General features: G+C 52.2%; 6 protein-coding genes, 2 non-coding genes and 1 pseudogene across 26 annotated transcripts; 6 read left to right on the forward strand and 3 right to left on the reverse strand.

Annotated features, from left to right (window-relative positions):
* The first annotated feature begins 2,141 nt into the window (after positions 1-2,141).
* On the forward strand, positions 2,142-18,146 carry Plxnb3 (plexin B3). Of its 5 annotated transcripts, none has more exons than XM_047536849.1 (36): positions 2,142-2,265; positions 3,543-3,654; positions 5,103-6,146; positions 6,525-6,704; positions 7,348-7,476; positions 7,562-7,662; positions 8,331-8,463; positions 8,633-8,789; positions 8,876-8,984; positions 9,068-9,182; positions 9,319-9,444; positions 9,524-9,640; positions 9,911-10,004; positions 10,088-10,257; positions 10,474-10,625; positions 10,849-10,954; positions 11,677-11,807; positions 12,104-12,280; positions 12,402-12,597; positions 12,730-12,969; positions 13,053-13,214; positions 13,288-13,439; positions 13,573-13,673; positions 13,748-13,971; positions 14,120-14,298; positions 14,456-14,522; positions 14,937-15,264; positions 15,383-15,486; positions 15,599-15,692; positions 16,027-16,205; positions 16,297-16,457; positions 16,771-16,918; positions 17,088-17,155; positions 17,229-17,304; positions 17,426-17,487; positions 17,804-18,146. In XM_047536849.1, exons 2-36 carry the CDS (start codon positions 3,607-3,609, stop codon positions 17,850-17,852), a joined length of 5,679 nt encoding a protein of 1,892 aa, XP_047392805.1. In that variant the 5' UTR covers positions 2,142-2,265; positions 3,543-3,606; the 3' UTR covers positions 17,853-18,146. The 5 variants fall into 5 exon arrangements, with proteins under 5 accessions (XP_047392805.1, XP_047392802.1, XP_047392804.1 ...); XM_047536846.1 differs by having other exon boundaries at positions 17,426-17,500; positions 17,804-18,145; XM_047536848.1 differs by having other exon boundaries at positions 17,091-17,155; positions 17,426-17,500; positions 17,804-18,145.
* A 1,319-nt stretch (positions 18,147-19,465) lies between these two features.
* On the forward strand, positions 19,466-24,195 carry Srpk3 (SRSF protein kinase 3). 2 transcript variants are annotated; one of them, XM_047536150.1, is made up of 15 exons: positions 19,466-19,606; positions 19,679-19,809; positions 19,991-20,099; positions 20,201-20,288; positions 20,595-20,682; positions 21,213-21,319; positions 21,393-21,558; positions 21,659-21,684; positions 22,155-22,284; positions 22,374-22,613; positions 22,701-22,801; positions 23,152-23,259; positions 23,335-23,404; positions 23,492-23,584; positions 23,752-24,195. In XM_047536150.1, exons 1-15 carry the CDS (start codon positions 19,476-19,478, stop codon positions 23,934-23,936), a joined length of 1,773 nt encoding a protein of 590 aa, XP_047392106.1. In that variant the 5' UTR covers positions 19,466-19,475; the 3' UTR covers positions 23,937-24,195. The 2 variants fall into 2 exon arrangements, with proteins under 2 accessions (XP_047392106.1, XP_047392107.1); XM_047536151.1 differs by having other exon boundaries at positions 22,179-22,284.
* Positions 24,196-24,238: 43 nt separating this feature from the next.
* Positions 24,239-32,642, reverse strand: Idh3g (isocitrate dehydrogenase (NAD(+)) 3 non-catalytic subunit gamma). Its single transcript, XM_047536152.1, has 13 exons — positions 32,492-32,642; positions 29,005-29,046; positions 28,714-28,725; positions 28,335-28,432; positions 27,867-27,979; positions 26,628-26,688; positions 26,372-26,504; positions 25,902-26,035; positions 25,491-25,593; positions 25,263-25,409; positions 24,879-24,973; positions 24,731-24,791; positions 24,239-24,448 (listed from the first exon to the last, which is right to left on the reverse strand). Exons 1-13 carry the CDS (start codon positions 32,570-32,572, stop codon positions 24,347-24,349), a joined length of 1,182 nt encoding a protein of 393 aa, XP_047392108.1. The 5' UTR covers positions 32,573-32,642; the 3' UTR covers positions 24,239-24,346.
* Positions 32,643-32,754: 112 nt separating this feature from the next.
* Ssr4 (signal sequence receptor subunit 4) lies at positions 32,755-36,574 on the forward strand. Its single transcript, XM_047536153.1, has 6 exons — positions 32,755-33,003; positions 34,759-34,877; positions 35,552-35,626; positions 35,774-35,863; positions 36,125-36,190; positions 36,410-36,574. Exons 1-6 carry the CDS (start codon positions 32,937-32,939, stop codon positions 36,512-36,514), a joined length of 522 nt encoding a protein of 173 aa, XP_047392109.1. The 5' UTR covers positions 32,755-32,936; the 3' UTR covers positions 36,515-36,574.
* Positions 36,575-39,203: 2,629 nt separating this feature from the next.
* Positions 39,204-67,106, reverse strand: Pdzd4 (PDZ domain containing 4). Of its 10 annotated transcripts, none has more exons than XM_047537059.1 (8): positions 66,466-67,106; positions 44,914-45,149; positions 43,809-43,899; positions 43,212-43,310; positions 42,411-42,473; positions 41,898-41,999; positions 41,493-41,603; positions 39,204-41,343 (listed from the first exon to the last, which is right to left on the reverse strand). In XM_047537059.1, the coding sequence occupies exons 1-8, from the start codon at positions 66,523-66,525 to the stop codon at positions 39,796-39,798; spliced, it is 2,310 nt and encodes a 769-aa protein (XP_047393015.1). In that variant the 5' UTR covers positions 66,526-67,106; the 3' UTR covers positions 39,204-39,795. The 10 variants fall into 10 exon arrangements, with proteins under 10 accessions (XP_047393015.1, XP_047393013.1, XP_047393018.1 ...); XM_047537057.1 differs by having other exon boundaries at positions 44,896-45,149; XM_047537062.1 differs by lacking the exon at positions 66,466-67,106 and having other exon boundaries at positions 43,441-43,899; positions 44,896-44,940.
* A 22,158-nt stretch (positions 67,107-89,264) lies between these two features.
* Trnat-ugu (transfer RNA threonine (anticodon UGU)) lies at positions 89,265-89,340 on the forward strand. Its single transcript has one exon. It is a non-coding gene; the product is annotated as a tRNA-Thr (tRNA).
* A 3,700-nt stretch (positions 89,341-93,040) lies between these two features.
* On the reverse strand, positions 93,041-119,606 carry L1cam (L1 cell adhesion molecule). 5 transcript variants are annotated; one of them, XM_047536862.1, is made up of 29 exons: positions 119,483-119,606; positions 108,701-108,891; positions 105,937-105,951; positions 105,275-105,380; positions 104,839-105,038; positions 103,719-103,841; positions 103,448-103,618; positions 102,930-103,041; positions 102,609-102,820; positions 102,316-102,447; positions 102,034-102,177; positions 101,394-101,505; positions 101,114-101,280; positions 100,859-101,015; positions 100,545-100,669; positions 100,282-100,392; positions 98,734-98,931; positions 98,386-98,456; positions 97,977-98,199; positions 96,919-97,034; positions 96,510-96,711; positions 96,302-96,424; positions 96,039-96,212; positions 95,779-95,898; positions 95,531-95,686; positions 95,132-95,266; positions 94,828-94,900; positions 94,719-94,730; positions 93,041-94,307 (listed from the first exon to the last, which is right to left on the reverse strand). In XM_047536862.1, exons 2-29 carry the CDS (start codon positions 108,774-108,776, stop codon positions 94,076-94,078), a joined length of 3,798 nt encoding a protein of 1,265 aa, XP_047392818.1. In that variant the 5' UTR covers positions 108,777-108,891; positions 119,483-119,606; the 3' UTR covers positions 93,041-94,075. The 5 variants fall into 5 exon arrangements, with proteins under 5 accessions (XP_047392818.1, XP_047392815.1, XP_047392814.1 ...); XM_047536859.1 differs by lacking the exon at positions 119,483-119,606 and having other exon boundaries at positions 102,609-102,793; XM_047536858.1 differs by lacking the exons at positions 105,937-105,951; positions 119,483-119,606.
* LOC124972448 (MOB-like protein phocein) lies at positions 99,092-99,763 on the forward strand (annotated as a pseudogene).
* A 12,398-nt stretch (positions 119,607-132,004) lies between the features above and the next one.
* Trnaa-agc (transfer RNA alanine (anticodon AGC)) lies at positions 132,005-132,073 on the forward strand. The gene has a single exon. It is a non-coding gene; the product is annotated as a tRNA-Ala (tRNA).
* Positions 132,074-137,611: the final 5,538 nt, after the last annotated feature.

Here is a 137,611-nt window from a genome sequence, read left to right on the forward strand (position 1 = left end):
CTTAGCCAGATGTGGTGATGCACACCTGTAATCCCAGCCACTCAAGAGGCTGAGGCAGGAGGATCTCAAATTCAAGGCCAACCTTAGCAATTTAGCAAGACCCTAAGCAACTTAGTAAGACCCTGTCTCAAAACAAAAACTAAAAAGGGCTAGGAATGTGGCCCAGTTTTTAAGTGCCCTGGGTTCAGTCCCTGGTACGAAAATACACACACAAATGCGCGCGCACACACACACACAAACCCAAAAACCAAAAAACCAACCTTTCCTCCTAGAACTGCCTTCATAGTGCCCCAGAGATTTTTGATATGATGTATCTCTGTTCTCATTTATTTCTAAGAATTTCTTGATTTCTCCCCTGATTTATAAATTTTTAATAACTTAAATATATGTTTCTTTGTCATGTAAATATAAAGATTAAAAACTGAACATTATGGGATAAGGTATATAATAAAAGTTTACTTTTTCTGTTAAATAAATAAAATAAAATAAAATAAAATCTATGGTGAGAGGGCCAGGAGGGTACAGAAACAAGGGTGACTGATACATCGTTGCAGGGAGAAATAAAAATACTCCCCCAAATCCCTTTATGTCTTGAAACCAAATGTAGATGAGGATGATACGAGGCTGCAAAACACGCCAATTCAAAACCATTTGTGAAAAAATACATGACAAAGTAGTGTTTGGCCTAGAAAACACAGACTGGTTTAACATTAGAGAATGAATTAATGTGGCGGCGCAGTGGAGCGCACCTGTAATCCCACTGGCTTGGGAGGCCGAGGCAGGAGGATCATGAATTCAAAGCCAGCCTCAGCAGCAAGGCACTAAGCAACTCAGTGAGACCCTGTCTCTAAATAAAATACAAAATTGAGCTGGGGATGTGGCTCAGTGGCCAAGTGCCCCTGGGTTCAATTCCCAGTACCCCACTCCCCGCCAAACAAAGAGCTGGGGAAGTAGTTAAGCACCCCTAGGTTCAATCCCCAGTGCCAAAAATCTAGAAAATTAATTAATATAATTTACCTTGTTAATAGATAAGAGGGGAAACCCTGTGGTTCTCTCAATGTATTCAGAAAAGGCAGTTTAAAAATTCAACATAGGGCTGGGGCCATGGCTCAGTGGAGGAACGCTTGCATAGCATATGTGAGGCACTGGGTTCGATTCTCAGCACCGCATATAAATTTAAAAAAGGTCCATCAACAACTGAAAATATATTTTAAAAAATTCAACATACAACAAACTAGGAATGGAAGAGAACTCCTTAATTTCATAAAGGGATCTACCAAACACCCCTGCAAACATCATACTAAATAATAAAACATTGATGATATTTTTTTGCTTCTATTCAACATTGTATTGAATGAGGAAGTAAGGCAAGAAAAAGAAATCAAAATTTAAAGGACTGGAGGAGAAGAAAGAAAACAGTCATTATTTGCAGATGATACGATGTGTAAGCAGAAAACCAAAAAGAATCCACAAAGGGAATCCAGACAACTCTTAGGCTTAATAAGAGAGTTTATAAGGTTATGTGCTACAAAATGAATGTACAATGGTTACTACTATACAATAGCTGGTCTATAGAACCATACAGTCAGAATGGGGATTGAAAGACCGGCACAGTGAATGCCTGTAGGAGAACAAGCAAGGAGGAGCAAAAGGAGAAGAAATGAAGTGATCGCAAGAGGGACAATCGTCCCTTTGAAGAGAGATTAGGTTACATGCCTACCTCCCACCAGGTACATATTCCTTCCAAATGAATTAAAGCCAGTCATCGCAGCAGCTCAGGTGGCTGAGGCAGGACTACAGTTCAAGGATTGGTATCTAGAATATGGAAAGAATGCCCACAAACTAACAAAGAAAGCCAGGCGTGGTGGCTCAAGCCTGTAATCCCAACAACTCAGAAGGCTGAGGCAGGAGGATCTCAAGTTCAAGGTAGCCTGGGCATTTAGCAAGACCTAAGTTTAAGGATAAAAATTCAAAAAAAGACTGGGGATATGGTGCAGTAGGAGAGCACCCATGTTCTCACCTGCCCCCGCCTGGTGCCTGCAGCTGTCCCGTCTCTGAGCCTGTGGAGGCCAGCAAAGGGTAGCAGCGCCCTGCCCTGTGCCACCAGGCAAAGGGGCGGGCAGGGAGAGGCTGGGCTGCCTGGCAGGGCTCGCCGGGACGAGTCAGGCTGGGTGTGATTGCATTGTGGGGAAGGAGGCTGGGACTCTACTAGGACACACTCCTGGTACTGCCAGCTGCTCCTCAGCCTGCCGCTGGCTTCTACAGGTAAGCAGGAACTGTGGCTGGTGTGGGTGTGGGGTGCAGGGGGCTCTGGGCTGACAGACAGCACCCTGGGAGAAGCTAGAGTGCGTAGGGCTGGCTAGCTGGGGTCAGACAAAGGCCTTCAAGCAGTAGCCCAGCCAGCAAAGATATCCCCTGATGCCTGGGGACATGGAGGGGGTGCTGGTGCTAGGAGGTGGGGGACCAGGGCTTCTGATCCCAAGTTGGAAAGCTGACGCCAGCCTGGGGCACGGTGCAGGGAGGAAAGGTGCCCTCCTGGCTCCCTGCCCCCACAGCAACCCAACTGGTTCAGCCAGGTGGCAGCAAGCTGCTGCCACCTTACCCTGGAGCACATTGCTACTGCACCTTATGAGGGAGGCAGGGACCCCAGTCTGAGCGCACCTGCCCTGCACCATGGCAGTGAGGCTAATGGCCTCAGAGTGCCCTACCAGGGTGACAGGGGAGCCAGCTGCCCTCCCTTCCCCACCCCAGGCATGGAGAGCAATTCCCTGGAGGGAGCAAGCAGCCAGCAGCCAGCTGCATGTCTGAAGCTAAGGGTGGGCTCCCTGTGGCCAAGCCCCTCAGCCCCCTCCTGTGGGTCCTCTTTGTGTCAGCCTCCTCCTGTGCAGCCTCCTCCATTGGCTGTACCTGGCACTACTTGGCCAAGTCCCTGGGGCAGGGCTGAGTGGGGGAGGGGGAGAAAGTCCTCTGCATGGGTTGCCTTTGTCAGCGTCTCCTCTGCCCCCAGCCTGAACAAAGGCAGCCATTGAGGGCCCAGACTGGCACTTCAGCCAGGCACCAAGGCTACTGAGGCCAAGGCTGGCATTTACAGGGGTTCAGTGCCTCTGACCCTGTTGTGGGGGCTCTGAAGTCCACCCTGTGTCCTTCACAGGGATCCAGGGGAACTCTGGGTAGGGTGCCTTGGGCTGGCAGAAAAGTTGTGGGTCAGATGGGGAGGACTGGCTGGAGGAAACCCTGTCCCTTTGTCACCAGATTCCAGGGGGTGTCTCCCTGGAGGCGGAGAGTGGTAGGGAGCCCCCTGGCCAGAACAGCCTGGGTGGGGGTAAAAGCACCAGATAGTGGGTCCCTGGCCTGGCCCTCTGGACAGAGGGGATATTGTTGGGGTGGAGGCAGGGCTGCCTTAGCCCAGCCACTATTGACAAAGCTGCCAGCTGTGGTGGAGCCCGGTCGCCAGGCCCTCGGTCCCCCCCATCCCCCGCCCCCTTCCTCCCCCAGGGCCGGCATGAATGGGGCTGAGCCTCAACTGTCTCCCTCCCACTCAGGACAATGCCCTCCACAGCCATCTTGTGCCCATCATCACTGCCCCAGGGCAGCTGAACTGAAGAGATGTGCCACGCTGCTCAGGAGACCCCACCGCTGCACTCCTTAGTGCTGGTAAGTACCTGGGCCCCACATCCCCAAAGATGTCCCTGAGGGGGCAGGGTGAGGTAAAATAGCCCAGACCAGGGCTCAGGACACAGGGAAGCTTTGACAGGGCTCTAGTGTCCTGTGACTCCTCCACACACTAGGCACTGCCGCAAACACACCCAGGATCTAAAGGAAATGTCTGTCCCTTCCTGCCTGTGTTCCTGAGATAAGGGGTTCCAGGGCCTTCCTGGGGCTTGGCCCTAGGCCTGAGTGGCAGTGAGTGGCTCCTGGCGGGCATATGCCCACACGTGCAGCCGTGCAGACTGCAGTTCAATTCAGGGCCTGCTGCCAGTTTTGCCCCCTCCCCAAGGCTCTGCCCAGGTCGCTAGTCTGCAGGCTGCTGGGCAATGGCTGCTGCTGACAGCGTTGGGGCAGGAGCTTTGATCCGTGCCTCCTCTGGAGGGTTGGGGACCCACCCTCGCTCTCAGGGGCTCAGACTCACGCTCCCCTGCCAGCACACTCTGGGGCTGCCTTGACTCAGGCCCTGCTCCCTCTGTCTTTCCGCCTCGCCTTCTCACCGAGACTGGCTTCCTCCTCAACGCTCCTGACCACAGGGGCGGGCCTTCCTCTACCCCTGCATCCTGCCTTGCCTCTTGCTGCCCCTGGTGTCCCTGCACCCTCCTGGATGGCTTGAAGCTTTTCCTCATTCCCTGCTCTGGCCACCCTGAGGTGGTCTAAGACCCTCTGTGGTGTGGCTGTGGCATGGGGCAGGTGGGCTGTGGCTGGCCGTGTCTTAGCAGGCGGCTGCCCAGCTTCCGCCATCTTCCCTGGCTTGCTCTCTCCCAGCTAGTGAGGGACTCCCTATTCCTTGTACCACGGGTATCTCCCCTGGTCACATGGTGGCCTCACTCCTCTTGTCCCCATGCCATCTCTCTCGTCTGGATGGCTGGTGCAGGGTCACCCTGCTATGTGGCTTCCCCTGCCACCCCGCCTTCCTTCTCTCATGCCCCTCCCCTCTCCTCCCCTCCACGCTGTCACTCAGAGTCCCTCTGGTCATGCTCTTGTGGCTTTTCAGGATGTGCCCCCATTCTACAGTCTAGATGCATATAAAGTAGAAGACGGAAGAATTCTTCCCCTGCCTGTGCGCATGTGCACGTGCTTGCTCGTGCCCCCACCCCCGCCCCAGCTTTTTCTCCAACTCTTGGACATTTTCTTTGTCCCTCTTTCTGTCCTCTTTCTGATTGCCTTTCTCTGTGCCCCCTCTGTCTCTCTCTCTGTCTCTGCTCTCTCTTTCTGCCTCCCGACTGCTCCTGGGCTCTGAGCCTCTCTCTTCTAGACTCTCCACCCTGCCTTCCTCTCTAGTCGCATCTCTGCCTCCTCCTTCTTGCCCCTTCTGCCCTGGCTTGTGCCTACTGGGGAGCGGGGTACTGGCAGCTCCCTCCCACCAGCTTTCACATCACCTGGCTCTCCCCCAGGTTCCAGGGATGGCTGCCTGGCCTTCCTTCTACCTCCATCTCCTGCTGCTGCTGCTGCTGTCCCCGACACCACCGTCCTTGGCAGGGGCTCATCGCTTCTCTGCACCCAACACCACCTTCAACCACCTGGTGCTGGCGCCCGGCCAGGGCTCTCTCTACGTGGGCGCAGTGAACCGCCTCTTCCAGCTCAGCCCCGAGCTGCAGCTCGAGGCTATGGCTGTCACGGGCCCTGTCATCGACAGTCCCGACTGCGTGCCTTTCCGTGACCCCACCGAGTGTCCTCAGGCCCGGCTCACTGATAATGCCAACCAGCTCCTGTTGGTGAGCAGCAGGGCCCGGGAGCTGGTGGCCTGCGGGCAGGCGAGGCAGGGCGTGTGCGAGAAGCGGCGCCTTGGGGATGTGACCGAGGTGCTGTACCAGGCCGAGGACCCCGGCGACGGGCAGTTTGTGGCTGCCAACACCCCGGGTGTGGCCACAGTGGGCCTGGTGGTGCCCTTGCCAGGCCGGGACCTCCTGCTGGTGGCTAGAGGCCTGGCGGGCAAGCTGTCAGCTGGGGTGCCACCCCTGACAGTGCGCCAGCTGACCGGGCCGCAGCCCTTCTCCAGTGAGGGCCTGGGCCGCCTGGTGGTGGGTGACTTTTCTGACTACAACAACAGCTACGTGGGGGCCTTTGCTGATGCCCAGTCTGCCTACTTCATCTTCCGTCGCCGTGGGGCTCGGGCCCAGGCTGAGTACCACTCCTATGTGGCCCGCATCTGCCTGGGGGATACCAACCTTTACTCCTATGTGGAAGTGCCCCTTGCCTGCCAGGGCCAGGGCCTCATCCAGGCTGCCTTCCTTGCCCCAGGCACCTTGCTGGGGGCATTTGCCACAGGCCCAAGTGGGGCCCAGGCGGCCCTGTGTGCCTTTCCCCTGGCTGAGGTGGACGGGAGCATGGAGCGGGCCCGGCGACTTTGCTATACGGCAGGTGGTCGAGGACCCAGCGGCATGGAGGAAGCCACCGTGGAGTATGGTGTCACGTCACGCTGTGTCACTCTGCCTGCTGTGAGTGGCCAGGGCCTGGTTCCCAGATTCTGACAGTGTCTTGCCTTCCTCTTCTGCACCTCAGCTTGCTTGCCCGCCACATCATCGCTCCTTCCATAGCTTGGGGCAGGGTGCTCTCCAGTGACAAGTAGCTGGCTGACCTCTTGGCCAGAGGATGTCAACAGGGGGACATCCTGTCTCCAAGTCTCCTGCTTGCTTTCAGCCTGTTTCTTTACACCTTTCTCCCTCTGTGGGGCAAGCTTGTTGTGTCATGGGGCTTGGCGACCCAGCCTCCCAGCTCCCGGCGCTGATCGCTCACCCCCAGGTCTCTCCCAGCTCCCCTGTCACTGGCTGCCTGGGCCTCTCCTGGAGGCTGATTTCCACTCCTTACCTGTCTAGGACTCCCCCGAGTCGTATCCTTGTGGTGATGAGCACACCCCCAGCCCCATTGCTGGCCACCAGCCCCTGGAGGCACAGCCTCTGCTGCAGCTTGGGCATCCCATCAGCGCCGTGGCAGCCCTCCAGGCAGATGGGCACATGATAGCCTTCCTGGGGGACACCCAGGGCCAGTTACACAAGGTGAGAGCCTGACCGAGGGGGGCACCCTAGTGCAGCCTGCATACTGCCGGGTTGCATCCAGCCTTGCTGCCTGTCCTGGAGCCCCTGCTGCCAGTGGCTCAGGGAAGCCTTCCAAACCCTCCACCTCTCAGCCTGCATTCCACTGGTGGGTCAGAGGGCCTCACCGCACCCTGACATCTGGTGGGGTGCACCTCCTGCTATGACTCCCAGATGGGAAGCTTAGGATGACTGCCCAGGAGCCTTGGCGTGGCCCTGCCTTCACTGGTCAAGGTGGGTGGGGGTGATGTGGGAGCAGCACAGGCAGGCATGGCACTCAGAGCCAGCCTGACCCTAGGAGTCTCTCCAGGGAAACTCCTGTCTCCTAGCCACCTGCCTGTCTGTAGCTGCCCTCCCATGTGGCAGAAATCCAGGGTGCCGCTGCTCCGGCATCATGGCTCCTTGGAGAGTGCCCTAACCCTGAGGGCGCTGAAGGGGGAAGCCAGATGTCCTTCCCTTGATGGCTCTGGGGAGAGGTGGTGCTCCCTGAGAGTGTTTATGTTCCTGAAACAGAGACCCCGCTGGAGGAGAGCATGTACCCTGAACAGTGAACCTCTGGCCATCTGGAGAGTTGATGGTCCAGCCCTGTCCTTGTGCCCCTGCCCAGGTCTTTCTCAACAGCTCCCAAGGCCAGGTGTACCAGTCCCAGCAAGTGGGGCCTCCTGGCTCACCCATCAGCCCAGACCTGCTGGTGGACAGCAGTGGTAGTCACCTCTATGTCCTGACTGCCCAACAGGTGAGGGCTGTCCCAGGACCCAGGGCCAGGTCCACATGGCCCAAGTCTCCACAACCACCATTTTTCTCCCTTGCTGCTCACCCAGGTTAGCAGGGTACCTGTGGCAGCCTGCCCCCAGTTCCCCGATTGCACCAGCTGCCTCCAGGCCCGGGACCCACTGTGCGGCTGGTGCATCCTGCAGGGCAGGTGAGTGTGGTCCTGTGCCCTGGCTTGTGCCAACAGGTACAACCAGAGCAGCTCTGGGTGTGCCAAGAGACCAACCCTACTTGCTTGATCTTGCCTATCCACCAAGCCATGAATCTGGGTGGCACTGTCTGCCTGACATTGCCCAACCCATCCACTTCTCATTTCCAGCAGCCCCACCCTGGATTCAGGCATCTGCCACCTCTCCCAGGACCCCTGTCCAGCTGACAGTGTCCCTGGCCCACTTCAATCCCCCCAACCCAGGCTCCACGCAGCAGCCCAGCAGCAGGTGCCTCTCTCCCAGTCAAGAGCCAAAGCAAAACCTTGAGCTAGACAAAGAAAAGAGGCACAGCAACCCAGTGCGGGGGCACATGCCTGTAATCCCAACGGCTCAGGAGGCTGAGGCAGGAGGGTCACAAGTTCGAAACCAGCCTCAGCAACTTAGCAAGACCTAAGCAACTCAGTGAGACCCTGTCTCTAAATAAGAAGTAAAAAGGACTGTGGCTCAGTAGTTAAGCACCCCTGGATTCAATGCCTGGTACCTGTGAAGTACCCCAGCTTAACCCATTCCCCTCACCACCCCTGCTCACTGTGCTCCAGCTGGGCCAACCTCCCAGTCCCCCAGGGAACCCAAGATGCACACAATGAGATGATGGGCCCCTGCCCGGCAGGTGCACCCGGAAGAGCCAGTGCAGGCGGGCAGCCCAGCCGAACCAGTGGCTGTGGAGCTATGAGGAGGACAGCCGCTGCCTCCACATCCAGAGTCTGCTGCCAGCCCACCACCCTCGCCAGGAGCAGGGCCAGGTACAGCACCCACCACCACTGCACCTTCCAGGCCACACTGCCACTGCCTGGCGGGCTGCCCCTGGCTGCCTCCCAACGGCCTCTGCTCCTGCCCCCACCATAGATCTTGCCTGCTAGCACCCTCTTCTTGCCCAGCTCCATTGTCCTGTTTCCCTTTCATGTGTCCCAGGTCACCTTGTCTGTCCCCCGGCTGCCCACCCTGGCTATGGATGAATACTTCCATTGTGCCTTTGGGGACTACGATAGCTTGGCTCATGTGGAAGGGCCCCACGTGGCCTGTGTCACCCCTCCCCAAGATCAGGTGCCTCTTAACCCTCCAGGCACAGGTGAGGGGGCCCCTGGGAAGGGGCCAGGGTGGGAAGAGGACAGGCCAGAGCCATGCGCCTTGCTCTACGCACACCATCCCCTCTAGATCACATCACCCTGCCCCTGGCCCTCATGTTTGAAGATGTGGCCGTGGCTGCCACCAGCTTCTCTTTCTATGACTGCAGTGCTGTGCAGACCTTGGAGGTGGCTGCTCCGTGAGTTCCTTGGCCTGGCTCCTTATGGGTAGGGGTGGCAACCTGAGATGGCATGCAGCCTGAGCAGACCCCTATCCCTGCAGCTGCCGTGCCTGTGTGAGCAGCCTTTGGCGGTGCCACTGGTGCCCCCAGAGCAGCCACTGTGTACACGGGGAACACTGCCCAGAGGGTGAGAGGACAGTCTACAGTGCCCAGGAGGTGGGTGTACCTGACCCAGGGCTCCCTTCGCCCACTCAGCCCCCTACAACCACCCCCACGGGCACTGCAAACCGAGGCAGAGCTGCCCAGGTGGGCTCCTGCAGCTCTGAAGGGCTGAGGGCTCTCCTTTCCCCAGGTGGATATCCAGGTGCGTGGCCCGGAGGCTTGCCCCCAGATCGTGGGCCTGGCGGGTCCCCACTTGGTGCCTGTGGGCTGGGAGAGCCATCTGGCCCTGCACGTCCAAAACCTTCAGTATTTCCGAGTGAGTGCTCAGGTGGTAGGGGCTGGGGACGGTGGGGGGGTGATGACAGTGTCCAGGGGACTGACAGCATGCCCCCCAGGGCCTGCCTGCCACCTACCACTGCTGGCTGGAGCTGCCTGGAGCGCTGCAGAGGCTGCCGGCCTCCCTGGAGGAGACAACTGCGGACGCCGGCCTCATTCACTGCCGGGCCCAACAGGTGGGCGGCGGCACCTTGGCCTCACCTGCTGCCAGGCACCTTCTGTAGCCCGCTTCCCACCTCCCCCAGCTTCCCCAGTCCTTCTTCATCCTGTTGCCACTCATGAGAGCCTGCTCTGTGCCCTGAGCATGTGGCAGGCCCAGTGCTCACAGTCTCTGCCCCTGAGTGCCCTGGGGGGCAGGCACAGCCATTCGAGGGAGTACCCTAGGGGAGGCGGGAGGTGGGGCTGCCCCAAGTGGGGTGGAGTCTGACCCTGCCCTCTACCCACAGTTCCATCCCTCCATGTCCCAGCGGGAGCTCCCGGTGCCCATCTACGTCACCAGGGGGGAGGTCCAGCGGCTGGACAATGCCCATGCTTTTCATGGTGAGCGTGGGGGTAGCAGGGCAGGAGGGGGCAGGGGATGCGACACAGGGGTGCTACCTCAGAGCATGCCTGGCCTTTCCTAGTGATCCTGTATGACTGTGCCGTGGGTCACCCTGACTGTAGCCACTGCCAGGCAGCCAACCGGAGCCTGGGCTGCCTGTGGTGTGGTGATGGCCAGCCTACCTGTCGTTACGGGCCTCTGTGCCCACCAGGAGCTGTGGAACTGTTGTGTCCCATGCCCAGCATTGATACAGTGAGCCACTTGCTCCCCACCCTTCTCCATGGCCCAGTCTCCCACCTCTTCCCCTGCCCCTCACTGTCCTATCTTCCTCAGAGCAGACTAACTGCCTCAGGCCCCCAATCCCTAACAGCCTGGCCTAGCCACTGTCCAGCTGGTTGGCTGGGCACCATTGCTGCAGGGTGGGATGTGAGTTTGGAGTGCCCCATCTGCCATCTTTCCCTGACACAGATCGAGCCCCTGACCGGCCCCCCAGAGGGTGGCTTGGCCCTCACCATCCTGGGCTCCAACCTGGGCCGGGCCTTTGCTGATGTGCAAGACGCTGTGCGTGTGGCTGGCCGGCCCTGCAGCCCTGAGCCTGCTCTCTACCGCACCTCTGCCCGGTGAGGTGCCCCTGCAGGAGGAGTAGGGGGTGCTGTCCAGGGAGAAGGGAGGCTTGCAATCCAGAAATATGGGACCCTGGGTGTGAGTACAAAAGGAAAGCGAGTGGGCAAGGGAGAGAGAGCAGGACAGGTAAGAGGGAGAGGGACAGCTCCAGGAGGTGGCTGGCAGGCTGTCCAAGGCTCCCAGGGGGCTCTGAGCAGCAACCGGACCTTGGCTCATCAGGATTGTGTGTGTGACATCTCCTGCCCCCAATGGCACCACTGGGCCAGTCCAAGTGGCCATTAAGAGTCGGCCACCAGGCATCTCAACCCAGCACTTCACCTACCAGGTCAGTGCCTACCCCAGGGTGGCATAGTGCAGGAGACAGTGGGAAGGGGTCTAAACAGCTAAGTGGAGACGTCAAACTGGATCCAAGGGTTGCAGGAAGCACTGCTGTTTCTAGAAGGGAAGCCACATGATCTCAGTGGACAGCAGGCTGGGGACAGTGGCGGGATAGCAAGGACATTGCCATTGGCAGTTGTCCAGGAGGGTGGTGGGCAGCAAAAGCAGCAAGTATGGTGGGCCGCTGGGTCACTCTGGGCATGGAGCCATTAGAACGTGTGGGCCTGGCTCCCTGCAGGAGCAGGGACAGGGGAGTGTGGGGACACCTCAGATGCTAGCCTGAGCCCTGGGCATCTAGGAGGGTCATTTCTGGGGCGGGTATCCCAGGGTGGTAACAGTAGGAGGCAGGGGTGGGTCGGGACCAGGAGTTCTGCCTGGCACAAAGCATCTCGAGAAGGCAATTGGATTTTGGGGTCTAACTCGGCGTGCAAGTTAGTCAGTACCGAGGGGAAAGACTGATGGTGAGGAGAGACTCCAGGCAGGGGCAGATGGGAGGAAAGCTGGCAAATGTGGAGCTGCCCAAGCCAGAACTGTGCTTCCAGAAGGAAGGCATGGTCAGCTGCGGCTCCTGACACTTAAGAAACCAAGAATCGGGCCTGGGGATGGGCCCCGGGTAAGGAAGCACCAGGGCAGGCTGCCACGCCTACCCCAGTCTGCCCTGTTTCCCAGGATCCTGTCCTGCTGAGCCTGAATCCCCAGTGGGGCCCTCAAGCAGGGGGCACCCAGCTCACCATTCATGGGCGGCACCTCCAGACAGGAGGCAACATCACTGCCTTTGTGGGTGGCCAAACCTGTCCTATGTAAGTATCCACCCTGATGCCCACCAGGTGCAAGGTCGCTTGCCTCCTAGCCCAGGCCTGGCTGCTGTCAAGTAGGGGACACACCCTGCAGGCCTTAGTGTCCCCCCCTATGCAGTGGGGGCAGTGGATTCAAGGCCACCATCAAATTTCAAGAGAAATAGTGCTATGCCGGCCTCAGTGGTCTCTGCCCTTGTTGCAGGAGGCAAAGTGGGCCTGTCGTGGGGACTGGGTCAGGGCTGGGGATGAAAGGTAACAGTGAGAGCCCAAGGTGAAAATTCCTCCTGCACTCCCTGAAGCCAGGAGCCAGTGTGTCCCAAGACCATCGTGTGCCGCACTATGCCCCGGGCCGCACCAGGAGAAGCAGCGGTCCTTGTGGTCTTTGGCCATGCTGAGCGCAGGCTGCTCGGCAGCCCCTTCCGCTACACTGCCAACCCCCAGCTTGTGGCGGCAGAGCCCAGCGTCAGCTTCCGGGGGTGAGGAGCCTGGCCAGCCCTTGGAGCAGCCTGTGAACTGAGCCAGAGGGGAGATGGGGAGGCTGGGGCTGGGCGGGGTTGCCCACCACCCTCCCACCCTCTGACCTCCATCCTGGCACAGGGGTGGGCGCCTGATCCGTGTCCGGGGCACGGGCCTGGACGTGGTGTGGCAGCCCCTGCTATCCGTGTGGCTGGAGGCCGAGACAGAGGTGAAGGCTTTGGGGGCTCAGCCCCAGGACCTAACCCCAAGGAGGAGCTGTGAGGCCCCTGCTGCAGAGCCCCAGGCTTGTATCCAGCTTGGGGGAGGCTTGCTGCAAGTGAGTCCCTCCACACCAGCTGGTGACAGGGCTGTCCCAGTGAGGGGGGCAGGGCCAGCCAGTATGTCCACAGGAACGAAAAGGGGAGCCCCAACTCACCCACCTATGCCTCTGGTCCTGATTGCCCCGCAGTGCTCCACCGTCTGCTCTGTCAACTCGTCTGGCCTCCTCCTGTGCCGCAGCCCTGCTGTACCAGACGGGGCCCACCCAAAGCGGGTCTTCTTCGCCCTGGACAATGTGCAGGTGGACTTTGCCAGTGCCAGTGGGGGCCGGAGCTTCCTGTACCAGCCCAACCCCCGCCTGGCCCCGCTCAGTCGGGACGGCCTTGCCCGCCCCTATCGCCTCAAGCCGGGTCACGTGCTGGATGTGGAGGTGAGTGTCCCCGGCTGTGCGCTCCCAGGGCGCTCAGGCCCCCAGTGCGGGCAGCCGGCTTAGGCTGCTGGCATGTATCCCAGGGTGAGGGCCTCAATCTGGGAATCAGCAAAGAGGAGGTGCGCGTGCACATCGGCGACGGCGAGTGCCTGGTGAAGACGCTCACGCTCACCCACCTGTACTGCGAGCCGCCCCCACACGCCCCTCAGCCCACCAACAGCTCCAGTGCCCTGCCGCAGTTCGTGGTGAGTGTGTGCCCCTGGCGGGTGGGCTGCAGGCTGCAGGCCCGTGCTCAGGAGCCCTGCCCCACGCCCCCAGGTGCAGATGGGCAACGTGCGCCTGGCCCTGGGCCCTGTCCAGTATGAGGCGGAGCCCACCATGTCCACCTTCCCTGTGGAGGCCCAGGTGGGCCTGGGCATGGGTGCTGCTGTGCTGATCGCCGCCGTGCTCCTCCTCACCCTCATGTACAGGTGAGGGCTCTGCCCCTGTACACACCTGCGCAAACTTCCCTCTTCACTCCTGGCGAGGATGTCCCATGGCAGGACCTGGGTAAGTGGCCATCCTGGCCTAGGGCTGTGGCTGACATGTGGCCCTCGGCTGCAGGCACAAGAGCAAGCAGGCCCTGCGGGACTACCAGAAGGTGCTGGTGCAGCTGGAGAACCTGGAGACAGGCGTGGGCGACCAGTGCCGCAAAGAGTTCACAGGTGTGTGGGGGCAGGAAAGGGAGCAGAGCACCCACCGGGCCTGAGCCCACATCTCAGTGGCTCCTGGCCTGCAGACCTGATGACCGAGATGACGGACCTCAGCAGCGACCTGGAGGCCAGTGGCATCCCCTTCCTGGACTACCGCACATACGCCGAGCGTGCCTTCTTTCCTGGACATGGTGGCTGCCCGCTGCTTCCAGAGCTCGAGGGGCCTGAGGAAGAAGGCCGCCGGGCCACGGTTCGCCAGGGTCTCACTCAACTCTCCAATCTGCTCAACAGCAAACTCTTCCTCCTCACGGTGAGGGCCTTCTGGGTGCTTGGGGGCAGGCCACGCAGAGGGCCAATGTGGGCAGAGAGTTGGGGCTAGGGACAGGCCAGGCTGGTGTGAGCGCAGAAGTGGAGGAATGCATGGGGCTCCCCAGAGTGAACACCAGCTCCCTGCCTAGCTCATCCACACCCTGGAGGAGCAGCCTGGCTTCTCCCAGAGGGACCGCTGCCACGTGGCTTCACTCCTGTCCCTGGTGCTGCATGGCAAGCTCGAGTATTTGACCGACATCATGAGGACTCTGCTTGGTGACCTGGCAGCCCATTATGTACACAAGAACCCCAAGCTCATGCTACGCAGGTTGGTCTTGACCTGGGCATGGTGGCAGGGACAGGGGCTCACCACTAACCTGTCCCCACCCTGGGCAGGCTCTGCCCTGGTGCAGTAGAGCCAGGAGGGGTTTAGAAGAGGAGTTGAGAAACATTCTCACCAGGGACCTGGAACTTCCTCCCCACAGGACGGAGACCATGGTGGAGAAGCTGCTCACCAACTGGCTGTCCATCTGTCTGTATGCCTTCCTGAGGGTGAGGGACACTGTGCAGCCTGCCCCCAGCCCGGATGGCACCCTCCTGCCCCCCAGCTCTTGGGGGCTGTTGCCTGCCTGTAGCTTCTCTGACCAGTGCCCAAACTCCCCCAGTGGCCTTGTCCAGGACCCAGGACGGGCCATCAAATGAAGGTCATGAGAGCCATTGACCTGTCCTGCAGGCCCACTGCGAGGCCCAGCCAGAGGGAGTACTGGAAAGGGAAGACTTCAAACCCTTTCCAGGGCCAGAGTCAAGTCAGAGGCAAAAAGGGATGGGGGGTCCCAGTCCAGAGGCCTGTCCACCTATCCTTGCTCTGGGCTGTTGGTTGCCCCTTTCACTCCCGCTATGCCCTCTGCTGGGCATCGCTGAGCACCCTGGCCCGTGACCAATACCAGTCCACCTTGATGGTTGCAGGAAGTGGCTGGTGAGCCACTGTACATGCTCCTCCGGGCCATACAGTACCAGGTGGACAAGGGCCCTGTGGATGCCGTGACAGGCAAGGCGAAACGGACCCTGAATGATAGCCATCTGTTGCGGGAGGATGTGGAGTTCCGGCCCCTGACACTGATGGTGCTCGTGGGCCCTGGGGCTGGCGGGCCCACAGGGAGCAGCGAGATGCAGCGTTTGCCTGCCCGGGTGCTTGACACAGACACCATCACCCAAGTCAAGGAGAAGGTGTTGGACCAAGTCTACAAGGGCACCCCCTTTACCCAGAGGCCCTCAGTGCATGCCTTAGACCTCGGTGAGAGATCCAGCCCACCTCCCCTGCCTCTACCGCCTCTACCACGTAGCCTCTCAGTTCTGCTTTATTACAAATGGGGAACAGGTTGCAGTCTGATGGGCTTCCCTGGTCTTCCCAGAATGGCGCTCAGGCCTGGCTGGTCACCTAACCCTGTCAGATGAGGACTTGACCTCAGTGACTCAAAACCACTGGAAGAGACTCAACACTCTGCAGCACTACAAGGTGCTGGGTGGGCAGGAACAGGGCAGGTTGGTTGGGAGTAGGAGACAGGCCCCTACCTCGGGGATCAGATGGCAGTGAAGGGATCAGACTCTGCTCCCCTGTTCCCCACCAGGTCCCAGACGGAGCAACAGTGGGGCTCATCCCTCAGCTGAACAATGGTGGTGCTGTCTCCCAGACCCTGGCTCAGAGCTGCCCCTCAGGAGAGGGTGAGTCCCTCGGGGCCCAGACACACCTATCTGCCCCAGGAGCACCAGCAGGGATGGAGTCCACCCTAGGCTAGGTTCACTAGAGTCCAAGGCGGGACAGGAAGGAGTCTCCGTCATGTCATCTCCCTTGCCTGGGTTGCCAACCCCACCTGCCCAGCAGGCAAGCCAAAGCTCCAGGTTGAGCCAAGGCCTGGAGGTTCCAGAGTCATGAGGTGCCTGGCTGAGCAAGCCCCTGGACCGCCATCCTGCAGGGAGCACGGTCTGTGCCCCCCAGGCCACTGGTACAGGTTGGGGGCAGAGGCATGGGACTGAGGCCAAGCTCCCACGCCCTCAGACATCCCCATGCTGGAGGATGGTGAGGAGGGCGGGCTGCGCCTCTGGCACCTGGTGAAGGCCACTGAGGAGCCAGAAGGAGCCAAGGCACGGCGTAGCAGCCTCCGGGAGCGGGAACGGGAGCGGGCACGGGCCAAGGCCATCCCAGAAATCTACCTCACCCGCCTGCTCTCCATGAAGGTCAGTGTAGCCAGGGGAGCCAGGCCACAGGGGAGGCTTGGGAGCAGAAATGGTCCTAGAGAGGCAGAGGGGCCTTCATCCCCTGCTACAGGGCACACTGCAGAAGTTTGTGGATGACACCTTCCAAGCCATTCTCAGCGTGAACCGGCCTGTGCCCATCGCTGTCAAGTACCTGTTTGACTTCCTGGATGAGCTGGCAGAAAAACACGGCATCGAGGACCCAGAGACCCTGCACATTTGGAAGACAAACAGGTGCCTTTCCTGCTGACCCCCTGCCTACTGTGACTGGTCTATTGAGTCCCAGAGGGACAAGGACATTCTCAGAACAGGACTACAGGTTCAAGGCAGGAACCCAGGTTTTCAACAACCCCCGCCCCCCAGCATGGACTCACGGGAAGGTCACCTGGGCCAAGAGGACAGCTCCTAGTGAAGAGCAAGGCTGGGGCCCCTGGCTGCCTGTGTGGACAGCTCCAGTGACATGTGCATGGACAGGGTGGGCTGGAGTGCACAGAGGAGGAGGCCACAATGACCAGGCTTCATCCCCACACCTGGCCTGTGTCCCCAGCCTGCTGCTGCGGTTCTGGGTGAACGCCTTGAAGAACCCACAGCTGCTCTTTGATGTGCGGGTGTCAGACAACGTGGATGCCATCCTGGCCGTCATTGCACAGACCTTCATCGACTCCTGCACCCTCTCGGAGCATAAAGTGGGCCGGGTGAGGGTGGCGTTGCCAGTGCCAGCCAGCAGGGGCTGGAGAGAAAATTCCTATAGGGGAAGCCAAGGGACCCTGAGCTGGGTGGAGTTGAGCAGTGAGCCCTGGCCAGAAGGCAGGGCTGCTGGTGGGTCCCCACACCCTGCTCACGCCTGGTCCTTCCTGTCTCAAGCAGGATTCCCCGGTGAACAAACTGCTCTATGCCCGGGAGATCCCTCGCTATAAGCAGATGGTGGAGAAGTAGGTGTCCGAGCCCTCAGGGCGGGGGGAGGCACTGGAGCATGCCTGCCCCTGACTCTGCGCCCTTCTCCAGATACTACTCGGACATCCGCCAGAGCGCTCCAGTGAGCTACCAGGAGATGAACTCCGTGCTGGCTGAGCTCTCGGGGGTGAGACGTGGCCCAGGGCACTGCCCTCCCCATCTCGGGGGATTGACTCTCTGAGCAGAGGGAGAGCCCTGGGGCTTGAGGCAGGGCTGAGGCCTCACTGCCCCCCATGTGCTGTCCCCAGAACTATACTTCTGTTTCCCACTGTCTGGAAGCTCTGCAGGAACTCTACAACCACATCCACAGGTATTATGACCAGGTGAGGCCCAGGGCACTGTGGAGGGGAGGAGGCAGGTACCTTGAGGCAAGTGGGGCTGAGACAGAGGCCCAATGTCCCTGAGGATGGCTCAATCAGGCAGAGGAAAGGAACAGGGTGTCAGCCTCTGCTGAAAAGGCTCAGATTGAGCCATGGGCTTGACTTTCACCTGGATTTCCCAGGGAGGCCCCAAGCAGCATTTCCTGAACTCCTAGGCCTCTGCTAAGATGGAAGCTGGGCTGGGCAGCCCTGGGTTAATGAGCGGAGGGGTGAAGCTCAGGTGGATACCCTTCTCTGCCCTGGCAGATCATCAGTGCCCTGGAGGAGGACCCTGTGGGCCAGAAGATGCAGCTAGCTTGCCGCCTGCAGCAGGTTGCCGCCCTAGTGGAAAACAAAGTGACAGACCTGTGAGCTTAGAGAACCTGCCACCACGTACCTTATGATCCCTGAACCGAGCCTGTGACTGAGGAGGGCCCTCAGAGCCTGGGTGGTGTTGAGTGCCCACTGCCTTGCCACAGGGCTTATTTCTAATTTATAACATTCCCTACCCCTTCTCCCATTGTATTTATTTGCTTGCTGGAGAATATGGAAATAAAACAGAAATATGTCTTTTAAAAACAACAACAACAAAGCCCAGTCCCCAGCCCCTGTCTCAAGCTGCAAGAGTCAACTTCAAGAGGCTCCTTGTGCTGGGAGCCTCAGGGCCCCATGACTGTGAGCACCCTCTTCCTGACCTCCCCAGGGCCTACAAGAAAGCTGCCACCTCCATCTATGCCTGTCCTGTCCCGATCAGTTCTTTCCTAACACAGAACACTGTACCAAGTCTCTCATCTCAGAATAAGCACTGTCATTGCCCAGCCCCTCCACAGTCCCAGACTTGCCCCTCCCGCCAGTCTCGCCCCGCTTCTCCTCTAGAAACACTGAGTTTTCTAAAAGCAAAAAGTGCTTGTCAGCCTCACTGGAACCCTACACTGGCACCCAGATTCCAGGCAGGGCCCCTCGGCCACCCAAGGCCTGTTATCCCCCAGCTCCTAGCCATGCTGAAGCATGGCCAGCATGTGGAGGTCTCCAGCACATTCTGTCTGCAGGTCTTGGCCCTGGGTGTGCCCTGTGCTGCCATGTGCTGCCCTGTCCCCTTTGGGGACCAAATTCCTCCTGTTCTCTCAGGATACAGCCCTAAGGCCACAGGCTCCTTCCATTGCCTCCCAGCTCCTGGGCAGTGACTGTGGACTGTTTGTTCCCCAGGGTAGACAGGTCAGTGCTGGCCCACAGTGGGCACCTGACAAATGTTGGCAGAAACTGAGGAAGGCCAGGTAACCAGCCCTGGAGCTGGGAGGGAGGTCATGCAGGCCACAGCAGTGGAATTCTGGGGGAGGAATGAGTCACTCTCAGCTCCTGCCCCTGATCCCCTTAGTCACAACATTCAGGGGAGATCTGGGCTCCCACTGTCTTAAGGGTCTATGAGACACTGGAAAACTGGAAACAGGACTGGGAGTGGGCAGGGAATGGGGTCCCGGTGGGATTGGGATTAGTCAACTCTGGTAGGACTCCCAGAATGCTCCAGAAGTTCCAAAAGCAGTGCTGGTGGCCTGCAGTATGGAGGGGATGGAGCTCAGCCTAAGGACCTGGTCACCATGTCAACTACATCCTTTCATGGGAGGCCCCCAGCAGCCAGTCATGGAGTGCAGGCGTCTTGGCCTTGGCTCCGGATTGCTTTGTCCTCATGTAAAGGTCCCCCTCAGCTGGTCCTGGGGCACCAGGAGACTCGGCTTAGGGACTGAATCTCTACATGTTCCCGGCACAGCAGCCCCCTCTTCCCCTGGGGTGTGGGCGAAGCAGGGGGCCTCCGCCTGGGGACCGTGCTCTCTGGGCCACCGTCAGCCGCGCCGCCCCCTCCCCGCACCGCATACCTTGCCCACAGCTGAGCAGCTGGGAGGCTATTTATAAAGGCGAGTGAGATCAGCAGCCGAGGTTATAAATGCACGGGCCACGGCCAGGCCCCACAGGAGCAGCCGCCCCGGGCACCGGAGCTGTGGGCCGTGAGGCTGGGATGAGCGCCAGCGCGGGCGGTAGTGGCGGCTGCGGCGACAGTGGCGGCAGCAGCAGCAGGTAGGGGCTTATCCCGGGTGTCCAGGGTCCCTGGCTCCTCATGCACTCACTGCCCGCCCACTCCACCCACAGCTCGCAGGCCTCCTGTGGGCCTGAGTCCTCAGGCTCTGAACTAGCCCCAGCCACACCGGCACCTCCAATGCTTCAGGGGCTCCTGGGCTCTGACGATGAAGAACAGGAAGACCCCAAGGACTACTGCAAGGGTGAGGCCTGATCTTGGGTACAGGCGACCAGATTGCCATTGCAGGGGCTCAGGTCAGCCTAGGAAGAAAAGGGTGTCTGAAGGCGGGGCCCACGTGGGCCTGATGGCCGGTGGGGATGGGCTGTCCTGGGGGACAGGGAAGGGAGACACCCCCACAATGATCTATTGGCCCCCTTTGGCAGGTGGCTACTACCCAGTGAAGATCGGTGACTTGTTCAATGGGCGGTACCACGTGGTGCGAAAACTGGGCTGGGGCCACTTCTCTACCGTCTGGCTCTGCTGGGACATCCAGTGAGTGGCCCCTCCAACCCCAATGCTGGCTGGGATCCTGCTTTGGACTTGGTTGAGGCCACCACCATGGCCGGCAACTGATGAGGGTCTTGGTATCGCAGGCGCAAGCGCTTCGTGGCCCTAAAAGTGGTGAAGAGTGCCGGGCACTATACTGAGACAGCTGTGGATGAGATCAAGCTCCTGAAATGTGTGAGGCACCTCCCTACTGCTCTGGCTCCCCGGGAACTGACTTGAGCCTGGCAATGTGGGTGCAAGGCCTGCTGGAGCTCTGCTGAGCGGGACAGGACTCCCAGAGGGGCAGGCTCCAGGTGGCTCTGCAGAGTGGGAGGACCTGGAAGATCACGTGGGCGGGGGTGTTGTGTCTTTTCTTCCTTCCAGTCGGACCTGGCTAGGGCAGAAAGTGGGGCCAGAGGTACTTCCATCCAGAGACGAAATGAGGAGCAGCTGGTGAGGGGTGGGTTGAAGCCAACCTTGGCACCTTGGCTTTTGCTCCAGGTCCGGGACAGTGACCCCAGTGACCCCAAAAGAGAGACCATTGTTCAGCTCATCGATGACTTCAGGATCTCAGGGGTTAACGGAGTTCGTATCCTTTGTAGGATGAGCAGAGCAGCAAGGGGACCAGCTTCTGCCTTCTAGCTACCAGGGCCTCAGTTGCTGATCTGCACCAAGGGTATTTATTCCTCCCAGGGATACTCTACAAAACAGCCCCACCCTTTCGGGCATGTGTGTTGCTGCGGGAGGCAGGAGAGTCGGTAACCAACTTGCTGATAATCTGTGCAAGTTGCTCGATTACCCCCAAATAGCAGGGGCTACCCAAAAAGACCTAACTGCGTAAGAGTGGGGCTGGCCTGAGGCCTGTGTATCTGCTCCTCCAGTGCCATCTCTAGGATGGCCATAAAATGTACCATCCCACTGGCACGCTTCTGATGGTGACAGGGACACTATAAATAATAACATCAAGACAGTGGTGGCTACCGAGACCGCCCAGGGCAAGTCCTGCCCCCTCCACCTCTGTGCAGCCCAAGCTTTGTCGCTCTCCCTGCTTAGCTAAGGGTGGGCAGGGCTTGTGCCCGAGTTGTGCGTGCCCTGGCCACCCTTCACTCCAGTGCCCAGATGTGTGCATGGTGCTGGAGGTCCTGGGCCACCAGCTCCTCAAATGGATCATCAAGTCCAACTACCAGGGTCTGCCTGTGCCCTGCGTGAAGAGCATTGTGAGGCAGGTGAGTGCTGTCCCTCCAGCTGCCTGGCCTAGCCTGGGAGGGGATGCTGGAGTTCAGGTGTGACTCTTCCCAGGTGCTGCATGGCCTAGACTACCTCCACACCAAATGCAAGATCATCCACACGGACATCAAGCCTGAGAACATCCTGCTGTGTGTGGGTGATGCCTACATCAGGCGCCTGGCAGCAGAAGCCACAGAGTGGCAGCAGTCAGGGGCCCCACCCCCATCCCGCTCCACAGGTACCACGAGCATGTGCAGGGCTGGGTCCAGGTCTCTGGCACTCAGTCCCTGGCCGAATGTCCATTCATTTTTCTCCCTCCATCCCACCTGCATCCCCAGTCAGCACTGCCCCCCAGGAGGTCTTGGTAAGTTGGGACACCCCTCTCTACCTGTCCGCTTCCCCATCTCCACCCAAGCTCTTGCACTCCTGCTAAAAGATGGGTCAGCCCAGATACGAGCAATATACAGGGCAGGTCACGTGCTCCAAATTGCCCTTTGTGGCCACTGGGCCCACCACCGCCTCCATGGAAAGATGCTGCATCCTCCTCTGATGGCTACTTCAGGCCATCTTAGTTGGGACCAAGAAGGGAGAGTACTCTGGGGGCAGGCCCACGATGTCCACCCCAACCTCACAGCTTTAGGGAATGAGTGCAGGGACAGGAGGGGAGGTAAGGAGATGGGTGAGGAGCTGAGGCCAAGGGGTGAGCAGAGGGTGGTGGCACCACGTTCTGGCATCCATGGGACCCCTGGGTTTCAGGGCTGGGCAGGGAAACTTCCACTGTCAGACTGGCTGGGGGATGGGAAACCCTGGGGGTGACCCTGACTCTGGCGGCAGACTGGTAAGCTGTCCAAAAATAAGAGGAAGAAGATGAGGCGCAAGCGGAAACAGCAGAAGCGGCTGCTAGAGGAGCGGCTGAGGGACCTGCAGAGGCTGGAGGCCATGGAGGCTGCAGCCCAGGCTGAGGGTGAGGGGCCTGGAGGGGTCCTGGATCGCCAAGTGCATGCACAGTCCACGGGCTGTCTGCTCACAAGTACCTCTGCCCCATCTCCCCAGATTCTGGATCAAGACTAGAGGGGGGCAGCGGCTCTACCTCCTCTTCAGGCTGCCACCCTGGGGGCACCAGGGCTGGCCCCTCCCCAGCCTCCTCCTCCCCTGCCCCTGGAGGTGACCGCAGCCTCAGCCCCAGTTCGCAGACCTCTGGCTTCTCAGGCTCTCTCTTCTCGCCGGCCTCCTGCTCCATCCTTTCAGGCTCATCCAATCAGCGTGAGACTGGGGGTCTCCTGTCACCCAGCAGTAAGTGTGGGGAACAGCAGGTAGTGGACAGGCAGGGCCAGGAGGAGCTAAGCCGTCCAACTTCTCTCTCTCCCTTTCCATCCCCAGCACCATTTGGTGCCTCAAACCTCCTGGTGAACCCCCTGGAGCCCCAAAATGCAGACAAGATCAAGATCAAGATTGCAGATCTGGGCAACGCCTGCTGGGTGGTATGAGCACCTTGGGGAGGCAGGCTGCTCTTGGGGAGCCCCAACCTGGCCTGTGGGGCACAGGGCCCATTGGTGTAGCCATGGGCTCACATAGCAGTGCTGTCAAACAGAGCTGAGGGCTGCTTCCTGCTGCTGGCCCCAACCAGCAGGGTTCTGCCCAGTCAGCAGAACTGGGCCCATGGCAAGAGGTCACTGGGAAGAGACCCACCCTCCCAGGATATCTGGGGACCCTAAGGATCAGAGTAAGCCCCACAAGGTTTCTGGGTGCATGAACAGAGGAGGGCTGGGGGTTATGGGGACAAGATAATCTGGGCCCCAGCTCCTGCCCCCAGGGCTCCCCTTGCCTCCAGCACAAGCACTTCACTGAGGACATCCAGACTCGGCAGTACCGGGCTGTGGAAGTACTGATCGGTGCAGAGTATGGCCCCCCGGCAGACATCTGGAGCACAGCATGCATGGTACGCCGACTGGGCTGCCCCCACGCCCAGGGCCAGCCTGCCCAATGGCAGCTTCACCTTCCCCATTCATTCCAGGCCTTCGAGCTGGCTACCGGTGACTACCTGTTTGAGCCTCACTCAGGAGAAGACTACAGTCGTGATGAGGGTAGGGGAGGCAGGTCCTGGGCTCAGCCTTGGGGCCTCCTGGCCTCCTGGCCACCTGCCTACTAGCCAACCTCCTCTCTGCCCACAGACCACATTGCTCACATCGTGGAGCTTCTGGGAGACATCCCCCCAGCCTTTGCCCTCTCAGGCCGTTACTCCCGAGAGTTCTTCAACAGGAGAGGTGGGGACCAAGTGGGCTCAGATCACCTGGCTGGGGGAAGGGTGGGACATGGACACTGGGTTCTTACCTAGAAGGAACACTGGTTCTCAGAAAGCCAGAGACTTCCCTAGCAGAGCCCAAGTGCCAGCTGGCCTGGGGATGCAGCCTAATGCTGCCTGGCCCCCCAGGAGAGCTGCGGCACATCCACAACCTCAAGCACTGGGGTCTATATGAGGTGCTCATGGAGAAGTATGAGTGGCCCCTGGAACAGGCCACACAGTTCAGCGCCTTTCTGCTGCCCATGATGGAGTACATCCCTGAAAAGCGGGCCAGTGCCGCCGACTGCCTCCAGCACCCCTGGCTCAACCCCTAGGTCCTGCTACAGCTGTGGGCAGCAGGGGTTGGGTCTGCCTCTGCCCCTAGCTCTCAGTGCCTTGAGGGAAAGCAGGGTGATTCCCACCACCCTGCAACAGCTGCCCTCTCTTACCCTGCTGAATGCCAGCTTTTTCACCCACCCATGACAGGACACAGAGATGCTCGGGTCAGGCCCATGTCTCAGAACTTGCCTGCCCACAATTCTGGAAGATCCTCCGGGTGGGAAAGTATGTGTTTCTTTCTTAATAAAGCGTGAACAGAAACACCAGTGTCCTGGAGTGAGGGAGTCACACGGCTGAGTTCTGGGGCAGAAGTGGATTTATTCTGGGGTCTGCCCACCAAGCTGGCTGGGAGTGCTGGAGTGAGAAGGGGCGTCTAGGAATGGGCCAAGACAGTCCCAGGGAAAGCCTAGGCCTCCACAGCCCGGCCATTGATGATGCGGATGTGGCGGATGATGTCCTGGATGGCTTGGGAGGTAGTGCCCTGGCCCCCGATGTCTGGGGTGTGCATCTGTAGAAGATGGGAAGTTTGGGTACATCAGGTATGCCAACACCAGTACCCACCTCGGGCTGCCCACTGTCTCCTATAGCTTGCAGGGCCTGGAAATGCCACCAGGAGGGTAGGGGTACCAGCTAAGGTCCAGAAGCCCTACCTGGTACCACCCTCCCCTTGGGAAACACAGTCAATGCTAGTCACTGTCCCCAGCCTCTCAGGCTGGTCACACCAGCTCAACATGGGTTAGAGGAAGGTAGGTCATGGCATGGGGCCAGGAAGGGACAAGAGGTGCCTCACATTTTCATTGTCCATGGATGCCAAGACAGCTTTGCGGATGGAGGTGGCATAAGAATGAAGCCTATGGGAGAGAAGAGCCAGACTTTGGTTGTCAGGGCCTAGAGGGCTGGGCAGGAGGCTCACAGCTAGGTACTGGGATGCCACTTACTTGAGGTGGTCTAGCATCATGCAGCTTGCTAACAGTGTGGCTGTGGGGTTGGCAATGTTCTTGTTGGCAATACTCTTGCCTGTGTTCCTTGTAGCCTGGAAAAGGAAGGACAAAGGAGGGTGGGTGGAAAATGGTAAGGGTATAGGGCAGATGATTCCACTCATGTGATGCGCCTAGCAGAAGCACATCTCCAGACAGAAAGCAAATGAGATGCTGGGGAGAGGAAATGGGGAGGGACTGCTCATGGATGTGAGGTTTCCTTTTGGGGTACTGGAAATATTTGGGACTTAAATAGCACTCATGTTTGCACATCATTGTGTGGGATGTGAATTACAGCCCAACGAGGCTGCTGTAAGAGAAAGAAGGCGGCTCCCAGGTACTCACCGTCTCAAACACTGCATACACATGACCATAGTTGGCCCCAGCCACCAGGCCTGGGCCTCCGACCAGCCCTGCACAGACATTGTTGACAATGTTGCCGTAGAGATTGGGCATCACCATGACATCAAACTGCTGGGGCCGGGACACCAGCTGTGGAGCAAGGAGCAGGCTAAGTGTGAGAAGCCCAGGGTGCCCAGGGCAGGAAGCTGTGGAGTCAGGTGGGCCCACTACCTGCATTGTGGTGTTGTCCACAATCATGTTCTCAAAGGTGATCTGGGGGTAGCGGGCAGCCACCTCCCTGCAGCACTGCAGGAAGAGCCCATCGCCTAGTTTCCTAGAGGGAGACAAGGAGGGGCAAAGGACACCAGCTTGATCCATCACCACAGACAGCCAGAGGGACAGGGCATGCAGAGGGCCTGAAGGCTAGTTTCTAACCTACCCTTCCATTTGCAAAATGGGCATAATTTTGTCCCACTAAGTGTGTACCATTGTGAAGCCGAAGACCCTCAGGGATGATAAGATACACCCTTGGGTATAAACCCTTGGAGGGTGGCCAGTGTCCTCAATCCTGAGCCTGAGAACAGACCACTCCAACTGCCTGAGGGATGACTAAAGAATGGGTGGGAAGATCAGGATACACACATGATGTTGGCCTTGTGCACGGCTGTCACTTTCTTGCGCCCACTCTCATGAGCCAGCTTGAAGGCGTATTCAGCAATGCGTAGGGACTTGGCCTTGGTGATAATCTTCAGGCTCTCCACCACTCCTGCCACGCTCTGAGAAGGGGCCGGGAGAGAAGTGAGTGGTGCTGTGAGACACAGCCCTATGGCTGAGTACTCTGGCTTCTTCCTTGGGCACAACCCCTGTCTTTTGAGGAACCACCTCTTCCTGGTTCAGCATATCCCCAGACTGCCATATGGTGACACTCTCTCGGGAGAAGGTCACCTGTTTTTTTTTAAATTCTTTTTTAGTTGTAGATGGACACAATACCTTTGTTTTATTTATCTATTTTTATGTGGTGCTGAGGATGGAACCCAATGCCTCACATGTGCTAGGCAAGCACACTACCACTGAGCCACAACCCCAGTTTCAGGTTACCTGGTTTTACCCACCTCATGCTCCAGGCTGCTGTACTCGCCCTCTGTGTTTTCCCGCACAATGAGAATGTCTATGTCCTTGTGCCGGGTCACCACTCCTGGCAGGCTCTTACAGTGAATGACATTGGCATAGAGGTCCAGGCTTGTGCTGGGAGAGGGACAGAGAAAGAGGCAGGCTAGGCCTGACTGGCAGCTGGTTGGAGCCATTACTCTGTTGGCACAGCCTACCCTGGCCTTCATTGAGCCACCACCCCATGTACTTGGCTCTCACCGAAGGATGTTGTTTCGGGATTTGTGGGATGGTGGCAGGTTATGGTTTGTTTCGATGTTACCTACAGAACAAAAACAAGACAGGCAGGCTGGAGAGGGGCCCCTGGCCCCATATCCCCCCTGCTTGGCCCAAGGGATGTGAACTGAAAGCTGCTCCAATTGGAGGAAAAGAAGGCTTTCAGCAGCAGAATACTTCATAGAACACTAGAAAGTAACTTCCAGCAAGGGCGCATGTGTGTTTTTCACCAATGGTTTCCAAAGGACCTAGAAAAGCACATAGCAAGCATTCAATAAATATTTACTAAATGAATGAATGAATCCAATTGGCAGTTGGCAAGGAGGCCCTACCACTTACTGCCCAGGGTCTGCCTTGATAGAAAGTGACCATTCCTGTTTATCAACAGGCTTGCTAGCCAGGACATCACCATTGAAGTGACTTTAAACAGGATAACTCCAAGGCTTAGGGGCAGTCAGGGTCTGCCTGAAGAAGACCACAGTTTAGTTAGGCCCTGCCATGTGGCTAGACACCCAAAAGAAGGGAAGCAGAGACCCACTGTGTCCAAGAAGCCAGCAGTCACCAAGAGAAGGCAGTCAGAGGGTAATGAGCAGAAAGGCCTTTTTGGCAGCCTAACAGGACCACCTGCTCCTCTGAGCTGTCCCTGGCCAGACTGCCTCCATCCAAAGTGCCTATGGCACCCTGTGGCTGTCATGTAGGCTCTTCAACTTGACGGCTGGCACCTAGGGCTCCACCTGGGTTCATCACTGCTCACAAGCTCCTCACAGAGCAGATGATGAGCTGAAGTATGCAGAGGACCTGGGCCCAACCAAGGCAAACTCAGGAGGGCCAACAGAATCCTCATCAGAATCATACCATCAGCAGGCCTGCATGTCTCTACCCAGACTCCAAGTCAAAAGTCCTCTCTAGCCAGAAAAATTCCAAAATTGGGGCCATGGGAACCAACAAGAGTCAGCTTGGGCTGGGCATGGTGGCACACGCTTGTAATCCCAGTGACCTGGGAGGCTGAGGCAGGAGAGGAGGATCACAGATTTGAGGTCAACCTCAGCAACATAGCAAGGCCCTATCTCAAAATAAAAAATAAAAAGAGCTGGGGATGTGGCCCAGTGGTTAAGCGCCCCTGGGTTCAATCCCTAGTACCAAAAAAAAAAAAAAAAAAAAAAAAAGTCAGTTTGGAGGTAAAACGAACTATGTGCAGAACCACACCCTGGTCCTTGAGCTTACCCTTCAGGGCCACACGGTTCCGACGGATGGCCATGATGGCATTGCGGATGTCCTCCTCATCAGCATTGGAGCTTACGTGCACTTCTTCAAAGTCCACTGGCACACACGCATGCCTGGGGCAGAGCTGGGTCAGGGTGGCTAGTTCAGGGCCTCCCTTACCTCCTCCAGGAAATGTGCCCAGGTTCTGGCTGAGAGGGGACCAGGCCCACCCACGCCAAATCATGAGGACATGCTTGAACTCTACAATGCAGTTAGCAGGACTGCCACCTTCCCATGCCCAAGCCACCCTGATGGGAACAGAAGCCTTTCTGTTACCACCTTGCCAGGTGCTCAGGCAAAGCCCTGACTAGTAGCCTCCGAACTCACTGCCCTTCCAGGGACAAAGTTCTGAGGGCACCCTGGTTAGGGCTAGGGCACAACCTTTCCTAGGGGCCAAGGCAAGGGAAAGTGGGCCTAGAATCTCCATACCTGAACACAGACTTAACGTGCAACATGAGCTCTGGCCCAATGCCATCCCCTGGAATCATCGTCACTGTGTGCCGCCCACCATACTTAGCTGATGGAGGCTGGAAGGATAGAGAGGGTAAAGACAGGCCTTTGGGTACTCCCATATGCTCACTGGCTCAGCACCCAGGGGCTCAAGTCAGTTCCTTTCTTCCACCAGCGCTGATTGCACAGACTGGTCAACCCTGAGGAGCCAGCCTGGTGTACCCCCATCCCAAATAGGGCTGATCATCTGAGTCCCTGGTCAGCAAAAGCCCCCAGGCTCACCTGGACTTGGGCCAACCCCAAAGCAACTAAGAGCCCCCCCCCCAAATCTAACTTAGAAGAAATGAAGAATACTCACAATTGTTTGTTGCTAGAGGAAAAACAGAAAGGAAGAAGACACGAATCAGCCAAGGTTGGAAGATCAAGGCTGTGATGGAGAAACCAGAATCTTTTCCCTGGGGATGCTGTCTAGCACAACTTAGGGAGGGGTGAGGTGTGAGCGGAAGGAGGGACACAAAGGCAGGGAGCAAAGGGGCACGGGCACTTGTGCTTACATGTGTATATACACACAACTTGTGCACACACCTTGCACATGTGGGCACCTATACTCACACACAGGCATGCACGACACTCAAGGGCAAGTACTTACTGAGGAGATGCTTCTCCAGGGGACCTCATGGGTACCCAGAACCTGCCAAAGAGAACCCAAATCCAAGTGTTAATTGTCCAGCCCTGAAAGTCAAGTTGGCCAAGGGCTGGTCTAGCTCTTGGCAGGGAGAAGGGATTGGCCCCACTGTGCTCAGACAAACCCAACCTGTGCCCCACCAGCACACAATGTGCCCAAGAAGGTTGGCTCTAAAGCCTGTTGCCAATGATTGGCCCCTGGAGTACCACTAAAAGTGTTCCAATGCTTCACACCTCTTTGGCTCTTAGGTCAGTTTATTAAAAACCTTTGCTTCTGATTATTTTTTGGCCAATTATTGCTGTTCAGTGATGTCTACAAGGAAAAACTGGCAAACTAAATGTGGTGCAAAAGAGAAAACATTACAACAAACCACAGGGCCTAACAATAATGTTATCACATCTTTTCTCATTTTTCCTTATTACAAAAGTAGCACACAATCACTACAGTAAAAACAGAACTGGGAGATAAGGAGAAGACAGGCCTATCACTCCCTAGGGAATGGCCCTTCAGAAGATAAATCACACACGTGTGTAAGGAAACATAGTCATTTCTGGAAGACTCATGACAGACACTAATCTCTAGGAAGACTTTAGTAAAGAACTGCAAGCTGCTTCGTGGCCTAGATGATGAACGTCCCCAACCCCCTGAGAAGGAAAACAGTTATATTTGGCCATTCCAGTGCCACATCTGACAGGTTCAGAGCAAAAGCTGCCTAGGTCAAACAGGTCAGGTGCTAAGAAGTGACCCATTGTCCTGGAGGGAGAGATCTGTGTCTCAGGTCCCTCTGCAGAAGAGCTTTCCTCCCTTCCCTGATGTGCCCCACCTAGGAACACACCCAAGGAGGTAGTGCAGAGCCAAGGTCTTGTTATTTGGGGTGTCTTGCCACTTGCCCACTAGGCAGCAGCAAAGTGTTCCAGTCAATGGCAGAAGCACTGTGGCTATTCTAAAGAGCTGTGCCTTTCTGCTAGAAATCCAGAAGGCTCAGGTAGAATCTAACCATTCCCCATCTGGATCCACCTGGCTTGCATTCACAAGGGGTCCGCTTGCCCAAATACTGGCAATGCAGATATGCCACTCACTGGCCCACGCTAGGAGAGGTGACACTAAGACCACAGTCCCAAGGGCACCTCAGTTATCTGTGTGGTACCTGTGCTTGCAGCCACAAGCACATTGGGACTTTGGTTTTTTTTTTTTTTTTTTTTTTTTTCCTAGCACTTGTCAATATCTAGATTCATCTTATTTGTAGTCTCTCAATACAAGCTTGGAGAAGGTGGCATATGGCCTACCCACAGAGCTTTCCCTGATGCCCAAAGGCTGCCAAGCTGGGCTCCCAAAGCTTCACTGACTCCCTTCCAACCACCAAGGGACACCTCCCTAAGTTATTGCTGTCCTGCTCTCTTCCCAGACTCTCAGAGCAGAGGTCATGCCTCTGGTTCCCCACCATCATTCTTGTCACTCCAAGATCCAGCACAGTGCCTGATCCAGAGATGGGATACAAGGGACACTTCCTGAATGAACAAGCACATCAGAAAGTGAAGAGACAGATGGAAACCAGGCAGATCTCAGTCCAAACTCACCATCTGCTACTCTCAAGATGGATTCACAGTCCCATCTGAAATCCCTAGAACAGAGGCACCTACCTACTCCATATGACTGCTAGAAAGGGGCTATGTGGCTGTTCACAGATCTCAGCAGGCGCTGTGCTAAGGCACAAGCACCCCTTCACCCTGTCATACTCTCAGGTCAGAGTTCAAAGTTGGTGTCTTTGGAGAATATAGGGTTGATCCCTGCAGCTCCCAACAATTAATTCCTCCTGGGCTTTGTTTGGCTGTAGCAATGAGCCAGTGTCCTGAGGGCCTGCACCAGATCTGGCTTGAAGTCTATGCGCTCCTGCCTATGGATGGCAACATTGCCAAGAGGACTGCACCTCTCCCACACCTGCTTCTTACGAAGATGTTTCACTGGGCTCTGTCAAAGTCCCAGAGAGTTCTTCATCTGGCCTAGATCTCTGTATGAGAGATATGGGTCAAAGTCCCAGAGAGTTCTTCAGAGAGACTTCCCTGACCTTGCTCTCTATATAGATGCAGGCATCTTCCTTCAGGGGATTACAAAGGTTCTGCCTCACACCTGGCTTACCCCATGAAGCTACCAACCAAAGGAGCCCAGTATGAGGCAGGATGGGATGTGCACAAGCATCCTGCTCATTCATCATCTTTTGATAATTCCACAGAAAGACAGGGATCTAGGGTGGTACATGCTCCTGCTGAAAGGCTCCCACATGCCACATCTTACTACAGCTTCTCTTTGGCACTTTTCTCTTGGATCAAGTACCAATAGTGGCTGCACGTTTTCCCAGGAGGTCCCAACAAGTGGGACCCCAATCTGGGGTTCCTTTATAAGGGTTGCCCAGGAAAACTAATCTCAGGGTAAGGACTGTCTGCCTACCAACTGTTCACTGCCCCTTACTCCCACCCCAAGAGCACCCACAAACACATACACATGTGTGGGGGGTCAAGGAGGAGACAAATGTCTTCACCAAGAGCCTGCAGGAGCCACTGGGGGCTCTAGAAATCTTTACATGCTTGGTGTTCTTTCTTAGGTGATGTGGAAGAAGTCAGCATTTTAAAGACAATTTCATAATGCATAAGCAGTCTCCCCTAGCGGACAGAGGGGAGAAAAGTGGCAAATGGAAGTGTCCACAGAAGTGTTAACAAAATCGTGGAGTTCTGGAAGGTCAAAGTTTGCAGGATCCTTTGAGAATAAGAAGTCGCCTCCCTTCACTGAACGGAAGGGAAATTGGAACCCAGAGAGAGGAGGGGCCTGGCCTACGGTCAAACCCCTTAGGGTCAGTGGGGAAGCAAGGCCTGGAGGTCATATCTCTCATACCCCAGGGCCAATGTTGGCTTGCTGCTGCTATGTAGTGCTAACCAGATCCTAAGCTATCTTCATCTTAAACGTGTGTAAAAAGAGAAGAATCTGGGACCCTAAGAATGCAGGAGGGGTCAAGGGTGACTGGCAAAGCCCAATTATCCTGCACTAGAGCAGGTGGCAAAGAGGTCCACGAGGGAAACCCAAGGAGGAATTGAGTACGGGAACCGGATACCCAAGGCGGTTAGAGCAAGGCGGGGCCGGGACATGTGACCGTCTCCGGAGGGCTCCCACAAGGACGCCAGGGAGGTAACACGCAGCCGCTGCGGCCCACCCTCAGCCCCCGTCACAAGATATAGATCCCTGGCGGAGCCAGACCAGGGCCAACTTTGGCCAATCCCCTCACTGACAGCGGAGGCGGCCAATGAACCCCGGCGCCGAGGGCTCTTCCCCGCCCCTGCCGCGAGTCGCAGCCAATCGAACTCCAGTCTGCTCAAAGAGCCGCTGTCTCCCTCCCGGCTCCAATGGGGTGCAAGGACCCCAGTAAACGCTGCAGCTGTCCGGTGGCCCATTCCCCACTCACCTCCCAAGGACGACAAAGAAGGGCTGGCCTGAGCACTGTCTTCGCAGCGCCACCGGCGGCCGTCGCCACCTTCAGCGCCATGACAGAAAGTGAGAGCCGTACCAGGTTCCAACGTGAAGACACTACTCTCGCGAGAGATAGGCAGGGCGAGAAGTCCTGAGTGCAGGGTCACAGGTCCAACTGCGCACGCGCATGACCGCGCCGGTTTCCCACGCCCCCTTCCGGTTCCCGTAGTACCGCTGCCGCCATCTTGAGTGGGGGGCGCGGCCGGCTGGGCCTCTGGCTCGGGGAGGGGACACGTCAGTGCCACCAGCGACGTCACGAGGCCCGACCCGGCCCGCCTGGGCGCGATTGGCTGCCGTGGCCGCTTACGCGTCGCGCTTCCTCGTCTGCCCCGCGTGTTCAGGGGAGCTCGCTCTCTTTTTCTCTCGGCAGAGAAGAGGCGATGGCGGCGATGGCATCTCTCGGCGCCCTGGCGCTACTCCTGCTGTCCGGCCTCTCTTGCTGCTCAGGTAGCGGCCTGGCCGGAGCTTGTTTCTGGCGAGCCTGTCCCACGGCAGGTGGTGCTGGGGGGTGAAGGGGTATGGGAGAAGCAGGGGTCTGGCCCTTCCCAAAGCTCATGGCTGCCGGCCGGGCCTTCCTCCGAGAGGCAGGTGGCCTCGGGGTGCAGGGATCAACGTTCCACACACACGTTTACCTGGCAGCCAGACTGCTGGACGAAACAAACATCTTTCCCTTGTCTGCTTATGGAAGAGTCCCAAAGCTGCATCGTTCTCTTGTCCACCGGCAACAGCAGTAAAGGTGACACAAGTCCCTGCTCTCGCTCCCTGTCTCAAAAGGTAGTCGGACAGGAGCAAGACTGTACAGTGCCGACCAATAGCGGTGAGAAACAGGCCTGGCAGAGAGGAACCATCTAAGTCTGCGGTGCAGGCCAGGCTTACCCAGGAAAGTGAGAGCTAAGAGAGGGAGCAAGAACAGTCTAGGCAGAGGGACAGCAAGAGAGACAGGCAAGTTAGGGAGCTGTTGACTTTCCCTGAGGCAGGTTGTATTCATCCTAGGGTTCAGCTGAGCCTAACCACAGTCTCATTGATTTACATCTGTGAGTGATTCTTAACACCTTGGGCGGGCAGGGTGGCGGGAAGAGTCCAGTGTATTTATGAGGTTGTTAGCAGCCCCTGCATCAGGTCTGGGGGCCTAGACTGGGCAGGAACTGCCTTCTGCATAGTTTCCTGAATACTTCAGCCTAAATGTTCTCCCTACCCACACCCTTCCCACCCACCCCTCAGGAATTCCCCCAGGCCACAGCCAGGGATTTTTTTAAAGTACAAACCTGGCTATAAAACCTTTCCACAGTGTGCACAGGAAAATGGCCCAGCTTTAGCAGGGCACAGAAAGCCTATGGTATATGGCCCCTGAGAACCACCCCTCACTACCATTTGTAGGCATTTTCCTTCTGCTGTCCAGACCCAAAGGCTTCTCTTGACTTCCTCAAGCCATCATTCTGCCAGGACATCGCATTCAGAGAGCAGTTGGTTGAGAAGTTTTCTCACTTAGGGTAGTGTTTGCTTCATGCCCTCTGACATAGCTAGCACCCTTTTCCTGAGGCTCTGCAGATACGGAGATGGCTACAGCTGGCCTCTTTTTCTCTGGGCTGCTGAATTTACAGGGACAAGTTGTGTGCCTTAATCCAGAGCCCCTCCTATTTGCTTCCCCTGGGAACCTTTGAGGCTACTCTTGGCCTTCTGTCAGCCAGCTAGGGAAGACCCTTTTCCTTATCTTGAAAGCTCCTGTGCATTGCTAGCACTCTTCTTGGTGTCTTTGCTGAGGAAGCTTTCGGTAAGCTGTCTGGGCAATACATGGCTCTGCATTAAGGCCAGCCTGGCTCCTTGGGCTTCTGGGGTGCACCATACCCAGGTAGGCTGTTGTATGACCTCCCTTTTGTAGGTTCAGGCACTAACATGAGTGGTACAGTAAATCCAGCCTGTTCATGCTCCCCAAATACATGCACTTTCTTTTCCCTTGCCATTGCATTGAGATCTACCTCTGTATCTGGCAGACCAGGGAGGTCTTCCTACCACTCTCTGGCCTGTCTTCATGGCCATCACACTCCCCTTTTCACCAACTTCTACATGAGCACTGGGATTGGTCCCCCAGACCACACCTGACAGACAGAAGGACCTGTGTGTCCTCAGCTGACCGGGTCTGGGAGGCAAAGCTGGGGCAGACCATCCCAGCACGCACAAGCCAGCCTTGTCTCCTCCCTGCAGCAGAGGCCTGTGTGGAGCCCCAGATCACCCCTTCCTACTACACCACTTCAGATGCTGTCATTTCCACCGAGACTGTCTTCATCGTGGAGATCTCCCTGACGTGCAAGAACAGGGTCCAGGTGAGGCAGTGGGGCTTCAGTCAGGAGCAGGTGGGGTGGGGATGATTTTCCTGACTGGCAGTTGACAGAATCTGACCATGTCGACAGGTCATGGGATGTGGGAGAGATCAGGGCAGCAAGGACAGATCCTAGCGAGTATTTCAGAGCATTTCCTGACCTGCTCATTTTTGCTTTGCTACATGCAGTAACCCTGCAGAGATACCCATGTTTCAAACAGGAGTATCTGGAACATGAGAAAGGGCTACTTCCCTCCATTTTCTGGTTGCTGTTTGCAAGATTGTGTGTCCATGTGGGTATTTTGTTAAGTTACACTCCTCAAGTTAAATTCCTCTTAGGAAGCTTTTAGGCACTCCTTGACCCTAGCACCTTCCTTTTAGGTGCTGAGAAATAACAGACATTTCTGTCATCAGTGTCTTGTTCACAGTTAACAGACTTGTGGAGGATAAGTTAGGCCAAGCCATAGTGGGTGTCTAACCCTATTTTTCCTCAGGTAGAGACACAGAAGACAGTGTCAGGGCATTGTTTGGTTTCCTAGTACAGCTCCAGGTTGTGGCAGGCCTATCCCTGTGGTTCTTACATGGTGGCCTCTGCCAAACACACTCTAGCCCCCAAGTAGGCCTGGCCCCTCTGCTTGCATCCACAGAAGATGTCTCTCCTTTTGTCTCCTCATCCAGAACATGGCTCTTTATGCTGATGTTAGTGGAAAACAGTTCCCTGTCACCAGGGGCCAAGATGTGGGCCGTTATCAGGTAAGGGATGCTGAGCCGAGGGTGGGGGAAGGCTACCTGCTTGTGAGCATGACTTGAGAGCTGCTTGTACTGGTACTGTGTCAGCATTGGCAGGCTGGCCCCTCAGGTGTCCACTCTGCCCACCCCCTATCCAATATACTCAACCAGGTGTCCTGGAGCCTAGACCATAAGAGCGCCCATGCAGGCACCTATGAGGTCAGATTCTTTGATGAGGAGTCCTACAGCCTCCTAAGGAAGGCAAGTATTGCCTGGAGCCCCTCGGAGGCTCCAGTGAGGGAGGGCAAGCCCTGCCCTTCTGCAGCTTCAGCTGCTAGGAAGCGGCTTGTGTGGAGCAGGATGGGCTGGGTGGGTACCTTCCTGTGCTCCTACCCCACTTGCCCCACCTGTCTCTTCCTTGTTTCTTTCCTTTGTTCTTCTCTGTTCCTGCCTCTCCTTCCCGTCTCCACCCCACCTAGACAACCCATTCAGTGTTCCCTGACCCCAGCACCTCCCTTGCAGGCTCAGAGAAATAACGAGGATATTTCAATCATCCCACCCCTGTTTACAGTCAGCGTGGACCATCGGGTAAGTGTCCTAGTCCCAGGGGAACACAAAACATGTGACACACTTCCTTTCTGGGGGTGGGGGTTGAGGGAAAGTTCTCTTCCTTTGCAGCCGAAGCTCTACCTATTGGGCCATCATTAACCAGTATGCCTTGTGTGCCCTGAGGGCTGGTGACTGGGACTGACTGGTCCACTTGCCCATTACTCCCCTGAGCTAAGCTTTTGGTCTTTTCTCTTTCAGGGTGCCTGGAATGGGCCCTGGGTCTCCACTGAGGTACTGGCCGCAGTGATTGGCCTAGTGATCTACTACCTGGCCTTCAGTGCAAAGAGCCACATCCAGGCCTGAGGATGGCACCCCAGCTCTCCTTTGCTTCTTTCAATAAACAGTCACTGGTTGTCATGAGTACATTTGGGACACAGGGCTCGTGGCTTACATTGCCGTGCCATCCTCACACCAGGAGAGCTGGGCACCCAGCATGCCCTTGCCCACCTTAACAGCAGAGGCCAAACCTTCCCCAGTGTCCTATGTCCACCTTCTCTTTGTCTCTGTCCTGGTTGCTGGCATGTTGGGCATGGGTCCATCCCTTTCCTTCCCAGCCCATGACCCTTCAGCAAAGACTGCCTTTTCTCTCCTGTTCTCACCTGGTCCCCTGTGGCAGAGCCACCAGGTCTCCATTTGGCCTCCTAGTGGAGTGTCTTCCCATGGTTGGCCTGGGGCCAGTCCCTATGACCTTCTGAGCCTGCCTCCAGCTGGAGAGCAGAGAGGAGGGCTGCTCTGCTGCACCTGTGCCTTTAGGATTGGCTTGTACTCTGGCCTGGTCAGAGAAGATGGAGCCTTTTCTGGTTTCCCCATAATCCTTCAGTCAGTGCTGTGGACACCTGTGGTGAAACAATCAGCCTCATCTTCATGATGGCTTCTCCTTGCAGCCTGGGGCATGAGTCACATTCAGGTACTTTGCAGTGCTTTGCTTGCCGATGGAGTTAAACCTGGTATGTGCCCCAACACCCCACAGCACACAGCTGACCAGGCAGAAGTTCCCTCCAAATTCAGCAGCCTGGCCATTCCATGTTGTTTCCCAGCAAGCTTCTGCTCAGCATTGGGTTTAGCATGGGGCATTTAGAAAACAGACTCCCACACCTCGGAAAGTCCACCGCTCCCTTCTTGTGACCCTTCATGAATACCCAGGGTCTACCAGACACCAGGCAGGCATCTGGGCATATGCTTGGCACCAGTCACTTTAGTGGTCCATGGTACTAAGGGTAGCTGGTGGGGTAGTGAGGGCCCTGGGGTCCAAAGGGGCTGGGTGCAAATTCTGTGAACCCTTCCCAGCTCCATCATTGCTATGATTACAGAGCCTACTACAGGGCGTTGGGATCATTTGCCATAGTACCTGAGTACACAGTCACCATTAGCCATTACCAGAGGAAACAGTACAGCCATCCAGAGTATACACTGGAAAAGGAGGCAAGGGCTCTAGCCTTCTGGGAGGACAATATCCAGGCTCCCTCCCCTGCCTAGGCTATGACACAGGACCTGGGAGGATTGGAAGGTGTGGGAATAGAGGGTGAGAAGGTGGACCTGTCCACCTACCTGGTCCTGCTAGGAAGCCTCCTTCAGACTAGGGGAAAGTGGTCTGGGGTGGGCACAACAGAAGAGTTGGCCCCAGGAGGATCAGACCACACTAGCTCAGGCAGCAGATGATCTTTCTGGAGTCTAGAGATAAAACCCAGTGCTGGGAGCAGAAGCTGCTCCCCCTGGCTGCTAAAGAGCAGATGACCACTCCTCGTGTTCTGCCAGCAGCCTAGCCTTCGCAGGAAGAAGGCAGCCCGGTTGCTCTTTTTGGTTCTGGCTCTATCAGGCAGCCTGATGGCAGTGGGACCCGAATATGAAGTCACTGTTCCAGGGCATCGGTAGCCAAGAGCTGGCAGCCCTCCTGGCGCCACCTCTCCCTGAGATGGCCAAGGGACTCCAGGCTCTGGGCCCATGTTGGCCCATGTCCTGTGAACACCCCACCAGAAGAATGGGGAAGTAAGTCCAAAAAGGAACAGTTGGCCTTGGGAGGGGCTGATTTGGGTGTACCACACCTTCAACTGAAGAAGGCCCAAAAGGAATGGGGAACCAGGCTAGCCCCTGCCCCATTCCCACCTCCACTGCCTCCAGAAGCCTGTCACCCACTCCCCTGCTCATTGTTCCTAGGCAGGACTGCCATGTGATGTGCTGGCCTTCCCTCCCAGAGCCATTCAGTATGGCAGACAGATGGGATACACCCCTGTGACCCTGCCTTCCTGGCAGCAGGACGTGGCTTCTGGAAGTGGGCCCTTGGGTTTCCCACTCACCCATCACAGCATGTTATCCATCACCAAATTGCTGCCTGGATCTCTGCATTTAGAAATTAATGAACTGCTATCTTTTCCCAGGATAAATAGCATGGTGAGAATGAAAACAGGGAGGCCACGATTCAACCAAGTAAAAAGGCAGCTTGCTTTATTCTTGAGATGCAGGTGGGGGCAGGGTGGGACAGCCTGCCTGCCTCCAATCTGGGGCTCTCCAAACCTGAGGGGCACCACTTGCAAACTGCAACACCTGGAAGTGGTTGAAGGTCAGATGTGCATCTCTCCTGATCAGCCCACCTGCCTGTCACTGGGTCCAGGCCTCTGGTTGCTACCAAGTCCTCTCCAGGCCAGACAGCCCGAGGTCTTCCACTGTTGCTCATGGGGCTTGGCTGCTAAACCCTCTCAACATCTAAGCACCCTCCTAAGGCCACTCAGAAAGAGCGGCCCTGCTCCAGATGGCATCAGACACAGATGTGGGCTCAGTGAATTCTTCCTGAATGGACACTGCCCACTCAGTCCCTGCAGTCTCGCTCTCCTCCAGTCACTAAGGAAGGATACAGCCCTCAGGAGTGAGCCTCAAAAGCCATAGCAGAGGCTCCCCCTTCCCCACCCCACAGAGCAGAGGCCACTGGGACAGCTGCTTCCCATTCCTCCCTCCATCCCCTCCCCTCCCCTCCCACCCCAGCCCTCCCTCTCCTCCTCCCCCCATGTCCTTCCCAACCAACACTGGGTGGGGTTCCATCTTGGTCAGGCTGCCTGAAGGAGCTGCCAGCGCCCAGAGCAGGTCCACAAAACAGAAAAACAACTATTGGCAAGCACAGAAAGGGAGAAAAACCACATAAATCAGGGTTGCTTCTGTCTACAAATAACTGCGGCTCCCAGGGTTCGGGAGAGGCTGCACTCAGCTGTGAGGCTGGACATTCTCTTGTGCTTAGGACAGTCCACCTCACTTCTCTCTGCACCAACTTCCCTGTCTCCAAGTAGACGTCAAGAGCACTACATGTATGTCACGCACACAAAGGGGCGCTCATTACAGGTATGCCCCCAATGCCAAATGTTGACTTGGTCTCTTGGGGAGAAGGAAGTAGGTAACAGAAAAGAAGTGTCCCTTCTCAGGGCTTCTCTGTCAACAAAGTCCTGTGCACACACAAAGACGGGAGTATGTACGTGCACAGTGTGCACGTGCACGCGCGCGCGCACACACACACACACACACACACTAGATTCTAAGGGATGGTGAGGGCCAGGCCTGGGAAGCTTCCCGGGCCTGGGCTGGGCTCCTGCCCGGGTGGTTCAGACGGTGGTGACGGAGAGCAGAGGGTTGTAGACTCGCTTCCCATCAGCCGAGCGTGCGCCGTGGGCCAGCATCTCCTGGATGGTGATCCAGTTGTCCAGGATCTTCTTGTTCCGCTTCTTCATGGTCTTGCGATGGCTCAGGGCAATGATGTTGAGCTCAGGCTTGCTATCGCCATTCTGCTGCTCCCTCAGGCACTCCAGCCGGCTCTGCATCATGAACTCGCGCCGCTTCCGCTGCTCCCGCGCGCGAATCAGGTGCTGCTTCCGCTCCTCCTTGCTCCAGTAGCGGCCCATCTTCATCTCACTCACTGCGTCATCATCAGTGGTCATGCCGCTGCGCTCCTCCCGGATCTTCAGGGCCCGGGCCTTTAGCAACCGATCTCGCACAGGCCGCTTGGCCACGTAGCGCGTCCCGTCGCTGCGCACCTTCACCTTCCACTCCATGCGGGGTGCTTCAGCGGCTGCAGCCACCACCCCACCCACCCGGGGGCCCCCAGCCAAACTCAAGGGGCTGTGGCTCAGCTCTTCCAGGCCGCGCGTTGGGGCTAGCTGCACGCAGCTATGGTAGTGCTCGCTCTCCTGGCCTTGGCCTCGGTGGCGCCTCGAGAGGTAAGGGCTGCCTTCAGGGCCCACACGCTCCAGGGTCACCCCTGTCTTGGGGCTGCGTCGGACTCGTTCCTCTGCCTGCTGCCTGCGGCCCACCTCAGGATCCCGAGAGAGGGATCGGAACTTGGCAGGGCTCCCAGGCAGAGGGGCAGCCTTGGAGGGGATGGCGACAGGGGGACCAGGAGGGGTCCGGTTCAAGTTGGAGTTGCCAGCGGTGGCCCGCTTGAGGGGGCTCTCAGGCAGGGGCTCCACAAGCAGCGGGGTGCTGCGGCAGCTCTCCCCAGTGTTGTAGGCGCTGGTGCTGTCCTTGTCAGACTTCTCTGGCAGCTCAGAGATGTCAGACAGCTCATGCTTCTTGGGCTCACTGGCCGCCAGGTCGTAGAGACTCTCCTCCTCCAGCAGCCAAGCCTTCATGCAGCGTTCCCGCAGCTGTTGCATCTTCTGCGCCCGCAGGATGTTGCGACACTTGAACTCAAGGTGGCGAAGCTCCTCCTCCAGCATGGCCATCTCGTGGCCCAGGCTCTCGTTGCGGTTAACATCCAGGGCACTATTGCTGCTGGAAGCCCGGGAGAAGAGGATGCCCAGCTGGTTGCCATTCTCCAGGTGGCACTTGATCTCCAGTAACTCCCGGTAGCGCTCATACTCCTCATCTGTGAGGCCAGGCACATCACCACCTCCGAGCCCTGCCCCCTCAGCCAGCAGTGAGTCCATGCTGAAGTGGAAGTCCCGGCTCTGCAGAGCGTCCCCCTGCAGACCAAACTTGCGCAGGCTCCCAGGGGTGTTGGTGGTACTGGGGGGCTCATCCCCCAGCAGGTCATGCTCAGAACTCTCTTCGTTACGGGTACTCTCATCAGTCCGGCCCACCCCGCTGTCCAGTTCCTGGCTGTTGCTCAGGCCTGGGCCCCCATCAGGAGCCCCCTTCTCCTCTTCATTCCCAGGCTAGAGCAGAAAAGACAAGCACACTCAGGGTCCCAAGGGCCTGAAGGGGCTTCAGAAGTGTTTCTTTTGGCCCAGACTGGGAGACCCTACATGCCCCCAGTCCCTCCTCCCTCCCCCTCTTGCTGTCCCCACTAATAGCTCTTCCTCACCTGTTGGGCAGGGGGTGACTTCAGCTTCCGCGCACGCAGGTCCCCCTCATTCTCGGAGCCAAAATCATCCAGGAAGTCATCTCGGTCACTGTCCTTCCACCGCTTTGCTAGCTGTAGAGACAGGCTCAAGCTAGTCCCATTGCTTCAAGGTCCTCCCCAGATGCCTATTGGGTCCCCTCTAGGTCCAGTACTCTCAGTGACATTCAACAACCCAAGAAACGGGATAGTCCCAACCCACTCAGCTATCAGAGGCTGGAAGGGGAAACGAGATCTGGGACACCTCTATCCACCCACCCTCCAGCTCCAAACTGACATGTCTGTGCACTTGTCACAGATCAGTGGCTTCCAAGAAAGAAAGCCCAATGTTGGGAGCCCCAGGTCGCCTGAATGTGGGCATACACACACCTGGCTCTCAGGCCGGGCCACCAGCAGAGAGATGTTGGTGTTCTCCTCCTGGCTAAGGATAGCCACTGCCTCTTCTCTGTTCTGGACATCCATGCCGTTTATCTGTAGCAGGCCAGGGGACAATCAACAAGGATGCTAAGGCTGGCTTTGGGGCAGGGCCCTGGCTGGGCTAAGACAGGTACCTGAGCTCTGGGAGGGTATAAATAAGCAGAAGGTAGCAGGAAGAGGATGGCCTGGCAAGAGGACATGTGCCTTCCAAGGACAGGATAGAGTGAGGACTAAGGGAAAGGAGGCTGGGGAGCTGCCCGCGGATGCCATGGGCATGTGCAAGATACGCAGGGAGGCTGAGCAGAAGAGAGGAGACTCAGCCCCGGTGTTGGACACAGCAGGCTGCCTGGCATTAGGCTTGAATTCCAGTGAGAAAGAGCTGGGGATGGGCTAAGGAGAGGGAGCAGGGCCATCGCTGGGTGCAGTAGGGCCTCAGGTCAGACCTGGCAGCCTGCAAATGCTCACCTGGATGATGCGGTCTCCTTCACGGATCCGGCCATCTTTGGCTGCAATGCTGTTGGGATTTACCTGCAGGACACATGCATCTTGGGAACTCGGTGCCTAAAGTGCCCTTTACAGTGAGAAGGGGCAGCCTCACCTTGGAGGCCCCCAAAGCAAAGTGAAGCTCTCTCACTCCAATTTCAGCTCAGAGCAGCAACGTCTGAGCTCTAGGCAGCAGGGGCAGAGGCAGTGGGCCCCAAGCTAGTCACCTCCCCTGCCTGGGAGAGCACATGCTGACCAGAATCCCCCACGCCTTTACCCCTGCCCCTGGCACTCTGTGCTCTTTTGCATGGAAGCCTGTTCTTCTTCTTCTTCTTCTTCTTCTTTTTTTTTTTTTTGCAGGAGTTGGGCAAAGCACAGCAACTGGGTACTTTCTCAGGATGAAAAGAAAAACAATCCTCCCTGGGGCTCCATGGCCAGTACAACCTTTTCCATTTGGAAGGCTAGCTTTATTAGGACACTGCTAGCGGAGGGCAGCGGGGAGCCATGTTCCCTCCAGTAAACACACAGACACCTGCCAGAGGGAGGGAGGGAAGTGGCCCCAGGATGTGGGAGAACAAAGCCTGGGCGCAGGTCTCCTGCAGAGGACTGCCTCACTGGATAGAGTGAAGCTGTCAATTGCCCTGTCCTCACCACCCAGCAGCCCACTGTGATGCCCAGGGGACAGTCCCAGAGCCCTGAGTGGGCCATGCAGAGAGGCCACAGGGCTCACGTGACATCAGAGCCCTCCCTATGCCAGAACTGCCTCGGCACCCGCCTCCATACCTCTCCAACGTAGATGCCCAGGTCTTCCTCGTCATCTGTGCGGTAGCATACCATCAAGCCCAGCTTGTCCCGGTGGCTGCTTTTATACAGCTCCACCTCCTGCCACAAGGGTTCGGGAGGAAGCAGAGGTAGAAAGACCCAGACAGTGTGAGCAAGGAAGCCTGCAGTCAGTGACAGCCTCAGCCCAGCCCCTCTCCCCCAGCAGCCCCTGGCCTTCCCCTCCAGTCACCTGAACCGAGCGTCCAGCCCCTGGCTTTGAGGGCTTCCTTCTCTTACCATCCCAAATGGTGCACGTGTTCAGTGGTCTCCCTACCAGGAAATGCCCAGGACACACAGGATGCACAGGACGCACGGGACACAGACATGCGTGGGACATGGACTCACCAACACAGACGGAATGCACTACCTCACCCGTGCCCTCCCTGACTCATCCGGACGCGCACCAGGAAGGACACGCCAGGGAGGGCTCAGTGGCAAGAGCCAGGAGGCCCAACCGCCTGGGGGCAGCAGGAGCCAGGCCTGAGCAGGGCTGCAGCCGGCCGTCCTGTGCCGCCTCCTGAGGCTGGCTGCGGGCCCTGGCCCGGCTGCCCGGCTCACCTCGTACTCCAGCTCGTCCATACGGTCTGGCTCCTGTGGGCCGCCCTCCATGAACTCCGCCGGGTCATAATACTCATGGCTGATGGGGGGGCTGCCCAGGAGAAGGTGGGGGTCAGGTAGGCCATCTGCTCCTCTGGCACCCTAACCCCAGCTCCTAGCTGACCAGTCCCAGTGCACTTGGCAGGGAGCCCTGCGGTGGGCACACACTTGGCGGTAGGTAGCCCAGCTGCCTCCTCCAGAACCCCTCCTTAGAACTGCGTGCATCCGCGGAAAGACCAGGAATGCTGCTCAACCGTGAGCGAGCAGGCATCAATGCTAGGGACCCAGGCGTGCCTAGCTCTCCCCATCCCCCTCCCAGAACAGGGACCAACTTCTCCAAAGCTCCAGGTGCCCCAGCTGTCCCCCAGTACTGGCCCCACTCATGCAGCACCCCCAGGAGTTACCCAGTTCCTGGAGGCCTTCTACAGAGCAGACGGGCACCCCCTCTGCCTCCAAGGGCTGCCCTCCTTGCCCCAAAGATAAGACTGGCTGCTCACGGCCCTATGGCCTACCTCTCTGCAGAGGAGGGATCCCAGGACCACCTCCCTGCAGCCTGGGCCAAGATTAGCAGAATGAGTCAGCGCTCACATGGTCATGGGCCACCGGGCCTGGATGAAAGGCCCTTCTTCTGGGCGGGCCAAAGAAAGAAGCCGAAGAGATGGAGGAAATTCAGAGCGGGTGGAGGGATGGGACAGACAAGGGATGCGAGAAGATTCAGGAAGTGATGCTTGTGAGGAGCAGAGACGATGGGGCGGCAGAGGAGGAGAGAGGATGGAGGAGCAGCGAGGTCCCAGACAGGTCGGCCCCCTTCACCAGCTGCTGCTGAGCCCAAGGCTAGAGGCCTGGAGGTTTCTGAGCCCTCAGGTGCCATGGTCAGCTCTGGAGGCCAAGGAGCCTGCTTCCTGCCTGAGAGGCAGGCAGAGGTGGGGGTCTCCCTGCCACGGCCAGAGCTGCATCAACGACGCCTCTGGGCGGCATGGGGACAGCTGCCCCAGATGGTATGTCCTCTCTGGAGGCAGGGCCCGGGGCCCTCCTGAGGGCAACTCACAGCTCAGAGAGGACGTACGGCTCCAGGATGCCCATGGGTGGGGTGGGCGGGCGCAGCTTGCCCAGCGCCATGATATGCTCGAAGGTGATGTCGGTCTGAGTGCCACTGTCCACCAGTTGAAGGTCGTGGCAGGAGCTGTCCCCCTGCAGGCGGGGGCTGCGTCTCAGCACCTGGATCACCAGGGGCTCCTTGGAGGCTCTCAGGGCCTCCAGGGTTTGCTCCTGAGACAGCTTGGAGAGCTCCTTCCCGTTCACCTGCAGCAGAGACACGCCTCCGTGAGAACCCTCAAGGGCTGGCTCCTCCCCTCTAGGGGTGAAGACCAACAGGGCCCTGAGCACCCCGATCTGCTCAACTGAGGAATGTGCTCTGTGCGCATGTCCCTGGCTACCCTTGGTGCCCTCATGCTCAGGCAAACCCCACTTCTCAATGTCTACTCCATGAGTGATGTCTGGGGATCTCTGGGCCCCTCTGAGAGCCAGGGTGACCTGAAGTCTGTGCACTGGGTCTGGAGACTGTTCTCACCCCAGAATGTCCTTCAGTCTCTCCCTGAGAAGGAACCATCCACAACTCTCCTGTCCTCCCTCCCACCAGGATCTGCTTTTCCTTCAGATAACACTGAAGACAGAACTCACACCTAGAAGACCCCAGAGAGTCCCTTGACAACTGAAGCACAGCAGCCAACCCTACTAAGCATCTACACTGTGCTCCTGGAACATCAAGGCAGGAAGACGACTCTGACGACGCGGGTGGAATTTATCAACAGATGCCTACTTGCTAAGGCTGGGAGGGGTCTGCTGGGAGAGGAGTAGGAAGATGCCTTAGGACTCGGTCTGTGTCCTCATGGTGGTGACTGACTTGCTCAGAAGAAAAATCCTTGATACTAGAAGCCTCCTGGAGTAGCAAGGTGGCCTAAGAGAGCTGCCAAGAAAGTTGCCCTGACAAAGTCACCAACGGGTTCTGGGCAGGGTCCCTGATGTGATTTCCCCACTGAGTCCTGACCCCTAGGTGTTACTGCCTCCATTCTGCAGAGAGGGAAATGAGGCTCAGCCAGTTGAAGGGACTTGTATCAAGGAGAGGCTACACTGTAGCTAGAATGAGGTGTAGCGGAGGACGGGGCCATGTCAGGCTAAGGTCTGGGGCCCAAGACAGAAGTGGAACTGGGAGCAGCTTGGCAGGAAGAGCAGGGCAATCAGGAGTAGAAGGTGGAGCACTGGGAAGCAGAGCTGGTAAGAGAGAAAGTCCATTAGGCAGCTGGGCATTCCAGCTGGATAGAGAGCACAGCATGGCACAAAGCACCATGGGCCGAACTCTGTCCTGGGGCTGCAACTTTAGGTCCTCCTTAGAAGGGAGCAAGTAGAGATGGGGTGGAACGAATGCCACCAGAGTTCCGGGCATGTGTCAAGGGACCTGCAAGAGCAATCAGGAAGCTCTTTCTGGAGGCAGCAGCATTGCGGGGGTCTTGCAGGGGCTCGTTCCGTCAGAAGTTTGTGGAAGGGTTCTTCTGGGCCTGGCAAGGTCACCCCCCAGTCTGGGGAGCGGGGAGTGGGAGGCTCCCTGAGCAGGCGCAAAGGGAACCAGAGAGGGACTAAGAAAAACAACGAAGAGGCTAGTGTGCCTAAAGACAGGGCAAGGCAGGAGGGGCTTGCAGGGGATGAAAGGAGAGGAGGAAGACCCCACAAAGTCTCCTGCTTTGGCCAGTTTGCAAGAACCCTTCTGTCCTTTCTCATAGAGATGCCAATCAGAATGCAACACCACAGCCCTAGCCTGTAAGGTGGCCTGTCTGATGAAAGCCCAGGTGTCATAGGGACCCCTCCTAGCCTCAGCAGTGGCTGACTTCTGAGCCAATGTAACCCAAACAATTACCTTTCTGCTATTTCATTATGTCCTTGTAGATAGTCATTTGTTTTCTAGGTCTCCCATCTCCCCCAAATTTTCAAGTTCTGAAAAATGGTTTTCTAAAGACTCCATTTTGTTTGATTGGAAAAGAAACACAGGTCCATTGTAGAACATTTGAAAAACAAAGAAAACCATAATGAAGAAAACCAAAGTTGCCCGTGATCTCAGGAACATAAGTGCTGTGGCCCTGTAGACATACTTCTTTCCAGTCTTTTTTATGTCTACCATTGGGCAGGTGCAGGTTCTCAAAGCTCCTACACACCAACCCTACTGGTTTGGTCCCCTCTGTACATCACTAGGATTTTTTATGTTTGCTATAAAGAATACAGCAAAGTTGGGCACTGTGGTCCACACCTGTAATTCCAGTGAGTAGGGAGACTTAGGCAGGAGGGTTATAAGTTGGAGACCAGTATCAGCAATTTAGTGAGGTCTTAAACAACTTAGCAAGACCCTGTCTCAAAATAAAAAAATGAAAAGGGCTGGGGATGTAGCTTAGTGGTTAAGTGACCCTGGGTTCAATCCCCAGAACCAAAGAAAAAGAAAACAGAAGAGAAGAGTGGTATTACAGAATCAAAGACTATGAAGGAAAGAAACAGAATTTTCCAGCCAAGAGGGCATTTGTTGGGAAAGTGTAAGAAAGTCAGCTGGGACAGAATGAGCTGTTCCTGGTGGAGGGCCTGCAGTCGACAGGCAGGCTGCAGGGGGGCTGTGTGCAGGACAGCCAGCAGAATGTATGTCTGGGAAGGCCTCAGACAGGGATGTGAGGAATGACCTTGAAGCCCTCCAGCAGTGGCTGGCGCCAGTTGTTAGAGACAGCCATTATCAACATTTCAACTGTAGAAATGTACAACTAAATGAATGGTATTAAAAACAAAGGCACTAAAGACAGAGACCTTGGAGACCTCGTTGCTTTCTAATTACTTTACTGCTCTTCTGTCATCTCTTCTTCTCTGGTTATTTCCATTCAGTGCAGCTTGAGGCGAATGCCTGATGATGGTGTGTGGCTGCACACCTCTTACCTCAGTGGCCTCATGGTGATGGCTTGAAATTGGCTACAGTGGAGCATTTACACCACAGAAATCAGCCAATGTCCCAACTGGTGCTTTATTTTTGTTTTTGGAACATTTGTCAGCTCACCATTGCCCTTGAGTGAAAGCAAACATGGTGGCGGAAGGGCTCAGAGCTGTCCCCAGGGTTTTCATGGGGGAGCCTTCTCCCTGAAACTCCCAGGGCAGGGCAACAAGCATACCATGAGATGCTCAGGTGACACAGAACCACAGGAATGTGGTTTCTCCCTGGAATCATTACCCAGCAGCAGTGTTGCTATGGAAACTGAACCCAGGCACTGGGAACAGCATGTAGGGTGGGCTGGAGGGGGCTGAGCACATGCAGTCTCAACACCTCAGATCAGGAGCCATCAGAGAGAATTGCTCATGATAGTCCAGCAGGCTTTCCTTAGCCCAGTGGGCTCTGAGCACAAGCAGATCTGGGTGGAGACCCAAAGCCTCCACTCTCTTTAGGTCATGGTGGGCCCCAAGAGCTAATGAGGGTGGGTTAGGGCAGATACAAGCTGTAACAAGGAAGAAATAAGCCCCTCTGTGGTCCTTTACTGTCTGATGACAGGGCTCTGGTTATCCTGTCGGGAGCCCTGCCCTGCCCCACCCCAACTGTTGGAGGCCATGCTCTGAAACATTCCTGCTCTTCAGACTGAGCACTGGACCACTCCAGTCTCTAAAGGGTGTCCAGGGCCACGAGTGGAGCTCAGCGGTAAAGTACTTGCCTAGCATGAGCAAAGCCCTGGGTTCCATCCCCAGCAGTAAAAAAGAAAAAGGTGTCCAGACCCAGGCCTGCTTACCCCAGACGTCCCTCCCACCCTACCGGCAAATGTCCAGGCATGCTGGACACCACCCCTGCTGCCATCTGGGCAGGCCCAGCTGTCTGGAGACAGTGAACAATACATTTGCAGTGCTGGGACAGATATGAGAAGAAACTTTACAGATGCAAAGAAAAAAACATAATGGAGGAGATATTAAGACTTCTGGCCAAGAAAAGACACCTGAAACACAGGATCAGAGCATAAAACCAGTAACAGATTATGGAGAATTCATGAGAACTCCTATGAAACACTAATAAAACAACTTGCTAGGAACGTAGGCAAAGGATACCAACAGGCATTCAGGAAAAGGCAGCCCAAACTGGCCATGCTCTACAGGGCTGCAGCCAGATGGGATGCACTTTTGGGACCCTTGGGTGTTACTCATGTGGTTGAGGATGTGTGTTGCATGATGACAGCAATCAAATGATGCAGTGGCCCAAGCGCTTCTCAACAGTAGAATGGGTAAAACACGCCAGCAAAGTTGTACACGTGGTCCAGAGGAACCACATGTGCTGCTGAAGAGCAGAAAATCTGAATGGGAATAACCACATGGAAGCCCTCCAAGAGGGGAGGGACGAAGAGCAGGGATGGTGCGTCCAGGGGGCTTCAAAGAACAGCAAGGAAGCCAACAGGGTCCAAAACAAGTTTGGGGTCAGAGCCTGCAGAAGCAAGTCCAGGAGGCCTCAGGACGCCCAGGCTGGACTTGTCTTCTCTGTCAGGAAGGGTCTCACAGACGAGCCAGCTGAAGACACAGCATCTCAGGTCAGCAGAGGCCAGCTGGGGAAGCTCCCTCCCCACTCTAGTGAAGGCTGGGGACAAGTGGGAGGAGGGTCTCCACACGGGCTGTGAGCTCTGGGGCTAAGAATAGGTGGTGGGACTGTGAGTTGGGATCAGAAATGGGGTCTGGGTGGGTTGTGTGAGGGGGGAGTCTGGGCAGCAGTGGGAATGGCAATGAACCTATTCTCCTTCCAGGATGTCACCTCTTCCCCTGACCTCCAGGCTAAGCCCATCAACTCTCCTATCTTCTCCGTTGGTACTGTGCCTGGTGCCCAATGTACCTCACCAAGGGTACCCTCTGTCCCTCTGGAAGTGGTCTGCGGGGCCAAATCCATTCGTGACAGACTAAGCTTTCTTTTTTAATTTTTTTTTTTATACCAGGGATTTAACCCAGGGGCACTCAACCACAGAGTCACATCCCCAGCCTTTTTTGAGACAGGGTCTTGCCAAGTTGCTGAGGCTGGCTTTGAACTTGCCATCCTCCTGCCTCATCCTCCTGAGCTGCTCCCGAGAGCATGCACCACTATGCCTGGCTTTTTTTGGGAGGGAGGGGGGCGGGCACAGACAGAGGTTTATTTAGGAAGTAGATACACATTCAAGGGAAAGTGGGGGCAATCTTGAAAGAGAGACACCTTTGGGATAAAGCAAGGAATTGGCATTCAAGGGAGAATGTGAGCCATCTCCTGTGGGAGAGACAGCCCACACCACTCTTCCTGACCTGTGAGTAGCCAAACAAAGTCAAAGTGAAGGTCCAAGGGCTTGGTGTGGGCATGGAGAGCACCAGGCCTCCTATGACAAAGTCCCAAGGGGTCCCACCCAAGGCCAAGGTCGCCTGCGGGCAGGAGCCTGGATAGGAATCGCATAGCTTCCCCTGGGGCACAGCTTGTATGTGCCACCTGGGCTCCTGCCTCCTTTGGAACAATGCGGAAGGAATCCACTTTGTTTCCATTACAGGGAGAGTGGAACTTGCTGATCAAGGACATTGTAAATAATAATAAAAAAAAAACTATTAAATTTTTCCAAAGACTCATGGGTATGTGGCAAAAAGAGCTTGCTGCTGTTAGCACCAGGACAGCAGGGCCTTGGTTGGAGCTGTGGTCCTTTCCAAGGGAGCAGCACCTAGCTGTCAACACATAGTCAACAGATGTTTGTTGAATGAATAAACAAATGAAAGGACTGTTTAAGATGCTCTTGGAATACACTAGGAAAAAACAGAACAAATTGCATTGTAATCATGGTTGAATTTCTGGTGGAATTATGGGCAATTTCCTTACTTTTGTAAATCTTTCAAATTTCATTACAATGAATGAACATTTATTTTTTTCCTGATTATAAAAGTAACTTTAGAAATAAAAAAATTTAAATTTTTTTTTATTTCGGGCTGGGGAGACAGCTCAGTTGGTAGAGTGCTCGCCTCACAAGCACTAAGGCCCTGAGTTCAATCCCCAGCACCACAAAAAAAAAAAATTTCTTTCATCAAGTAGAAGCTACCTCCCTTGGCACAATTCAGAAGAACACCTGTTTATCACATACCAGAAAGCCCACCCATACCTCTTCTCCCTCACCTAGTTCCCAATGGCAGTTATCTTCTCTAGTGCTCCAGGGAGGGGCTGGGACAACCTGACACATGCTGGACATCACTGTATGCCTTAGCTACAAGCTTCCTTTTGGCAGTCAATTTTGTAGTGAACCTGTGGTCAAAGTAAAAACCTCCAGGCTTGTCCACGCAACTGCATGTTCATTCTGTACAATTGGTTTTGCATATTTATGGCATCTGCTTTCAAATCATCAAAGTGTGGGCTGGGGATGTAGTTCAGTGGTGAGTGCTTCTCTAGCATGTGTGGCTCCATCCCCAGCACTGCAAATAACAGTAAGAATAACAAGCCAGGCATGGTGGTGTACCCCTTATAATCCCAGTGACTTGGGAGGCTGAGGCAGGAGGCTCCCAAGTTTGAAAACAGCCTCCGCAACTTAGTGAGAGCATCTTAAAATAAAAAGAAATAAAAAGGACTGAGGATGAAGCTCAGTGGGAGAGCAACAACCTGGGATCAGTGTCCAGTACTGGAAAATAATAATACTCAAAACACCACACTGAGAACATATCAGAGCACAAAGATTAAAACCAAAGTCCCTGGCAATTGCCATCAGAGACAGTGAGGCCACCTGACAGCATACCACCATCCTGGTGGGGACTTTATGTCTACTCTGGGTGACTGACTCTTCAGCACCCAGGTCTGTTTTCTTCCTGATTAGATGCCAAGATGGGCCAAATTGAGTTCAGAGTCCTTGGCTATCGCCTTGGGAACTGCCAATAGAGAGCCTCTGCGGGAAGCAGGGCCCAAATGGTATTCATACTCTGCTTATGGCCAGACAGCCTGCCTCCTGTTTGCACACAGTAAGCACTTACTGCCCTGAATCTTTGGCAAACTCAGTCTCCACAGGTCAACAGAATGGCCACCTCCAGATGCTACGGCACTGAGCATTCCTCAGCCCAGCCTAGCCCATCACCCTTTCTCAGCACACTATCAGTCATAATCCTACCCTGAAGCTGGTCAGAGACCTCCCTACCAAGGAGACCCTTACTGTGATTAAGCAAAAATCCCCACCATATTTGTGACATGTAAGTTCCTCTTCTTATCAGTTTTTTGCACAGGACATCAGCTATCAGCAAAAATCTGCAGAAGGCATTGTGGTTTGTAGCTTCCTTTTTGTTTATAAATGCCAGGTTTGCAGAAAAACTTGTGAAATCTCTGTCTGTCTAGAGGATGGGATGAAACAGGTTTGTCATATGAACCTTCTATCCCCCTCCCTGCCACTGGGTATAAAGTTCAAAGAATTTCTATACTCTTTGTTCAGAGGAAAAATTCTTAGGTGTGAGCCACCTCTGAACCCTGCAGTCAATAAACCTGCTTCCTGAAAATTCCTCAAGTGTCCAGCCTGTTCTGTCCCACTTCAACCATAGAAAGTAAAATGGTCAACTTTCTGGAGAATAATCTGTCAATAACTATAAAGGTCCTCTAAAATGCTCATCAGGCCTGACCTGGTAGAATAGGCCTATAATCCCAGCTACTTGAGAGGCTAAGGCAGGAAGATTGCAAGTTCAAGGCCAGCCTTGACAACTTGGAGAGACTCTGTCTCAAACTAAAAAAATAAAATGGGTTGAGGATGTAGCTCAGTGGTAGAGTGGCCCTGGGTTCAACTCCCAGTACCAAAAAACAAAAAAACCAAAAACAAAATAAAAATGTCCCATTGTACAGACAGATCACTCATTTCTGCACTCATCACAGATGATAAGACATCTGGGTTGTTTCCATCTGTGGGCTACTATAAATAATGCTGCTATGAACATTCCTGTACGGGTTTTAGTAGCTCAGTGGGAGAGCACTTGTCTAGCATCTGTGAGGACCTGGGTTCATTTCCAGCACTGTGTGTGTGCATGTGCACGTGTGTATGAAAAGAAGCCAGGAGTGAATATATAAAATCATTGTGCAAGGGAAATAGAAATATTGGAGATTTTTCTCTTTTTTCCAAATATTATATAAATATGGTCACATTTATTTTTGAAAATGTAAATGTTAGCTGAGCATGGTAGTGGACGCTTATAATCCCAGCAGCTTGGGAGGCTGAGGCAGTAGGATGGCAAGTTCAAAACAGTCAGCCTCAGCAACTGAGAGAGGCCCTGTCTCAAAAGAAAAAAACAGGGAGGGCTGCGGATGTGGCTCAGTGGTTAAGTGCCCCTGGCTTCAATCCCCAGTACCAAAAATAAAAAAGGAAAAAGGTTCACGTGATCCAATTTGGAAGCTCCTTCTTTCTGGAAGGCTGGAGAAGAGCCTGAACAAGGAGCAGGTTTGAGCCACGCCCTCTCCCCCAGTACAGGCCTCTACTCACCCTGCACTGTCCCTGTGAGATTTGCAGAAAAGGCTCCATGGGTGGCCAAGGATGGTTTGGTCCCTGACCTCCCCCAGCCAGTGTGTCTGGGCACAAGGGCACAGAAGGCCCCAGGGGAAAGAAGGGTGGGGCCCTAAGTCCCCAGAGCTGGAGCTTGGGGACATGCTAGGAATCCTGTGCTCTGAGAGTAACTCATATCCCCAGGGAGTCGAGGACAAGTGATCCTGGATAGAACCTGTCCCCATTCCACCCCTAACAGGAAGAGTTGAAGGCAGGTGCACGGAGGGGCTGACCAATGCTTCCTGCTGGGGGCAGAACACAGAGCCCACCAGGAGTAGAGCTGGGAGGTAGAGGGGACAGGGGTAAAGCTGCATCAGCCTGGTGGCAGAGAGCCTAGGAAGTGAGGTACACAATGACCTCCAGGTCTCCAGTCAGCCAGGATCTCCAGAGCAGGAGGTCGTGCAAACACTGGCAGAACTAGACATAACTGAGTAGGACAGACATCCCAGGACTTGGGAAGCCAGTCTGGGGCAGAACCCGGCAAGAAACAAGCAAGCACTTCAAATGGCTGAGCCCAGAGTTCAAGGAGTAGAAAAAGGGAAAATGCTGGAGTGGACGGTGATCAGGGATGCCTCTGGGAGAAGAGACTGAACAGAGACCTTAATGAGGACAAGGAGCCAGCACTGCTAGGGTGGCAAGGCAGGGACTGTCGCAGGAGAACAGACTATAGCATCCTCCACTGATAAAAATGGCTTGGCCCTGGGGATGCGGGGCTGTGGAGGTTGAAGGACATGGTCAGAGTCAGTTTCTCTTTTAAAAAAGCAGGCTGCTGCCAGGCATGGTGGTGCACACCTGTAATCCCAGCAGCTCAGGAGGCTGAGGCAGGAAGATCGCAAGTTCAAAGCCAGCCTCAGCAAAAGTGAGGCACTAAGTAACACGGTGAGACTCTGTCTCTAAATAAAATACAAAATAGGGCTGGGGATGTGGCTCAGTGGTCGAGTGCCCCTGAGTTCAATCCCTGGTCTCCCCCCCAAAAAAAAAGTGGACTGCTGCTGGTTGGCTGGGGGTAAGGGACAAGGAGGGCTAGAAAATGACTCCCAAGGAGCACAGAAAAAGATGCTTCCATTACTCATCATTGAGGAAATGCAAAGCCAAACCAAAATAAGACCGCTTTACACCCACTAGCATGGTGAGATCAACAAAAGGAAAATGACAAGCACTAAGCACACATGGAGACCTGGAGCCCACGCACTGCTAGTGGGAGGGTCAAGTGGTGCCCCTGCTGTGCAATATGGTCTGGCAGTTCCTTCAAAGGTTAAACAGCAATCCTGCAAGAACTGAAAACAGGCATTCACACGAAAATTGAACACAAAAGTTCAAAGCAGTGCTATTCACGGTAGCCAAGGCTTGGGAGCAACACACGTCCACCAACAGATGAATGCATAAACACAATGTGGGCCGCTCGAACAGCCGAATAGCAGCCAGCCAGCAGAGTGAATGGAGCTCTGATGCAGGCTACGACATGGTGGACGTTGCAAACCGTCTATGTAAGTGAGAGCAGGTGGACACAAAGGGCCACATGCCGAATGATTCCTCTTAAATGAAATGTTCAGAACAGGCAAGTCCACGAGGACAGAAAGCAGAATGAGGGTTGCCAGGGGTTGGAGGAGGGGGAGCAGGCAGTGACTGCTTAATGGGTCTGGGTTCCCTTTTCCAGTGATGAATGTGTTGGGGAAGAGACAGTGGTGGTTGCATGACACTGTGAATGTATAAAATGTCACCACTAATAAATTTACGTTATACGTTTTTACCACAAAAAATAAAACTGGGTGTCGTGGCACATGCCTCTTATCCCAGCAGGTCCAGAGGCTGAGGCTGAGGCAAGACAATCGTAAGTTGCCTGGCCGCTTAGAGAGACCCAGGGCTGGGAATGGGATGTAGCTCAGCAGCAGAAGCCCCTGGGTTCCACCAAAATGACAACAAAACAAACCCTGCTGCCCAGGTCCACAGGGACCAGGGGTATCCTTACAGAAGAAAGGAAGGATTGGGACAGAAATTTCTGTCCCAAATGCAAAATGGACATGTTTTATTCATTACAAATTTTTATTTCCAGAATGAAGTGCAAGACCTGCCCATATCTCCAGTGCCCCACTCCACCTATACTTTTCCCAAATCTAGGCCACTAATGCAGTGATCACTGTTGTGAAATTCAGCTAGGATTTTTTTTCTGTATGGGGAATTGAACCCAGGGGCCCTCTACTACTGAGCTAGGCCCACCACCCTATTTATTTATTTATAGACAGGGTCTCATTAATTTGCTGCAGCTGGCCTGGAACTTGCGCTCCTCCTGCCTCAGCCTCCTGAGTTGGTGGGATTACAGGCAGCGACACTGCTCCCTGCTAGGAACTGTTCTTGATTTGAAATCATGAGATTCCCCAGGGAAGGAGCATTGGCAAGAGCAGAGGTTCAAGGAGGATGCTGGGGCCCCCTGAGAGTGGGAAGACCATCACCTTAAGTCAGCAAAAGAAGGAAGAGTTAGACTGTGCATGGGGTGTCGGGTGCACGATGGTGGAGAATGGACCTCTGGATATGTTGGGGGCATTGAGAATGAAGGCAGGTGGGGAAGCCCAACGTGGAGGGGCATAGCCTTTGGGAGTTTTTGAATGCTTTTGCAGAGAATGGGGTGGGGACTGCTCATCCAGCCCCGTCCAAATGCTGATGGGATCGTATAGGGGAAAAAATCCCTAAGGCCAAAGAAAGCCAGAGAGAAAAGTGTAGGTGCCAAGACGTTGTGAAGGTGAAGGGGACATGGGGGCAGGCAAGAGATGGCCTGGGTCAGGAGACGTGAGGGCTGGATGGGCTCGGGCTGCGGACAGGCTGCGGAGAGACACGGTAGGGCTGCGACTGTCTGAGGACCAGGTGCCCTGAGGGGCGCACCCCCATGGGGTGCGGCACCACTACGCTGTGAGCGGCGGAAGGCGGGACCCCAGGCGCGCTGGCCCCGCCTCCTGGACCCGGAGCCGCAGACAAAGAGCGCGCGGCGGCAGCGAGCGACCGCGCTAAAGCAGCGCGAGCCCCGGCAGCCAGCGGTAGCGGGGACTGCCACCACACCGGTCGCCGTTGCTGGGCTCCATTCCAGGGCCAGCTCCAAAGAACCTCCTGCACCTCTCCATGCACTGAATGCTGTAGGACGGGATTGATCCTGAGCCTCTGGAACATGAGAAGGAGGCCAAGAAAAAAGAAGAGAACCCTGCCCTGGGGGCCCCTGCAACACATGCGACTCCCTGTGTGGCCTGAAGAACCATCCCTTTCCCTCTCATTGGTAACGGGATAAGCCGTGAAGCTACATCATTTCCAGGGGACCCCCTGGTGCCATAGTTAGACTCTCCTTACCCCACTCTGCAGATTAGTAGACTGAGGCTGGAGGAAAAAAGAAACCGAACCTATGCTCTGCGGGGCGCGGGGGAGCAGTGATTTCGAATACACCTGCTGGCTCCCAGCTCTGTGCCAGGAGTGTCCAGGAGACACCATGGAAGTGGCTGTGATGGGGCTTCCTGAGCCCAGGCAGCTGTTAGGGCTAAACAACTGCAGGAGAAACCCAGGGAGCAGCAGCCTGTGCAAAGGGCAGGCTCTGGCACTCCCGTTTTCAGTGGCCCATCAAAGTCCCCACTCGTGTTTTCCCAACTCTGGATTTTTGAAAATTGCCAACGCACAGAAATGTTGGAATATCTACAGGTTCTCTTTACCTAGAGCTCTCCAGGACGCACACTCTGGCACGCGTGCGCCGGGGCTTTTTACACTGGTACATTTGCAGAAGCATTTGAAACCAAGACGCCATTCCTCCCACTCTCCCTGAGGCCAGTACATTTAGCAACTACTGTCACTTCCAAATCTCTCCAATTATACCCCCAACATCTTATAACTTTTCTATTGATCCAGGACCCAATCAAGGGCCATATTGCATCTGGTCATGTCTGTACTCTCTAACCTACAACAATCTATCCACTTTTTTTTTTCTCACTTTTGTGATACTGGCCTCTAGGCATATGGTCATTGTAGAATGTCCTGGAATCTGCATTTGTCTGATTCTTTCCCTGTAGTCAAGTTAAGCATTTTGACAGGAATACCAGCTAGGTGTTACTCTATCCTGCCCCACTACAGCCCACTGGTGGGGACACTGATCACATTATCAAGGTGGCGGCTGCAGATCTCTCCCTTGTAAAGTGCACGTTCTTACTAGTTTACAAGCAATCTGGGGTAATAATGCCTCGACACACTGTGAATCCTGTTCTCCCCACAACCTCTCACATCTAATGGTTTTACCACTCAGCAATGATCCTTGTCTGAATCAATTACTCCACTGGTGGCCGCAAGATGCCTCATTTCTAAGAATTTTAGCAGGAACACAGTTGTACACTCCACCCACATCTGGCAGCCCAGAGAAAGGTGTAGCTGCTCCAATCACCAATCACAGATGCCTGGCCAAGCCACATCGTCACCTTCCTCCCTGTTCATCTCTGTACCCACCCTTTCAGCCCAGGGCCAGAGGAGAGAGAAAGATGGTGGGGCTGCACCTGCAAAGACTGTTGAATAGTTCGGGGTGGGGTACCCACGAGAGCTGTGCATATGTTGCTAGGAGTGTGGATGATAAGAAAAGAGGGTCAGTTAGTTGCATGTGGCATAGAGGAATAGGTCATGTCCCTTGAAGCCCCACTTAGGCAATGTCCCCTGGAAGTCCTGATCTCCTGATTTAAAAGGTCTGTTGTGAGGCCTTGCCTCTTATTTGTTAAAAATTCACTTTCCCAGTGACCCTAATGTAATTTGGGATTCCACTAATTCACCCCAAGTTCCTACCCCAGGTCTGGGATCAGCAGCCATCAATGTGCACCTCACTGCACTCTGGAGCTTAAGAGAAAAGCAGACTCCCAAGTCGCACCCTGACAGCTGAATCAGAATGTGCATTTTAAAGAGGGTCTCAGGGTAGAGGGTGGAATCCGATCCAGGAGCCTAGGAGCACTTGCACTCCCAGAGCACGTTCAGAAACCAGTCAGATCCTCCCAAGCATCTCTCCTCCCTGACCTTCCCTTCCCCAAACTGCTGAGTGGGTGGTACTGGCCCAGGGTCAGCTGAGACCTCCCTTCCCTGGGAACAGCAGGCTGTTTATACTCCAGACCTGCCCCAGAAGCACACAGGAAGGAGGAATGCCCCGGTGAGGTACATGTGGACAACGCCAACCAATCCTGAAGTCATCATCGAGATGACCGTTGGTGGCAGAGCGCTTGCCCAGTGTGTGCAAGGACCTGGGTTCAATCCTCAACCCCTGGGGGCAGGGCAGGGGCAGCTTCAGATGTTCCAGTCGTGTGGCTCAGCCACTGAGAACACATCCTCCCACCACCACAAACCAACCTGGCCGACCAAGGGCACCGTCTGTCTAGCAATAATCAGAACAGTATGATCTACAGAGTGCTTTGCCTAAGGAACAGGCAGAATGCACCAGGAAAGGGAAGACATCTTGGAAGCCTCAGAGCGGGAGACTTCCCACCTAGCCTCCTGTGCTCCAAGGAGGACAGCACCTCCACTGTCGCACCTCTCCCTCTCCCAACTGGCACATGGCACTTCGCAACTCGGAAGCCTTTTCCTGCCTTACTTCTCCCTTTTCTTTCATATTAGACAACCTCTTATTCTTCTGTCACCAGACAATTAACTGTGACATGTTAATACATAATTTCTGCCCCTTAATGGCCAACTGAATGTGCTGGTGGCAGTAACTCCACCCTCTACCCAGTGGGATCCCAGGACAGGGCAGAACAGCAGATGTTGCCAGGCACATGCAATTCACTTCCCTCCTCACAACCACCCCAAGCAAGTGCTCTTTGCACACCCATTTAACAGGTGAGGAAACGGGGGCACCAAGCCAGTGGGCCATTCATTGACCTGCCTCTGGTCCCACAGCTCGGCTGGGGCAGAGCCACAGTGTGACCCCAGGGTTTCTCCTCCATTCCTATCGCCACACTGCACTGAAGTAGAAGGAAGGAGAGAACAAAGAATGCCCAGGTCCCCCTCAGGTCCTGGGGCTGAGCTGAGCTCACATACCAGTCTCCCTCGGGGACGTGCATGAGTGGACATAGAGTTCTTGGTTTTAAAGCTTTCCTGCAGTACAACTGTCCTATTTTGCACATACATGGAGTGCAAACTCTGAAACGTCTCACATATGTCTATACACCTGTGAGACATCACCAAGATAGTGGTCATCACTGCCACTCCCAAAGGTGTCCATACGCGTTCTGTCTGTCCCCGCAACCACTGAATTTTATTTCAGTGAATAAGACAATCCTCAGAACTCCAAGGTAAAGAAGGGGGCATTTCTAAATCTTGGGTGACCCTGTCCAGAATTCAGCAGCCCCTCTCCATTCACTCCCCCCACAGTGACTACAATTCCCCAGGTAAGGAGACAGCAGTGCACAGGCAAACCCAAATCTGAGCTGGGGGAGGGGGCTGTGTGTCCCCTGTCAGTTCCCCAGCACCAGGGATGGGGGCGGCCAGAGTCGGGGCTCAGCAAGTGGGTGCTGCAAAGGTGTCTTTGGCCTGTCTTGAGGTAGAAAGAGGGGAGAAGACAGGTGGCCTGGTTCAGTCCACCCCAAGGCTCCATTGGACAGTAACCACGAGCAACGAGGCAATGTGCTGCAGATCGGTTCCCTCATCGGGATTTATTTTGTGAACGTCTCCATGCGCCTGGTGTCATGGAGTCAGAGGGGACACCAAGTTCACGAAGACTGGGCTGACAGGGATGACACAGAGGCAGAGAGGCAAGGTCAGCAGAGTGTGGGACATGGATGCACAGCAAGGCGGGGTGTTGGGTCTGCTGAGGGAGAGGAGCGACATGGCAGGGGCACAGGAAAGGCTCTGGCCACCCGCTTCCCACCTCTTCACTTCCTCTTCCTGTGCACATGCGCTCATCCTCCTTTTCAGAAGCCATCCTGGATTTCCTAAGCCTGGTCCCTCCTGCCTGCTTTGGTTAAATGTGCTAGGATCACGACTGGAATAAAAGAAATGGCCTTTAAGTTTGGAAACAAAATAGGACAGGGCCTGTGACAGACCAAATCAGTAGAATAAAGGAACAAAACTACGCAATCATCACCACAGACACAGAAGAAGCATTTGACAAAATCAAACACCCTTCATTTTAAAAATAATTGATAAGAAACAGGAAGGAACTTCCTCAGCCTGAAAAAGGGCATTTATGAGAGACCCACAGCTGCCAGATGCAATGGCACACATGTCTGTTATCTGTAACTCAGGAGGCTAAGGCAGGAGGATCCCAAGGTTGAGGCCAGTCTCACCAACTTAATGAGAACATGTCTCAAAATCAAAAATAAAAAGGACTGGGGGTGTAGTTCATGGATACAGCACCCTGGGTTCAATTCCCAGTGCAAAAAAAGAAACTGTGTCATCCCAGCAACTGGGGAGGCTGAAGCAGGGGATGGCAAGTGCCAGGCCAGTCTCAGCAACTTAGTGAGAGCCTGCCTCAAAATAAAAAATAAAAAAGAGCTTGGGATGTGTCTCAGTGGTAAATAACCCCTGGGTTCAATCCCAGTACCAAGAAAAAAAATAGAAGAAAAAAAGAAAGAAAACATACCCATATAGGAAAGGAAAAAGTAAACTTATTTCTATTCATCAATGATATGATCCTAATATATAGAAAATTCTAACAAATTCACCAAAAAACTATTAGAATTAATAAATGAGTTAAGTAAGATTGCAGAATATAGGATAAGTGTACAAAAATCAACTGTAGGAAATGGGAACAGTGGCACATGCCTGTAATCCCAGCAACTCAGGAGGCTGAGATAGGAGAATCACAAGTTCAAGACCAGCCTCCACAACTTAGGGAGATACTGTCCCAAAATTAAAAGAAAAAGAAAACAGCTGGGGATGTAGCTTAGTGGTAGAGCACCTCTGGGTTCAATCCCCAGTAAGAGGGGGAAAAATAAACTGTAGGGGCCATGGATGTGCCTCAGTAGCGGAGCATTTGCCAGCATGTAGAAGGCCCTGGGTTCCCTCCAGAAACACACACACACACACCAAATTGTATTTCCACACAGTAGCACTGTGAAAGTCAAAAATTAAAATAACAAAATTCTATTTATAATCTAATCATAAAGAATAACTTGAATAAATTTAACATAGGAGGTACAATGCAGCTTTGAAAAAAATTAAAAAACCAAATAAATAGACACCCCATGTTCATGTGAGCAACACTCTACAAATTGGTTGTATACAATACAACCTCCACCAAAATCTCAGCAGGCTTATTTTCAGAAATTGACAAATTAATCCCAAAATTCACATGGAAACTCAAGGGACCCAGCATAATCAATCTTGAAAACGAAGTACAAAGATGGACTAATCACACTTCCTAATTTCAAAACTTCCCTCAAGGCTCCACTAACCAGAGCAGTGTGGCAATGGCATAAGGACAGACTTTTCTCCAAAGCAATAATCACAAGAAAAGATGTTCCACAACATTTAACCAACCAGAAATGCAAATGAAAACCACAATGCAAGGGGGTTGTGGCTCAGGGGGAGAGCACTCAAGTGGCAGACTCTGAGTTCAGTACCCAGCACAGCAAAAACCGATATGCAAAACAAAAAACAGTGAGATGCTGCTTCACACACAGTAGGACAGCTATAAGAGATAACCAGAAAACCACAAGTGCCAGCAAGCACAAGGAGAAATCCGAACCCTCATACGCTGCTGATGGTAACAGAAAATGGTACAGCCACTGTGGAAAACAGTGCTGAAGAATTACTATAAGATCCAGAGATTCCACTTTTAGGTATATAAAAGAATCGAAAGCAGGGATGCAGATACTTGTCCACCAACATTCATAGGAGCGTTGTTCAAAATAGCCAAAAGCCACCAGTTGTAGTGGTGTGCTTCCTGTTATTCCCAGTGACTAAAGAGGCTGAGGAAGAAGGATTACAAGTTTAAGGCCAGTCTCAGCAACTCAGTGAGACCCGGTCTCAAAATAAAAAATAAAAAGGGGGCCTGGGGTTGTGGCTCAGTGGTAGAGCGCTTGCCTAGTATGTGTGAGGCACTGGGTTCACTTCTCAGTGCCACATATAAATAAATAAATAAAACAAGGGTATTGTGTCCAACTATGACTAAAAAATATTTTAAATAAATAAAAAGGACCAAGGAAGGATGTAGCTCTCTAGTAAAACACCCCTGGATTCAATCCCCAGGACCATAAACAAAAAACAGTCAAAACGTGAAAGCAACCCAAATGCCCATCAATGGATAAACAGATAAATATTATGCTGCATATTAGACAATGGAATATTTGGCAATAAAAAGAAATTTAGCACTGATCTGTGCTATAACATGTACCAGCCTTGAACACATTATAAATGAAAGTAGTCACACACAAAACGTCATATATTGTGTGGTTTCATTTATATGAAATGCCCAGAATAGTCAAGTCCACAGAAAGAGAAAGAAGATTAATAGTGGCCAGGGGCTGGAAGGTTTGGGGGAGAAATGGCACAGTGACTGCTAATGGGTACAAATTTCTTTTTAAGGTGATAAAAATGTTCTGGAATTAGATAGCAGTGACAGTTACATGGCTATGTGAATATACTGAAAAGCACTGAATTACACATTTTAAAAGGATGCATTTTACCGTATGTGAATTATATGTTAATAAAGTTGCAATTTTTTTTACAGTGCTGGTGATGGAATCTAGGGCTTAGCACATGCTAGGTAAGAGCTCTACCACTGAGTTATGCCCCCAGCCCAAAGCTGTAATTTTTTGGGGGGAGGGGGGCTGAACCCAGGGTTGCTTTACCACTGAGCCACATCCCCAGCCCTTTTTTTATTTTTTATTTAGAGACAGGGTCTCACTAAATTGCTTAGGGCCTCACTAGATTGATGAGGCTGGTCTTGAACTTGTGATCCTCCTGCCTCAGCCTCCCAAGTTGCTGGGGTTATAGGCATGTGCCATCACACACCCAGCTCCTACAGCTGCTTTTTAAACACTGATCCTGTATTCTGAAATCTTACTGAACTCATTAGTTCTGATATTTTCAGTGGATTTCTTTAGAATTTTATATGTATTAGGATCAGATCATTGGTGAGTTGATTACCTTTTCCTTTCCAATGGTGCATTCCTGGGGTTACAGGCGTTCACCACCACACCCAGCCCAAAACTGTAATTTTTTTTTTTTTTTTGAGTACTGGGGATTGAATCCAGGTGCAGTTTACCATTGAGCCACATCCCCAGACCTTTTTATTTTTTATTTCTGAGACAGGGTCTCTCTAAGTTGCTGACACTGGCCTTGAACTTATTATCTTCCTGCCTCAGCCTCCCAGTCACTAGAATTCCAAAGTTTGTGTCCTTGGGAGAAAGGGTCTGGAACTCCAAGCTAGGTGAGATTTGGGAGTTCTTCCCCTGCGGAGCACAGCCCTCTATGGATCTAGAAGAGGCTACAGGGAGCCCTGATATAAGAAAGTCACAGGAAATGTTGGACTGGGTGTAGCTGGTAGTAGAGTGCTTGCCTAGCTTGCAGGAGGCCCTGAGTTCCATCCCAGCACCACACACACAAAGTGTTGCAGGTGCACGTGTGCATTTTTCTAAAATCAAGCCTTTGGGAGAGACCAGAAAAAGCACCATGAGTGGAGGTGTGCACATAAAGGACCTTGAGAGCCAGGCAAGTGATCCTGGAGGCTCTCTGGGTTTGGGGCACCAAAGCTTCCCCTGTTCCAGCAGATGGAGCCTGGGGATCCCTCCCCCAGGGCAAGCACCTGGGATAGCTCATGGCTTTCAGGGTTTTTCACACAGATTTCTGTTCAACCCATTTTTGTTTCCCCTTAATTTTATTTTTATTTTTTTTTTGGGGTGCTGGGGATTGAACCCAGAGCCTTGTGCTTGCAAGGCAAGCACTCTACCGACTGAGCTATCTCCCCAGCCCCTCCCCTTAATTTTAAACAATGGTTCTGGTTTTAAAATCATCCCATCTCCAATTGTGCCAAGGAAGAAGGGAGTAAGTCAAGGTTTTTGTTCAAACTTCCACGGGAGCTTTAAAGGGAACAGCATGGCCTGGGAGCTGACCAGTGGTGGCTGCAGTCACCCAGATGGGCATGCAGAGGGTGACTGGCCTGAAGTAGTGCTCCTCCTGGCTAGCCACCTTGCAGAGGCCCTTCATGCGGGGAAAGTTAGGACTGTCTTTTAAGAAGCAAAGTGCTCAGGTGCTCTCCCCTCAGGATCACCTCAGCCCTTGTCCCCACTGGAATCTTCCTGAAGGCAATCCCAGGGGACCTATGCTAGCCTTCCAGGATTGCCATAGGGGAGGCCTGAAGGGTCACCAGTATTGCCTCCCACCCACGGCTCCTTTCTGGCTTGTGGTGCAGCTCACTGGTCCCTAGGAGGCCAGTCTTACATCAAGTGCTTCACCAAGATTTCTCCGAACAAGTCAAGACAGGTCAGCTAGAATGGCTTGCCATTTGATGGAATGATTCCAGAAACGAAGCAATAAGGATGGGCTCCCAAGTCTGGACCAACCAGCCAGGCCCACCTCCCACCTAGGGTCCGGGAATACAAGATTCTAAGAATGTCCTCTCTGTCCCAACCTGGGTCATTCCAGACCCCTATCCCACTGGAGCAATGGCAATGGCCTGGCAAGGGTTCCAAACTGGAAACAAGAGTAACAGCAGAGGGGCGAGTGTGGCAGAGGGAAGAAGGTGGACGGCAGCGAGCAGGGGAAGCAAGGGGCCGGCACAGGCTCCCGGGGAAGGGCCAAGGAGAGGAGACCAGAAGCACCACCAGGCTGGGGCAAGGCTTGCACACCACCCCCACCCCCACCCCCACCCTCCCCTCGCGTCGCCTCCTATTCTTGGAGGCCAGAAGAACCACGCTCACAGCACAAATGCTGAGCTCTCCGCGGGCCACCTCCATACCTTGATCCGTTCCAACTCTCCCCCCCACGCTCCCGCCGCAATTCTGCCAGTGTCTACTGGGGTTCCCCCTTATTCGTCTAGGAACCTCCCGGTTCTCTCTAGTCAACCGTCTCCTGCATGCACTTGCTGCCCTGTCTGACCAGTAAACCCAGGGGCTAGGTGGGAGCTACTAAATTGCGTACCTGTCTGCACTCGCATCTGTTCCTGGGTCCCGATCCCTCTGACCTTGACCTCCCTGAACTTAGCCCTAGTGTGTCTAGGTCCACACCATCAGGGACACGATTCTCTAGACACCTCGAAGGGTGCACACAGAAAGTACACAAACGCGGGGCCTGGGAACCTCCGCGCACACACAGACGGGGCACAGGCACACACTCACGTAGTCACGCCACGCACAGGCAAAGAAGCCCCACTCGGGGCTGCGGGGCTGGAGTCGGGGTGTGATCACGCGGCAGGGTCTCTCCCGCTCCGCGAGGCTCACCGCCAGGTTCATGCCCCGCGTGGCCCAGGAGGCCGGAGCCCAGGCGGACCTGCTCAGCGCCGGCCAGACACAGCCGACCGCAGAGGCGCCCACTCACTCACCCGGGAATTCCGACAGAGCCAAACCCAGCAGGAGTGGGTCAGGAGTGGGCTCCCAGTCACCGGGCCAGACGGCGACGGCGCCTCGGGGCTTCTGCGCCCCTGGTCCGTAGGGACGGGATTCAGCCGCCCCATGCACCGTAGGCGCCCGGCCTCTACCTCGGCTCTGGATCCCAGCTGGGAAAGCATGTGCCGGGAATCCAGCCCGTTGCTCTGCAACCTCCAGCCCGCGCCGGCCACGCCGCGCCTCCCGGCTACAGGTCCCGGGACGAAAGCGGACCCCACCCGGGGCAACCCCAACTTCTCATCTCGGGCTGATCTGGACGCAGGGCTCGTGTTCCAACCTTCTCCAGGCACCTAAGTCTTGCGTCTCGCACACCCACCCCCACCCCGCTCCCCCCATCCGTGGCTGGTTCCCACGGAGCGCCAACACCCAGCAAGCCCTGAATCTGAGGGTGAGGCTGGCGCCCTACCTTTTCCTCTTCGAGCCCAACTGCCCTCCCACGCCCGCCTCCCCGACTCCACCTGTCCTTCCCTACGGGGTCTGCGCCTTCCTTTGGCGCGGCTTTGCCCCTCGCCCGAGGCCCAGCCGCCCTACCTGAAGCATCACTTTGTACTGCTCCTCCGGTTTTTGGACCACGCACATATTACATCCCATGGTGCTGGCCGGCGAGGGAAGGAGGAGGGCGGGAACGGGAAGACGCCTTTCACTGGCCCGTGCGCGGGACCTTGGGTCCCGGGCCGGGGCCGGGGTCCATATCCTAGCGCTGGGGGCGGGCCGCCTAGCGGGGGAGGGGGGCACGCCCCCGGGGAGGGGGCAGCTCCACGCCCCTCTGCTTAACTCTTCGCTGGCGGAGGCGAGGCGCCGGCATGCTCCTTCGCACCCGGCCGGGAAAAAAAGGGCAGCGGGGGATGGGCGAGCGCGCCGGGCGTTGCCTGGCTACGGCCCCCCAGGAGGCGCGGGGGCGCGCCGGGCCGCCGGGGGCCGTTAGGGGCCGTGGGCCGAGCGCCTCCCCGCCCGCGGGGCCCGCCACTGCCGCTGCCGCTGCCGCCTCCGGCTCCTGCCCATGGCCGCTGGCCCCGGGAGCCTGGCCTTCGCGCTCCGCGCCGCGGCCCGGCCCGCCGACAGGGGGTTCGGCGGCACGAGGCGGCCCCCGCCCGCGGCCAGGCCCGCGCCCGCGCTCCCGCCTCGCCCGGTCGCGCTCTCGGCGCTCCCCGAGCCCGCTCTCTGGCCCGCAGCTGGCCGGCTGTCTCCGGCTCCCGCCTGGGTCCACGGGCACGCGCGCGCGCCCGCAGCGGCGGCGGGGGACGTGTGCGGGGACCCGGCGCACGCGCGCGGGGAGCGGAGCGGGGCTGGGTGGGGGCGGGAACGGTGGGGGGCCGCGGAGTCGGTGCGGGAAGCCGGGGGCGGGGCCTTGGTGGAGGCAGGCGGGGCACCCCCCCCGCACCCGGTGACCCCTGTGTTGGGTCCCGCGGCTCTTCGCGGACCTGTAGCCTTTGCGGGGCGGCTCCGGCAGAGAGGGGTCCTGTTTGGAGGAGACGCCTCTCAGATCCCTTAGTTCCGGGCCTCGGAAGGGGGACGCAATTTCAGCCCCTTTTGCGGGTCCTGGACTCAGCAGCCCGAATGCCTCTACTACTCCCTCCGTCTTATCCTTAACTGCTTTCCTCCTTCAACTCAGCCATTCCCTTGCTGTCTTTGAAATGGACACCTTTGTTTAGAGAAAAGAAAAGCATGGAGTGCGGTAGGTGGTGGGGAGGGCCATCCGAGAAACGTCTGATGACTTGGAGCCCTTGCACGCACAGGACTGGCAGGCCTGGGGCCATGCCTACCTGCTTCTCAGCCCTTCACTCGGGCCCGCCCGTTAGCAGTCCCTCCATTTCTTCTTCCCCACAGCCTGACCCTTCCTCTTGCACACGCCTGGAGGGAGAGGGCCTTCGCAAAGCAGCAGTAGATTGAGGGCTGGGTCTCACAGGTGTAAAGACATACGTGCCTGATAGAGGCAGGCCATGTTGGACTACCTGTTCACATCCCTTACTTGTGCCTCTGACCCCAGCCTGGAAGAGCTGACCGAGCCCCTGGCTGGAGAAGATTCCCTCATTGAATTGCTGCAGGCTTTATCTCCTTAATCTCCGGGCTTTGGGGCTTTGACACCGGGGTGTTTAGTTAGCAGGTTGGGGGAGGCTTCCTGAAGGACCTTTCTTTCCTCCCAGACTCCTGGTTTAGAGGACAGGAATCAGGAAGAATAGGTGTGAGTGGCTTCTCAACAGTTTCCCAGAGAGCAGAACTTGAGAAACCTGCTGCCAAATGCCCTGCTCCGCTCTTTGAGGAAGCTCTCACTGAGAGCTGTGCACTGGTCCCTATGGCTGGTGTCAGGGACATGGAGTAGCTACACTACCTAGATCAGCCAAGGGGGGAGAAGGCCCCTGCTGCTGGGCCCAGGCAGAACCCCAGGCTTTCCACAATGGCCACTGCTGACAGACACTCCCTCTGTCCAGTGGTTTCCCGTGCTCTCCTGCAGCTCATGTTCCCTCATGGCCTGGGCATAAGGCCCATGTTACACATACCCTTCAAGAGCACTCCGTCAGGTACCTCTTCTCCAAACCTTGTCACTCAGCTTCCAATCATATAAGTCGGGTCCTGACCAGTCAGCCAACTCATTTTCCACTTTCCAGGAGTTCATGGACACATTTATCACAGGTCATTTCTCCCTCTACAAAGTGGACAACCTACAGCACTGCTCACTGGAAAGACTTCGTCTCACCAGTGTCCCTGAGGACACCCTGAGTGGTCTGTGGCATGGCAACAGCCTGGTTTTCCTAATCCCTAAGTGAACTAAGCGATGGAAGACCCATGTCTGAGTGTTCTCTACCAGTCATCTACAGGGAGGCCCTGCCCATCAGTCTCTAAATGTGAGCTGAGGGGAAGTGCCACAATGTGGGGGGTTGGACTAGCTTTTCACACCCTTACTTGTGCCTCTGTCCCAGTAGTCAAGTGCCCCCCTGAGTTCAATTGCCAGCACCTTCCAAAAACTAAATAAAATAAAATAAATTGCCCAGACTGTCCTTGAATTTGTAATCCTGCCTCAGCCTCCCTAGTGACTGAGATTACAGGTGAGTTGCTAGGATTACAGGCATGCATAACAGTGCCCAGCTAGTACATGGATTTTTTTTTAAATTTGAAGTTGTAGATGGACACAATACCCTTATTTTATTTATTTATGTGCTGCTGAGGATCAAACCCAGTGCCCCACACATGCAAGACAAGTGCTGTACCACTGAGCCACAACCTCAGCCAAGTACATTGATTTTTGACCAGTGTAAGGATTCAACTTGATATGACTAAAACCATCTTAAATTGTAACAATCATGATTACTCCAGAGTAACCCTAGTCAGTTTTTCCTGCATAGTTTCCCAGCAAACTATAAATAAACCATTAGCGTGATATATGGAGATTTACCACTGACCTTGGTGGCAGGAATGTATCTAACTCTTTGATACTAGCTTAAGATAAACCATGTACATTCTGGCTTGGATGAAATCACTCTGTCCTAATCAATATATACACCTCTTCTTCCCACCCAAATTTTGGGAATCCATTTAGTCTTGCTGCTGCCCAAGGTAATGCTTCTGTAAGTCCTCAACAAATTGCATACTGTGCAATCTTTGATCTGTCTCACAGCACCTTGGGGGTATAGTCCTCATACCATGGGGCCACATTTTCTGGGACAAGCAAGGCGCAAAGGCAATTCAATGAAGAAAGGATTGTTTTCTCAGCAAATGGTGCTAGAACAACTGGACATTCACATGAAAAAACAAAAAGAGTCTAGACCCAGACTACTATGATTTGCATGCACATGTCTCTCCAAAACTGTGTTGAAACCTAATTACCAAGGCAAGTGGGAGTAGGAGGTGGGACCTTTGGGAGGTGATTACACCCTCGTGAGTGGGATCAGTGCTCTTATAGAAAGAGACTCCAGGAGACTGATTCCTAAAGAGGAAGGGGTGGTGAGGAGGGTGGGAGAGGAGTGGGGGGAGAAAAAGAGGCTCCAGACTTGCGTGTCACTCAGTAGTAGGTGCATGCTTCACGTGGGCACCAAAAAAGTGCTCTAGAATGCTGCCTTGTTCTTCTGCCTTTTCCACCATGAGAGGACACCATCAGTGGAGCACGACCTCAACAGACAATCTGCTGGTACCCATGACCTTGAACTTTCCAGCCCCCAGAACTGTGAGAAACAGGTTGCTATTGTTTATAAATTGCCCATTAAAGTATTTTGCTTAAACATACTGAGATACAGACCTTATACCCTTCACAAACATTAACTCACAGGCCTCAAAGTAAAGCACAAAACTATAAAATCTTGGAAAATAACACAGGGGGAATCTAAGTGACCTTCGATTTGGCAATGACTTCTCATAATAAAAAAAACTGACAGCATGATCCATGAAAAACAGAGCAATGAGCCCAAAGTTGATGACCGAGTAAAGAAGGGGAAGCCCAATCCCTGTAGGGTCCAGACTCCCCAGAGAAGGAAATTGGACAGTTTCTGGGTGGTGGTCTGGCCTCAGCTTTCCTGAGAGTTCCCTTCAAGGGAAGCTAGTGGACAAGGTCACCAACTATTCCTGGGAAACAGAGGTTCCCCAGTCCCGTATCTGACAGAGCTGGGGTGGGCACTAGGACTAGGGACTGCAAATCCAGTGGAAATAACAAAGAACTGGCTGTTCTGTGTATTGTGCTCCTAAGTAAACCATGGCTTCTTCTCAAAGGTCAGAGCAAGATCCTTCTAAGGGGTGCCATGCTATTCTTATTCCAAGCTTCAGGGCATGGAGAATCGGAATTTCATCAGCACTGAATCAAGAGGAGACATATCAGGTAAAAATCAGGGCATTCTGGCTCCACCAGCAGTGGGGATCATGGAGGTGACATGATATGTCGTGACATTGCCATATCTCTCTTTCTTTTTCCTTTTACTTTTTGTGGTATTTGGGATTGAACCCAGGAGCACTGGACAACTGTGCTACATCCCCAAGACCTTTTAATTTTTTTATTTTGAAAAGAGGATCTTGCTAAGTTGCTCAGGCTGGCCTCCAATTTGTGATTCTCCTGCCTCAGCCTCCTCAGTACCTGGGATTACAATCATGAGCTACTGTGCCTGGTCATGTCTATCTCTTTTGTTTTATTTTTATTTTTGGAACCAGAGATTGAACCTAGGGACCCTTAACCACTGAGCCACATCCCCAGTCCTTTTTATTTTCTATTTTGACACAGGGTCTGGCTAAGTTGCTTAGGGCCTCACTAATTTGCTGAGGCTGGCCTTCAATTTGTGATAACCCTGCCTGGGCCTCCCAGGTGGCTGGGATCGAGGCATGCTCTGCTACTCCTGGCATGGCCATGTCTATCTCTTGAGCACACTGCTCTGCTCCAGTGTGGCCATGCAGGGATGTCCCTGTACCATCCTCCTTATTGCTGGGCTGGGTCAGCTGACTGTCCCTGATGTGGTATTTGGGATTGAACCCAGGAGCAGTGGACAACTGTGCTACATCCCCAAGGCCTCTCCTAGGATTTTGTAGGCCATCCCCCACACTCTCCTAGGATTTTGTATTTGCTAGGATTTTCTGATTGCAGAAACTGACTCTGAAACTGACTCTGATTGTAACAAGAAAAGGAATTTACTTGTCATCATGCTGGGGAGATCACCAAACTGATGAATGTCTGATCAAGCAAGACTGGGGATATCACTCAGTGATAGAAAGCCCCTGGGCTCAATCTGCAGCACAAAAGATGGGGGAGGAGGAAGGGAGGAAGGGAAGGAAAGGTGGCATTTACAGATGGAGACCACACAGAGGACAGATTCACTAGATTCACTTTAGGAGGTAACTTCTCTCCAGTCCACTATGGGTAGCTAGACAAAGATTTTTTGTTATTGAGGAAGGTTTAATTGGCTGTTGTAATAATATAACTATTAATTTGGGCTAATGCAATAAAGAGTGGCCAGTGAGGTGAATTATCTTTAAGACTAAAACCAGATATAGCTGGGCACACACACATAATCCCAGCTGCTCAGGAGGATTTCAAGTTTGAGGTCAACCTGGGCAATTTAGCAAGACCATGTCTCAAAACAAAAAATAAAAAGGACTAGAAATGTAACTCAGTGGTAGAACACCCCTGGATTCAGTCCCTAGTATGGGGGCGAATGTGTTAGCCAGCTTTTCATGGCTGTGACCAAAAGACCCAACAAGAACAATTTAGAGGGCCAGGCATGGTGGTGCATGCCTGTAACCCCAGCAGCTCAGGAGGCTGAGGCAGGAGGATCACGGGTTCAAGTCAAGCCTCAGCAACTTAGTGAGGCACTAAGCAACTCAGTGAGACCCTGTCTCTAGATAAAATACAAAATGGGGCTGGGAATGTGGCTCAGTGGTTAAGTGCCACCAAATTCAATCCCTGGTACTGCCCCCACCCCCCCGCAAAAAAAAAAAAGAAGAAGAAGAAGAAAAAGAAAAGTTTGTTTTAAGTTCATAGTTTCAGAGGTTTCAGCCCATGGTCAGCCAACTCCATGCTCTGGGTCCATGGTGAGGCAGAGCACTATGCTGGAAGAGTAGGGCCAAGGCAATCTGCTCAGCTCCTTGCAGCCCAGAGGGAGAGGTAAGAGAGTGGGAGAGGAAGAGGAACCAGGGACAAGATATAGTACAAGGTCATTCCCCCAGTGACCTACCTCTCTACAGTTACCACCCAGTTGTCCATTCAAATTATTAACCCACCAAATGAATTAATCCACTGATGAGGTTACAGCTCTCATAATCTAGTCATTTCACTTCTGAACATTCCTGCCTTGCCTAACAGGAGCTTTTGGGGGGATATCTCGTAACCAAACCATAAAGGGGAATAGAGCCAGGAATGCTTAACTTTGGAAGTTCAGTCTGTAAGGGATCCCACGGAAACCACGCCGGACACAGGAAATCACATAAGGGAGTTTATTAAGCAAACAGAGTGTCTCCCTGCAGAGTAAGAGAGAAAATGAGAGGAAAAGAAAGGGAACGAGAAAGGGCACGCAAGAAAGAGTGTGAAAGCAAGGACGATAGAGAAAGTGAGGAGGAAAGAGAGAAAGATGAGGAAAGATGGTGGGGTAGCTACAGTAAAGCAATTGAATTCCGCTGGGCTAAGAAGGATACTTGCAAGCTGACAGATGAACCAATAGCTAGCCAGGATGTTCACAGACTGACAAGTAGTTGGGAGGCAGGAAAATGCCTGCACCGGAAAGGTCAGGGGAGCAGCTTTGTGCATTACACAGTCTATACTCTTGAATCATAGTTAGACTTCCCTACTAGATAATGTCCATCCATGTGTAAGTTAACATTTTCTTTCCTATCAGAGTTAAACCTGTAATGCAACACAAATGTGTACTGTAACTGAAATTTCACTGTGTATAATGGAGCCATCTTAAGTTAGGAAACCATGTGGTCAGAATGGAGCCATTTTTAAGTTCCCTAAAAGGTATCCAATCACAATGTAGCCCTTTTCCATGCCCTCCCCAATTTTAAATTAGTGAATTACGTAGATTATACCTCAAACTCTTCCTATCAGAGCAAGGGACAGGGCTTCGTTAGGGATAAAAGCAGGTGGACAGCCAACCAGGTGTGTTTGCTCGCTGATTCCCTGCGGGGGCACACCCTTCTGCAGAAGAGTGGGGTTTGGGCCTTGCCTACCCACTTCCCATTTTCTTTTTCTTTCTTTTTTTCTTTTTTCTTTTCTTTCTTTTTTTTTTTTTTTTTTTTTTTTTTTTTTTTGGTACCAGGAATTGAATCCAGGGGCACTTAACCATCCCCAGTCCTTTTATACACACACACACACACACACACACACACACACACACACATTCATACATGTAGTTTTGTTTTTAGAAACAGGGCCTCACTAAATTGCTAAGGCTGGCTTTGAACTCACAATCCTCCTGCCTTGGCCTCCCAACACACTGGGATTACAGGTGTGCACCTGGCTTGCCTACCCACTCTCGAACACATGTTTGATTGACTGCAGCACCTCAGTATTTCTCCCATGTACTTCACATGGAGTTCACTATGTAGTTCACATTATTTACAAAGATGAGTAATTACAATGGGCTTAGATGATCATGTCAATATAATGTTAACTCGTATATTGATGAACATTCAAGATAATTTTTGGACCTTAAGAGGAAGACTTTTTTTTTTTTTTGGTACTGGAGATTGAATCCAGGGGTGCTCTACCACTGAGCTACATCCCTGGCCCTTTTCAAAATTCTTAGATAGGGTCCTGGCCTAGAACTTGCCATCCTCCTTCTTCAGCCTCCCCAGTAGCTGGGATTATAGGTACTCACCACCACACCCAGCATGAGAAAAACTGGTAATTAAGATTTTAAATTATAAGACTCCAGAGTTAAGCTACCCCTTGGGCTTGGATGGGGAAAGACTTTGTAAGGAACTATGAAATAATACTCATATAGTTAACCATTTGAAAGCTCAGGCAATAAAGATGTCACAGCAGATAGTAATATTAATGTATGCCGAGGGAAAATGTTTGCACATTGCTTACCAAGAATCTGACTTAACCCTTCACTGTAGGTAAGTTACATTTAAAGGTTGTTCCCCCAAGGCAAAAATTTTACTAAATTTAAAAATTCATCTTATTGTAATTCTGATCATTGTTATGCTTTGTATTTTACTCTGGATTTGCTGGATATTTAGGCATCCACATCCACAACTTGTCTGGAAAAAAAAGGTCAAAAACAACAATGAGATTATGAAATTTTGGGAAGTTACTACTCCATAGAAGCACAGGGGGGATGTCATAAAGGCAAATACACATTAAAAACCAGAGACTTAATTTTGACAGAATTAAGAGAGTGGCCAACACTCTCCTCTTCCTTTTTCTTTTGGAATTCCTCTCTCTGTCCTTGTCAAGTCTATGTAAATCTTTTTAATGGCCAAAGCAGCTCACGACTCAGGAATGTTTCCACTCCTCTGGGATCTGCAAACCAGCTCTTTGAAATGCAATAAGGAACCATCCAGAAAAATAAGGCGCCTGAGCTCCCAGTTTCCTGGTAGGGGCTGGGCCTTGCTTCAGCTGCTACCTGACTCCAAATTGCCAAATGTGCCAAACGTACCACATGTGACTGGTGAGAGTGTGGAGGAGCGTCTTCTGCCTGCGATCCCTCTGACGGCACCACTTTCTGGCTTGATGCCTGCTCAATAATAAGACTGTTTTCTTTCTCTTCTATTTTTTCTCTTCTGTTGTAGTGGAGAGGTTTTCTGGGTTGGGGAGGCATTCTGTTGTTAATTATATTTGCCAAGCATACTTCATAGCAATGGGGAAAGGACAATTTTTCAATACATGAAGCTGTGTCAATTGATTATCTATATGGAGAAAAGACTCTTTTATGTAGAAATTTGGTTAAATATACACAAAGTGAAAACACAAATCATAGAGGTACAAGGTTTTTGGCAGGGGGGAGTGTTGGGGGCAACCCAGGGCCTGGAATACACTAAACTAGTTCTACCACAGAGCTACACCCCAGCCCTCATACAAGTGCAGCTTGATAATTGTCACAAAGTGAACATGCCAAGGCAACCAAGAAACAGAAATCAAAAAAACAGAAGTCCAGGTGCATGTGCCAATGCTCTGTGCAGCTGCAGCAAAGATGGCTGGAGAGGGGGAAATTGAAGATGGTCCTAAAAGCCGCTAGAGAAGGGGGATGCCAGGAAAAGGAGGAAGGTTAAGATTGAGCGAGTGACAGAATTGGCAATACCCTTGCCCCACCCACACAGGAATCTTGTTCTCGTTTGTGAGCCACCTCTGAGGGTTGTCAGTGGCTCCCTTACAATTTAGAAGGGCAAGTTCCAATATGCAAAAGCGCTCAGAAGGACTTGCATCTGAATGGGCAAAGGAAACAAGTACTTCGGTCAGCTTCCTGACATTGTTTAAAAACAAGACCCAACAAGGACCGAGTAATAAGACCCTCCTGATTCTTCCTGAGTACCTTCAACCTGGAAGACCCTTGTTTTAAGAAACAAAAATCCTGACACCTGTCAGACATTGCAGAACAATCAGCTGCAGGTGTATTGTAACCCTTAAAGGAAAAGGGTACCAGGAGGGTCTTCATGGTCTTGGGGTTGAGAAAGATTTCTTAAATAGGACACAAAAATGCTCACTATAAGAAAAGTGTGGCTGAATTAGTCTTTTCTGAGCTCTGCCAGCCCCTGTCTGATTTGCTACTTTTTTGTGTCTTCAAGGCACCTTCCCCACCCCCACTCCTGTCCCAGTGTGGCTTCTGCTCAGTCTCCATTCACTTTACCCCAGACGTTGAAGCTCCCGATTTATGCAAGGCATGCATGATTAGCACTTCAGAGTGAGTCCCTCACCTACACGAAGTGGACTTTGCTTCTGGTGTTTTTCTGAGAGTTGCTGTCCCTCGGCTATTCAGCTATGCTTTTTGAATTTCAATTGCACGGATCTCCTACCCTGCTTCTGTTCCGCCTCTTCCTGGGGTTTCCCAGGTCCTATTGCCCTTGTTGCATGCAAAAGCTAATCCCTAGACACAGCGGAGGGACACAGGTGTTATCTGGAGGAGGCAGTTTGTGGCTGCTTTCTGTTTACTCCCAGGGTGCGTGCTCTGTGCCCAGTGGAACTTGCAACGTGCAGAAGAGGGAAAGGGCCATCCAAGCTTCACCTTTACGTGTTCTCCACAAATGTACATTCAAGAAATGCTTGGTGGCTAACATAGTAACAAGGACTTAGACTCTTCACTTTTGCCTGTAAACTTCCAAAGGGTGGCTAAAAGAATGATGGAGGGCTTGACATCTCTGCTCCATTTTGCATCCCTCTTCTTCGCTCCCAGTCATCTTGGATTCCAGGAACAAGATCTGATCCAATAAACATCTTGTGATGAGTGGAAGCTACCCTGCCAGGCGACAGCAACTTTCTTTCCGGGGACGAATCCCTGCCTGACCAAGTCTGAGATAACGATGGACTGACCACGCCTGTCAAGACCGCCTGCTTTGGCAGCTGTACAATCTCCCTCTTGCCATGTGGGCCCCCACCATTGCTCCCATTCCCCTTTCTACAAAACCTCAAAGTCATTCATTGTCAGTCCCTGGAAGACAGGGCTAAGGACATGGAGCCCTTTGTCCTCCCAGTGTAGCTACTGTGATTCAAGTGCCTTTCGTGTTTTTCACCATTGCCTTTTCTGTTTGGTTTCGGGGGTGAGTGACTGGACTTGAATTTTTGGATCCCCAGAGTCAGGACTCTAGCTTAGGACCCATGTAGCAGTATCACACTTAACCTGCTAATATGTCCACACACGTTTCTCCCCACTTCGACTGCTGAGTAATGAATTCTGTGGAAAGACCTCCTAATGTTGAATCACCCTCGTATTTCTGGAAGTGACCCTTCTTGGTCTGAGGTCATATTTCACCCTTTTGCTACTTTGCTGGAGCCCATTCGCTTATCTCTTATTTAGAATATTTGCATTTCTCTTCAAAAGTGAGAGCTGTCAACAGGTTTCCTTTTGTACTTTGTTTTTGCAGCGCTGGGGATTAAATGGACTTGGCAAGTAGCTGGATGAATTTGTTTTTAGGTGTAGGTGGACACAATACCTTTATTTTATTTTTATGTGGTGCTGAGGATGGAACTCAGGGCCTCACATGTGCTAGGCAAGTGCTCTGCCGCTCAGCCCCAACCCCAGCCCCTCCAAGTCCTTTTTTTATTTTGAGACAGGATTTCCCTAAGTTGCTGAGGCTAACCTGGAACTTGTGTGAGAAATAGAAAGTTTGGTGGTTTATTTTCAGAATATAGTATTCAGCCCTGATTGGATCCAATTGTGGCCATTGTAGTTACAGTGCTTCCCTTTGTCCACCCCAATTTTAAAATCAGCTAACCATGTGGATGGCAGCCCTGAGCTCCTCCGTCAGGCCTAAGGGGCAGGACCCAGAGGACGGCCCGCCCAGGTGTGCTTGCTGTCAGGGTTGGCCGTACACCCTCTGGCAGAAGTAAAACTCGCCCTGTCATCCCACTTCTAAGCCTGTGTTTGATTTCTTGCAGCGCCTCTGTATTTCTAACAATGTTGATGCCCAGCACGGGGCTCCATATGTCACCCACGGGTCGTGGGGACATATAAGGGAGGAAGTTGTGATCCCTGAGATGGGCAATGGATCCAAAATTGAAAGTGGACTGACTACATGGGCAAGGGCCCAAGCAAGTCCCATGGCGACCAGGTAACTCTGGACACAAACCAAGGCTGGAAAATCTACTCTTGAACTCAAGAGAACAGTACTTCCTTGATAGTCAGGACATCCGGAGGTTGTGTGAGTGTGACTGAGACTATTCAAAAACATGAGACCATGCCCAGGAGAGCAGGACTGGGGGGCCCTGGGTGTACAAGCAACCTTCAACGAGGGAGGGTTGAGCACACGGGGGGCGGGCATTTAATTACAGGAACCTGCAAGAAAAAAATGGGGAAAAATTTCAAGATGTAGGGACAGGGAAAAACAATGGAAAGATCCCATGTGTACAAGTCTTCTTTTCCTCTGGAGACTCCTAATCAGGAACAGTAAAGGGTGGTGATGGTGGGAGTAAACCTAACCCCATGGAGGACGAGTGGGTACCTGAAACTTTGATTTTAGCATCCACATGACTGACAGACTATTCCTAATGTTCCAAACCACACAGGCTCTTTTCATCAGGCTGGATCATATGTAAAAACCTGTGACAGCCTCTATTTTAATCTGTGTATTGTATGCCATATCTATATACGTGCTTGTGTCTCTATCATGTACATGGTATCAAAATTGGTTGATAGATAAATGAATACTCATAAATTTAATGAATGGATCCAAATGCCTTTCAGTTCACATGACTTAAAGAAAACTTTAACAAAAGGCTCAGTCTAAATGGGTTAGAATAAGGATGCCTTTGAAACTACTAACCCACATGTTTTTCTAGGTGGCCAACCAATCAGAGTGTTGGCTTTTATAAAATGTTTAAAATACCATGTCCAAGTTGGGCACAGTGGTGCACACCTGTAATCCCAGCGGTTTGGGAGGCTGAGGCTGGAGGATCAAAAGCTCAATGTCTGCCTCAGTGACTTAACGAGGCCCTAAGCTACTGAGCAAAACCCTGTCTCTAAATTAAAAAAAAAAAATTTAGAAAGGGAATGGAAATATGATATGTGTAATGTACAAAGCTTCTCCCCTGCCCTTTCAGGTGCAGCCATTTTCCCCCCTCCCAACCACTTGTCAATCTGTGAACATCCTGGCTAGCTATTGGTTCATCAGTCAGCTTGCAAGTATCCTTCTCCCATATTGGTCCCCTGTTAGCCCGGCGGAATTCAACTGCTTACTGTAGTTTCCCTGCCATCTTTCCCATCCTTCTGTCTGTCCTCCTCACTTTTCTCTATCCTCCTGGCTTTCCACTCTCTCTAGTGCGCGCCCTTTCTCTTCCCGTTTCTTTTCCTCTCATTTTCTCTCTTACCCTGCAGGGAGACACTGTTTGCTTAATAAATTCCCTTATGTGATTTCCCGTGTCCGGCGTGGTTTCCGGGATTCCTTACAATGTGGCTCAGTGATTAAGCGTCCCTGGGTTCAATTCCTGCTACAAAACAAAAACAAAAACAAAAACAAAACAACGTCCATTGCTTCTAAGCATTTTTCTTTGGCAGGGATAACTGACTTAAAGTGTTAACTAGATTTGTGTCTAGTTAGTTTTCATGAGTAACCTAAGTTAGAAATGGGTAAATTAGTTTTAGCATAAATGGGATTGATCTTCATAAATGTGTTTGTTAGAGGAGACGTCTGATTAATTTGCAAAGTTAAAATACTAAAATATTTACTAAGTATATATTCAAGCATTCTTGGCTTTTTAAATTCTATAAGGTAACATATATTTGGGTCTACTAAATATGTTTTTATAAATTCATAAATTAAAAAGAGTTTAAGATGACTCATTTCTGGGTCTTGACCTAAAAGCAAGGTTAAGGAAGAGTTAAAATTCTAATAGGTGGAATTTTACATGTGTACAAAAAGTTTCAACTGTGATTTGTTTTTCAGGGCTGAGGACTGAACTCCTCGGGCCTTGCACGTGCTAGGCAAGTGCTCGGCCACTGAGTTAAACCTCCATCCCTTCAGCTGGGTTTTGACCAAAGTTCTGTAATAAGAGTAAAGCATTTCATCTTATTAAAAAGGAATGAGAGGAGAGGGAACGCCTGTGATGCCAGGAAGAACCTAACAGATGTTGTGGATTCTGGATAAATGCATGATTAGAGACCACGCCGAAGAGATATTTAAAGAGAAGGGTTGGAGCCAATGGTTGGAATCGTGTGGCCCAGGCATTGGTGGGGGTGCCAAGGCTTGGCCCATGATTTTCTAACTGACTATACCCTGAGAGTCCTTGAATCTGAATTTTTCTGTAATTTCCATTTGGCTCCATCCCACTTCCATCCCCACCCCCACTCTGGGACAAAGGAGTTGACTGAAATGTCTAACCTCAAGTGGTGGCCTTTACATTTGAAAAAAAACTGGATTAACTCTCCTATCTTATTCAGGGGGGTGGAGGCTGCTGGTTACAAAGGACATGGCAGTAGGTTTCAGCACTGTTAGGTTATGAGCTGGGGACAGGAACAGTCTCCCCTTAATATCTGACAGAACACCCCATTTGGCCAGGGAATATCCATCACTGGGACATAAATTCTTGCTATGACAGAATCCCATCAAACTAAATGCATGGGGACACTGGCAGGATAAACAACTGCACCCAGAAAAGAACAAAACTAAAAAACAAAAGCCAACCTGTGTTTTGTTGGCAGCCTCTGGAAAGGGATCTTGAAGGAAGCATAAAGAAAAGGACAGAAAAGGCCTCCTCCATTGAATATCAATATACCTATTGTAAGAAAAAGACCCAAAAGGAGCCTCTGGGAACAATTGACCCTGGGGAACTTAAAGTTGATGGCATTGGGATAAAGATAAGGGAGACAGGTCAGACTCAATAACATCCTGTGCTCCAACCCCTTGAATGAAACCTGGGAGAAAAAGATTAAGGCACAGTTTTTGTTTGTGCTGAATTGTCCAACCCTATCCTGGGATGAAATTTGTTGTGTAAATTAAAGGAACAGATGATATTTATAAGGATCATTTCAGAATATAAATTAAAAAACGGTCTGAAACTAGAAAAGATAAAAGAAAGTTACAGGTATGGAAACATATTTTAGAATGGAAAATGAAAAGGTATTTCTAACAAGTTGAATCCTCCTGCCTCATTCATTCATTTGTTTATTTATTGCAGTACTAGGGATATGACCCAGGGCCTCAGACTTGCTAGGCAAGTGCTATAGCACTGAATGACCTCCCTATCCCAGCACTCTTAATTTCCAAGTAGTATGAAGATACTTTTATCATCTTTTTATTTTGTGTATCTAAATCTCACATTTATTCTGATTATAATCAGAGAACATGCCTTACAAAGCTGATGATACATTCAAGACTTCTTTTCCGAGACTTTTTGTTTTGTTTTCTTGTTATTATTATTTTTTTCTTCCTTATGGTGCTGGGGATTGAACCCAGGGCCTTGTGCATGTGAGGCAAGCACTCTACCAACTGAGCTACATCCCCAGCCCTTGTTATTGTTTTGCATTAGAGGATTGGACAGAGGATGCAAACCAGAGTCCGAGGATCAGATCCCCAGCATTGCAAAAAACAACAATGAAAGATTTTCTTTCTGACCAAAGAAAATTGCAGATATTAACACAAGTAGCCCTGCCCAGAATTTCTAGGCAGCTCGGAGGCTGCTTCTTCCTGATCGACCTTTCTCCTGCGTTTGGCATCACGCAGGACCGGAAGGGCAGCCCCTGCTCTCCACGCTCTGCAGGGCAGAAGCTCCTCCTTGCAGCTGGACTGGCCCCACTCTGGCCCTTGGATCGCATCTCTCCATCCCGCCTGGGACTGCTGCTGCTTGGGCTCATTCACCCAGGCTAGCTCTTCTCTTCAAATCAAGCCTGAAATTTCAAGAAGGGAAAAACTCATCGATGACATTTATTGTTCATATATTAGGATTTTAAAAGAGTGAATTTCGTAAGAATATAGAAACTGCATATATATAGTTTAAGGAATAAAAACAAACTATCAACTAATGACAATAAATGTGAAACTGTTGGACTCAGTGGCTCAAGCCTTAGCAATTGAGTGATGCCTTAAGCAACTTAGCAAGACCCTGTCTCCAAACTAAATAAATAAATAAAACAGACAAAATGGAAATATTCCCACGCAATTATTTTTGGCGGGGAGGTACTGGGGGTTGAGCTTAGGTTTGCCCTACCACTGAACCATATCCCCTACCCTTTTTTAAATTTTTTATTTTAAGAGGCTGGCCTCGTACTTGTGATCCTCCTGCCTCAGCCTCTCTAGTTGCTGGGATTACAGAATTACACCTTGGCACCTGGATCCCATGGAATTTTTGTTGCTGTTGTTTTGAGGTGCTAGGGGAACTATGCTGCCAGCCTCCCTGAGAAAATTATTTATTAAAACTGACAACACTTTTTTTTCTTTTTTTGCAATAGTGGGGATTGAACCCAGGGCCTCATGCATGCTAGGCAAGGTCTCTACCAGTGAGCTATATCCCTGCCCAAAACTGATATAAAAAAGAAAGTCCTAATAGTCCTGGAACTATGAATCAGGTTGAAGCAGTCATTTAAAATATCAGGCCTATACGATTTTTTTTTTTTTTTTTTTTTTTTTTTTTTTGCGGTACTGGGGATCGAACTCAGGGCCTTGTGCTTGCAAGGCAAGCACTCTACCAGCTGAGCTATCTCCCCAGCCCCCTATACGATTTTATAGACAAACTCTAGCAACTCTACCCACTTCCAAAGAATTGAAAAGGACTATTATCCTATTTATTCTAGAAGGCTAACAAAACCATAATATTAACTAGACAAAGACAGAACAAGAAAGGAAAATTGTAGGCCCATTTCAATCTTAAATACAGAGACAAAAGTCTTGAATAAAAATTGTAACAAACCAAATCCAAATGTGTATAAAGGAAAATAACCAATAATGACCAAGTTTAGTAAATGTCAGTAATGCAAGAGTGACTTAATACTGGAATATCTATAAATGTCTTTTGACGCAGAAATAGATTAAAGAGTGACACAATGGTCATCTCATTGTGCGCAGAAAAAGCATTTGATAAAACTGCAACACATATTCATAATAAAAACACTCAATAAGTCAGGAATAAAAGGAACTTCCTGGACTTGATACATTTATAGGGAAATGTTACAATCAAGAACAAGAGCCAGGTGCAGTAGCGCACGCCTGTGATCCCAGGGACTTGGGAGGCTGAGGTAGAAGGATCATGAGTTCAAAGCCAGCCTCAGCAACTTAGCAAGACCCTGTCTCTAAATAAAAAAGGGGTGGGGATGTGGCTCAGTGGTTAAGCACCCTTGGATTCAACCCTCAGTACAAAACAAAACAGGTAAGCAGGCTCAATCTCATCGCCTCTAGTCAGCACTGTCCTGGAAGCAACAATCAGGGCAAGTGTGGCCAGGTGTGGTGTGGTGGCATGTATGTGCCTGGAATCCCAACCACTGGAAAAGCTGAAGAAGGAGGATGGCAAGTTTGAAACCAGTCTGGGCAATTTAGTGAGACCCCGTCTCAAAACAAAAAATAAAAAGGGCTAGGGGTGTGTGAGAAATAAGTTCGTCTGCACAAACTCATGAGATGCAATGGAACTGAGCTTTCGTGGCGGCCTTGCAAGATCTCGTGTCTGGGGTCAGGCACACCCAGAGCAGTTACAATCAGTATTTTATCCCCTAGTGTGCAAGATCCCTCCCCAGGTTCCTCATGGCGCGAGTACTACGGGGCGCACAATCTTCTGGAGTTCACCAAGGTTTTACTGTCTCCTATTTGGTTATTTAAAGAAAGTCACATTCAGTTGTCTCCACGTCCCTTTGTTCTCTTGTGGTTGGACGGCCTTCTTGGGGTGAGTGTATTATGGCATGTACAGTTTTACTTCTTGACCTAAGTTTTAGGCCCACCGCTTCCCCCACGTCCTGTTTGTCTAGGGGCTACTCAGGTGCATGGACCTCAAATCTGCCATTTCTGGGGTTATTGTGTGAGTTCACTGCTGGGAACCATTCAAATTCTGTTCTGTTTCCCCTCTGAGTGTTTTTCTTACAGCCTCACTAATTTTACATTGAAGGCTAAATACCATATTCTGAAAATGGACCGCTGGATTTTCCACTTCTCACAGGATGTAGCTCAGTGGGAGAACACCCTTGGGTTCAATCCCCAGAACCTAAAAAAAAAAAAAAAAAATCAGATTTTACTATCAAGCATATTATGTGTTGTTGTTTTGTTTGTTTTGGTAATGGGGATTGAACCAGGAGTGCTCTACCACTGAACCACGTGCACAGTCCTTTTTATTTTTTATTTTGTTTATTTTTGTTACTATGGATTGAATTCAGGGATGTTCTCCAACTGAGATATCCTCCCAGCCCATTTTGTAAAAAATTTTGAGACAGGGTCTTGCTAAGTTGCTGAAGCTGGCCTTGAAATTGTGATCCTCCTGCCTCAACCTCCCAAGTTGCTGGTGTTATAGGTGTGTGCTACCATGCCTGCTATAATACATGTTTCTTTTAGTTCCCTTTTCAATTCACTTTCCTATTTTCTTTTGAGAATCTTGACTCTTTTTCCTTGCAGGGCTGGGGATGGAACCCAGGCCCTTGGGAATGCCTGGCAAGTACTCTGCCACTGAGATTATACCCCAACCCAAGAGCATCTTACTCTAGAAGCCTCTAGAAACCTCTGCCTTGTTTGAGCTCTGGAGTGAGTTGTGACATGTGAGCAGGGTGCTGGAAAATTTCTCCATTAGATAATTTAGTTTCCATGGAGTTCAGTGATTTTTCCAAAGTTGTCCTCTGCTATGACAGACACCAAACGCAAAGCTGTCAGTAGCATGTATATTCATGTTAAATCTGGAAGCAAGAGTTATAGCTCTAGTCACTGTTGTTAACCCAACTGCTTGGGCAGACTCAACTCCAGATGAATGCAAGCTTTCAGTGATTTATGATAAGTGTGCACAGCACGGGGAATCTGAGGTGGGCTGCCTTCATCTAAGCATACCACCATAGGTAAACAGAATCAAATATGCAATGTGGCCTGTGGGAAGCCGTCCTTATTTAGCAGAATCAGACTAGGTTAAGCCATGGAATGCAGAGGCCTGGCTTCTAGGAACGGTCAGGAAGCATGTGGTGCTGTGTGGGAGTGCTTCCCTGACTCCTTCTGGAATTTTCCCCCTAAGAGAATGGGTCCCCTAACTCACCCTATCCTGTCCATCACAGAAGAAGCTCCTCCTGGTCCTTGCACCTTTACCTGCACGTTATAAATAAAAGAGAGTTGGGCAGTTGTTGACGTAAGAGGCCAGAGCTGGTATGGCCAGACCCGTCATGTCCCCTCTCATTTAAAGAGTATTGGTTCTTGTGTGTTTATTGACTAGATAAGTTTTTTTGGTAATTGAATGATATACAGCCAACATCCTCCTCCGGCAGTTAACCTTTTTCTCATCCACATGGGACGTGGCAGAGAGGACCCCCACAATGGCCAGTTGTGATGGTTCATGCTTGTAATCCCAGAGATACAGGAGGATGGCAAGTTCAAGGCCAACCTCAGCAACTTAGCAAAACTATGTCTCAATAAAAAATAAAAAGGGCTGGGAGTGTAACTCAGTGGGAGAGCACCCCTGGGTTCAATCCCCAGTATTAGGAGGGAGGGGAAAGCAATAGGAACAGGAATATAAAAAAAATTGAGGGCTGGGGAGATAGCTCAGCTGGTAGAGTGCTTGCCTCACAAGCACAAGGCCCTGAGTTCTATCCCCACTACCGCAAAAAAAGAAAAAAAAATTGAATTTGAAATTTTCAAATTTTGGAATCCCCACAGCTGAAGGAATGGCTACAGACACTTTCAGTTGTTCCAAAGCCTCTTCAGGGTGACGGGGATGCGCTCAGTGCTTGAGCTCTTGCCTCGCATGCAGGGGGCCCTGGGTGTGATCCTCAGTACCAGGAAATAGCCAAACCAACAAAATTATTTATCTACTTGTAAAACGTCTTAAGATTTTGGAAACCAAACCAGAGATCTATATAGTTACCATGCAAATGCACCCCCAGAACCTTAGTCTGGCCTGCAAAACTGGGGCTAATCTGCCATCTATAATATGGCACTAGTCCTGAACGAGTAAGGCTTTTTTCCTTTTTTCCTAATAAAATAGGCTGTTTTATTTGCAAAAGGGACTGATTTCTAGACTGTAACATTCTGCGGCCTACAGCAGACAACAGACGGCCTAACATTCCACGTCCCTTTAGCGGTATTGCAATTTGTCTAGTGACACCTTATGTCCCAGCCATGTGAGAAATTGCAAGAAGGCCAAAGCATCAGTTGTGTGTTGCTCTTTAGTTTCAGAGGTCAGCTACTAGCAAATCATCTGCCTGTAGAATAATCAGATCCTCCTGGCGGAACACATTTCTCCACGTTTTCCTGTAAATGCCTAGAGGAAATACTAGGAGAGTCTGTTATGGCTTAGATGAGGTGTCTCCCAAAAGCTCTCGTGTGAGACAATGCAAGAAGGTTCAGAGGAGAAATATTGGGCTATAGCCTTAACATAATCAGTGAATTACTCCCTGATGGGATAAACTGAGTGGTAATTGGGGGCAGGTGGGGTGTGACTGGAAGAAGTGGTTCATTGGGGGTGTGCCTATGGGGTACATATTTTGTATCTGGAGGGTGGAGTCTCTCTCTGTTTTCTGATCATGATGTGAGCTGCTTCTCTCTGCCACACTCTTCTGCCATGATGTTCTGCTTCACCTGGAGCCCCATGGAATGAGCCAGCTGTCTATGGACTGACATGTCTGAAACTGTGAGCCCTCAAATAAACCTTTTCTCTCTAAAATTCGGCTGGTTGGGTCTTTTAGTTCCAGCAACAACAACAACAACAAAAAATGACTAAAACAGTCTAAAACCCTTGAGGACATTCTCATAAGAAAGAACAAAGACAAATTTTGACTCACGTATTGGAAGAGAAGAAAGGAACATAAGGGAGGGTGGGCGAGCAGAGAAGTCAATTATAGAGAACGACTTTGCAGACAGCAGTCCTGAAGTCAGAATGGTTGCAGAGGGCAACAGAACAAGTTGACTTATTTAAGATCTTGTACAAATCGATATAGTGGTTGACCATCTTTGTCGAATTTTCCTTCTCTTTTGGAAATGTGGGAGTATTGCAGGGTGGGTGCCTTTTAAAAATCATGCCTTGCTTTTCCAATTCTTTTTATGATTGGCTTTCATCCCTTCTGATTAAGTGCTCAACAAAGAACACTGTTTCACAGGCAGCTATGGTTTATCCCTTTGGTAAACTTTTTCCCCCCTGCAGAGACAGGGATGAAAGCAGGGCCTCCTGGACTCACTAGCCCTCCACCACCAAGCTGTACCCCCAGCCCTGTCTTTTTTTGTGGCATTGGGGGTTGAACCTAGGTCCTCGCTGTATGCTAGGCAAGTGCTCTGCCACTGAGCTACATCCCCAGCTCCTTGGTAAACTGTTTTTTATCAGTTCTGTGTTTTTAATTAAGCCAGCATCTTTATTCTCTGGGGCTCAGAATAATGCATGAGTTGTTTTAGCTTCGGCACAGGGCCTTTTCAAGCAGGATGTTAAGTTAATTTAACTCCAATAACTTTTTTTTTTCATTTCATTTTTTTGTGGTACTGAGGATTGAACCTGTGGCCTCGCATGTATTAGACAAGCACTCTACCACTGAGCTACCACCCCAGTCCTTTTTATTTTTATTTGGAGACAGGGTCTTGCTAAGTTGCCCAGGCTGGTCTCCAATTTACAATCCTCCTGCTTCAGCCTCCCCCGATTCACTGGGATTACAGGCATGTGCCACAGCATCAGGATGCCAGTATAGTCCTAAAAGTTGATTGGGAAAAAAAAAAAAAAGGTTTACAATCTCTACCTAGGACTAACAGCAAGTCAAATCTGTTGTTATTCAAAAGAATAGTGATATGAGGCTGGGGATATAGCTCAGTTGGTAGAGTGCTTGTCTCACATGCACAAGGCCCTGGGTTCAATCCCCAGCACCACAAAAAGAAAGAAGGAAAAAAGAATAGTGATAGGAAGAAGAAGGCACAGGTTTCCTACAAAACTCTAGAGCTCTGCACAGTGATTCCCCTACTAGTACGTGCCAGGGGCTCCTTGTGTCCCCATTTCCTACAGAAACTTTGAGTATTGTTGTTATTACTTCGTACCAGGGATCGAACCAAGGGGTACTTAATCACTGAGCCCCATAATCAATCCCTTTTTTAAAAATTGTTGGAGACAATGTCTCCCTAAGTTGCTGAGGCTGACTTTGAACTTGCCATCCTCCTGCCTCAGCTTGGATTTCAGGAGTGCACCCTGCGCCCGATCACTTTAATTATTAAATCTGCTGGATTATAAGGCCTAATTGCATAACTGCAGGTCTTTTGTTTTTGTTTGAGTGATGGGAGTAGAACCCAGGGCTAAGCATATGCTCAGCTACTGAGCTAGGCCCCAACCCCATAAGACCCAATTAGAAACCCCACAAAGCCCAATCTGGGCTTGCTGCAGAGCTGTCTCTTGCTCTGGTTGCCATGTAAGACTGGCAGCCTTGTCAGTTATGCATTAAATAGGCCAAAATAGCACCCTTGGATGTGATACATATTCCAAAATCCACAAAGTCCACCAAGCATTGTTTTTAGACGCAAGTGGTGCCAGGTGAAGCACTCCTCTTGAGATGTCTTCACTGCTCTATTTCATTTGTTCATTTTGTGGTGCTGGAGATTAAACCCAGGAGATTCCACATGCTAGGAAAGTGCTGTACCACTGAACTACATCCCCAGTCATCTTAAAAGTTTTTATTTTGACCTGGGTGCAGTGGTGCACACATGTAATCCCAGTGACTTGGGAGACTAAGGCAGGAGAATCACAAGTTCAAAGCCAGCCTCGGCAATTTAGTGAGGCCCTAAGCAATTCAATGAGACCCTGTCTCTAAATAAAATGAATAAAATACAGAAAAGGGCTGGCAATGTGGCTCAGTGGTTGAGCCACAGTGGTTAGATTGAGATTGATCTCCAGTCATGATCTGAGTCATTTGCTTTCCACACAGGAACAAAGAGACAAATGGGCATAGGAGAGATAGCACAACTGCAATTTTTAAGTTCAAGGCAGTAATCTCTGTCATTTCACTAAGACTTACAACTTTGGGTTGTCTTCCTCTATTATCAGGCCAAGGTTGCTCTGTTATCTCAGAATCATTTCATTGAGGCCACTGTTCACTTCAAGTTTAAATCAACTATCTAAATAGGTTAATAGAGGGGCTGGGGAGATAGCTCAGTTGGTAGAGTGCTTGCCTTGTAAGCACAAGGCCCTGGGTTCGAACCCCAGCACCCCCCCCAAAAAAAAAATAGGCTAATAGAGTCACTTCTAGTTGCGTGGGCAAACATTAAATACAGAACCTATGGCAAACACTCCCAGTTCAATATGTTGTGCCCAAATCCATGGCATATTCCATCCTCTTTGGTATAATGTCTTTAGGATCCACCCACATACATACTTTCCAAGGTTTTTGCCAATATATACATATTTTTTGGTACTGAGGATTGAACTCGGGGGCACTCGACCTCTGAGCCACATCCCCAGCCCTATTTTGCATTTTATTTAGAGACAGGGTCTCACTGAGTTGTTTAGGTCCTCACTAAGTTGCTGAGGCTGAATTTGAACTCGTGATTCTCCTGCCTCAGCCTCCTGAGCCGCTGGGATTATACGCATGTGCCACCACATCTGGCTTATGCCAATATTTATTAGCAAAACTCTTACCGTTGTTGTCTGTGTATAAGCTATTTATTTGTTCCTGGGTCTCAGTGTACCTGGCCCCTGGAGCATGCTGAGATCAAACCCTGTGTGTCAAATGACAACGAGGAGGTTGAGGTGGCTCTTGAGGCAGCCAAAGGGCTCTCATGACAGTCCTCAACATTTTCTTACTCTTTGTACTTGCAGGACTGACAGTGCCAAAGTCAAACACGAAGTTTAGTTGTTTGGGTTACAGACTCACTATGTGAGTAGAGTTGGATCCTCAAAGATGGGGTTTGGAGCTTGCCTTGTTTACCTCCCCGGGCCTGAAAGCAGCAGTAAGCTTCAGGACCCTACTCTTCCTAACCACTGCCCAACTTCCACATAGACGGTGGCAAGGCTGCAAATGAAGCTGACATTGTGCTGCTGGTGCGGGAAGTACAGGCAATGATATAGCTCCCCTAGTGCACGCAGGTGGAATGGGACCCTGCTGACATCTTTTTGTTTGTGTGTTTGGGTGCTGGGAATAGAACCCAGGGCCTATGCATGCTAAGCACACACTCTAACACTCAGTGGCACCCCCAGCCCTCTTCTGCTGACATATTCATCTTGGACTTTTGGCCCCCAGAACTGAGAAAGAATCCATTTCCTTTGTTGAAGCCACTCAGTTTGTGGTTCTTCATTATGGCAGCTCTAGGAAAGAAATAGACCCTAAGGCAGGGGACTGAGGGAAAACAGCTGGAACTCCTCAAATTTGGACACTTAGAGGAAGGGCCCCCAGAGCCAGTGCTGAGTCTCTGAAGCTGAGGTGGGGAAAGTGCTGGGTTCACTGGGCTCAAAAGAGGGACCCCAGATCTCTGAAGAGGAGGGGCCTGCTGGCTGGCGTTGGGGCTTGTGAGTTCAAAGAGTCACCTTGTGCTTAGAACTCTAAGCAAGGGCACTCGTACGTGATGTTGCTGTCCTAGAGGCGGGATATAATGATGCTGGTTTTGCAAGTGTTGGAAAATATGAAAATTGGATTCAGCTGGTGCCAGGGAAACGAACTGCTTGCTGCTCGAGTGGAGAAGCCTTGCTGGGGTGGTGCTGGCAGGAGGGAGCAAGTCCCTTCTTCCTTCAGCCTCCTGGGAAAACTCCCTGCTAGCAGAGCCTAAGAGGAAGCCAGAAGGCAAAGCATCCCTGGTCTGGTGTTACCACACAGCAACTCCCCTCCCAGAAAGGATCACCTACGTCCACTGCATCCCAATGAGCCTGGCTGAGGAAATGGTGCTACATCCACACAGTGGCCTCTGTTCAGCAATGCCAAGGCAGGAAAAACAGACACAGACAGCAACATGGATGAGTCTCACAGACATGGCGAGATTAAGAAGGTGGCGCAAGTTCCATCCACAACCAGATGCAGCAGAGCAGGGTGTTGGCTGGGCAGAGGCACAAGGAGCTTTCAAAAGCTCTACACTTTGGTGATTTCATGGGGAGATACACAGGTAAAAATATCAGGCATGTACATTTTTTATTTTATTGTTTTGGTACTGAGGATTGAACCCAGGGGTGCTCTAACCAGAGAGCAACACCCCCAGCCATTTTTATTCTTTGTGACAGGATCTTGCTAAGTTGCTGAGGCTGTCCTGGAACTTGTAATACTCCTGCTTCAGCCTCCTGTGTCACTGGGATGACCGGCAGGCACCACTGTGCCCTGCCGGTGTGTACTTTATTTGATGCATGCTAACCCTCGATAAAGACATCCTTAATGGATTCTCAGGGCAGTGAAACTACTGTGTATGGTTCTGTAATGGCAGATACATGCCATGCATTCGTCCAAACCCATAAAACATGCACCCACACAAAGCCTAACATTAGCTGTGGACTTCAGTTAACAACGGTGTCACTATCGGCTCATCAGTTATGACAAATGCAAGGTGTTTGTGATTGAATCATTGGGGATAGGAATTCTACTTTCCACTCACGTTTCTTGTAAACCTAAAACTGTTCTAAACAACAGTGTGTTAGGCTGGGGTGTAGCTCAGAGCACTTACCTGGGTTCCAACCCCAGGGGAGACAAAAAAAAGTGTTTAAAAGATCCGGGAAGACAGACCAGGGCCAGCGTGGCAGCTCCAGATCATCGGCCCAGAGGCTCACTGGTGATGCGGGTCAGCCCTACTCAACGTCCAATTTCTGTCTGGGGCTCCCAGCAGCTCCTCTTGGCTCACCCTCATGTTTCTGTCCCCCTTCTATAACAGCAGAGCCCAGCGGTTGTGCACACACTCACATTCCACACTCCACCCCACTGAGGCACAGAGAAGACTGGGAAAGCAGGCCAGGCTGCCATGTTCCCAAGCCAACAGGCTATTATGGAAAAGCAAGCAAACGGTTATTGGTTATTACATGTGGAGATCAAGTGGGACAAGAAGAGTAGCCAAGTCTGAGGGATCTTGCTGTCCATAGGAGCACAGACATGGGTAAGAGTTTGGGGGTCAGTGTTGGGAGTGGGTGTTTGAACCTGTTTCAGCAGCTTTTTCTGTCCATGGGATGATGCAGCAGGGAAGGAAAATCAGATACTGAAAGGGTGAGCCATGCGGGAGAGAAACACTCAAGTGGGACGTGGCGCCCAGGTGGAGGGGCCTGGGGCTGGGGTGGACAGATTTGGCAGGAGGGAACAGGATGGAAAACATTTTCTTCTGATGCTTTCCACCTGCGTGGTTAAAGACAAGAAATAGTCCTCAGCTGAGAGCAGGGACTAGGGTTGTTGGGGATGGTGTGACACCTTGGAAATCAGGGACAAAATGGACTATCCCAAATCCCAGGGAAAGCCAACTTTCCCTGAGGGGTCATTAATTAGAAGTGCTTTGATTCAGGGAGCTGGGAACCCCAGGGAGGACTACCCCACCAGGGCACACCATGCCACTTTCCCTGAACCAGGGAGTCAGGTTGATATTTACAGGTGTCCTGTTGAATAGCAGAGGCACCGACTGGCCAATAAGCTGCAGGTCAAGGGACCAGAATTTGGGGACTCTACGCCCGTGTCTACCCCCTTCGGAAATGGGTCTCTGAGGCCCCAGGTCCTGTCAGCATAGGTGCACTTCTGCCTCTGGAAGGCCACATGCCTGAGCTGCCTGCCAGGGCCTCCGAAGTGTGGGACAGGGACAGAGACAGGGAAGTAAGTGCTCAGCAAAATGACAGAAGATCCTCTGCATTTCCAGGTTTTATTCGCCTGTTATAATTCTGATGTTTATGTACATATATATATATACTTTTATTTTTTTGTAGAGGGCTCATCAACAGACCAAGCAAGGCATACAGGGAGGCTGTAGCTGCTGGGCAGGGGCACAGCAGTGCTGGGAGAACCAATCTTTCCTTTTTTTTTTTTCTTTTTTGTCTGTTTTTATTTTTCCTGGGATGGGATCATCAAAGCTAATTGCTATAAAACCTAGAAACCACCTAGAGACTCAGACATCTGCCTACACACTAGTGGCATATAGGGAGAGGGCAAGGGTACAAACTTTCAAAGTCACGGTGTATGTACATTCCCAAGGTGGAGGGTGGGAGGAGGCTGAGGAAGAGAGCTAGGGGTGGGCAGGGCTGCTAGGGGTAGAAGCTGGGCCGGTGGGCAGCGGGAGGAGGTGTGCCCGCCCCGGCAGTGACAGGCCACTTGGATGTTGTCTGGTGGGTACCGAAGGCAGCATGTGTATGGAGCTCCTGAAAGCCGGCCACGGCAGGAGGAGGGCATGTGGACCCAGTGTGCTATTGGGGGGCGGGGACTCCGGGCTCTCCAGATGGCCTCCACTGTACCCATGGCCAGCCTGCCCAGTTCCTGTCCCAGTTGGAGCAGAGATGGCAAAAAAAAAGGGAACAGATGGTGGGGACACCGAGTTCTGTCCCCAGTCAGGTGGCCAGGGAATGGCTGGAGGAGGGGGAGGTGCCAACCCTGGTCCTGAGAAGACCCCACCACACCTGCCCCCAATCAGTGAGCAACAAGGATGGCTTCTCAGAGACCCTTCCAAGGCCACCCCTTCTTCCTCTCCCACCGACCATGGCCTCTCTGCCTTAACAGGCTGGCAGGGGAGCACCCAAAGGTCCCTGACGTGTGGGTGATCTGCCCCCAAGCTGGAGCAAAGCAGCGTGCATCCGGGAAGGGCTGCAGCTGGGTTTTGGCAATAAAGTGGGGACCGGGTGGTAAGAAGGGGTCAGAGGCAGTGAGTTCCTCCACCCCAACTTGAGCTTCCCACAGGCCTGCAGAGAGGGAGGGGCCTCGATCCCAAGGTCAGTGGCACAGCACAGGTGTTGGGCTGGCGTGCTTGGCCACTGGCTCTGCTGCACCTCTGGCCCACCTCGCCTGGCTGGGCCTCACTATTCCAGGGCCACAGCAGGGTTGATGGGGGAGGTGGCCCCCGAGCTGTCGTTGCCTCCTGCCGCCTCCTTCTCCTTCTTGCCACTGTACTGGCCAATGAAGGAGCCATCCTCGTTGAACTGCACATCCACACTGCCCCCGTAATCAGCCAGGCTGTCGTCACTGCCCAGGGGCTTGATGTCGCCATTGAGAGAGGGCTGGCTGCTGCCAAATGCCTTCTCCTCGTTGTCACTGCAGGGTAGACAGGAGGGTGCAAGTGGGAGTGCTGTGAGGCCCTGGAAGGAGCCCCTGGGCATGGCAGGTTCCTGCAGCCTTCCACGTGCCCTAACGCTGGCAGGCAGCTCCAGGGGCTCGTGCTGGACACACTCCCAGGAGGGCGTGTTGCACATATGATGCCAAAGGCCAGGCTTGGGCATTCCCAGGATCCTGGGGGCTGAAGGGGCCACTGGACACTGGGATGTTAGTTTGAGCAGGAACACCTGTGCATGCCGGCCTTGCCCTGAAATGGGAACTGCTGGGCCAGAGGGCTGGGAAACCAGAAGCTCCCAGGGGACAATGACACTCCTGCATGGCATGCACTGTCCATGGAAGGTGTTCCTGTTGTTGGAGTGTGATGGTCCACCCCCACCAACCCCACCTTACCTCTCCAGGGACCTGGAGTCACCCAGCAGCACAGAGAAGAGAGAGAGAGAAGATCAGGTACGAAAGCAAGACGGAGCTGGTGCCAGCACCACTCTTGCCCCTGGCTCACCTGTACTCGCCAAAGGTCTCATCTTTCATCGGCCGGGCCTCAGAGTCCACCTGGGTGTCCTCCTTGTCCTTGACTGAAGACACACGGAGAGGTGAGAGGTGAGAGGTAAGTCCAGGTCCAGACTGACCCTGGACTCTAGGCCCCTCTGTGCTGAGCACCTTCAGGGCGATGCTCTCAGCCCCAAGCTGTGAGGAGGGTCACACTGACCTGCCCCCTTGGGGAGGGCTGGTGGAAGGTACAAAGGGCGAGGTGGGCCGAGACTCCTCTCACCGCCCCACCCTCAGCCTGCGTGGTTCGGGGCTACCTGAGTACTTGCCGCCCTTGCTGCGCTTGATGAAGCACAGGATGAGCAAAATGAGGAGCAGCAGGATGATGGCACAGACGAAGCCGATGAACCAGCCCTCCATGGCAAAGTTGTTGGAGGAGAATCTCACGGGGCCTGCGGTAACGGAGCCCAGGTCCTGGGGTGAGCGGGGCCCGAGCCCAAGCCTCCGAGCCAGGCCTCGTGCTCAGGCCCTCTGGAGTTGCAGGAGGCCGCCTGGGGCCGGGAGATGGGACGGGAGGCGGGGAGGAAGGCAGGAGGGCCCTCGCTGAAGCGGGGACTAACCAGGGCATGGACCCAAGGGCACCCAGGTTCTGGGAAGAGGGAAGAGCAGCCACAGAGTGGAGCCTGGCAGGCAGTGGCGGGTCCCCGGTGCCTTACTGGTGCCGTTGGTCTTCACAGCCATCTGGCGCAGGAGCACCTCCTCCTTCAGCAGGTGGATCTCGTACTTGGTGTCAGGCTGCAAGTCCCACTGAGTGTAGGAGCTCTGGTTGTAGCTGACGTACTGCCGCGGGAGGTCAGTGATAGCCTTGCCTTCTACAGGGACAGAGATGGTTCCAGCAGGGGGAAGCAGCAGAGCTGGGTGACCCCTCTGAGCCCTGCCCTGCCCCAAGGGCCCCTGTGTTTACCTCTCAGCGCTTTGAACTGGATGTGGAATTGGAAGTTGCACTGGCCTTCTTTGGGAACCCAGGAGATGACGCTGTAGTTTTCACCTGCTGTGGCCGAGATGTTGCCGAAATCTGGTTTCCCTGCGGGATGCAAAAGTGAGAAGAGGGTGGGGGGCCTGCTGGGTTGCCTAAAGGTCCCCCTTCAGGGCTCGGCTTCCAGTCAGGGCCTCCTCAGCCTCCTGTGCTGCCTTGAAGACCCGCGGGCCCTGCCACTGGCTCACCAGACAAGGTCATGGTGCCTCCTTCCCGTACAATGGCCTCGCCAGGGCCCTCCTTTGTGGTGGCCTGAAGCTGGAAGTGGTACCGCAGGCCAGGGCTGAGGTTGGTCAGGTTGTGTGTCCGAAGCTCAGGATCCGGAAGGTCGAAGGACAGCTGGTCCTTACCTCCTGCATTCACTGTGGGGAAAAGTGAGGGTTGGCTTTGGCTGCCAGGCGTGCCCCTTCCCGGGTCCCCTCAGCCTCCCTGCTGGGTACAATGCACGCACGGGGGTGGTACGAGAGCACGTAGCCGGTGAGCACGCCATTGTGGCTGAGCGGGGGCTGCCAGTGCAGCAGCAGGCTGGTGTCTGACTGGCACTCCAGGTTCAATGCCTCGGGGTGGCCAGGTACTGTGGGCAGAGAAGAATGGCAGGTTCTCACCCACGACCAGGGAGGAGAGGCAGGGGATGGAGGTGTGAGGAGCCAGAGACTCACCTCCTTCTGGGGTGCTGAAGGTCATCTCACTGGCAGGTCCCAATCCCCTCCCATTAAAGGCCTGCACCTCTAGATGGTACGAACTGTAGGGCCGCAGGCCACTGAGGATGGCACTGGTGGTGTTAGCAGGCACCACCACGTGGCCTTTGTGGACATGCCTCTTGCTGTGCTTCCTCTGGCTGCCCTCCCACCAGTATGTCACCTGCACAGGTGGAAAGAAGTTGTCATAGGGCAGAAGGCATCCAGCACGTGGGGACTGCCAGTGCATGCTTCCCACCACCTGTGTCAGGGACCCTCTCCTCCCAACCCAAGGACTTCCAGGAGAGCTGCTGGCAGATGGCAGAGCCCCACCCTCAATCCTGTCACTTCATCCTGGGGATCTCCCTGCCCCCACATCTTGAACCCTTACATTGTATCCCCGGAGATGACCCTTGACCTGGGCCAAGTCCACAGGCCACCATCTGACCAGCACAGTGCTTGAGTTGAGGATCTTGATGCCTTCTAGCTCAGGGCTTACCTGGGGGTCTGAAAATAGCCAGAGACTTGGAGAAGGCCATAGGCCCTCACCCAGGCTCTGAGGGCAGCCTGGAGCCCCTCCCCACTGGGCAGATGAATTTGGATGCCATGTGGGGAGCAGTTCAGTGAGGAGCAGGCCATGGTCTCCGAAATGCTGCACCCAGAAGTGTTGTGCATTTTGAGTCCTTTAGGGTCTGCAGTATTTGTGGGATGAGCTGTTTTGTGGTGCCAGGAAGGAACCCGGGGCCTTAGCGTGTGTTAGACAAGCACTCCGCCACCGAGCTGCACCCCGGCCCTTATTATGTTTGGTATATGCCTTGTACACGTAGACTGAAGGCAATTTTATACTACAGTGCTTTTAGTTTCTGTTTTGAGTAACCCATCACATGAGCTCATTTTTCCTCTCATGAAACCCAAAAACATTTTTTTTTCTTTGCTTAGGACCGGGGATTGAACCCAGGGTGTTTAACCAGTAAGCCACATCCCCAGCCCTTTTTACTTTGAGACAGGACCTTGCTAGGTTGCTGAGGCTGGCTTTGAACTTGCAATCCTCCTGCCTCAGCCTCCCACGTTGCTGGGATTGTAGGCATGCGCCGCCAAGCCCAGCTAAAAACTTTTGAGTGATTTGGAAGCATTTCAGATTCAGGGCTTTCAAATTGTGGGATTAGGGATACTCAGCCTGCAACAGATCCCAGTACCACAGGGAGGAATGCTACAAAATGCTATGATGGTTAATACAATTAGAATACTGACTGCCAACCACAGAAATGTATTGTATCAACATGAAATGTCTGGAATTCTATAATATCACTCTGCTTTGGTAAAAGAATGTCCTTAATTGTAGGATTTCTGTACTTGGCATTGTGGGTGGGGAGTGGGCAATGAATGTCCACACACTGAGATGCACAGGGGCTTGACCCTGGGTGTGGGCAGGGCCCCACCGATACTCACAGTCCTCCCCCGAATAGCCAATGGTGACCTGGGGCTCAGGGCCCTTGCCCTGGCTGTTGACGGCCTGGACTTTGATCTCATAGGGCACAAAGGTGGATGTGTTGGACACCACCAAGAAGGGGTCGCTCACGGTCTGCTCCTGCCAGATCCCCCGCGTGCCCTGTGGGCGCCACTGCACACGGTACTGGACCTGGGGGGCGTTCCACTCCATCCATCGGAGCGGCTAGAGGGGGCCAGCAGAAAGGAGTTGGTTGGTCAAGAGCTCCTGCCTTCTGTGCCCTGTCCCCTAGCCCACATATTCCTAGATATGTCCCCAGTCCTTGACTTCCTCCTTAGCACAGCCAAGGAGCAACAAATGCCTGGGTCCAAGCCTCATGTGCAGAGGACGAATCAGTCCAGGGACTCTCACCTTCCACGTGATGACCATATTGTTGGTCTCGTTTCCTTCTCCTTTCACATCCACAGGGTTCTTCTCTGGGGCTGGAAAGTATTGGGATAACATATTAATGTTTCAGCTTCCTGCCCAAGACTGTGAAGGTCAAGGCTGGGGACCAAGGACAAATAACCCATTCTTGTCCCTGAAGCAATGAGCCAGCAGCCCCAAGGTAGCACTCCCTGGCTGCCCCTGGAACTTTGGAACCAGAGGAGCATGGGCGTCGCACCTATCCAGGCCCTCCCTTCAGAACCTGGGGCGCCAGCTACTGATTCCCCTTCCAGGTGGCCCAGGAGAGGGTGCTGCCTTGCTGCCTGAGCTCACCTGCCTCAGGTGTGACCACAGTCTCAGAAGCTGGGCTGGGTTCTCCAGGGCCATATTTGTTGATGGCAGTAACCCTGAAGGTGTAGTGGACATAGGGTGACAGCTTGAGGGTGGTGGAGGTCTGGTTCCCTGGCACCTTGCCCAGACTGTACCATTTCTCAGGTGCCATTTCCTTGTCCTCAAATTCAATGTCATACTCTGTCAAAAAGCGAAGCAGCAATGGAGTGATCAGTGTGTGGCTTAGCAGGGAGGGTAGTGGAGGGGGTGTTTGGCTCTCTCTGAGTACCCAAGCCAGCTGGGACTCCCATGAAGAAACATGAGCCCTCAGAACACTGTGTGGAGCCCAGACTCTGGCACTATGGTCATGGCAGAGGGGACAGCAGTGCTGAGGAGGAATAGGCCGGGCACTACGGCACAGGATTTCTATAATTGGCCCGATGAGTTGTCTGATGAAATGGACAGTACACTTGCTGTCCAGAAGTACATTCAACAGAACATAAGGGCAGATTGCTCCAATACTGACAAAATTCTTGAACCTCCCAAAGGCCAAGATGAAGGTGTGTGGAAGTATGAACATTTAAGGCAATTCTGCCTTGAATGAACTTGCTGTCAAACTTCAGAGAGAATGCCATCCAGATACTTGTACTCAAATGACAGCAACTGAACAATGGATTTTTCTTTGTGCAGCTCATAAAACTCCAAAAGAGTGTCCTGCTATAGACTATACTAGATACACACTGATGGTGCTGCATATCTTCTGAATAGCAATAAATATTTTCCCAGCAGGGTTAGCATGAAAGAATCATCTGTAACAAAACTAGGATCAGTATGCCATAAAATTTACAGAATATTTTCACATGCTTATTTTCATCACCAGCAGATATTTGATGAATATGAAAATGAAACATTTTTATGTCATCAATTTACTAAATTTGTCATGAAATATAATTTGATGTCAAAGGATAACTTGATTGTACCAATTTTAGAAGAGGAAATTCAGAATTCAGTTTCTGGGGAAAGTGAAGCATGAAGGGAATCATATAGAAAAAATCACATAGTTAATATTAATTATGTACTGTATATATATATATATATATATATATATCATTTTAGACACATCAGTCATGTATCTACATTATAGCTTCTTTGTTTAGTATAGGTTTTTGTATGCTGCGTGTTCTTTTAAAATGGGAAATACTTTTTATTCATGAACTGTATATTCACTAGTGTGGCACTCATGGTATTTATTTATTTATTTATTTATTTATTTATTGTGGTGCTGGGGATTGAACTCAGGGCCTTGTGCTTGCGAGGCAAGCACTCTACCAGCTGAGCTACCTCCCCAGCCCCTCATAGTTTTTAAATAAGATTAGTATTATCTGTTTATAATGCTTGTTAATAAAATAATTTACAGTCTGGTAAAACAAAACAAAAACTACAGTGTGTCCCAATAAGGTGAGCAACCCTGGATGGAGGCACAGCCATAGGAGAAGGGAGGATCCCAGCAATAGGGAGGGCTGGCAGGGGTGACGGTGGGGGATCTCTTACTCTCAATGGGGGCATTGTGGTCTTCTGCGGGGCTCCAAGATAGGTGCACCTGGCTCTGCTTCAGCAGGTGACGATCAGACAGCTCCAGACGAGGCACTGGCCCAGGGCTCCCTGAGGGCAATGGAGGGTGGATTCTTTAGCCCCCTCGAGAGCCACAAACCCCACCTTGAAAGGACCAGCAACAGGAGTCTGACCTCCTGGGCCTGGAGGCTGGCACCCTCTCGTTCCCCCAGGTCACCACCCAACACCATCCCAGGACTTACCCACCACCAACAGCTGTGCCCTGCTCTCCACCTCATCCAGCTCCGTGCTGGCCACACAGCTGTAGTTGCCCTGGTCACTGTAGTCCAGGCTGTGGATGACCAGGCGCCCATCATCGATGAAGTACCTGGGGAGGCAGCTGTGTTTGTCCTTGGCGCCCATCAGTCACATCACTTCCCTGCCATCTGGGTCCCCTCTTCACCCCTGCCTCCTTTTCCCCTCCTTCCAGAACCTCCCCCTTCCAAGCAGGAGGCTCCCTGCTATTCTTCTCACTCTGCCCCCTTCCACCCAGTTCAAGTTGGGGTTGAACTCTTACTTGTCACTGTCTCCGAGTTCCTGGAGGTCTCGTCCATCCCCTCTCCAGGTGATGCTGGGCTGCAAGGAGGGGTCGAAGGAGGCCTGGCACGTGAATGTCACCCTTGAGCCTTTCTTCTCAATTGTGCTCCGGGGTCCTTGCGTGATTTGGGTTGCTTCTGAGGGTGATAAAGGGGAGGGAGGGACTCTGATGTCCTCCGGAATCCCTAACCCTCCCTCACTCCCAGGGTGCTGCTGTGTGGGGGCAACAGCAGACCTTTAACCTGCAGGTTAGCCACAATGGTCGCATTGTTTTGGTCATTGGAAGCCTGGCAGAAGTAGTGTCCAGTGTCATTGGCCTGGAGGTCTCGAATGCCCAGGGTCCCGTTGGCGTAGGGGAAGAAGCGTTCATCCTGAAGCACAGTTGTGCCTTCCTCGTCCAGCCTAGAGCAAGCATTTGGGCCTGACTCATACCAAGTGGCTGGGGCTCCCTGCCCTCCTGGGCTCCCTGGACGAGATGATGGCTTCAGAGGCTCTCCCTGGGATGGGGCACTCACCACTGGACACTGGGCACGGGGGCTCCGAAGGCCTTGCACAGCAGGTAGGCAGTGCTGCCCTCCACTGCCATGTACGTCTGATTGTCTCCTGTTAGGATCTTGACTGGCAGCTCTGAGGGAGGAACAGTCGCAGGAGGTGGGGGCAGGACTCGGCCACAGGTGTGACAGAAGCCAATGTCTTCCACCCAACATTCTCAGGCCCCCAGGAGCCCTGCCCATCAGGCTTCCCTGCTCAGGGCTGTCTGTACCTTCAGAAGCATGGTCCCCTCTGCCTCGACGTGTTCCATCCCAGCCATCCAAGTCTTACCAATTATTCAAGGCCCAACTAGCAGTCTGCCTTTTCCTGAGAGCCTTCCAAGCCCAGCCTGAGTCTTCCCTGAGGCCCCAGGGCAGGAGCCACCAGGCTGACCTGAGTCCCATTTTGCCCAGGGTGAACCTCTGCTCAGTCGTGGGGATGAAGCCCTGCCTTCCTACACCTTCCCCACAGCTGTTGCGAGGATGGGGGAGGATGGAGAAGGCAAACCAGGGACATACCAGCTTCTTGCTGAGTCATTTTGGTGGGCTGCAGGGACAGACAGGGGGTTGCAAGGCAAGGAAGTGAAGGTGGGCAGGTAGACCAACACAGCTGGCTGGCACTCACGGACAACATAGATGTAGGCATTGGCCAGGAGGAGTCCATGCCGGTTGCGGGCCTCACACTGGGTCACCATTGTGTCACTGGGCTGCACATTGCTCAGGATCAGGGCGCCCTGCTCGATCCGGTACTTCTGGTCCATGACCAATTCTGTGTGTGCCACAGGGGCCCCATGGGGCCACGTTGAAGCCCTGAGCTGCTCAGAGGCCCCTCCTCACCTCCCTCTTCCTTCCCTCAACAGTTCCCAGGACTCACCTGCCCCCCTGCCCCTCCCAAGGCCCTGCTCACCTTCCACGGGGATTCCATTGATTCTCCAGGTGACCTCTGGCTGAGGCCTGCCCTGGGCTTGGCAGTCCAGGCGGGCGGTCTCACCTGGCCCATACAGATGGCTCTCGGGCTTGTGCAGCCAATACGGAGCAGCTTAAGGAGAAGGAGAAAGCCGCCCTGAGCCCACAGCCTGCTGCTGCCCCTGGTGCACACCCTGCTTCCCTGGTGACAGTGAGCATTGCCTGCCATCCTTGGAGGCCATTCTGCAGAGCCTATGGCAACTCGGGGGTAGTATGCCTGGAAGAAGCCCATACCCTCCACGGTGACGTAGTAGGCATGCCGGGCACTGCCCAGCGAATTTTCAGCCAAGCAGCGATACTCGCCGTCATCTTCCTCGCCCACATTCAGCAGCTGCAGGGTCTTGTTGTGGTTCTGGTAGCTGATGCGGTCTGCTGGCATGGGGCTACTAGGGCGTAGCCACTTGATGGTGGGTGTGGGGCTGCCCAGGGCCATAGTGCAGGGAGGCCAAGGGAGAAGAGAGGGGACAGACCACAAGGCCACTCAGCCCAGAGGTCCAAGCCTCTGCTGGAGCTGCCCAACCCCATCCCTCCTCTACCCCAGGTGCCCAGACTCACAAGCCCTCAGCAATGCACTCCAGGACCAAGGGCTGTCCCTGCAAGGCTACCAGGTGGCTGCTGGAGTTGGTGGGGAAGAGGAGACGTGGCTTCCTGTCAATCATGCTGTTGGCTGCCAGGAGAAAGGAAGTGAGTGACCTGGATTCACAAAGCTGGGGGACTCTGGATACCTCAGTGAGTCCCTGGACCTTGATTCCCTCTTCTGTTAGAAAGAGTGCCTCAGGGCTGGGGTTGCAGCTCAGTGGTAGAGTGCTTGCCTATCATGCATGAGGCCCTGGGTTCGATTCTCAGCACCACATGCAAAAGGTCCATCAACAACTAAAAATATGTATGAAAAATAATTTTAAAAAAGCATGTCTCATCTGTGTTTTTGCCACCTGGAAAGGGTTTGGGCAGGGTGAAGGCAGGAGCCAAGCTGTCCTTGGGCAAGACTAGGGTTGTCTGATCCATCCACGGTGGGATAGGCCAGGCCTGAAGGAGAGAGAGGAGTGGGGAGGGTCACAGCCTTTGAAACTCACTGGCCTTGACCCGGAGGTCAATGGGCTCCTTTTGGATGATGGTTCGGGTACCCGGGAAGTGGGCGTTGCAGATGTAGTCAGAGTGGTTGTCTGAGGTGAGTACGTTGGCAAAGTACAGGTTGCCATTCTGGCCCATGGTCACTCGCTCATCCTGTTTGATGTGCAAGATTTCTGTGGAGAGGGCAAGGAAGGGGAGGTCAGGATTCTTGTCCAGGGGAAGGCCCCTGACCAACACTCCAGCCCCAGGCCACAGCCCCTTGCTGGCACCCACTGCTGTTCATCCAGTAGATCCGCAGTGGCGCTGCACTGGGTGGGGGGTTGCAGGGCAGAACCACTGACTCCCCTTCCTCCACCTCCACAGGCTTCACTGTTTCCTTTGGCCACTTGGGGGCACCTAGAAGGGACAGAGAGGCTGGCACTCTCCTCTTGGTCAAGGTAATGTAGGGCAGGAGAAAGGAAGGAGGGTTATCCTGCGTGAGGATTTGGGGGTCGGTTGTGGGGAGAGAGCCAGGCTGGGAGGAAGTTCACGTAAAGGGAAGCAGAGACCCTGGGTCCTTTTGGGGGCTCCTGGTGGAGACTGGCACCCCATGGGAGGAGAGGTGAGCAGGAGGCCAGATGGCCATGAAGGGTTAACCCTCCACAATTCCTAGTTCTCCCTGCCCACCCAGAGGAAAGGACGAAGATGGGTGGGGGGAGGCTGAATGCAGTGATGGGGGAGGGGAACCATGGATGGATGCAGGAGTCACAGACCCTTCCATCATCCTGACATGGAAACCATGGCAACGGTTCCCAAGGTAACTCAAGGGGAGGAGAGGAGAGTGCTCAGGAGGCAGAAAGCTCAGGGAGGATGGAATGTGAAGGGGAAACCTGAGGGAAGGGTGGCACAGATAAAGACAGCCTAGAAGCAGGAAGGAGAGAGGAGAAGCCCAGTCAGAGGCACAGTGACGGACAGTACGAGACCCAAGCGGAAACGCTGAGAGAGGAAGCACCAGATAAGCGGCAGAGATGGACAAGGATGACCGGAGAGTGGAGGAGGAGGAAATGAGGACAAGTCCCTAAACTTAAGTCAGGGAGTGACTCAGACAGACAAGGCTGGTGAGAGGGGAAAGGCAGGCATCAGGGCAACTACTGCTAGGGAGCACCGAGGAGGACGAGAGAAGGAAGGGGGACAGGATGAGCAGAAGTTCGGCGGATAAAGGACAGGGTGAGGATGGTGGAGCCTGCTAGAGAAAAAAGGAAGAGGCAATGGGAGCTTCTAGGGCCCCTTCTGCGCTACCCAACAATCTGTGGGACAGTGACTGGAAACCCAGACTCCCATACCAGCTTGAGACCTGTCTGAAGATGCCTGTCAGGTACCCCAGCCCCTCCCTGGTCCCTAAAGTGCCTCGCACCCTCAGCCATGAGCTGGATCTCATGGGACATAGCAGTGCCAAGCTTATTGCTGGCAAAGCAGCGATAGACGCCCTGGAATCTCTGGGCAAAGCTGTTGTTGCCCGCGATGGTGAAGGAGCCAGAGTAGGGTGCCTCGTGTACAGTCACACCCAGTTCTTCCTTGGGTTTGAAGTGGACTCCATCTTTTGTCCAGCGGAACCTGTAAGCAGAAAAGGACTCAGAGATCAGAGATCCTAGCACCAAGGAAAGTGGTTGGAACAGGCCAGAGGCAAGGGTGTGAGCAGTCAGGGGGCCCCAAGGGATGGGCATAGGGGACAAGAACTCAGGACTGTAGGGGAGGTCTGGGTGGCCCAGGGAGGCATGAGGGCCAGAGGTGGAGACTGGCAGTCAACAACGCAGCCAACAATAGAGGCTCAGAGGGCGGGGACCACTCACTCCACTTCAGGTTTGCCTCTGGCCTCACACTTGAGGCTGATGTCATCTGTGGGGAAGACAACAAGGCGCCGTGAAGACTGTTCGGTGATGACAGGAGGCTCCATCACTGGGGACAGAAAAAGAGCTGGTTGACATGATGTCTGACTCATTACAGTCTCGGTCCCTGCCATATCATGAGGGAAGCAGGGTCTGGGATCCTTAGGGGCCCCATGGCCATGGAAGGAGAGAGGGGAAGAAACAAAAAGAGGGAGACAGAGATGCAAAAATAATTGTAGAAAGAGTGACAGAGAGAAGATAGCAACAAAAGTTATAAAGAAAGACACTAGAGAGGGAGAATGAAAGGAAAGAGTGTGGCAACAAAAACCAAAATCACAGAAACCAAGAAGGACAACCCCTGACAGGGAGAAGCAGAAAGAGCTAGGGGGACAGAAATTCTGGCAGAGGTAGAGACAGCAAAGAGCGCCATACAGGTGAGAGGGAGGAAGAGGCTGAGAGGAGCCTCTGGACTGAAATAGCAGGGATGGGGACCCACGAGCCAGAAGAAACTGAGGACACCCCCCACGACTGCACAGCACATGGCACACAGGGAGAGCCCAGCCAAGGCCCCTCCTCCCTCTGTCCTTGGTTTTCTGGGACACACTTCCAACCCTCCTCCAACTTACCATGGTGTCCTTCATCTAAGAAATCCAGACAGCAAGGGAGAGAAGGGAGGCAAAGCTGAGAGGCAGCTCCAACAGGGCCTGAGGGCTCAGGAGGGGAGCAGACGGGGGTGGGGGTGGGGGTGGGGGGGGAGTGGGGAGGGTGCTGGCGAGCAGGGGGCACGAGCAGCTGCATGTGCTGGGCTGCACAGTGCTAGAGGCCAGTCTGCGTAGCTCCTTCTGAGGCAGGGTCATGCCCAGGGAGAGAGGCTCCTCCAAAAGAGACACAGGCACGTGGGCCCAGGGACAGAAATTCTTGCCTTTAAGAAGGAGAGTTTTTGCAGCCCCCTGGCAATGCCTGCTGGTGCCTGCACAGTGGATCCCTGCCCCACCCAGGATGCCTCAGAAGGCTGGGAGAGACACAGCCCACAGCTAGGGCACCCTCCCCTGCTCCAGCCCACTTCCCGCCTAATCCAATTAGCACAGCTCAGTGTTTTCAATTACCCAGGCCCAGCCTCCCGCCCAGCAGCCCCTCCCCCTCCAAACCCTCCCAAAGGTCCTAATGCATCTGAGTTTCCATTGCCCACAGGGCTGGAGCCAACCCTCCTCTCTCTCCTTCCATCGTCCCAACCGGCCACCAAACTCCCTGGGGCAGAGGCCAGAACAACTGCCCCAGTCCCAGGACTCAGCAAAGCTGAGGCAGGGAGGGAGGGAACAGGCAGTAGTGGGTCAGCTCTTAAAGCTTTGTTACTGCAGAAGACCTCAATGTAAGGGGCCCCAGAAGAGAGGAGGGGGTTCCTGGGGACACTGCAGAGGGCCCTGAGCTGAGGAGAAGCCAGTGCAAGCAACCTGAGAGCAAGACAATGACAAGAACCACAAGATGTGGGGAAACCAGCTCTTTGGAGGAAGCAGGAAAAGAGACAAAGGGGCTGGCATGGCTGGAAGGACAGTTGAAAAGCAGGTTCCAACAGGGAGGCACCACAGCTGCCCTCCATATCATGTCGGGGTCAGTAACACACTCTGGTCAGTGGCCAGGGCAGCCTTGAAATTGCGGTGGTCTTTGGCTGAGTTATCTCTCCCCATTGCCATCTTTCTCTAAGTTCTTGCTGCCCCTGCCACACAGACACACTCAAGTAAGATGGCCCAACCTATCAGGTGGAAGGGCAGGTTAATGCCCAGGGTTAAGGTCCTGGCATTTCAGACCCAGAGACAGGCTGGAAAAGCAACTGAGAGAAGGCAGGGAGGGAAGGAAGACCAGTTCATATGGGGTCTGGGTATGTGTGTGGATGCCCTGGAATGTGTATATTGCAGTAGGTTTTTCCAGTGTTTGCTAGTGTGTCTGCACATGGCTGGGTCCTGCCTGAATACATCTTCAGCTATGCCTAAGTGTGCTTGCATTTCAGGATAGTGTTGTGTCCTATATCCACTGCCACGTCTGTGTGATGATTTCTCCTTTGTGTGTAACAAACCTCCCTTGTGTGTGTTTTTGTTGGTGTGGCCTCTCAGGGTCCTGCCCCTTTCACATGTCTGCCTGATTGGCACAGGTATCTGGCTCATCTGACTCGTGTCCCTGTGCATCTGCAGCCAGAGGCTCTGCATGTGCAGGTCTAAGGTAGCACCCAACCTGTGCCCCACCAGCCCCTCTTCATCTCTTCCAAACTCTCACTGGTCCCTGATGCTGGGGGCCTCCCAAGTCCATCTCTCTCAGCCCCTGTCTCATTCCTGGCACAGACTTTCCTATTCCTGCTCTCCAGTTGGTCTTTCCATGTCCAGGCTCAGAGACAAAGGTAGCAAAGTGAGGAGGGAAAGGGATTGGAGCCTGGGAACTCAAGATCCACAGGTGCCCTCACACATGACATTCTGAAATGCTCTCCAAATGGTTTATTATACTTGCTCACACTCAGAAAAAAATCACATACAAGCATGTACACACATTCAGCTTCACTCACACATAACACACAATTCACTATAATTGAATGTAACAGTCAAATACCTCCAGACCTTCACAAACCTGACCAATAAATAACAGTTATACTGACTTCCAAACTTACCCTCATAGGAAATCAAAATCACATTCACAAATATTCAGATTTAGTCACAACCACACACACAAATATTCAGTCTGTACAACTCATAAGCATGCATAAATGCTCACAACCCTACCACCACACAGCAGTACCCATGTACCTACCTGTGACCTCTCCCAACAAACAGTACAATCATATACACACACTCCAGCAGCCCCACCCTATCCCCTCAAAATAACTATACATCAAAAAGGACCCAAAAGGTTGTTGGGCAGGGACCTGGAGTATTCAAGGTGTCTTTTCCTGTCTCACTTCAGAGATAGGGCTACAAGCGTCCAAGATGGGAAAGAGCAGGTTGGGAATACCTAATTTAGAAACAGCAGCAAGACTTGCATGCAGACCTTGAACTGGGGACTGTTCCATTCTTTGGTGTGGGGTGGGTGGAAGCAGAGGAATCAGAGTTGGTGGGAAGGGGTGGGACAGGCTGAGGGTGAACACCAAGGAGGCCAGACAGCAGCCCAGTGTCCAGACCGCTGTCCGTGGTGCTGAAACCGCGGCAGGCCGCCCGCGCCTGTCTAGTCCACGGTGCTGACACTCCCCGTGCCTTCTGCCCTGCCCTTCTCTCCAGGGTTTGGGGGCACCTCCTGCCTACCCTGCGCCCAAGAAAGGAGGGGTAGGGGTCCGGAACGAAGAGAAGGCAGAGGATAAAGAAGGGCCCACCACAGCGGGAAGGAGGGCTGAGGCTCCTTCAAGCTACTCACATTCGTCGGGGATCTGGATGAGCAGGCAGGGGCTACAGAAGAGGAGAGGCCACACATACCGCAGCGCCACGACCATCTTCCCGGCGGCGCTGGCGGCTCGGCGAGGCAGAGCCGGCCAGGCTGGGCTCACACTCCGGCCAGAGGGAAGAGGGCTGGTGGGCAGCTTGAGGCGGGAGCTGCGGGTGGGGGCACTAGGAGAGGGAAGAGGGAAGGGCAGGGTGCGAAAGGAGAGAGCGGTCGGATGGACATTAGTGACTAACATCTGGTCGAGCCCAGGCTCCTGGCCCCGCCCCCAGCCCCGCCCCCGCCTGTCGTCTTCCCCCTTCTGCCTTCCCCCCCACACCTTGGAGGGAGAAAGCTGAGACAGCCTTGGCTTGGCCTCCAAGTTGCTTTTTGTGTCCTTCTTACTCTGCGACTTGCCTGCCAGCTGCTTCCCCAGAATCAACTTGTTGCCCCAATCAGCTCCAGTGCGCATACCACCAGCGGCTCTCTGCACACCATCCCCATGTGTTTTGATGTGCCTGTGCACAGGTGTCCATGGGCATGTGTGTGGATGCGGATCTGCATGTGGCGAGTAAGCCAAATATGCACATCCATATTTATGTGGCTGCATGTGTGCATGCACAAGCACCTGTGTCTTCTCATGAGGGGAGTGCTCTCATGAATGGCATGTGTTGGCATGTGTCTGCCTGGGGGAATCAACACACAGGTCTGGTATGTGTGTTGTGTGCCTTGTTGTGAGTCTCTATGTATCTATGGGTGATGAATCACCATGTCTGCTATCTCTGTGTGCACAGACAAGCATGTGTGCACATGTGTAGAAAAGAACTCTTCCACAGTCTCATTGCTGTGGCTTTCAGAGCCAAGTGATCCCTGGGTGCTATTTGTACCTAAAACCTGACAGGGGGCTTGGGAACTGGGATAGGGAAGGGAGCAAATGGGCCCAAGATGTCTACATTTCACAGAAGAGACTTAGGAAAAGGAAGAAAAAGTGGGGAAGGAAGCCTGCCCCTGAGGAATCAGTGGGAGAGGAAGGGAAAGAGGAAAGCACTTCCCTGCTGCTCTTCAGTTCCCTGGGGGACAATAGGGGTGTCTATAGCCTCCCCACTTCCAGATGTTCCAGGCCAGGATCAGGGCAGGGGTCAGGGAAAGCTCTGGGACATTTTCCAAGACTGTTTCTGACACCTCTCAAGTTTCTGGCAGTTCTAGCTTCTGGGCCTTTTTCTGAGTCTTCAGGCCTCAATTGCTAGATGTGTCTACCCCAAGCCCAAGAAATGCCAGATGTGGGCACACTCTACCTGCATGCAATGGGCCCCAAAGACTGGGGTCCAGGAGTGGGGGATTCTCTGACAATGACCAGAGGAGGAAACAGATTCCCAAGAGGACAGACCATTTTGATCCACAATAAGAGGAAGAATGGGGCTGGGGTTGTGGTTTGGTGACATAGCACTTTCCTAGCACATGTGAGGCCCTGGGTTTGATCCTCAGCACCACATAAAAATAAAAAAATAAAGGTATTGTGTCTATCTACAACAAAAAAATACACATAAATTTTTTTAAAAGAAGCGAGTGTGATGAAAGTGTGGGAGCGGCTGGAGCAGAGAGCTGGGAGGTCAAAGTCCTGTTCTGGATGCCCTCACCAAAGCCATATTGTAATATTCCCTGTGCCCAGTCAGGACCTTGTCAAAGGAAGAACAGAGCCTCACTGGGAATGCCAAAAGAGTGGTTAAAGAGGCCTGGAATGCCACTCCAAAGTATCTGGACTCCAGCAAGAGGCAACAAGGAGCCATAAGTCATTTTGTGGAAGAGGGGGGCAACCCAAGAAGAGTGGTGAATGTAGCATATTGCTTGGGGACTGGGCAGGGAGGATGGATGGTAGAGCGGCAGTCAGCCTGAAGCTCTCGGACTCACCCAGCCAGAGCTGGCAAGGGCGGCGGAGAAGCACCAGGGTGGGTCAACAAGGATGGTTTAGAGGCCAAGGTAATGATGTGGAGTAGGAAGTGGTATAGGGGTGGCCAATTCTCCACCTGCAAGAGCTGAGCTGGGGCCCAGAAGGGAGGAGAACAGTGGATCTGTTCTACCAACACCTCCCCCCACAGAGCACATGCAATCAGGGCCAGCCCCAGGTGGCCTTGGCCTTGACTTCAAGGCCTGTAGGAAGCAGTAGGAGATTCAGATCAGAGAGTAGGCGATCAAACAGCAGCCTTGGGAGCTCTGAGCACTGGGCTTATGAGGGGGAGGGGAGGAAAACTGGAGCAAGGGGAAGCTCAAAGAAGGAGCCTTCTGCCTGTGAGGAGGCTTTGATGCTGTTTGTGGGACTGATGGTTTCTGCCATTATAGTTCCTCCATTTGTCCTCCAAATGGAGGTTCCCAGAATGGTGTTGGGCATGTATACTGGGGGATATGCAGGGCCAGCACAATCTCCTCAACCCCATGGCCCCACTTTGCCTCCCCCTGGCCACACCACATCTCAACTCCAGCCTCTCTTCCAGTCTCCTGGTGTTTGTCACCCCACTTGCTACTGCCCTAGGTACTCAGAGACAGGCAGGAAGGAGCCAGAAGGTTGAGAGGCCCCTGACAGCTGGGAGGGGGCTTTCCCTCCTCCCCTCCCACTGCTGCTGGGTCTCTGATCTCTCACCACTACTCAGGCAATTACAGAGCAAGCTAAGGTTGTCAGCTCAGCAGGTCCCCAACTCCCCATCAGCACCACCGAGGGCAAAGGAGCAGAGGAGGGAAGCAAGTATTCCACAGATGGAGCCAAGGCCCTGTCTGCCAAGGGTGACAGACAGAGTGAGAAACAGGCAGGAGGGAGCAGGAGAGGCTGAGAAGTGGGGCTGGGAAGAGGAGACAAAGAGAGCCTTTGGAAGACCCTCATTAGCAAGAGATGACCAAGATGGAGACTGTTAGGGAATGGAGTTATCCAGATAGAGGCCCAGGCGGTGGTGAAAGGGAAAGAAAAGGAAAAAGGAGTACAAAGGTGAGGCCAGCTGCAAAAAGCACTGCTGAGAAATGGCAGAATGAGCAAGAGTGAGGGGTGGGCGTGTGCACGCAAGCGCACACACCCACGCCTGCTCAGCTTCAGCAGGCGAATGTGCCTCGGCAGCTTCCTTGTCCCCAGGGGGTGTGCCAGCAAGGGGCAGGGAAGGAGGGATGATGAGCCTGGATCAGTGGAAGGGGACTTCTCAGGCTTGGAGGTCAGGCTGGAGGGACAAGCAGGGCAGGGAGAAAGAGAGCAGACAAGCTGTGCACTGGGGCCAGAGAGACAAACAAAGCCCCACAGTGACAGAGCAGCAAGTCCCTGCCCACTTGTGGCACTGGGGCAAGAGGACGGTTGTTAAGACAAGATGAATTGCCCACTGCTTGCGACCTGCAAGCTCCAGAGAGCAGGTGGAGGTTCCTGAAGGGAGGAGGGGTGGAGGAAGGAGAAGCACCCAGAGGATCGCAGAAGATCCTTCCAAGATTGCTGTCTGCGGGTGGAGTAAGCAGCCGCCTGGCTGGGGGAGGTGCGCACGCATTCACAGGCACAACAGTGAGTGTGTGAGTCTGTGCATGCATGCACATGCGCTGACTGAGCACACCGACCACTGTGCTGGGGGAGTGCAAGACAAAGGTGCGGCTGCTCCTGAGTGGGTCCAGCCTAAAAACCATCCAGCCCTGCCCCATGTGGGGGTCTCACAAGCAGAACTGGGCAGGCAGGGAGAAAGGGCGTGGCAGGCATTGAGGGGGATGAGGCCAGGAGATGAGGTTCATGCCAAGAAGACTACAGGAAGGAGATCTCTGGGAAGTCCCAAAGGAGCCCCACCCCAGCCCCACCCTGGTCTCACTGTACCCTAGGTCCCTAGGGGGTCCTCTGCATTGCCAGCCTCAGTCTGACTGGGAGCCAGTTGTCAGGGAGGGACCTGGGAGGTCCTAAAGCCTGGCTGAGACTTGGGGCAACTGCTTCCTTCCCTGAATGAGCCCATGGGTGCTTGTACACATTAGTGCCTGTGCGCGTGCGCGCACGTGCACACACACACACACACACACACACACACACACACACACCGGAACCTCCAGGGTATCCTGTGTGTGAATACAGCACACATGCCTGCCAGCATCTCAGCCCTGCTGGGGGTTCTTCTCAAAGAAGTAGCAACAAGGTCCTCAAGGGTAGAGCAAAGAATCTCCAGCCTCTCCTGCCCGGTGTCTATCACGAATGGCAGAGCCTGGTGACCTACTGGGCCAGAGTAGGGGCAGGAATGGTGGCTCAGAGCCTCAGGTATGTGGGAGGGCCAGAATGTGGGTGGCAGTCCCTATACTCAGGCCAGGACGCGAGAGGAGGGGAGGGAGGTGTGGCAGACTTTGTGCCTGTCCGTGTGGACATAAGGGTGTGGGCGTCACCTACACCCCCTGTACTGTGTCCCTTTAAGACTCCCCCTCGCCCTCCCCACCCCAGGCTGTGACTGGTGGGTTTCTATGGTGATGGAGCTGCTAGCAGAGTGGGAGAAACCTTGCTGTAAGTAACCTATCGGGTTATTTAGATAATACATGGAAGAGGCTGCTGGAGGGAGCCCCCACAGGTACCTGGGGGCCCAGAAATCTTAGGCTGCTGCTTGGTCCTCTGCACTCTGCCTCATCCCTCCCTAAGGGGAGAGGGTGTCTCAGCCCAACTCAGCCCCCCTCATCCTGCCCCCACTCATCCCGCCTGAGGCTTCCGTCTCCAAGGCAACTACAGCTCACCTGTAAAGGACCAGTCTCCTTAAAGGATGAGGAGGGGGCAGAGGGAAGTTAACTCTTTGTGAGGAAGGAAGGGAGGATTCTCAACATGGGCTGACTCCACCCTACACCTCCCACCCTGATCTCAGTCAGCTCCATTTTCTTAAATCAACTCAAGGCTAGCACTGACCACATACCAGGGCTTCTTAGTACTTTTACACGCATCAACTCATTTCATCCTCATTATCTCTAATTTCCACTTGAGGAAACCGGGACTCAGAACTGAAATGTGTCCAGTTCAGCCGACTGGTGCTCACCATGGGTGGTCGCTCAAGGGGGTTGAAGGCCCCTGAATCTACCCAATCTACTCTGGGGCCAGGTGACCTTCCAGGACTCTGGCATTCTGATGTGTGCTTGCTTGGGTCCTAAGGGACCAGGGGCTGGACAAGGAAGGCCTTCAAGCCATCCTGGCCCCTGGGGAAGGGCCCATTTGCTAGGCAGATGGCAGGCAAATGTGGAGGGCAGGGAGTGAAATCTTGGAAGAGAGGCCACGGGGAAGTAGGATGTGACCAACATCACGTATCAACACAGAACAGGAATCTGACCCCAAACAACCTATCCATCCCTTGACTGGGGTCCTCCTCAGCCTGAGGCCCTGTGGGACTTCATAGGACACTACCCATTCTAGTGCTCAGTCCAAGAGAAGGCAAATTCATTTTCTTATTGGGCTTGGGGACAGGCTAGGTTTCTTTTATTCTTTCTTGTTTTATTTTATTTTATTTTATTGCAGTACTGGATTGGATCCAGGGATGCTCTACCACCAAGTCACATCCCCAGTCATTTTTATTTTTTGGTACTGAGAATTAAACACAGGGTGCTTAACCACTGGGCTATATCCCTAGCCCTTTTAATTTTTTCTTTTGAGACAGGGTCTCACTAAGTTGCTGAGGCTGACTTTGAACTTGAGATCCTCCCGCCTCTGCCTCCGATTGCTGAATTACAGACATACACCACCACTTCTGGCCATTTTTATTTCTTATCTTGAGACAGGGTCTTGTTAAGTTGCTGAGGCTAGCCTTGAACTTGTGTTCATCCTGCATCAGCCTCCTGAAATGCTGGGATTAAAAGCAATGTGCTACCACTCCCAGCCAGGCTGGGTTTCTTGGTCCTCTCTCCTGCCATCCAGAATCTTGACCTGCTATGACCTCTTTCTTGTAACCAAAGACTCCAGAGCCTCCTCACAAAGAGGCCTCCACTACCTGGAAGACCTCTTTCCAATCAGAGCTTACGGACAACAATAGCTCCATTACTGTATTGAAGGGGAGACTAAGGCCCAGCAGGGGCTGGGGCTCACCCGGTCTCCCAATGAACCAAGGAGCAGGGTTCCAGCCTCCCAGAGCACTAGAAGGCAGAACCATGAGGCTGCAGTTGGTATCAGGGTCCCTCTCACCTCTGGGCTTCCTAACCTGACCCTAGAGGAGCCTTCCAGGGCCATGCCAGAGGAGACAATGTGTATCCAGCGCCTGGGGCTATGGGCCCACAAAATAGGTAGGCAGTGCTGAGAAGACACAAAGCAAAGGTGGCAAGCAGAGCAGCAGCCAAGCCTGTGACACCTGGCCTAAGTATGTTGGGGGCTCAGACACCGCCAGGCTGCACTAGGCCCCTCAGGGCTCCCTACTCCCAAAGGGTTAAAGGGCAGAAGGAACACAGGAAGCCTGGGGGTGGACAATGGAGCCTCTGTCCTCCCCAAGGCCTTGGCATTCCTAAGGCATGAACGCAGATAGCTGGGGAGGGGGCCTGAGAGAACATCCCCCTCCACTGAAGCCACAAGCCCAGGCTGGTCACAGGCTCTGTCCCCATATGATACAGTGCTGCATGCCAGCCATTGCAGCCACCACCCTCAACCCCACCTCTCCCCAGACAGGTCTGATAGGGAATCTAAGGGTAGTCCAGTGGGCACAGGAGGATGCGTATATGTGCACATGCAACCCAACATACAGGCAAACAGGAATAAGGGAGTCACACACAGACACACATGTGACCAGATACAGGAGCCCCACACATGCAAACAAGAATACTGGAGGGCCCTACACACCCACGCACATTCACACGCACGCACGCGCACACACACAGGAACCCAAACCTCTGGACTGGGGCTGCCCTCCCCTCCCCTACCTCTGCCAGGCACTGGGGGTTTTAGACTGCAGTGCTAGGGAGGGAGGGGTTCTCCTGGGATGCAGTCCCCATCCTTTAGCTCCATCCTCAGACTGAAATGGAGATGGATAGGCTCAGGAGTCTTTCTCCGACAAGTGCAGAAAGCCCAGGATGCTGCCACCCTCCTGCTCCACCCAATCTGTGGCTTAGATGTCGCCCCTGCTAGGTTTAGGGGCCAGAGACTGGCTGGCATGAGCTACCGAGCAGAGAGACAGTGGCTCTGCAGCTCTCTGACCTGGAAGGGCAAGCTTCTGAGGCCTTGGCGGCAGGGGGTGGCGGGGGCAGTGGACAAAGAAAAGCTTCCAGAAAGCCCAGCAGACCAAATCCTCCCCCTTGGAAAGTAGCTCCCCACCCTCCCCAGCTCCTCCCTCTCCCTCCAAACACAGCCTTCAGGAAGCCACAAAGACCCTGTTGATATTTGGGGAGCAGGAAGGCTAGGCTTTCTATTCCTCCCAGTCCTTGTCTGGTTGGTGACCACCAGGTGCCCCCATCCACCCTCCAGGTCAGATGAGGCCCCATGGGGGGGGCCTGGGCCCAACCCAGGGACGTGGAGCCCAGCTGAGTGTGCTGAGGAGCTGCTGGACAGGGCAGCAGAGCAGGCAACCCCAGTGCTGGGACTCACAGCTCAGTGCCAACCACAGGGCCATGGAGGGCCCCTGAGAGAGGGGAGGGGTTTTAGAGGAGGTTGGGAGCAGAGAAGAGAGTAGAAGAAAAACAAAAGGGGAATCTGAGAGACAGCAATGGGCTGGGAGGGGAAGGGGTGGGGCAGGCGAGGCAGAGGGAGGAGAGGACCGGAGGGGTGCATCTCCGACCTCCACTGAGCAAGAAGGGGAAAGGTGAGAGTGTGGGGTGGAAGCAAGGGTGTGGGCAAAGCCCAGGAGGGTTCCAGGATGGCCATCAGAACAGGTAGAGACGGAAAGCCTGCAGGGCCTGGTCCACAGGGCCCCACCCAGGCTTCCCAATCACAGTAGCAGGGGGCAGGGCAAAGACGGCAGCCAGCTTGGAACCCTAAAGCAGGTATTTAGGCCCTCAGCCCTCCCTAGTGTCTAAAGCACAGGGCGAGGCCCCCACTCATGTCCACAGAGGGAAGCAGACCTCTCCACAGGACCCCATCTCTATTCTACGTTCTCCCTAGGACTATGCTGTCTGCGAGCTGGCCCAGAGCTGCTGGCCATGACTGGCTGGACTAAGCCACTACAAGGCCACATCACCCTCACTTCCCAGAAGAGCACCCAGTTTCAGCCATTTCAAGTGGTCCAAGGGTTGGGCGTGGTGACGCACACCCATAAGCCCAGTGACTAGGGAGGTTGAGGCAGGAGGATCACATGTTTGAGGCCAGTCTCAGCAACTAAGGGAAACCCTAAGCAACTCAGGGAGAACCTAACTCAAAATTTAAAAAGCTGGGGGGCTGGGGACATCTCAGTGGTAAAATTCCCCTGGGTTCAATTCCTGGTTCCAAAAATAAATAAATTAAATAAAAATAAAATAAAATAAAAATCAAGTGGTACCAGGGACAATTTGCCTTGAAAGGGACCTTGGAGATGAATGAGTCTGCCCCTCACATGATAGCCAACAAAGCTGAAGCTCAAAGTAGGTAAGGACTGACTGCCCCAAGTCACTGGGCTGGGGAATGACCAGTATGGCACACACTGGACTATGGTTTTAACCCTCCCCAGTCAGTCGTGGTCAGTGCTTGCCATGCAAAGTGCCTGGCCCTTGAGGGAAAGTGTGTGGACTTGGCAGAGGCCAACTGGGGAGCACAGCTGGGGCACCCCTGCTCACCAGAGTAGCCTTCAGACAAGGCCCTCCCTCACTGTGTCCTTTTCCCTTCAAATAATCATAAAGAAAAAAGTGAATCAGCATCCCATGTGGACAGGACGGTGTTGGTCCAGCCCATTTCTGGCTCTTCCATGGCCAGCTGGGAACCTGGCCCAAGCAGGCACCTGGCAGTGAGAAGCTTCCCAGCAATACCTGCCCACCCGTGATTACTCAGTTCCTAGGAAGGAGATGACTACCACCCTAAGTGCAGCCCCATGAGTGGCCACAGGGCATAAGACTCCACCACCTCTGGGTGCTCTGCACCCTCATGATGCTCTGCAGGGGATCAGAGGCTGGGCACTGGGGGAGGGAGCCCCTTGGGAGTGGGTGTGAGTGAACCAGGGAGGCTGCGGCATGCCAAATGTGTTTCCCTCTTGGTGATCAGATCACCAGCAATTCTTAATTTCTTTTGTTCTTTTCTGTATATTTCAAGTGTACTACAATAAGATGTATTACTTTGGGGATCACCACACACACACACAAACATAAATAAATATGAAGAGAAAGAGACATTGGGATGCAGCGAAGAGAAATGTCCAGGAGCCAGGGAGATGGGGAGTTTCCAGTTCCAATTCAAGCCCTGCCACCAACTTGCCATGTGGTCAGAGACAGCCAAGGGTCCCCAAAGGTTCAGACCTTATGGGTGAGCACACACAGGCACTGTATGGGTGCTGTGCCAGGTGAGAGGCTGGGCTGGGTCAAATTCCACAACCTGCAGCAAGGAATCCATCAGAGGCAAGAGGCCCTGGCTAGGCCCCCTGCCCCAGCCACCCCACAGGGGACCAGAAAGACAGGGCTTGGCAGCAGTTCCCATGGGAAGGGTTGGTGGGGCTTATTCGCCATCAGGGTCATGTGAGTCAGCAGAGATAGCACTAGGCTGCCAGAAGCCCCTACCCTTAAGAGCAGTGTTAACCAGGAGCAGGGTGTCTACCTGGAGGGAGTGCCAGGCCCCCACTCTTTGGGGCTGACAGATGGTGGGCTTGCCTCTCTGAGACAGGCAGTGATGGGTGGGGGCTCCAGATACCCTGCCAAGGGCAGCGGATTGCACTTGGTGTTCTTCGCAATCCTTGTCAACCAAGACATCCTAAAACTCTGATTTAGGAAGGAGGGAGTAGGAATTGCAGACCCCTCCCATCATGGGAGAGAGACGGGAAGACTTGGCAATGGGCAAAAGACCTGCAGTGGGCAGGGACAGGGCCCCAAGCATCTTGCTTTCCAGAAGTCCCTGGCCCTGGACCAGTGAGGCCCGCTCTCCCTCACCCCTACCTGATGGACCAGCATTCTACACCCTGTGCACGGAGGCACATCAGGGAGCGCCCAAAACACACCTCACCCAGTGTACCCATTATGGGCCACAGAGCCTGTGGAAAAGGCTTCCTTGATGCGCTGCGCCTCCAGGGAGGAGGCGCCTTTAGGGAGGAGACCCTGGTTCTGCGCAGATTTTGAGAGAAACCCCAGCTAGAATTTAGAGAACAAAGCCCCCTCCCCACTTTTGGGCGGGGGAGGGGGACGCTGACAGTGCCTAGACCTGTTCCCTCTCCTCCACTGCAGGAGCAGCTTAGCCCAATCTCCCCCACCCTACCGTTCTGGAGGCTGGGTTTTCGGTCAAACAGGTCCCTAGAATGGGGATAAGGGGTAGCCACGCCCTGAACCACACCCCACGACGATCGATGGGGGGCAATCGACCCTGTTCTCGCTTCCCTTCCCGCACACGCACACACCCATAGGACATGCCAACTTCAGCCCCACCAGCCCACACAGACCTTGCCTGACCACCGCTCCCCCGCGCCCCTCCCCAGGTGCACATTTTGGGCGCCGCCCAGGTACCCCTCACCTGTCGGGCTCAGACACCCGGTCTCTTTCTCCCGCCCCGCTCCCGTCCTCAGTGCCGGGAGCCAGGTGCCCAGCATGGGTGGGGCTCCGGCTGCACCGCCGGTTAGAGCGGCCAGGGTGGCACTCCCTCCTCACTGTCCGGGCAGGGCCGGGGCTAGGAGCACAGGAGCGCAGGGGGTCGCAGCCGCGGCCGAGGCGCAAGGACAGGCCGGTCCGTCTTACCTGCGCTGCTGCTGCCCCTCGGGGTGCCGGCCCAGCCTCCGAACACGCCGGCCTCGGACCCGCCGCCCCAGCGGTCTGCGAAGTCGTTGCCGATGCTGCGGCGGCGGCGGCGGCGGCGGGCGGGGGCGGGGCGGGGCGGGCGTGCGCGGAGGGGTGGGGGAGGGGAGCGCGGGCGGAGGGGGAGGGGGAGTGAGATCACCTCCCCGGCCGCCGGCCCCGCCCCACCGCGCCCTCGCGCGTCTTCCCAGCAGAGCCTGGCCGCAGAGCCGGGCGCGGACTGGGGACCCCTCGGTGGCCCCTTTCGGAAGCTCGGTGGCACCTGCGCCCGCAGCCCTGAGGTCCCCTGTCCAGGAGTGTTCCCAGCCCCACCACCAGGGAGCCCCCACCTCCGTGACGTCTCGAAGCAGGAGTCACTGGGCAGGGATGCGCCCAGGGCCCGGGGCTTGGCGGTGGAGAGAGACCCCGGCGAGGAACACATTACTCCCGCCCCCATCCTGTCCTCTAGGGCGCCGGGCCAGAGACCGGCACCCGTACTCAACGCTGTCCCGGCCGTGCCCTGATGGTCGGGCGTTTGGACGTCCCCCCACATCCAGGGCAGGACTCCCGTGCCCCTCTCCCCACTGTCCTCTTGAGTCCCTCGCTATCCTGGGCACCCGGTCCTGATCCTTCCGGGAGGGGTGCGTGGGCCTCAGTCCCCAGCCTGCCCAGGAGGCGCTGCAGGGCATCCGCTCAAGCGTGCCCCAGAGCCCCAGCGGAGAGCCCAGCGGGAGCCGAGCCCAGAGGCGAAAGGGTCGCTCAGAGGGCGCCCTTCGACCTGCCACCCCCACTCCCAGATCTTCCTCCGACTCCCCGCCAGGCCCGGTGTCTTATTTCTTTGTCTTCAGGATTGGCCTCATCCCGACCTTTCCCGCCAGGCCCCACACTCCCCGCAGCCCTGTACTGCAGCCCCGCGCAGGGAGGAAGGAGCTCCTCCCCAGCGCCCCCTCCTAGGCTAGCGGCCGTGACCTCCCAGGCGAGGAGAGGTGGAGGGGGCTGGAATTCCGGAGCGAGCTGAGCTAGCTGAAGCCGCAGGGCAAGGAAGGCCTAGGGCCCAGATGGCAGATTGCAGCCCGGGTGGCCAAGGTATTTTATGGGCATGCCTGTTGCCCAATGAAGCATTCGGGGCCCTCGGCCTCCCGACACACCCCAAGTGGTGCAGGGTCTTCCCAAAGGCCCACAGGAAAGCAGCTCTGGTATCCTGGACTGAATTCCCCACCCCCATTGGACCATCTCCCACCAGCTGCTTTTACCCTGAACATGAAGGCTTGGGGTAGTCCCCCCCGGCCCTCCGAGATGACCAGGATGCCTTGTTTCTAGGGGTCTTTAGGAGGAGAATGGACAAAGACTAGTGAAGGTGCTGGGCTTCCAGGGAGAGGGAGAGCCAAGGGGGCTCTGCCTGCCCCTCCCAGCGCTGCCAGTTGCCCACCACTTGGTTCCGCTGGCCCCATAGTGGAACGCTGGCCCAGCGTCTTTAGGAAGCAGCAAAGGAAACTGAGCTGGCCTGGGTCACAAGGCCAGGGGGCCAAGAACTGGGAAGAGAGGGGGTATTTTCCATGAGGCACTGAACTGTGGTCGGCTTCCTGCCTGCCCTGATGTGAGCGCTGATAGGCCAGGAAGAAGCTGACTGTGGGCCTCTCCTCCCCAGCTGCTGACTCCACTCATCCCAGCATCACCAGCCTTCCCCCAAGCCCCAACTTCTGCAAATCCTTGACCTAATCTGGGGTTTTATGATGATCACTCTAATGAGGTTGACAAGGGTAAAGTAAGGAGGGAATAGGACCCATGTAGCATGTATGTGCTAATGCACAATGATGGGTGCAGCATCCATTTCTTTTAAAACTATGAATTATTCTTATTACACTGTATTGCATTTGGTAAGCACTACCACGGACCTGCCTTGGCCTAAGCACATTCCATGTATTAGCACATTTATTTTGCACACTAACCTGGTGAGGTCTGTCCAAGCATGAGTCCCATATCATGGGGGAGGAGACTGGAACCCAAAGAACTCAGGGGATGCACCCAGGGATGCTGCTTAGAAGAGACTCTTTCTCTCCCTTAGTTCATTGCATCCACACACAGCCTGGTGATGAAGGTCCTGTTATCCTCACTCTCCAAGTAAGGAACCCACGTCCAGAGAGAAGCAGCTGTGCAGCCAGGTCAGATGGCTCAAGTGACTTAACCAAGATCATCCAGAACATAAATGGCAGAACTGGGATTTGAACTCATGTCTGTTTGACTGTAAGGTCCATTTTCTCACTTCCTGTGCCAAGGTGGAGGGGTCAATGGGAGTGAGAGCAGGAGAGAGATCACAGGCAGAGCAAGTCCCAGAAGCAGCCAGAGGGATTGGCCTTGAATATAAGGCGAGCATTCCCTCCACTGCCTCGTACTCATGCTGGAGGATTGGGGAGTCACTGGGCAGATGACTGTGTCTTGTCCACCCATGCACAGTCAAGTGCACTTCATGGCCTCTGCTGTTTAGAGGTCATGCTCCATGACCCACTCCTGTTAGGCACAGTGGACTGGACATAGGCAGCCCCCCAGAGTCTGACCAGATCCCCCAGATGATGGGCCATGTAATAAGGGGATGGACATTGTGCACAGCGGCCAACAGTGGGGCAGGAAGAGTGGCAGCAGGCAGGCAGAGTGGGCTTGTGGGCCTGCCAGAGCTTTCCTTGCTTTCCTGGAAACATCATTATAGTTGGTTTTGGTTTGATTCAGTCTAATAATTCTTGTCTTTTAAAAATCAGCTGCATTAAAGGATAATTTACACACAGTAAAACGCACCCTTTTGAGATACACAGTTTGGTGATTTTTGATAAATGTCATGTAGGCACCACCAAAATCAAGCTGTAGAACATTTCCATCACTTCCCCAAATTCTCTCCTACTACTTTGCAGTCATCTACTCTCTCCATGCCCTGGCCTCTGTCCCCCACTGATCTGCTTTCTGTCTTTTCAGAATTGATTACAAATGGAATTGTACAGTAAATATTCTTTTGTGTAGCTTCATTTAGGCAGTGTAAATTTTGAGATCCACCCTGTTCTGTGCATGTGTGTCCCAGTAGTCTGTTAGTTTTCATTGACAAGTAGTATTCCACTCTTTGGATGTATCAGATAGTGGTTAGGCATTTATTCATTGAAGGACCATCTGGATGGCTTCCAGTTTTGGAGTTTATGAATAGAGCTGTTCTAAATATTCATATGCAGGCTTTTGTGTGAACATGCTTTTTCACTTGTCTAAGGTTACCTAGGATAGTAACCTAGAACTGAGCTTCTGGGTCATATGGCAAATTTATGTTTATTCATGTTTGTCTTTTTCTTTTTCCAGCACTGGGGATTAAACCCAGGGCCTAGTACATGCTAGGCAAGTATACTGCCGACCTACATCCCCAGTTCTTTTTATTTTGTTTTGAGACAGGATCTCTCTAAGTTGTTGATGCTGTCCTTCAACTTGGAATCCTCCTGCCTCAGCCTCCTGAGTAGCTGGGATTACAGGTGTGCACCACAATGCCCAGCCCCATCTTGGCCTTTTTAGCGGTAGAATTTGATTACATTTGTGATGCTTGCTGTTCTATTTGGATTTAGTGGTGCTTATTATGTGCTTTCTATTTGCCCTGCTTTCCCAGTTCCTCTCCCTGCCCCCACTTTATGTCAGAAAGAGATTACACACAGAAAGAGATTTTGTACAGGGAATTGGGTGTTCACACAGCCATTAGGTGGGCCAGCACAGTGGGGTCTGGACTGGGTCTCTAGAACACTACCACAGAACCAGCTCACCAATGGAGCTGCCATTAACAAAGTGTGCGATTGGGAGGCCACCAGTGTAAGCTTTGAGTTCAGGAGGACACCACCATGATTCAGGGGTCATCACGCTGACACCCAGAAGCCAATGCTGCCACAAGTACCTCCTAACACCCAAGCTGTGGAGGCTGGATACAGGAGCCTCCTTGATGCCCAGCAGGAACACAGCTGCCTTCCTACAGCACCCCAAATCTCCCTGAGTGCACCAAATTTGTCCCCCAAAGCCCAGCAGTGTGGACATCTAGGAAGCATCCAGGAGGTGAGAATGAAGACGGAGAGCAGGTGCCAGGCCCAGGCACACCCTCTGTTCTTGGTCATCTCTCAGATGGGTTGAGTTTGCTTTCTCATTTCATTTCCCCTCTGTTTATTTAGAAGCACTGTATGAATTTTTTAGTAGTTACTTTAGCTATTTTAACATGCATTCTTAACAAAGTCTAAAGTTAATCAATATCTCCACTCCAGTGGTTATAATGTAGGTCTACAAATTCTTTGATATCCCTTCCTTCAGGAGGTAGTGCCCAATGCTCCTCCCTAGGAGTACTGGCTGCACTTGGTGCCTGGTTTCTAATGAAACCAGCAAAAGTGACAACTTTGGGGAGCAGGTCATAAAAGGCATCACTGCTTCATTTCCTCTCTTGGATTGTTATCTGGAAGAAGCCAGCTACCATATTGCAAGGACACTCACCAGCCCCACAGAGAGGTTCAAGTGGAGTGGAATGAAGGTGTCCCACCTATAACCATGATACCATTTTGAAAATGGTTCCTCTGGGGCTGGGATGTGGCTCAGTGAAAGAATGTGTGCTTAGCATGTGAGGCCCTGGGTTCCATCCCCAGCACCAAAAACAAAAACAAAACAGCCAAACCTTTATGTGACTTCAGTCCTGACCAACATTCTGAGTGCAACCACATGAGACACTTTGAGTTGGAACAATCCAGCTAAGCCACTCCTGAATCCTGATGCACAGAAATTGTGTGATGATAAATACTTTTCTTTTAAACCACTGCACACTGGAGCCCAGGAGCTCAAAGCCAGCCTGGGCAACATGGTGAGACTCTCGAAAAATATATATATATATGGCTTTTCCCCCAACCTTAAAGGGATTTGTTTTGTTCGTGTGTATAAGGAAGGCAGTACAAGTTTCTTTTTTCTTTTCTTTCTTTCTTTTTTTTTTTGTTCTATTTCTTATTTTTTTTTTTTTGGTACTAGGGATTGAACCCAGGGGCCTCTACTACTGAGCCACATCCCCAGCCCTTTTCAGTTTTTATTTTGAGATGGGGTCTTTCTAAGTTGCCTAGGTTGGCCTTGAACTTGCCATCCTTCTGCCTCAGCATCCCCAGTCACTAGGATCACAGATGTGCACCACCATGCCCAACTAATAAGGAAGTCCAAGTTTCTAATTTGTTATCTGGTTAGACAACTAGGAGATCACGAAGCCCTGGTTACCACTCATGCACCCTAGAATTCCCATTTGCACCTCAGAGGTGACAGACTCCTGACCAATCTCTCTTCAGAGTCATCCTTGTGCTCTTTTTTAGGCCTGTCTTCCTGCTGCTGCCTTCCACTGGAAACCTCTCCATAAAGTTCTCTGTGCAGTCGTTCCACAGCTAACAGATTCAACCTCGTCTCTGAGTAGTGAAGTTCGTAGTCACTTTCTTCACAGACTCTCCAGGACCAGGGCTCCCACTCTCTGCGTCAGGAGGTGGAATTGGCATCTTCCTGTGTGTCACTCAGCCATTTTGTGTTCATCACTAACTCATTTGCCAATGGCCAATGGCTCACTGTCTTCTCTTCCTAAACAGCATCGCAACCTTTCAATTTCTTGACCTTTTTATCTCTCAAGACCTTGTCGACCTCACCTCAACATTCTCCTCCATGTTAAATCCCAAATGCTAATTCTCTGGGCCTAGCCTCTACTCTGTTCCTTCCAGTTCTCTAATTTTCTCCCTGTTGTCACCCTTGTGTTTGGACCAGGCACCCAATGTATCAGTTCCCACTTGGTTTTTCTCTCTTGGTTCCACCATGTATCTTTTCAATGTGCTCCAGTTTATTCATTTAAGGGAGAGTTCTGGTAGGAAAGAGGAAGGCAGTAATCTCAGCCCATCTGCCTGAGCTCCAGGGCACCTAGAACCAGAGGGTTTTAAGCAGCTCAGGGGCCTGAGTTGCCTAAGGCACAACACAACCCTGCCTCTGCACTGCTGCTATGGAGACTCCTGTTACCACCAAATAATTCCTTTTCTGTCTCTTCTGTGGCCATCCTTTTCTCATCTCTTTGCTTCTGCTTAATCCTATTTTTGCTTCTCCTGGCTTTATGACAGCACACATGGCTTTTGTCCATGTGCCCATCAGCTTTTAATCTCACTGCAGTTCAAGTTCCAAGAGAAAAAAGTTGTTTGGCCCAAATACTCAGCATCCTTGTTTCAGCAAACTCTTCTTGCCAGGTAACCTCATTGGCGACTGGCCAGCCTATAGAGGTGGCAGTTCTTGGCCAGGTACTGGATCCTGGTCCAAACAGCTAAATCCAAGGTTAGTGCAGGCCAGTGGGATACACACTAGGGCCATCTGCCGTGGACTGAACGTTGTGCCCCGACCCACTTCATATCTTGAGGCTCTAACTCCCAGTGTGGCAGTATTTGAGGATGGAGCTTCTAAAGAACTAAGGTTAAATGAGCCCATAAGGAAGGGCTCTGATTCCCATAGGGTTCAGAGTGCTCGATCCCCCTCACCCCACCATAGGAGGACAAAGTGAATGGTGGCCATCTGCAAACGGAGACGAGAGCCCTCATCAAGAACTGGCTCTGCTGCCCTGCTGCACCTTGATCTGGGCTTTCTTTTTTTTTTATTTTTTCTTTTTGTACTGGGGATTGAACTCAGGTACTTAAGCACAGAGCCACATCCCCAGCCCTGTTTATATTTTAATCTTGAGACAGGGTCTCGCTAAATTGCTGAGGTTGGCCTTGAACCTGTGATCTTCCTGCCTCAGAATCCCTGAGATTAGGGCTGGGGTGTGGCTCAGTGGTAGAGTGCCTACCTAGTACATTAAAAAAATAAACAAAATAAAGGTATGTTAAAAAAAAGAATCCCTGGGATTACAGGTGTGTACCACTGTGCTTGGCTTTGATCTGGGATTTCTGACCTCCATAACTATGAGAAAGTAAATGTCTGTGGTTTGAGCCACCTAATCTATATAAGTCACTGGCTCTCACTGTAGGGAGCTATCTCTGTCTTGGCCTAGCCTGTCTAGGCATGTCAAAGTCATCTATTCCTTTGGTTTTCCTTTATACTCAGCTGACAAAGCCCCAGAGTTTGAACATGATTGCCCATTTGACTTCTCTGCTCCCCTCACAGGCTGGAGAAAACCATGCAACTGTGTGTACTGTGCCTCATGAGAGTCATGGGCTCCAAACACGCTGTCTCCTGGGATTCACAACACTGCCGAATGCCCCAGGAGCCCCTCCCTTTCTACTAGTGCATCTTCCAGGCTTTCTTCACCTGCTGTGGACTTGGAAGAAAAAGTGATAGATTAAGCACAAGTGTCTTCGTCTTCCTCCTTAAAGCCCACTAAAGTGATAATAAGCAGGGACCAAAACAATGGAAGACAAGATAACAGTAACAAACTTGTGGCTGCTGAACAGGGAATGGGTGGAAGTGGGGATGTACATGGAAGTGCAGCTGAAAGTCTTAGGAACACGTTCCAAACGACCCAGGATGCTGAGCAAGAGGACCACAAGGTGGGGGCCAGCCTCAGCAACTTGCCAAAACCCTGTCTCAAAATAAAATTGTTTCCAAGGGGATGTATCTCAGTGGTAGAACACTTGTCTACCACACACAAGGCCCTGGGTTCACTGCCCAGTACCCTCCCCACACAGGGTAGAGTTCCGCACACCTTTCCCCATCCCAGCAGCACAGGAAGTTTATTCTTGGAAGATGATGAAACAAATGGTGTCTTGATTGGGGAATGCCATGGACAGCTGAGGTGCTGTACAGAAGATGGGGAGCTTAAATGGAGATTTATCTACTAAATGTAGGACACTTGGTTTTTTTAGCCCACTCTGGTCCTCAAGTGCTGGCAGCCAGCCCCAGGTATCAGCCTGAAGATCTTTCTCTGGAGTTTGCTGTGGTTTGGATCTGGAATATCTCCCCAAAGACCCACGCATTAAAGGCTTAGTTCTAAGACTGGGGCTTTGGGAAGTGGTGCAACCTTTAAAGCAAGGGTCTAGTGGCAAGCCTTCCAGTCATTGAGATAGTGAGGCCCAGCCCCTTCGACTTTCTCCTTTTTGCATCCCAGCTCTGAGGTGAGCAATGGGCCAGCCGATCATGGGCTGAAACTTCTGAAGCCGTGAGCCAAAATAACCTTTTCTCTTTGCAAATTTTTCATCTCAGGTATTTGTTACAATGACAGAAAGGTGACTAACATCCCAGCTAGATCCCCAAAGCTATAATCAATAAGCTCATCCTTTCCAATGAGGTCTTTAGTGCCCTGTTTGTAATATGAGAAGACAACCAAGGATCACAGACACCTGAGAAAACCCTCTAGTGTCACAGTAAGAAACAGGAAAGCAATTGATGAGAAACAACTACAGGAGATAAGAAATATTTTTTTCTGATTGGGCACAGTGGCACACGCTTGTAATCCCAGTGACTTGGGAGGCTAAGACAGGAAGTTCCCAAGTTTGAGACCAGACTCAGCAACTTAGGGAGACCCTATCTTAAAATAAAAGATGGGCACAGTGCCACATGCCTGTAATCCCATCAGCTCAGGAGGCTGAGGCAGGAAGATCACAAGTTCAAAGCCAGTCTCAGCAATTTAGCGAAGCCCAAAGCAACTCAGCAAGACCCTGTCTCTAAATGAAATAGAAAAAAGGGCTGGGGATGTGACTGAGTGGGAAAGCACACAAGTTCAAGTACCAACCAAATTTTAAAAAATAAATAATAAATAAATAAAAATAAAAAGGGCTGAGGATGTAGTTCAGTAGTAGAGCAGCTCTGGGTTCAATTCACTCATATCAAAAAATAATAATAAACAAAGAAATAAAATGAATATATTTTCAGGTTCAGAAGTAGAACACTTGCTCAGCACACATAAGGCCCTGGGTTCTATTCCCAGCATCACAAACATGCGTGCACACGTACAGAGAAATATTTTTTGTAAAAGACCCCTTGACTTCCTCAGGGAGATAATAGAATGTAAATACATCCGTGAAACAAGAAAAGGATGCCATGAAAAGTAATATTCAGAGAACAAACAAGTGGTTTTTGTGGTAGCACAAATCAAAACTTGAGTAGATGAATATTTTGTTTCCACCTAGGAACTAGAAAGTTGCAAGACAACATCAGTCCCACCATAGCTATAAGAAGGAGGTGGATAACCTACAAAAGCCTCTAGGGTAGCCATCTACTGTGTGGCTCAGGCTGACCTTGAATTTCTGGGCCAAAGCCATTCTCCTCCCTCAGCCTTCCAATTAGATGGAACTATCCATGCCTGCAAACATCTTATTTTAAGCCTATCAGGAAGCTGAAGTTAGGAAGAAAAAAGAATACAAATCAGAAAAAGCCCTTTGTAGGAGAAAAGGTGGCTGCTTTTGTCCTTGGCGGGGTGGCAGCAGCAGAAAAAGGATGCCACAGAATTGTAAGAATCTTCAAATAAATGTTAAAAGGTTGAGTGTGGGATGACATGATGGGTAACTAACCTCCAGGCACTGAGGACTCAAACAGTTTTTGTTCTCCCACTTACTCCTTTCTATGGGTCTTCACCAAGAAATTCTGGAGGCAGGAGAGCAGAGAGATCTCTGTGCCAAGACTGCCAAAGTGTGAATGCAGGTCAGGGGAACAGAGAGAAGCCCCGCTGGTACTGCAGGCCTTGCAGTTAGCATGAGGCAACCACAATGAGCGCTGCAGAAGGGCAGAAGAGCTGAGAAAGACCACCGCAGGCTGAAGGGTCTGCCCCAGGCTTACGGCAGGTGCAGAAGCAAGAGAAATCTTCGCCCTCCAAGTCTTGCTCTGAGTACGAAGCAGAAGCCAGTGAATTGAGACCAAACATGCCTGGAGCACGAGGGGCAGGGGAAGGGACACGAACCCTCCAGGCACTTTCATCACAAACTCTGCTACACATAGGCTCTGATCCTGCTCTGAAGTAATTTGACGTCTACAGGAAACTGAATCCACCTGCAGCAACAAGAAACCCAGGCACAGCTTAACGATGGACAGGACTGACCCAGTACCATTCTATAAGACACAAAGACAGACAGACAGACACATGCACCCATGTGCGCGCACGCGCACACACACACACACACACACACACACACACACACACACACCCTAATCATCTGAGAGACAAGAGCCATTCCCCCCTCTTCTTTTTGGCCCTGCTGAGATCAAACCCAGGGGCCTCACACATACTAGGCAAGTACTTTTGCAGTCTGTTTTATGTGATCTTGTGACAGGACTTTACGTCGCTGAGACTGGCCTCAAACTCACCATCCTTCTTCTGCCTCAGCCTTTTGAGTAGCTAGAATTACAGGTGTGTACCACCATGCCTGGCCAAGTCATGTCCTTCTTTGGACAAAAATGTTATTTATTTTTCTCCCTACTGTTCTATTACATATGATATCTGACATTCATTTAAAAATTAAAAGGGGAGCTGGGGGCATAGCTCAGTAGGTAGAGCGCTTGCTTTGCAAGCACAAGGCCCTGGGTTCGATCCCCAGCACCACCCCCCAAAAAAATTAAAAGGGCTTCTTAGCTGGGTGTGATGATGCACACCTGAAACCCCAATGGCTTGAGAGGCTGAGGCAAGAGGACTGCAAGTTCAAAGCCAACCTTGGCAACTTAGTGAGACCCTGTCTCAAAATAAAAAATAAAAAGGGCTAGGGGTGTAGCTCAGTGATAGTACACCCTGGACTCAATCTCCAGTTTTAAAAAAGTCCAAGTGGGAATGCTAGCAATGAAAATTTTTATATCACAGATGAAATGTTTAATACTTTTAAGACTAGACATGAGGAATTAATCAGTGGACTTGAAGACAGGCCGATAAAGCACAAAGAAAAAAAATAGTGGGAAAAAGAATAAAACAGAGCATCTGAGATGTGTGGAACAAACTCAGAATATTTGACATTTGCAGACAGAGAACAGGGCAAGGGAAACACATTTGAAGAGATGTGACCCCAAATTTTCCAACATACATGAAAAACATCATCAATCCACAGATCCAAAAGTTTTAGTGAACGCTATGCCAGATGAAGATAAATAAACCCTCTTGTAAGTACTTTATAGTCAAACTGCTAAAAAACAAAAACCTTAAAAGCAGTCAGAGAAAGAACATGCTACTTGACAAAAAACAGCAAGAATGACAGTCTAGCCCTCACCTGAGACAACAGGGGCAGAGGTAGTAAAACATTCTCAAATACTAAAAGTAGAAAACATCGTCAGCCTGAATTTCTAGACCAGATAAAAAATTCTTACAAAAATTAAGGCAAAATAGTTTCAACCAACCCCATATGAGAATAAAGGAAACATTACTCTCCAACAGACCTGCAATAAACTAAATTCTTCAAGGGGAAGAGAAATGATGCCCAGCTGAAGGCAGGAATGGAAAACACCAGAATACTCTGATTCTTTATGGCTTAAAGTTCAAATAATAACAATGTGATTTGGAATTATGCCTGTGAGGCCTGTGTACTGGTGCACACCTGTAGCTTAGTGGCTTGGGAGGCAGAGGCAGGAAGATGGCGAGTTCAAAGCCAGTCTCACAACTGAGCGAGAACCAAGGCAACTCAGTAGGGATGTGGCTCAATGGCCAAGGGCCCCTGGGTTCAATCCCTGGTACCAAAAAAAAAAAAAAACTATCCTTTTGTAATGTGTCACTGAGCTTTTTGAAAGTCACTGTGACAAAGTACCTGAGAAAAACAACTTAGAAGAGGAAAGATTGCTTGTGGCTCACAGACTTAGAGGTTTCAGTCCACAGTGGCTTGGTCCCATCACTATGCAGCTGTGGCGAGGCAGAATATCATGACAGGGAAGGTGTGGCAAAGCAAGAATGCTCACCTCATGATGTCCAGGGAGTAGAAAGAGAGCAAGGGGCCAGGGACATGATATAGCTTTCCACAGCACACCCCAGGGACCCACTTCCTCCAACCAGGCCCCACCTCCTGCACTTTCCACTACCTCCCAATAATGCCATCGAATCTTGAGTCCCTCAGTGGATTGATCCACTGAAGCGGTCAGAGCCCTCATGACCCAGTCACTTCCCAAAAGCCACACCTCTGACCACTGCTGCATTGGGGACCAATATTTGCAGGCTCAAACTATGCCAAATAACAACAAAAACAAAAGGGTGGGACTGCCGTAGCAGAAGTACTTCTATTCAGGAAGTACTAGAATGTTATTTGGAAGGTAGATCATGTTAAAATTAATAAATTATAATTTCTAGAGAAACAGCTAAAAACACAAAAAGATAACTAAAAGGTCAATAGGGGCTGCGGCTGGGGATATAGCTCAGTTGGTAGAGTGCTTGCCTCAATGCACAAGGCCCTGGGTTCAATCCCCAGCACCACACTGGGCTGGGGATGTAGCTCGGTGAGACAGCAGTTGCCTGGAAAGTGTGAAGCCCTGAGTTCAAGTCCCAGCACCGCCAAAAACAAAAATCAATAAGTGAAAATTAAAAAGTTAAAAGTTGGGCTGGGGAGATAGCTCAGCTGGTAGAGTGTTTGCCTAGCAAGCACAAGGCTCTGGGTTCAATCCCCAGTACCGCAAAAAAAAAAAAAAAAAAAAAAAAAAAAAAAAAAAAAAGTTAAAAGTTGCTGGGCATGGTATTGGTAGCACATGCTTGTAATCCCAGCAACTCAGGAAGTTGAGGCTGGAAGATCTCAAGTTTGAGGTCAGCTTCAGAAACTTAGCAAAAGAAAAAAACAGAAAGAGCTAGGGATGTGGTTCAGAGGTAGAGCACCCCTGGGCTCAGTCCATGGTACCAATAAAAAGGTCAAAAAAAAGAGGAAATACTTTAAAATTCAATTTTTCCCCAACCAAAACAATAAAAAAGAAAAACAAGAGAACACAAATCCAACATCAAGATGATACATGTGGCTGGATTGTAGCTCGGTGATAAAGCACCTGCCTAGTATGCACGACCCACTGGGTTCAATCCCCAGCACCACAAAACAAGAGATCAACGACTATATGAAATATAAAGAAACCAAATGGAGTAAAATTCTGTTCCAGACATTATTGTATAACAAATTGCCCTAAACTTAACGTTTGAAAATAGCAACTACCATTTTGTATCACTCATAGTTTCTGTGAGTCAAGAGTATAGGAAGGGAGTTCCCCAAAAACTTAAATATGGAATTTTAATATGACCCAGCAGTGCCAATTCTAGGTATATCCTGAAAACAGAAACTCAAACTGATGCTTTGCCCATGTTTATCGCAGCATTATTCACAATAGTCAAAACCTGGAAGCAGGGCCCAGCGTTGTGGCTCAGACGCAGAGCGCTTGGCTAGCACACACTGGGTTCGCTCTTCAGCACCACATAGAAAGGAAGAAATAAAAGAAAGGTATTGTGTCCATAAAAAAATGTGGAAGCAGCCAGAATGTCCACCAGCAGAGGAGTAGCTAAGCAAAATGTGTCTATCCATACAGTAGAATATTACCCACCTCAAAAGCAGGGAAAATGGATATGTGTGCTAACAGGACCAACCGTGAAAGCATTGTGCCAAGTAAAAGAAAGCAGACACTGAGGACAGATCTTGTATGACCGCACTTATATGAAAGACCTACAACAGGCAAATTCATGGAGACAGAAAGATTAGAGGTTACCGTGCCAGGGACGGGAGAACATAGAGCTTCTGCTTAATGGGTCTGGGTCATAAAAATGTTTTGGAAGTAGATAGTGGTGATAGTTGTATATTGGGAATATAATGAATGCCACTGAATTGTACATTTTAAATGGTTAAAATTTCCAAGTATATATATTTCTCTACCTATATCTATATCAGATAGATAAAGTGATAGATTGAGTGACTGATAGATTGATAGATCACAATTTATTCGAAGACATTGGGGAAGGGCTCACTTGTACAGTTCTTTGTTCGAGGTCCTTCACACGGTCACTGTCAGACAGGGGCTGAGGCTGGAACAGTGTGGCTCTGGAGCAACTTATTGCTAACTGGGCCCTTGCTGCCTCTGAGCCCTTCTATGTTTTCTCTCCATGGTGGCTGCTTTGGGCTTTCTCATAGGTGGTGGGGAAACTGTACTGCTCGGTGACCTTGACAAGTCAGTATCTCTGAGACAGAAGCTACATTCCTTTTTCTGACCCAGCCTCGGAAATCAAGCAGCACTTTTACCATATTATCTTAATTACAGCAAGTCACAAGACAGCCCAGATTATAGGGGAGAGGGTTAAATTCCACCTCTTGATGGGGAGGTGGCAAGGTTCCAGAAGAGCATGTGGGATGGGAGATAGTGTTGGGGCTACCTTTGAAAAACACAATCTGCCACACACCAGTTACAAGGCAGAGACTGTCAGGCCAGACAAAATAGCTATATGTTATTTACAAGAAGCACATTTTGAGCATAAAGATAGAGACATGTTGAAAGTAAAAGTATGAAAAAGATATACCAAGCAAACACTGAGCATAAGATTGAGTAGAATTCAAGACACAGTATTACCAGACATGAGTTTTTCATAATGAAAAGGACAAAAAAATCAAGAAAACAATCATTTCAAGCAGATAAGCACCCATAACAAATCTCCTAATCGAACAAAAATTGATATCACTAAAGGGTTCTAGAAATAGATTTGAAGATTTTAATATCACTTTCTCATGCACACGTATGTAAAACAACCAATGTAACTTTTTTTCCCACTTAATGGAATTTTAAATAATGACATACATAATGTTCATTCCAAGAATGAATATATATATATTATATATATGTGTATATATATAAAATATATATATACACATATATATATATAAAATTATAGCTATTCACAGTAGTTGGATAGATTTTGGTAAAATCATACATGCCTAGAATTTAAAAAATATTTTTAGTTATAGATGGACATAATACCTTTATTTTTTTATTTAATTTTGTTGTGGTGCTGGGGGTGGAACCCAGCGCCTCACACATGCTGGCAAGTGCTCCACCACTGAGCTTCAACCCCAGGCCACATGCCTGGAATTTTAATTCAATCCCTTTTTCCCCTTTTCCCTCCTCTCCTTCCTCCCCTTTTCTCCTCCCCCTGCTCTTCCTTTCTCTCCTTTATTTGTTTATTTTTGATTGGTACTTTCTACATATACATAAAGATGAAATTCCCTTTGGCATATTTATATGTGCGTATAACATGATTTTGTTAAATTTATTCCAATCCCACTATTAAGCATGATTATAATGCATGAGGAAAAAATACATCTTTTTCTCAGTAACTGATAAAACAAATAGAAAAAAAAATCAATCATGTGAGGCCCTAGGCTCCCAGCACTGAAAAAAAAAAAAGAGAGACAATCATTCAGAATATAGATTTTTTTTCAGCACTGGGGATTGAACCCACGGATGCTCTCCCACTGAACCACATCCCCAGTCCATGTTTTTTTTTTGTTTTTGAAACAGGGTCTCACTGGGTTGCTCAGGCTGGCCTTGAATTTCAAATCCTCCTGCCTCAGCCTCCCAAGTCACTGGGATCACAGGCATGCACTACTGAGCTCGACCAGAATGTAAATTTGAATAACACTACCAAGCAAATTGACCTAATGGATATTTATAGAACACTCCACTCCAAAACAGCAGAATACATATTCTACTCAAGTACAGATGAAACATTCTCCAACATAGACAACATTCTGGACAACTGAACAAGCCTCAATAAATTATAATGATGCTGAATTAAAAATCAACAATAAAAAGATATCCAGGAAATTTTCAAATATTTGGAAATGAAAAAAAATGCTTCAAAATAATCCAAATAATTTCTTCCCCAAAAGAAATAACAAGTGAAATTAGAAAATATCTTTAACTGAATAGAAGCTAAAACATAAAATATCAACTTTTGGAAATTCAACTAAACAAAACAATAAAGTTAAAGAGCAGAAATCAATAAAATATAAAGCAAAACCACAGAGTAAATATATGAAAACAAAAGCTGCTTCTTTGGAAAGATCAATGAAATTGATAAACCTCCAGGCAGACTGATCAGAAGAAGTGGATAGAAGAGACGAATTACCAATAATGAGAATGAAAGAGGGGCTGTAACTACAGAGCCAACAAACAGCAGAAAGATCAGGGGAGGCTAACGGGCGTGGTGGCGCACCCCTGTAATCCCAATGACTCGGGAGGCTGAGGTAGGAGGATTGCAAGTTCGAGGCCAGCCTCAGCAACCTAGACAGGCCCTAAGCAACTCAGCGAGACCCTGTCTCAAAATTAAAAGTAAAAAGGGCTGGGGATGTGGCTCGGTGGTTAAGTGCCCCTGGGTTCAACCCTTGGTAGCAAAAAGAAAAAGAAGAAAAAAACTATCAAAGTTCATTCTGGAAGAAATAGATAACCTTAACAGCCTTATATCTGTGAAAAGAGTTAAATTTGTAACTAAACATTCTCATGAAGAAAACTCCAGGCTCATGTGGCTTTACTGATGAATAACAACAATTCTACACAAACTCTTCCAGAAAATAGAAAAGGAGGGAAAACTTTCTCATGTTACAAGGGGAGCATCACACGCACTCCAACATCAAAGACATTAACTGCATAAAGAGAAAATTACAGACCAGTTTCCCTCATGAGTCTACATGTGAAACTGCTGACAAAATTTTAGCAAACCAAATTTAGCAATATATAAAAAGATCAAGTAGGTGCCTCCCAGGAATGCAAAGTGGCTTTGACTTTTGAAAACCAGTGAATGTAATTAATCAAATGAACAGAACAACAACAATAAGAAGAACCACATGATCATCTCAAAAGATTCAGGGAAAAAGCATTTGACAAAATTCAGAATACCCAGCCAGGCCCAGTGGTACAGGCCTATAATTCCAGCTACTAGGAGGCTAAGAAGGCAGGAGGATGGAAGTTCAAGGTCAGCCTCAGGGATTTAGCAAGACCTTGTCTCAAAATAAAATAAAATGGTCTTGGCATGAAGTTCTGTGGTAAAGTGCCCTGAATTCAATCCTCAGCACCAAAAAAAAAAAAAAAAAAAAAGAAAAGAAAAGAAAAAGAAAGAAAGAAAGGAAAAAAGAAAAGAAAAGAAAAAGAAATCATCCACTTGTGTTAAAAGTTTTCAGTAAACTAGAAATGGAAACTTTTTCAGTCCCTTATAGTGCGTCTTACAGCTAACATCATATTTAGTATAACAGGCGGTCTGCTTTTCCCTTATGATCAGGAATAAGACAAGGATGGCTGCTTTCTCCCTCTATAAATGTCTGTTTATTTATTTACTTACATATTTATTTTTAGTACTTATTTTTTCCTGAGTAGAAATAACATGTCAGTGAAAAACAAAATACAAAGGATCTACCAAAACACAGTAGAATGTATAAGTGAATTCAACTAGATTTCAGTATAAACAGTGAATACACAAAAATCCATAGTATTTCTACACAACAGTAGTGAACAACCAGAAACTGACCTTTAAAATGCCATTTACAAAAATAAAAAATAAATAAAATAAAATGTCATTTACAATATTATTGAAAATATGAAATGCTTAGGATAACTTAACAGCATATGTGTAAAACCTTTACACTGAAAGCTACAACTGGTGCTAAGACAAATTAAAGAATTTTAAATAAATGGAGAAAAATACCATATTCATGGGTTGGAAGACTCATTATTGTTAGGATATCAGTTCTCCCTGAGTTTATCTATTCAATGCAATCACCTTTACCACACTCCATCCACAAAATTTATCTTGAAATAAATTCTAATGTAAATAGAATTTATTGAAATAAAGTCCTAAATGTAACAGCTACAAATATAAGGTTTCTAGAAGACATCATAGGAGAGGAACTTTGATCTCTGTGACACTGGACTTTTTGTGTGGTACTGGGTGTCCACCAGACTAAGTGAGTGCTCTACCACTGAGCTACATCCCCAGCCCTTAGGCAAACACTTTTTAGACAGGACACAAAATCCACAAATCACTAAAGAAAAAAAAAACTGATAAATTAGATTTCATCAACACCCCAAACTGCTGCTCTTTAAAAGACAGTAAAATGAAAAAGCAAGCCACATACTGGAAGAAAACATTTCCAAAGACTCTGGTAAACGACTTGTGTTCAAAATGTAATTTTAAAAATCTTA

The sequence above is a fragment of the Sciurus carolinensis genome, chromosome X (genome assembly GCF_902686445.1).
Source record: "Sciurus carolinensis chromosome X, mSciCar1.2, whole genome shotgun sequence".
NCBI lineage: Eukaryota > Metazoa > Chordata > Mammalia > Rodentia > Sciuridae > Sciurus > Sciurus carolinensis.

Coding starts and splice junctions, on each gene's coding strand:
- Plxnb3 (XM_047536846.1), top strand. CDS start 3,607: ATGTGCCACGCTGCTCAGGAGACCCCACCGCTGCACTCCTTAGTGCTG. Junction 12,281..12,401: donor CCCAGCGTCAGCTTCCGGGG/GTGAGGAGCCTG, acceptor ATCCTGGCACAG/GGGTGGGCGCCTGATCCGTG. Junction 15,693..16,026: donor GAGCTGCCCCTCAGGAGAGG/GTGAGTCCCTCG, acceptor CCACGCCCTCAG/ACATCCCCATGCTGGAGGAT.
- Srpk3 (XM_047536150.1), top strand. CDS start 19,476: ATGCACGGGCCACGGCCAGGCCCCACAGGAGCAGCCGCCCCGGGCACC. Junction 21,685..22,154: donor CTGCCCCCCAGGAGGTCTTG/GTAAGTTGGGAC, acceptor CTCTGGCGGCAG/ACTGGTAAGCTGTCCAAAAA. Junction 22,285..22,373: donor GGCTGCAGCCCAGGCTGAGG/GTGAGGGGCCTG, acceptor CCATCTCCCCAG/ATTCTGGATCAAGACTAGAG.
- Idh3g (XM_047536152.1), bottom strand. CDS start 32,572: ATGGCGCTGAAGGTGGCGACGGCCGCCGGTGGCGCTGCGAAGACAGTG. Junction 27,980..28,334: donor CACGTTAAGTCTGTGTTCAG/GTATGGAGATTC, acceptor GCTCTGCCCCAG/GCATGCGTGTGTGCCAGTGG. Junction 25,410..25,490: donor TGGACAACACCACAATGCAG/GTAGTGGGCCCA, acceptor CTTGCTCCACAG/CTGGTGTCCCGGCCCCAGCA.
- Ssr4 (XM_047536153.1), top strand. CDS start 32,937: ATGGCGGCGATGGCATCTCTCGGCGCCCTGGCGCTACTCCTGCTGTCC. Junction 34,878..35,551: donor CGTGCAAGAACAGGGTCCAG/GTGAGGCAGTGG, acceptor CTCCTCATCCAG/AACATGGCTCTTTATGCTGA. Junction 36,191..36,409: donor CAGTCAGCGTGGACCATCGG/GTAAGTGTCCTA, acceptor TTTCTCTTTCAG/GGTGCCTGGAATGGGCCCTG.
- Pdzd4 (XM_047537057.1), bottom strand. CDS start 66,525: ATGGGATGTAATATGTGCGTGGTCCAAAAACCGGAGGAGCAGTACAAA. Junction 43,900..44,895: donor CCGTACGTCCTCTCTGAGCT/GTGAGTTGCCCT, acceptor TCTCCTGGGCAG/CCCCCCCATCAGCCATGAGT. Junction 43,311..43,808: donor TGGACGAGCTGGAGTACGAG/GTGAGCCGGGCA, acceptor CCCTTGTGGCAG/GAGGTGGAGCTGTATAAAAG.
- L1cam (XM_047536862.1), bottom strand. CDS start 108,776: ATGGTCGTGGCGCTGCGGTATGTGTGGCCTCTCCTCTTCTGTAGCCCC. Junction 101,016..101,113: donor GGCTAACCTGCAGGTTAAAG/GTCTGCTGTTGC, acceptor TATCACCCTCAG/AAGCAACCCAAATCACGCAA. Junction 95,899..96,038: donor AGGCACCATGACCTTGTCTG/GTGAGCCAGTGG, acceptor TGCATCCCGCAG/GGAAACCAGATTTCGGCAAC.